Raw genomic sequence first — 126,504 nt, forward strand, 5'->3', positions numbered from 1 at the left:
TTGCATTTATGTTCAAGGAGGTACTCTACCACCTGCACCCCTTAAGTGCTGACTTTCAAGTCAATTTGTATACAGTCTGTGAATGTTATTTTAATAGCCAAATGACCCTTGGCAGAAAAAAAAAAAGTTCCCCATCTCTGATCTAGCAAATAGAGACAGAATCTTACTTTCACTTTTGATAGAGCCAATGCTAAAGAAATTGACGTGAGGGGACCAGGCGGTGGCACAGCGGGTTAAGCACAGGTGGCACAAAGCGTACTGACAGGCATAAGGATCCCGGTTTGAGCCCCCAGCTCCCTATCTGCTGTTTATCCCATCCCCTGCCCTGATAGCTTTCCTATTCTTTATTCCTCTGGGAGTATGGACCCAGGATCATTATGGGGTGCAGAAGGTGGGAGGTCTGGCTTCTGTAATTGCTTCCCCGCTGTTCATGGTCATTGACAAGTCAATCCATAATCCCAGCCTGTCTCTCTCTTTCTTTAGTGGGGTGGGGCTCTAGGGAAGCGGGGCTCTAGGACACACTGGGGGGGGGGTGTCTGCCCAGGGGAGTCCTGTTGGCATCATGGTAGCCTCTGGACCTGGTGGCTGAAAAAGAGTTAACATATAAAGCCATACAAATTGTTGATTAATCATGAACCTAAAGGCTGGAATACTGCAGATGAAGAATTGGGGTCTCTGTTTTGGAAATAGCTAGTAGGTCTATTTTAGGTATATTCCAAAAGTCCCATGACTTTTATTAGTTTTTGCCTGAACCTGACATCTGATATGCAGGTAGACCCAAGTTACTGTCTGGGGAGATGATGTCATGGCTGGAAAAAAAGGGCTTAGAAAGCTGGATCAGGGAAGAGAGTAGCTCTCAAGGATGGGAAAAGTATATAAATATTGTTGACTGTAAACTCCATCAATTTGATCTGGGGCCCAAATTCAGCACAGGAGCCTATGTAACCTCTATATCCCTGCAGGTCTGAACTTGCATTCTGTGGTCATCAGCAGGAACATTCTGAATTGCACCAATTTTAGGACCCATCTTCCTCAGGTGGTAGATAGAGTATGTTATCCAAGCCCCCTTCAGAGGATGGAGCATTCTCTACCATTGTTGATCTGCTTTGAGGGCAAGGTCCTCTGGAGGCCCCCAAAGGGGTTCATTATGTTGTTCCTGATAGAGATGAGCAGTGATAATGGAGAGAGGGATCTATTCGAGGTTTAGGCTCATCGCACACACATTATTCTATGTGACAGAATGGAATTCCCGTCACACATAACTGATACAGCTTTTATAATAACAAGAGAAGAGCAAGGCCGACTAAATTATAAATATCAGTATTATAATCAGTAATTCACATAGAGACATAATTCATATAAGCATCTCATGAGTTTAAGATTTACAGCCTTGAAACTTTGGGTTGCTTTCTCTGTCATTTAACTCCTTGAGGCTTCTTCATAAATTTAGCATAACTTGCCACACTGAATTACAGGCTTGCTAAGGAAAGTAATGCTTACAAGAAGCTACTTTGAGTCAAGGAAATAACACATGCTGATCACTCTCTACACTATAAATTAGAGAATTCTGTGACTACAAAGACCTCTGGTTTCATTTGCTCTATTCCTACCTTTGTGTTCCTGTTTATTGAACAATTTGCTTTATATCTTACTGCCTATCACTAAGTTGCAGGCGCTACCATGACAGCCATCCTGACCTCCCTGGGCAGACGATCCCACCAATATGTCCTGGAACCCCACTTCCCCAGAGCCCTGCCCCACTAGAGAAAAAAAGTGAGACAGGCTGGGAGTATGGATCCACCTGCCAATGCCCATGTTCAGTGGAGAAGCAATTACAGAAGCCAGACCTTCCACCTTCTGTACCCCAGAAAGAATTTTGGTCCATTCTCCCAAAGGGATGAAGAACAGGAAAGCTTCCAATGGAGAGGATGGGATATGGAACTCTGGTGGTGGGAACTGTGTGGAATTGTACCCCTGTTATCTTAAAATCTTGTTAGTCATTATTAAATCACTAGCGAAAAATTAAAAAAAAAAAAATTCTGTGACTAATTAATGTCACATAATGTTACCAGAGAACCCAACTTAGATTCACACATTCAGTGCATAATTAAACTCAAACATAGTAGGTACTTGTATTTGTAAAGAGAAAATGGATTTTTTTAGATGGAATTTGAGTTGATTGTGCTTAATGAATAAAGGGGTTAAAGACAATTACTGGTTGGTTTCACTCATTCACTCACTCACATGTGGAATATAAATAATTGAAACACATGAATTTGAAGGTGGAAAAAAAGTAGCTAAACAGTCTCTAAGACTTGGTGAGAACCATGCAAGTGTGTGTGTGTGGGGGGGGGGCCTCCGCTGGTGGATGCAATGTGGAACTATATCCCTATAAGTGGCTTATAATCTTGTAAACCATTAGTAAATCACACAAAAAAAGTAGAACTGGCTAAAAGAAGAAAAGAAGGTAGGGTGTTTTCCAGGACCAGAAAATGAGGAGCTTCAGAGAGGAAGAAAGGGAAATCTAAGCCCCATCATCTTGTGTAGTCATATTTCTTGAAGGCAGCTGCACCTGGGACTAGATTGTAGGCAATTAAGCAGGGACTTGGCTAGAGTAACTTGTCTGTATTCAGCAGAATGTGAGAAATATCAAAGACCCTGTACAGGGGGCTTGGCGGTAGCACAGCAGGTTAAGCGCATATGGCCTGATGTGTAAGGATCCCAGTAAGGACCGGCGTAAGGATCCCAGTTCCAGCCCCAGCTCCCCACCTGCAGGGGGGTTGCTTCACAGGTGATGAAGCAAGTCTGCAGGTGTCTTTCTCTCCCCCTCCCTATATTCTCCTCCTCTCTCCATTTCTCTCTCTCTGTCCTATTCAACCACAATGACAGCAATAACAACAATAATAATAACAACAACAATGATAAGCAACAAGGGCAACAAAAGGGAAAAAATAGTTTCCAGGAGCAATGGATTTGTAGTGCAGGCACCGAGCCCCAGCAATAACCTTGGAGGCAAACAATTAATTAATTAACTAATTAACTAACTACTTAATTTTTTAAAGACCCTGGACAATGGATTTGGGATGACCATGCACTCTTTGAATTTATCTGGTGGATCAAGAATGCTCTGGGAGAAATAACTTCATCCAGTGGTTCAGGACAGGGATTCAGGGGGAAAGGAAGTGTTTCCTGAACCCAGGGGCACAATGGGAGACACCAAGAAATTTTAACTTACCATATGGTCCATGCTTAAATATCTTCACTAGCACTTTTTGGGAAGAAGAAAGGAGGCATCATTTAGGTAGATTAGCGGGGTGGGCAGGGGGAGGGTAGTAGAATGAAAATATGTAGACTGAGCCTTCTCCATCAGTTGAAACTTCCCTTCGACATACTCTTAGGTCAAAGTTGGTTTTTGCTTCGGAGCTACTTCTACGAATCCCAGTCTAGGCTTGAGCTGGGGACTTTCTCTTCTCTTGGCTTAACAGGCTATTCCAGTTGTGGCCTGTTTCTAGGGAAAGTGTGAAAAGCATAAGCTTTTCTTCCTTTATAAATTAAGAGCTGGATACCAAACACACTGTATAGCTCACTAACACATATTATCTTCACATGAATACATTCAGCATTAATTGCTATCAAAATCAAGTACCTAGCCTGGTGTCAACCATATTTGTCTTTCAGAAACACAGTGACAGCAGGGGAATGAATTGTGCAGCCACACCAGGGAAAGTGGCTGATAAGGGGCTGGGTGGTGGCGTACCTGGTTGAGCACACGTTACAATGCACAAGGACCTGGGTTTAAGCCCCTGGACCCCCTCGCCCCGCAGGAGAAAGCTTTGTGAGTGGTGAAGCTTTGTTGAAGGTGTCTCTCTTCCATTATCACCCCTTTCCCTCTTCATTTCTGGATGTCTTATCCAATAAATAAAGGTAATAATTTTTTTAATTAGAAAGAAGCCTAGAGAGACAGCGTAATGGTTATACAAAAAGATTGTCATGCCTGAGGCCCTGATGTGCCAAGTTCAATTCCCAGTACCACCATACAGTCGAGCTGAGCAGTGTTTTGGTAACATAATGTAAAATAAAGAAAAGGGAAAATAATAATAGTAAAGCACATGTCCTCCAGTCAGTGTGGAGTGGGAAGGGATTACCAGCTAAATCTAGTCATCTGTATACTGTACCTTTGACACCCAGAAGCAGAATTTCCCATTGAAAGGGGTGCAACAGGAGTTCACAGTAGGGCAACAAGGACTGAGGACTGTATAAAACAGTGTCCGTATGTGTTGATACAACCAGGGATTGTACTATATATTCTGAGCTCAAAAAATAATAATTTATCACTGAGTAGAACCTAGATTTTAATAGATGACTCAGACAAGAGTTTTCCTTTTCTTACCCTTACTTAATTGCCTGTGTGGGCTAGGGAGCAAGTCCAAAAATAATAGCTAAAAATCCTCTGGCCACTCCTAAAAATCAATATCTAGATTGCAAATGAACTCCTGAGAATCAATCCTTATGGTAACATACAATTGGAACTTCAAACAAGGATACGTTTTATACAAGTATTTAAGCTGTAATCAATCAAACAATGCATATCAGATGAAAGTCATGTTTGTCAATCTTGACTTTATAGAAATGCATAAAGCACATTAAAATCTAACAGCTGGCATTTAAATTTAAATAAGAATTGTTGTAAAATAATATGGTTACAAAGCACTCAAGCTTACCTGGCTGAAGTGCTTTGTAAAGTGTTTTTTCAAAATATTGGTTTAAAAAGCATAGAGCTTCAAGAAACACCATTTAACATTATATTATCTTGGCAAAAGCACAATCATTACTAACTGAAAAACACAGAAACAGCATAAGGCTAAGTGTGAACAGTAGGATGAAGCTGACATGTGGCTATCATGTGCAATATGGCAAGGGAGCATTAAATACTACTCAACTCAAAGAAAAAAACGAGGGAAGGCCGGCAACATAGCTTACTGGAATAAAGCATTGCTACCGAGAACCAGGTTCAAGGCTGGCACCCACTGCATTGCCTCTCTGCCTCCCTCCTTCTGTCTGAAAAAATCATGGGGGGGGGGTGCTAAAACTCTGGTGGCAACAACAAAGAGAAAGAAAGAGAATCCTGCCATTTGCGACAACTTGCATAGACTCACAAGGTTACTATGCTTAGTGAATGAAACAACGCAGAGGAGACAGAGGAAACCAAACAAAGGGATAATCTAAATTAAACGAAGAAGAGCCTTTAAATTGTATGGTTAGTGATAATCATAACGGAGGGGATGGGTGTGGGTCAACAGGTCAACTGTATGGTGCAGGAAGGATCTGGACTTAGAGGTGAAACTACTGTGGAACAGATGTATGTTGACTCTTTACGGTGCACTCCTTCAGTTTACAAAACACAAAAATGCAACATTTACTTCAATTTAAAATCAAATAAATAAGGGCCAGGCGGTGACACACCTGGTTAAGTGCATGTTACCATGCACAAGGACCAGAGTTCAGCCTCTGGTCCTCCCCCACCTGCAGAGGGAAAGCTTTACAAGGTCTGCAGGTGTCTGTCTCTCCTTCTCTATCCCCCTTCCCACTCAATTTCTGTCGTATCAAATTAAATAAAGTTTTTTAAAAAATACATCTAGGTAGGGAATTTCCACTCTCCATAGGGAGGTTGTGTTGGGCATTACGCCCTGCTCCGTAGCTGAGACTATGGTCTATTTACATAATCATTGTTTTGCCTGAGACCCGCCCTGCTTGCAGGGTATTGGTTAATCCCATTGGTTAGAACCTCCGCAACAGCTGCTATGGAAGCTTTCTACCTTCGTGTTCTTTTCTTTTCTCTACCCCCTCTCCTAGCCATTTCCTTTTCCAACCTACCACTTCCGTTTCAAAAGATATAAAGGTGTTGTCTCTGATCAATAAAGACGCATTGCGTTCCCACTCAGCCACGAGTTCCTGGCTCCTCTCCCATGTCACTGAGTAAGCAGCAGCCCAGGTTGGCTCCGGTCCAACCTAGAGAGCATGTGCCTGGGAAGAAACACCCTCACACTAGCCCGGCAAGTTTGGATAGCATACTCTGTCTATCACCCGAGGATGATAGGTCCTGATATTGGTACAGCCTGGAATGTTCTTAGCTGTGACCATAGAATGTGCGCTCAGAGCTACAGGGATGCAGAGGTTGCATAGGCTCCTGTGCTGACTATGGGCCCCAGATCAGATCTATGGGGCTTACAGTTAACAACATTTATGTGCTTTCCCATGTTTGAGAGCTACTCTCTTCCCTGATGTGGCTTTCTGGTCCTTTTCCCAACTGTGACACCATCCCCCCAGACACCTGAATATTGGATGTTAGGCGAAGGCAAGAACTGGTTGGGTCATGGGACGCTTGGAATGTACCTAGGATAGACCTACTAGCTTTTTCCAAAATGGAGACCCCAAACCTTCACCTGCAATATCCTTACCTTTAGGTTCATGATTAGTCAACAACTTGCTCTGCTTTCTATCTTAACTCTTTTTCAGCTACCAGGTTCCAGATGCTACCATGATGCCAAATGGACTTTCCAGGGCAGACGACCCACCAATGTGTCCTGGGGCCCCACCTCCCCAGATCCCTGCCCCACTAGGGAAAGAGAGAGACTGGCTGAGAGTATGGATCAACCAGTGTTTCCATTTTATAAATACTTAAATATATGTATGTAAAAAATTAAATTAATAAAACTCATAGAATGATTAGATGTTATCTAATTATTACTAAATGTTAGACTTGCAGGCTGAAAGGACCTGGAGCCATGCCTGGGTCAACTGATGGGCATTCATTATTAATATACGCTAGAATCTACTTGGACATCTGAGAGAGTAAGAAAAGTCACTCATGTTCTTCAGAGAGTAGGAATTCAAAGTACTAGAGACATGAACTTCTAGCCATCCCCTAGGGAAGAAATTCTCTCTTACTACTTACTCAACTAAGTCTAGTACACCCAAGATTCAGCTTCTTTTTATTCCATTTCTCCCTCTACTTATCAGTTATCCACACAGTGCTTGTTCTCACTGTCTCCCCTAGAAGTCAAAATGGCCAAAGGGAGAAAAAAAACCTGATTGGATCCATTAAGTACCATTCAAAATGAGTCTTTCTGTTGCATTAGTCCACCCAATAGGCTCGCGTAAGCTGGGTACATCCACCTATGCAGAGCTCTTTTGGGCATAAAGGGTTGAATCAGAGGCCAGGTGGTGGCATATAGTGTGCAAAGACTCAGGTTGAAGCCCCTGGTCACCACATGTAAGGGAAAAGCTTCACAAGTGGTGAAACAGTGCACTCCTCTCTCTCCTCTCTTTCTCTCCCTCTTTACCTCCCTTTTTTCCTCTCAATTTCTCTGTCTCTATCCAAAATAAAGATAGGATCAATAGTGTTGATAACCAAGTCTCATGACAAAGAAATATAGGGGCTGATACAGAACTTAGTGACAATTATTTACAAGTGGAAACTTAAATCCTCCAGTGAAAACAGATGGGAAGAGAGGGAGCAGAAAGTAATGAGGCAGGAGTTTTTACACCTCTCTTTCTTTTTCTTTTTCTTTTTTTTTATTATCTTTATTTATTGGATAGAGACAGCCAGAAATCAAGAGGGAAGGGAGTGATAGAGGGAGAGAAACAGAGAGACACCTGCAGCACTACTTTACCACTTGCAAAGCTTTCACCTTGCAGGTGGGGACTGGGGGCTCAAACCCGGGTCCTTGAGCATTGTGCACTCAACCAGGTGTGACACCGGCCCAGCCCCCATACCTCCCCTTCTTGAACATTCCCTCCAACAGATTCAAACCTACGTAGAGCAGATTCTCAGTTCATTGTTAAGTTTTCTTTATTTACACTGTGAGTCTCCAAAACGTCAGAGCAGTTATCTTTTAAATAAACATGTCAGTTATATAAAACAGCTAGAACCAAAGTAGAGAAAATATATACAATATGATACATTCAGTATTTTCAATATTGTCAGTTAAAGTTTTCATATTAAACGTAGAGGTCATCAATTTACAGTGCCACATTTCTAGTTAAAATTTAACCTGTCTCAAAGACACAATATACACTTTTTTTTTTTTTTACAAAATCAACATAGCAGTATTAACAAAACTGCCCATGATTATAATTTTTATTTTTCTATAGTACACTGCACCCATGTTACAAAAACAAACAAACAAAAAAGGAGCATTGCACGAGATGGTTTGAATACTGCGTTGAGTCAGTATATTAACACTTGAGATAATAGAAAGGAATATAGTCTGAGTTGTTTCACCATCAGGCTCATCCATGACCATTTTCAGTCAGCTAGCCAAGTAAACTTCCTACAGGTAGATTATTTTCCTTGGCAGTCTATCTAAGTGCACTGCTATCTGGAAAGGTGCCAAGGAGAAACTGATGCCATGGAAACCAATACAACACTATTACTTACAGTACCCAGTAAAAGCTAGACAACCACTCACTGCAGGAATACGGAAAGCTTTTGAAGTTGAACATCTTGTAGGAAATTCTGACTATCTCTAAGTTTAAAATATTCCATGGACTACAAAAGGACGACGACTGTTAATTCCCCTTATTTATTTATCTTGTTTTCAGGTTTGGGTAGGATGAAAGTAAATCCTTTTTTTTATAGTCTAATAGTTTTCATGGCATCAAAAAGCTTCACGTTTATAAATAAGACTTGTCTACAATAAAACATGTCTACATAATTTTATTATTGTGTTATTGATTATTCTCAGGATTCATATTGTAGTCTAAGGAGAGAAGTATTTAGTTTTTTTTTTTTTCCTCATTCCTAACTTTTGAGCATGAATGTTCTTCGGTCTCAGAAAGGAAGTCAAATAGGTAAACACAGTCATTCAATGCTTCACACTGAGTAGCACACTATCTGACATACTTTGTATATCTGGTAGTGGTCTAAACTAGTAGGGCAGCAAGGAGTAGGGAAAATGAGTCTACCACTCAACACAAATAAATTTTCTATGTCCCCTTCATTAAGACAAGTTTGAAAGGACAGATTATCTTTGCCAGGCAGCCACTATTGTTTCACAGTATATTATACTGGAATTTTTTCTTAAAACACACAAATTTACCTAACAGGCAGCAAATACTTTCTTCAAGTCATAGGCAAGGAAAACAAGATCCACATGCTTTCTTGTGAGCTATTCCAATGGAACACTCAAGTGCTAGGCACGGTAATGAGACTAAAGAGAGAGCCTGCTTACAGCCTAGGGCAGACATCCTCTACGGCAGTATTCATGACTAAGGCGCAAGAAACAGGATAAATAAACCGAAGTGGAATTAAACGAACAGAGAAAGAGCACAGCATATGAATTCAAAATGAGTTGTCAAATTCACCACTCCTGTGCACATAAGTTAATAATGTTCCACATGTCTTTCACCCCCATACTAGTCTGATATCAAAACGAGTCACAGAAGTTATTGTATGTTTTTAAAGAGGCAGTCCGTGTGCTTTCTTTAAAGAAAAAAAAAAAAAAACTTATCAGATTAGTGGGAAGTGCTTAGTCAATCTGCTTCTAGTTCTAAACAAACCAGCTTTCTTTTCTATTCTTTTCTGTTCTTAACAGAGCACTGCTCAACTCTGGCTTATGGTAGTGCTGGGGACTGAACCTGGGGCCCTGAAGTCTCAGGCACTGAAGGTTCTTTGCATCATCATTATGCTATCTCTCCAGTCCCAAACCAGCTTTCTAATATGCAACAAACTAGTGCTTTATCTCTAATGCAAACCTTCCCAACCTTCCCATTTTATGTTCTTAAAAGTGTCTCTGAAATTAAAACGTATCCACAGTTTTCTTATTATGGGAAAGTTTCAACAGATGTGTGTTATGAGTGGTTATTCTGAAACTATAAATCCCCAAAATATCCTTGTTATAAAGAGAAGCCAAGAGGCACTAAACTGGGGCTTACTTTGCTAGTGCTGTACTTCTGACCACTTTTTAAACACAACTCTATTAAGAGAAACATTCCTCTAGTTATCGTACGGTTTCTCAATAGAACTGACCTAAAATTCAAAACAGATGGCCACACTGAAAATTTCTTAATTATATACATCACTTAAGTTGCTGGTTGGTTATATGGAAAAAAATATACTTTACTTCCACAGAAAAATAAGCAAGTGCCTCTCTTTCATCTGATTTCTAGAATTGGGTCTAATTTCCTTTTTTTTTTTTTACACTGAAATAAAAAATCCTTTATTAATAAATATCCTTTTAGGATTTTGTCATTATAGACTTACTTGTGTTTCCCTTAAAGTATGTGTGTGTGGGGGGGGGATGTGCGGTAAAAATCCCTAAAATACAGCAATTACAGCTAAGTTGCAGTTCAGCACACTGATTGCACAAACTGTAAACAAGCTTGAAAAATAGTTTCATGAAAAAGCTTATTAGCTAATGGCTCTAGCCGCTTGTCACCCACAGAGAAGTAAAGCATGACCTGAATACACAAGACATACTAGAAAAAAAACAGGGGAAGATACATAATTTGACAGCACTTTCAATTTAAGTTAAAAAACAGAAGGACTCTGTCAAATAGACTGGCCATTAAGCAAATAGTTCAGAATTTTAAGGTTTCAGAAATTCAGATAATAGGCAACATTAAAGTGTTACATTAATTTGTTACAAAACAAATTCACCAACTCTATAAATTCCCAAGTAATGAATGTGCCAAATGTGATATGAGGAGAGTCACGATTTATGAGACTTTTTTTTGTTGCTGCTGCTGCTTAAACAAAACTATTGGCAAATATGATTACCAACTTTTCACTCTACTTCTGGCCTTAGTCCTTTGAAATGCGTCTATTATTTAAGCTTAAGCGAAAAATAGTTTATACAACATCCCAGACATACAGATGGCTAATTTGTAGGGATTGCAGAAACCAAAGTGCAAATTCACAGAGTTTTAACCCATCAATTATGATGGTCTACACAGCTGCAGAACTGGAGGGGCCTTTGTGTAAAGTGGTCATTATGATGAAAAAAAAAAAGTATCTCATTTTTGGTCCTTTGTTCTAGTCCCCATTTCCTTCATGGTCCATTTTAACATGTGTGCTTCATTTCAGCAATTCAGACCCAAACCAGTCCAGTGGTCTGGTACCATTAGGAAGTACTTGTCCATGGCTTCACAAAATCTAGTCCTATACAACTCTGGTGAGACCACAGTTGGCATTTTACCTAAGATTATGAGAGAAAGGAGGGGGAAAGAAAGCAGTTACATAACTGTAAGGTAAATGACTTCAATGACTATCTTCTTTTGTGAAAAATGCCATAAAGAAATATACAATAGGGGCGGGGGTGGATAGCATAATGGCTAAAAAGACTCCCATGCCTGAGGCTGCAAAGTCCCATGTTAAATGCCCCATACCATAAACCAGAGCTGAGCAGTGCTCTGGTAAAAACAAACAAAAAAACAAAAAAACATACACTAGAGTAGCCTCAGAAAGGAAGGAGTGCTTACTGTGCCATGCAATATGGGGCAAATCCTACCTGGCAGAAGTTTCTATTTTAAAAGTCTAGCTCTTGCATACAGGTGAAATACATCTGCAAGCACAAATGGGACTGGCAGTACTCAGAGTTGAGAAGTTACCAAGTGTCAATTAAAGACAGTCTCTTAGGGCTGGGCGGTAGCACATCTGGTTAAGCAAACACATTACAGCGTGCAAGGATCCAGGTCAAGTCCCTGGTCCCCACCTGCAGGGGGAAAGCTTTTGGAATGGTGAAGTAGGGCTGCAAGTGTCACTCTGTCTCTTGTCTCTCTATTTCCCCCACTCCTCTCAATTTCTCTCTATCCAATAACAAAAATAAACAAGCAAACAAACAAACAAATAAATAAACAATCTCTTATTCAGAACCTCTGGCCATCTTTTTTCACTTTCCATTCAGAGAAACTCTGACCATTGTTTCCTTATATAAGCAATTACCTTCACTATTGCCATTTTTTTAAAAAAAATATGACTAAACTAGAGAGGGATAATCACTCATTTTTTTTAGAACTAAAATATATATATATATACACACACACTCATTATGGGGTTGGGCACACCTGGTTGAGCGCACACATTTTGTCATGCGCAAGGACCCAGGTTCAAGCCCCCGGGCCCCACCTGTAGGAGGGAAGCTTCACAAGTGAAACAGTACTATAGGCTCTCTCTCTCTCATCTTCCTTCTTTTCTCAATTTCTCTCTGCCCTATGAAGTTAAAAATAAATAAACGTTTTTAAAAAGCACCTGCTTGTTTTTTGTTTTACCCAGAACACTGCTCAGTTTTGGCTTATGGTGGTGTCATGGACTGAACCTGAGACTTCAGAGCTTCAGGCAGGAAAATTTTTTTGTATAAATTTTATTCTATCTCCTCAGACCTCAAAAGTACCATTCATTAAATGTTAACTATAAAGAAAGGAGAATTCAAAAAGCAAACTGAAGGAAAATTCAGTTTGAAGCTTACCTTGTCCTCCTAAAATTCCTGTTGACTTCACAACCATCTCGAGTTTTTTGTCCCATGTGAATGTTCTAATATAATCTGTTGAGGGGGGATTAGCATTGAGCCTTTATTAATAAACATAAGCAAGTGACCCTCGTAATTACTACTACTGCAATATGACAGATGATTTCCTAAGAACTTTTCACATGTTAATCCTTTAAATACAAAAACCTCACAGGGCTTCATGTATAAAGGACTTTTTGAGTAGTTTTTTGGTTTTTGTTTTGTTTTTTTAACAAAAGATCATAAAAATAAAATTACTGATTAGAAGGCCATAGAATCTAAAAGCAATGAAAATATTTAGTTAGTGATGATTAGACCAGGTTTTCATCTTCAAATCACTGACTTACCTATGATTCCAACTACCAGCTCGTTACTGGTGTCATCTCGTCCAACCAGCAGAGAATAATCTATGATGAGGTGGCTGGAGAGGAAATGGGAGTCACTACAGATTGAAGCTCTCAGAACAGCTTTGGAATGAGAACGGATGTAGAGAGGGTTATCTCGAACCATCTTTAAGAGATTCTCATCCAGCAGGACAACATCACAACTCTCCTTCCCAGTATCAGTTTTAACATTTCGATTCCGAAGGGAACCTTTCAAATCAAAAACCTAGTAGACAGAAAATGCTTTGTCATTTATGTATGAGTTGCTATAGATGATGAATGTAGTAAAGCTCGAAAGGTAGAAAGATTTCGTTGTCAACAGCACTGCATGTACTTTAAAATCACTGGATGCATACGTTACGATAGTATAATACACATTTTATGATTACACATGAAATTCATACTTACTTCATTAATGGAACATTTCAGAAGTACAATGATCACATTAATCAACTTCAAGAAACATTAGCAAGTAATTCCAAAAGTGTATTGTTGTAATACAAGCCAGTTTAAAAAGAAAGTACCTCTCTCATTAAAATAAAAAAAAAGTAAAATGTAAAATAAAAAATAAAAAGCTGAGGCTCTCAGGTCCCAAATTCAATCTTCAGCACCAACGTAAGCCAGGCTGAACAGTGTTCTGGTTTCTTTCTATCTTTCAAATTAAATATAAAAAGTCTTAATAAATTTAAACTTTTCATACTAAAATTATGCAATTAGTTATGGAACAGTAGTGATTTGGGGCAGCAGAAAAAGCAAAACATTTAAAAGGTCAGGGAGCCTGAGTTCTAGACCAGTGAAGTCTGATTTATATTCTACAGATCAATGCTAGTCTATCTGGTTCATGATACAATAGGAATAAGCGTTAGAATGCAAATCAGTGATAACATTAAACACACATACACCTTATCAATGAAGGAGGCAGTGAACCAGCCCAGTACAAGCTCCTAATACCCCCATAAGCTGGAAACATTTCAAGGACTAGTAATCTGAAGAGTATTATTCTAGCCTTTCTACTAATCTGAGTTATATTCTAGCCTTTCTACTATCTGAGTTAACCAGTTATAAACTGGTTAACTTTCAGAAATACTTAACTGCTCTGGGCCACAACCTTTTCCATATTTAAAATTGAGAAGACAAAGATAGATTTGCCTTCTTTTTCTATAATTTTAGATTCCTAAAATATTGGATAGGTAAAATCTCAAGACCAGCAGTTCACAATTTTCCTTACCCACAGAGTAAAGGAGTCAAAAGCTAAAGCTGGCATAATAAACACTGTAATGCTATTAAATAAAATGTTACTCTCTGGGTGGGGGAGATAGCATAATGGTTATGCAAACAGGCTCTCATGCCTGAGGCTCCAAGTCCCAGGTTTAATCCCCCACACCAACATAAACCAGAGCTGAGCAGTGTTCTGGTGTTTCTCTCTGTGTCTCTCTCTGTCTGCATCTCTCAAAAATAAAATAAATAAAATATTTTAAGAAATGTTACTCTTATTCAGAAATACAAAGGATTCTAATAACTAAATGCTTTTGTAAAGCATAGTAGTATCCTTACCTGTGCCATCTTCCTCCCATAGAAAAGATTTTCCATGACAAGGAGATCTAACTTCTTCTCGGTGTTATTTTGAGAGTTCTTATAACCAATTCTATAAACTCCAAGAATTTTAGCCAATGCAGTGGGCCGCTAATCAACAGAAGATGAAAATGATGTATTACAGGAAAAAAAAAAAAACTTAATTTATAACTTTTACTAGTAACTGGATTAATCATGTAATATCCTAACATGATTTCTAGGAATATGAAATGGCAGAGAATTAGGAAAGAAACTCTTACCCGGGGGCTGGGCTGTAGCGTAGCGGGTTAAACAACACACATGGCACAAAGCGCAAGGACCGGCATAAAGATCCCTGTTCGAGACCCCAGCTCCCCACTTCCAGGGGGTTCGCTTCACAAGCGGTGAAGCAGGTTTGCAAGTGTCTATCTTTCTTTCCCCTCTGTCTCCCAATCTCTCTCTGTCCTATCCAACAACAATGACAGCAATAACAACAACAATAATGATAAATAACAAGGGCAACAAAAGGGGAAAAAATTAGCCTCCAGGAGCTGTAGATTTGTAGTGCAGGGACTAAGCCCCAGCAATAACCCTGGAGGTAAAAAGAAAAACTCTTACTCATAAATTTTAGAAGTACAGCAGCTATGCAAATAAGAATAACAGACCCCTAACTAAATTTGACAAGGAGGCTCAAAACATTAAATGAAGAAAGGAGACTCTTCAATAAACTGTGTGGGGAAATTGGGTTGAATGTACAGAAAGACATGGACATTAGACCCAAAATTCATCAAATACATAAAGAAGAAACATTGACAGAACACTTCATGATCTGTTTTAGAAATATCTTTGAAGACTTGAGTCCAACAGCAAGGAAAACAGAAACAAAATTAACTAATGGGACGACATCAAACTAAAAAGCTGCTGCATAGCAAAGCAAACCACTGCCAGGGCAGAAAGACACCCTGCAGAATGGAAAAAGATAGTTATATAGTTATATGCCATACAGCAGATAAAAGACCAATCCTAGACTCAGAAAACCACACACACATACGTACGTGTGTACATACATACACACACACACACACACTGTGAAACAGAAAGAGGCCACAGAGCAGGCTGGGTAGTGGTGCACCTGGTTGAATGCACATGTTATAATGTGCAAAGACCCAGGTTCAAGCCCCTAGTCCTCATCTGCAGGGGGAAAGCTTCTCAAGCAGTGAAGCGGTGCTGCAGGTGTCTCTGTCTCGTTCCCTCTCTTTATCCTCCTCCCTTCTTAATTTCTCCCTGTCTCTTTCAGATCAATTAACAAATAACAGTAAATAAGTAAATGCCAAAGTAAATAAAAATAATAGTTAAAGAAAAAAAAAGGGGGGGAGTCGGACGGTAGCGCAGTGGGTTAAGCACACGTGGCGCAAAGCGCAAGGACTGGCATAAGGATCCTGGTTCGAGCCCCCGGCTCCTCACTTGCAGGGAAGTCGCTTTACAGTGAAGGTGAAGCAGGTCTGCAGGTGTCTATCTTTCTCTCCCCCTCTCTGTCTTTTCCTCCTCTCTTGATTTCTCTCTGTCCTATCCAACAACAATAGTAAACAAGGGAATAAATAAATAAATAAATATTTTTTAAAAAGAGGACATGGACAAAATCTCCATCAAAGGTGAGATGCAGAAGGCCAACAGACATATGAAAAATTACTCCTAGTCACTGATTATCAGAGAAATGCAAATAAAGACCACATTGAGATGCCATGTTACACCGGTGAAAATGTCATACATTAGAAAGGACAGAAACGGGTAGATAGCATAATGGTTATGAAAAGAAAGGACAGAAACAATAAGTGTTGGAGAAGATGTGGGGCAAAAGAACCCTTTGACGCTAGTGGTGGGAATGCACACGGACCCCACCCCCTACGGAAAATAGTCTGTAGGTTCTTTACAGCACTAGAAATGGACATGCCTTAATGAGCCATCAATTTCTCTCCTGGAGGTTCATCCAAAGGAAGCAAAAACACTTATCCAAAGATATCTATGTATACCTATGTTCAAAGCAGCACAATTTGTAAAAGCCCAAACTTGGAAGCAACCCAGATGCACAAAGACAGGTGAGTGGCTAAGAAATTTGTGGTATATATACACACAATGGAATACTAGTCAGCTGTGAAAAAAAAATGCTGAAGTCATCTCCTTTGCCACACCTAGGACGGAACTAGAAGGAGTCATGTTAAGTGAAATAAGCCAAAGAGGCCAAGGACAAATATTGGATGATCACACTTATGGGTGGAACTTAAGACGCAGGGCCAGAGAGGGAAAACACAAAGTGAGTCTCAGATCGGCTATGGTGCACTGCAGCAAATCAAAGGACTGAGGGAAAAAGGAGAGTTGCAGAGTACCCTGATAATAGACCTAATAGACCTAGGGTGAGAGTGTTTTGCAGACATCTATCACAGAGAAGTGAGAAACTGTACCCATGTGCCAACAACTGGATTGTAAGCCATCAAGCCACCAATAAAACGATTGTGTGTATGTATCTCTTTAATACTGCCCCAAAGTTGTTTAAATTCAAAACTTTACTATAACTTATAATTTGCCCTATAACATGTATTAAACCGTAAATTAAAGAAAAACATCTACGTGATTCCTCAATGTCATTGTCAGCGGGGAAACCTGGCTATGTGCTTCCTCCCTTTCTCCCATGGGATTCATGCATTTCTTTTTCAACACGTATCTCACATGTTTATTTTAGCAAAATAGTAACAAATTATTAAATGTACAGATACTTTTCATCCAGTCTCAATGCTTTTAATTGACTCTTACAGATAAACTAAATAAATTTAACTTCCTCCCTCACCAAGGGAGGAAGGGCAGGAGACTTGGAGAGCCCTGCATTATAGCGCTGCAGTAAACAGAGAGAGCTAGGCATGTCCTGTTCCTACCTTACCACTTTAAAAAAAAAAAGCCATTATCCTTAACTCTCAGAATGTGAAAAGGGAAAAAAAAAAAAAAAAAAGGCAGAAAATTCCATTATCAAACGAGACTTAGGGTTTCTACCTTTTGTTGAGCAGCATTTGTAATATAATTGAAGTAATGTGGTGCAAAGTCCAGAAAAGACTGAACTTCTAGACGGGGCATTTGCTTCAAGATGAATCGGTCATCTAAAAGACAGATATTTCAAAGGTTTACTCAACCAAAATTCATACAAGGTAATCTGTAAGAAATTATTCTAAGGATCTAAATTGACTGTTTGCTTCAGGATTTTAAAGGGAGTTTTTCTGCTATTCCAGTCACAGAACAAATTTTGTTCTAATCACAGTTCTCAAGTAATTAAAGAGCTTGACAGTTTTTGCTGGCTTATATATAGTCAAGAAACCTCTGACTACACCTATGCCAGAAGTTAATTATTTCTTAATAGTAAATACAACGTGGGAGTTGGGCAGTAGCGCAGCAGGTTAAGCGCAAACTGCTGCAAAGCACAAGAACCATGTAAGAATCCCGGTTCGAGCCCCTGGCTCCTCACCTGCAGGGGAGGCGCTTCACAGGCGGTGAAGCAGGTCTGCAGGTGTCTGTCTTTCTCTCCCCCTATCTGTCCTCTCTCCATTTCTCTCTGTCCTATCTGGCAACAATGACATTAATAGCAACAACAATAATAACTATAGCAATAAAACAACAAGGGCAACAAAAGGGAACAAATATTAATATATATATATATATTAAATACAACTTTATAAATTATTTTGTTCATAATCCAGCAGGCTAGTTATGAAAGTCCCTTCTCCAGTAATTTTCAGTCAGTCAGTATAGAGGATGGAATGTGAGGGGCCAGGCAGTGGTTTACCTGGTTGAAATGCAGGCCCCACCTGCAAGGGGAAAGCTTCACAAGTGGTGAAACACTGCTGCAGGTATCTCTCTGTCTCTCTCCTTCTCTATTTCCCCCTGCCATCTCAACTTCTCTGTCTATCCAATAAATATATAAATAATTTTTTAAATTTTTTAAGTTTTCTTTTTTTTATTTAAGAAAGGAGACATTATCAAAACCATAGGAAAGGAGGGATACAACTCCACACAATTCCCACCACCCGGTCTCCATATCCCACCCCCTCCCCATTCTCTATCCCTCTGGGAGTATGGACCCAGGGTCCTTGTGGGTTGCAGAAGGTGGAATGGAATGTGAATTATTTAAGGTCACAACTGTCTACAATGTAGCTTTATAGATCAACTTTCTATTTCAAAGTTAGATATTTCCATATTCACCTTGCTTTTCAGTTCTTGGGGAGCCCTTTAATGTTTTCTAGAAGTTCTCTGTTATATTTGGAAAACTCAGGACAAGTGAAAACTCAGGATCTAATCCATGTCTGTCTCTCATTCATTACACATAACATATATGCATGCATATTCTTTGAAATACTCCTAATTTCTTATAAACATAAAACAGAAAAGAAAAATAATTTATTTACCAATTGGCAGCTCAAGTGATTTATATTATTATCCAAAGGGAAGAGATAAAGATTACTTTATGAGTAGATATAAGAGCAAATGACCTTCAGTGGCATAGAAGACTGCTCCTGACTTGCCCCCTCGAGCCTGCCAGGGTGATGAGTGGGAAAGGGAACGGATGAAATCTTCTTCACTGCTGCCCAGAATCACCTCCCGCATCTTATGAAACTCTCCTGCATAGTACAGCCGACAGTAAAACTTGGCGTTGGCATCAGAAAATTCTATAGGCAGAAATGTATGGGGAAAAGACTTTGATAAATTACTGTCCATTACTGCTCCTGGCAGATGCAAGCATTTTCTTTTCTTTTCTTTTTCAATATTTCATTTATTTATTTATGAGAAATATAGGAGAGAGAAAGAACCAGACAACACTCTGTTACATGTGCTGCCAGGGATTGAACTCGGTCAGGACCTCATGCTCGAGAGTCCAGTGCTTTATCCACTGAGCCACCTCCTGGGCCACAGCATTTGCTTTTCTTTACAGAAGAATTTGTATGAGATGTCAGTGCTGCTAATCCCACAACTCCAAAAGTCATATTTAGAGAGGATTAGTGAGCAACGTATAGCTACCTTTACACATATTTTAAAAAGAGAGAGAGAGAAACTAAAGAACGATTTCTAATTTTATTTTGGTTATTTTATTTTTTTCCCTCTCTCCCTCCTTCCTTTCTCCCTTCCTTTCATCACTGCCAGAGCTTCACCATTCCAGACCAACTATTTTCAGATAGAAAAAAATAGAAACAAGAGGCAGAGAGGCAGAGGGAGAGAGAGAAAGATATACTATAGCATTAAAGCTTCCCCCAGAGTGGAGGATAGGTTTAAGCCTGGATCATATGCAAGACAAAGCAAGTAATTTTCCAGGTAAGCTATCAATGTCTACTGTAGTTACCATGCTTGCAACACTGGACATTTACAAATCAAAATTTTCTATACATATTGTTATGAATGATACTTTGCTGGTCCCTACAGATACACAGCTTAAATTTTGTGGCTCTGAATTATACAATAAGAAACTATTCAGTGATCTGGAAGGTGGCGCAGTGGATAAAGCACTGGATTCTCAGCATGAGATCCCAAGTTCAATCCCAGGCAGCACATGTACCAAAGTGATAGCTGGTTCTTTCTCTCTCTCCTCTTGTCTTTCTCATTAATAAATAAATGAGGGAGTCGGGCAGTAGCACAACAGGTTAAGCACATGTAGTGCTTTGCAAGGACCAGCATAAAGATCCCAGTTTGAGCCCTGGATCCCCACCTGCAAGGGAGTTGCTTCACAAGCGGTGAAGCAGGTCTGCAAGTGTCTGTCTTTCTCTCCCCCATCTCTCTCCATTTCTCTCTGTCCTATCCAACAACAACAACATCAATAACCACAACAATGTTAAAACAACAAGGGCAACAAAAAGGAAAAATAAATAAATATAAAAAAATTAAAAAGAAGAAATTATTCAAATATTATAAGTTAAATTATTGTATCTCGATTTGTAGTACATTCACTTATAATTTCAGTTAAAGTTTTAGATCAAATTTCTTTTTTTCTTCTCTTTTAAAAATTTTTTTATAGCTAGGAAGACAGCATAATGGTCATGCAAAAGACTTTCATGCTTGAGTCTCTGAAGTCCCAGGTTCAATCCTCAGCACCACCATAAACCAGAGTTGAACAGTGCTCTGGTCATTCTCTCTGTGTGTCTTCCTCTCTGAACCTCTCTCATTAAAAAAAAAAAAAGGGGGAGGGCATGTGGTAGCGCACCTGGTTAAGTGCTCACATCATAGTGCACAAGGACTCAGGTTCAAGCCCCTGGCCCCCACCTGCAGGGGAAAAGCTTCACGAGTGGTGAAGCAGGGCTGCAGGTGTCTCTCTGTCCTTCTCTATCACCCCCGCCCTTCACAATATCTAGCTGTCTCTATCCCTCAAATAAATAAAGACAAAATAGAGAGGGTATTTTGTGATACAGTTTTCTGACAGTTGTCATACAAGTTTAGTGTATTTTGCAGATTTCAACTTTCAACATTTAAAATTTTTCATGTAAAAACTATTTGGGAAATCAGTATACCACTGACTGGTTTTATAATTTCAATTTCTATCCAATAATAAATAAATAAATAAATTTTAATTAATAATAATAATAATAAAAACATTTAAAAGAACAAAAATAAATAATGTGTTATTGCCACTGGGTCTTCACGCCTACATGATTCTTCTGCTCAACTGATTCAAACACACCGCTACTACAGAGTGTGAGAGATACTCAGTGATAGTGAGATAGCACTCCTGAAGCTTTCCCTCTGAATGACGCTCCCATGTGGTGACCAGGAGCTTGAATCTGGGTCTCTACGCATAACGAAGTGTGCTCTCTTACCTACGGCCATACCACCCAATTTCATCAAAGTATGCTCTGGAGCTATCTCCAGACCCCTATGAAAATTCGCCTTTATAAATTACACTTAATAAAGCTCAGCCCAGCACACAGACATTAACAATCATTTTAGTAAACAGAACATGCTCCATGTCTTGCATAGATTTGCCCAGTTGCAGTTCCTGTCACTGAATAATGTTTTGTTTCATACTTACGAAGTTCCACATGAGGATTTGTGAGTTGTTTCTTTTGCGTATCTCCTCCATCTGTTTCATCTGAAAGGTTAACAGAATTAGTAAGCTAAAGTTTTACATAATTAGCAGTTCATTTTGTCTTTTTTCCCTGATACAACAATAAAAACTTCCCCTAGTCAAGTCACTCACAACCATTAAGTATACAATTAAACTGTGTAAACTATAATAAAAATGTGTGTACCTTTTAAAAGATAGGCTTTTTTAATTAAAAAGATACCAGAGATTGAAGAATAAATTTCCCTTATATTTCAGTGATTCTTGCTAGCGATACATTGCCTCGGTTTTTTTATTTGTTTTCCTATAGCACTGCTCAGCTCTGGTTTATGGTGGTGCTGGGGATTGAACCTGGGGCCTTTGGTGCCTCAGGTATGAAAGGCTTTTTGCATAACTATTGTGCTATCTCTCCTACCTTACCTCAGGACTTAAGTCAAAAATTTCCATGGCTTTTTTAGAATCTTATAATTTTTTTAAATTTCTTTATTAGGGAATTTATGTTTTACATTCAACAATAAATACAAGTTTGTACATGCATAACATTTCTCAGTTTTTCATATAACAATGCAAAAAATCTAATAATTTTTTAATTGAAGTAACACTATGCAAATGTAGGTATATAGCATGATTTGACATCTGTGTACAGTACATCATGATCATAATCAAAAGTCTTACTTTCATAGCTTCTTTATCAATTTATGATTAGTATTCCCTGTGTAAGCCACTATGCTTCTGTAATAGTTTATAATGTTTTATCATATATTGAGATAAATATGTGAGAGATGAAAATAGTTTTTTATTTTATTTTATTTTATTTATCTTGCCTTTTGTTACCCTTGTTGTCTTTTTATTGTTGTTGTAGTTATTATTGTTATTGATGTCATTGTTGTTAGACAGGACAGAGAGAAATGGAGAGAGGAGGGGAAGACAGAGAAGGTGAGAGAAAGACAGACACCTGCAGACCTGCTTCACCGCCTGTGGAGCGACTCCCCTACAGGTGGGGAGCTGGGGGCTCGAACTGGGATCCTTCCACCAGTCCTTGGGCTTTGCGCCACGTGCGCTTAACCTGCTGTGCTACTGCCCGACTTCCGAGATGAAAATACTTGTGTCTACTTCAGTGTGATTGTTTGTACTTAATGTATTTGTGGGTGAGGAGATAGCATAGTGGCTATGCCAAGGACTTTCATGCCTGAGGCTCTGGAAGGTCCAGGTTCAATCCTCAGCACTACCATAAGCCAGAGCTGAACAGTGCTCTACTGGGGAGGGAAAAAAAAAAAAACTGAGAAAAAAAATATTACAGATCACATAGTTGATGGATTTGTCTGGCAAACCTAATACTAGACTCACTACTTAAATGTTGTAGATTTAAAACATATTTTAATATCTAAAAGAATAAGTCATCCACTAAGTTAACACATTTCAAAATCATTTCTTGGGTCAGTGCTTCCCAAGGAGCATATGGTATGCAATGGTAGCCCAATGACAGTCTATCAAATACTAGACTAGAGTAAAGCCTTAACTGTAGTTTGATGAGGTTCAATAGTTGTCAATTCTTGGCTGTCTGGGGGAGTATCTCTGTGTTGACTATTACTCCTTGACCATGCATCCTCACTAGATGGTTATGCCTTTAAACTAATCATAATCTAAACCCAGGGATGACCAAACCATTTCTGAAAGTGCTAAATGCTTTCTACTCAGTCTATTCGAATGCATCTACTCAAACTATTCAAATATCCAATAGGACACAAAACAAGTTAGACAAGAAGTAGATGAATGGGTGTGCCTGTGTTTCAGTGCAATCTGATTTTCAGAAGCAGGTCAGCAGTTTGATGACTCCTGGTCTAACTCAAACAAGGCAGACTTTTTTTTTTTTTTGTAACATCAGCATGAAGGTGGATATCAGTCACTTTTCCCTCACCTAAAGATTCTGATTTCTACCACAAGATAAATAAATTGTAATGGCAACATCTGAAATCAGTTGGGCTCTCCCAAGCACCATTGTGTTTTTTTTTTTACCACTTGGCCACACTGAGGTTTGAGAAGAGAAGGACTGTGTTGGTTTCAGCTGGAAGAAATATCTGCTTAAAGCTAAAGGAACATTAGTAACCAAAATAAATCATTAGAAGCCTAGAACAAGAACATTGTCTCCTTGAACACACCTTGAGGCTCAATGCCTTGACTCTGCGTCCCTTCCTTGCCCGTCTGCCCAACGTGGTAGTAAGCACTATCTGCTCCACGTAAGGTTTCTCTCTTCTGGGAAGAGAGATCAGGGCTTTTCCCTGCTGTCCCTCGGAAGAAGGACAACATTCCAGAAGCCTTTTTGGCTAAAAATAAGAGGTAACATATTAATTTTAAGTAAAAGGTCACTGCAGGTGGAAAAATTAAAATGTGCGATTCATCCCTCTGTTAGCAGTAACCATTTTCTGAACGAGATACACAGGAATAATACTGGTACTTTTATTTGCACAGATTATATATGAAAGAATACACACAAGTTTAACCCATATCATTTCAAAGACCAGATGTAATAAATACATTTTTAATTTAATTCTTTGTTTTTTTTTAAATTTTTTTTTATGGCTTTTATGGGGCCTGGGGGCTAGTGGTTTACAGTGCAGTCACTGACACACGGAACGATTTCTCATCTCTGTGAAAATTCTTTGCAGAACATTCTCACCCACCACCTAGGGCCTTTTCTCATGCACCAGGACCCCTAGGTTGTCTTGGGTCCCTCCCTTCTCCTTCTCCCCCTGAGCCCTTTACTTGGAAACAATACACCGTGACCAGTCCAAATCCCACTGTGAGGTCTCTCTCCCTGTCCCTACTTCAGTCCTGCCTATGACCTTAATGTTTTTGTTTGTTTGTTTTTAACCACAATTAAGAACAAAGACTGCGTATCAGTACTCCTCTATTTGTGATCTTACTTGGTTGTGGCTGTGGCTCTGCTTCCGAATTACGGTTTGTCTGTCCGCCACTGATCTCGGGTAATCTAATAGGGCTGCTACTCTTTGGTCTGCTGTCTAAAGTGCTAAAAGGAAAAAAAAAAAGGGGGGGGATAGTTGGTCATATACTACTGAGATGGAAAAGAGCAAACCCCCTGATTCCTACATTAATCGACTTCCCACCTAGTCACACTTATAAACTCAGAAATCAGATTCATGGCTTGTTGAAATGCAGGTGAGAGTACAGAAGGAAAAAAACCTTGGGATGTCTACTGGACTTAAGGAAAGCAAAACATAATGAATGCATATGAAGAAATATATGAAAGTAAAAACTTATATATATTACTTTTCCTAAGTCCACTAGAGCCAGATCAACACCTACAAATCAAACAATTACAGAAAACAAAATATAGATTTCTCATGCTAGACACCACAATGATATAGAATTCAGATCAAACATTGTGCTAGTAAAATTGGAAAATGTAAGTTCAGTAAAAATCATAGTAACAAGTCCACAACAAATTCCAAGATATTAGACAAACTCGTTTGGGATATTGTGACATTTTTTTTCCTTTTTCTTTTTTTCTTTTTTACTTTTAAAAAATTTTTTTTTATATTTATTTTATTTATTTATTCCCTTTTGTTGCCCTTGTTGTTTTATTGTTGTAGTTATTATTGTTGTTGGATAGGACAGAGAGAAATGGAGAGAGGAGGGGAAGACAGAGAGGAGAAGAGAAAGACACCTGCAGACCTGCTTCACTGCCTGTGAAGCGACTCCCCTGCAGGTGGGGAGCCGGGGTTCGAACCGGGATCCTTATGCCGGTCCTTGTGCTTTGCGCCACCTGCGCTTAACCCGCTGCACTACAGTTCGACTCCCTCTTTTTTTCTTTAATAGGATAGGACAGAGAGAAATTGAGGGAGAAGGGGAAGATAGAGAGGGGAAGAGAAAGACACCCACAGACCTGCTTCACCACTTGTGAAGCGACCCCCCAGTGCAGGTAGGGAACCAGGGGGCTCGAACCAGGATCCTTTTGTGGGTCTTTGTGCTTCGTACTATGTGCACTTAACCTACTGCACTATCACTCAGTCCCCTGGGATATTGTGGTTTTTTTTTTTTTTCTTCATTGTAACTTCTAGGATCTTTAATGATTGTGGAAAATTCACAAATATTTGAAATTACAAAACCAGTCAGCAGTATACTGATTTCCCAAATAGTTTTTACATGAAAAACTTTAAATGTTGAAAGTTGAAATCTGCAAAATACACTAAACTTGTATGACAATTGTCAGAAAACTGTATCATAAAATACTTTTTAAGACCTTTTGCCATGTTTAAATCTTGTTTTACCAATTATTAGCTGAAAAGATGAGTGTCACTGTCAGTACCCTAAATATTTTCACACTGATACTAAGTCAATATTAAAAATGAAGTCTAAGGAGTTAAAAAATGGCATAGCTAAATTAAAATAGATTCTACTCAATCACGGATCACCTATTTGCTGGAAGCCCTTCTTCAGCACTGCTCCGCAGAGTCGCTTTGGACAGTTCCTCTAAGGCATTTCGGTATTCTTTACAACTTTGGGCAGAAATAGTTTGAAAAGCATTAAGCATTTAATTCCTTCTTTCAAAATACATAATGTTTTAGAATGCGTTTTATATCAGAGAAATAGAACCATTTTAAGTGTCCATCATTAAGCAAATACACTGAAACTGTTACTGCACGTAAGTTTCATGAAGAGGGTCAATGTCTGCAGAGAGGATAGAAAATACGGCCCTCCATACAGACCAGTAGCAATAGTCTCATCACCTTTTGTTCACGGGTTAAGCAAGTAGTATCAAAGTATGAAACTCATGGTGAGTGTTAACAAAGGAAAAGAACTTGAAAGTGCTCCTGTACTAACTTTAAGGAAGGGAAAAGGTCTCAATGTCATGTTGGACAAGGGAGAGGAAAAAAAAAAAAAAACAGCACTCTGGGAGCCTTGATTTACAGAACTCAGATGTCAAAGACAAAAGAAGCATCTCAGGGTGTAAGGCTCACCTTGTTTTACTGTACTTCACAGACATAATTTGTCTTTTACAAATTGAAGGTCTGTGGTAACCCTGCATCTACCAAGTTTATCAGTGCCACGTTCCCAACACTGTGTACTTATTTTGAATCTCTGTCACATTTTGATTATGACCATAATACTTCCAACTCTTTTCAATACTATTACCATTATTATTATATCTGTTATCAGTGATTTTTGCTCTCACTACTACATCTGTTTTGCAGCACCACACACCACATCCTTATATATAAGCAGTGAAAAAAAAATCTCCCAAGTCTTGTGTGTGTTCTGACTACTTCACTGAGACACAATAGTTATGCCACACAAGGACTGACTCTTGTTTTAAAAGAAGTTCTACTGCTAGTGAAATGTTATCAAGTAGCACTGCATGCTACAGAGAACTATTATGTCAGTCTATAAATGCCTTATTTAAAAAAAAAATTGTCACAGCCAACCCTCTCTTCAACAACCAACACCTGAATCAGCAGCCATCAACAAGGCAAGGCTCTACCAGCAAAAAAAAAAAATTTATTTGGATGATAATTAAAGGCAGAAGGCTTTCGATGATAACATTTTCTTGCAATAAAGTGGTATTATATATATATATATATAATTTATCAGAGCACTGCTCAGCTCTGGTTTATGGTAGGAACTGAGCATGGGATCTCAGAGCCTTGGGCATGAAAACCCTTTTATATAATCATTATACTGTCTCCCAGTTCAACATAACATTTTTATACAGAATACTATTACAAATTTAACTGGTCGTATGATCATCCAAGCATATAACTTTACATGTACTCATAGACCAAAGAAATGAGTGTTGCATGATTTGCTTACTGAAGTGAACTGAACCCTCAGTAATTCAGAGATGTGTACCTATATATTTCTTTTCAAGATCTGTTTTTATGTGACTAAGAAGTAAAACGAAAGCAAGGATTATTTTCATGGAGGCCCAAAAAAAGTAAACATTAAACATTTATCAAGTGGAAACTAAGGGGGAAAAAAAAATCTTCAGTATCCAAACAGTAACCTTTAAACCCCCAAAGCCATGAATCATTTAAGTGTATCTTGTTTACTCAGACAGATCTAATACCCAGTATATCATATATTGCAGACATTCAAATAGTCTGTTCAGTAGGTGAGCTTCTTGTAACCACTATAAGGACAGAAGGATTTTACATTTTAATGCCTTCAAATAGGGAAAAATTTAATTAAATATCTGAGATTCTACTTAAACTAAATTCTGTCCCTTCCAAGATAACATTAAGGTTTGAGTTTTATACTTTTAGACAACACATCAACATTTTTTAGAGAGGGGTGTTCTGTTAAAGATACAAGATTAACGTGAGCATGTAGATTGAAAGGTCAGAAATGTCAATGGGTTAAGACATAGAACCTCAATTATTCTAAGTAAGAAAACTTTACCTGATGTGTGAGAAGCAGGAATGGAATGGATAAAGAACACAAAAAATATTCAGATGACATGTGGTAGAAATATTTCAAAGCTATATCCAAAAAAAATCAATCAAAGTAAGGTATAAAATGGATCCATGTTACACCTGAGAGAATGGTTAAGAACACTAAGATTAGCAAATAAATCACTCTGCCAATTACTCTGTGTGAGATTATTTGGGTAGAGATCACATTTTCAGATACAGCTATCACAGCCAAAGAATATGAATTGCAGATACAGTTAGAATGCCCAAGGAATATGCATTTTTGCCTTATCTAACCACTTGTTCTACTTTATATGAAAGATCTCAACAATAAGGCAATAATAAATACATCTAAGATGAGAAAATATAAGTACAACTGAGAAAATCTTGGGATTAATACCTGAGAGCAAAAGCAATAATGGAGCTGGGTTCCTTCTCACAGACAGCAATGGGTACCCGTTCGTGTTCATACATTAAGTAATGTTTATCTGGATCACTGTTCAAAAATTCAAAAAGTGCATAAATAAATAAATAAGAACTAAATTAACTGCATATATAAACCACTTGTACATACAAATACATCTCAGAACAAAAAAAAAAAGCTGAAATGCTGCACAACTATAAGAATATAAGTGAACAAAAATGGATACAGAACTAAAACTGAAGAGCCAAGGGAAGATTACCAAAAGAAACTTTTTTTAAGGCAATAGAAAATCATCAGAAAATAAATAAAAAATACTAAAGGGGGGCAAGTGGTAGCACACCTGGTTAAGCACTCACTCACATTAACAGTGTGCAAGGACCCAGGTTCGAGCCACCGGTCCCCATCTGCAGGGGGAAAGCTTCTCGAGTGGTGAAGCAGGGCTGTGGGTGTCTCTCTGTATCTTTCCCTCACTATCTCCCCTCTCCTCTCAATTTCTCTCCATCTCTACCCAATAATAAATAAAAAATATTAAAGAAAATTATTAGAAAACGTAACATTCTGGAATAGTAAATCCCAACAAAGGTTTCCACACTCTGGGCCCCACTACTTAAAAAATTTAAAAAAAAAAAAAAAAGGGTTAACAGCTGAAGTGTAACAGGTTTTATTTTTCTATAAGCTTAACGTTTTCTCAAAGCTGTAGAAATGAACTACTCCAAATAATAAATAATCTACCATTATATATCCTGTTATAACACAAACTCAGTGGTACATTTCCATTTCCAATTTTGCTCCCTTCAGTTCTACTCCAACCCATCAAGGATACATTTCTTTCGTTTGCCTAATAGTTACACTGAACATAAAAGGTGATAGAAACACAACATTATAACTGTTAAATTATATAGTTAAATAGATGCATCTAAACATTTACAGGGTAAAGCTGTAAAGAGATGCTCAAATGAAATGAAAATAAAACCAGTTTTAGTGTGACTCATCTTTATATCACTTACAAAGGAAATGGAATAGGATTATAGCTATTTCCTGGGAGCAAATTTGCAAAGATGGCTTTCATGGTTGATTTTTCCTTCACTTGGCTATCTGTGGATCCCAGCAAATGTCCATCGAACACATCTAGGATGAAAAAATATTCCACTTATATTTTAATATTCAGTTATGGTGAAAGCTGTACAAAGTGTCAACTTAGTTTTTTTTTTTTTTCTTTTTCAGAACACTGATGTGTGCTTACCTTTAACTGCTAGTTGTGCTGAGCATTTCTAATCTAGGAATATGGAATTAAACAGGAAGCAATGCTGAAGTAAACCAGTTACTCCAAGGGGTACTTTTTTCTTTCTATTTTAACATCTCTGAAGCAGGCATTCTACAGTTGGTAGTTCGTTACTCTATCACAAGAGCTAGGCAATAGCCACCATGTGAGCATATATGAACGACACGTGTCCATGGCTGTTCAAGCTGTCATGTCAACTCAACCACATGCACCACGTTTACTATGTCTGAGTTTAAGTGAGATTGAAATGTTCTTTTTAAACTTGGCATTATTTACTGTTTAGACAGAAAACAGAGAAAGAGAATCAAGGCATACATTTGCTAATAGTGAAACATATTTACTTCTGTGGAAATGATTATCATTTCTCTTTCTTGATGGGCAACAATCATGTGCTTCATAAGATTTAAGAAAATAAAGGCCCTGTGGCCACACAGGAGACATGCCTTGCCATGTGCATGGGCCAGGTTCAATCTGATACCACATGGGAGTGCATGGGCCAGGTTCAAGTTCTGATACCACATGGGAGTGCATGGGCCAGGTTCAAGTTCTGATACCACACGGGAGTGCATGGGCCAGGTTCAATCTGATACCACATGGGAGTGCATGGGCCAGGTTTAAGTTCCGATACCACACGGGAGTGGCACAACACTAGGGGAAGCTCCAGTTGTGTGGTATTTCTCTTTATGAATGAATGAATGAATGGATGGATGGATGGATGGATGGATGGATGCATTTTAAAAAGTCGGTCTGGGCACATTTTAATGATGGCCCTAGTCAGGGAATCCTGGGATTCCCACATAGATATGATGGGACTTAAAAAAAAAAAAAAAAAAAAAAACGAAAAGAAAGATATGATGAGCCTAGACCTCTAACAGATCCCTCTGTCCACCATCACTGGTCATTTCCATCAGGAACAACATCATAAACCCTCTTGTGGGCCTCTGCAGGACATTGCCCTCAATGTAGAACAATGGTGGTAGAAATTGCTCCACTCTGAAGAGAGGCTGGGTCAACATACCCTGCCACTCGAGGAAGACTGATCTTGAAATGAGGGCAGCCTAGAATGTTCCCAGCTATGACCATGGAATGTGAGCTCAGACCCATAGGGATGTAGAGGTTACACAAGCTCCTGTGTGAAGTATGAATTAGACATGGGCCCAGATCAAATCTTTGGGGTCTACAGCTAACAGTATGTACATACGGTTCTCATAGTTGGGAGCTACTCTCCATCCTGATGCAACTTTCTAGTCCTGTTCCCAACTCTGACACCATTTTCCCAGACAATACGTTAGCCCACCTGCATGTTAGCTATTGGGCTCAGGCAAAAATTAATAAAGTCATGGGCTTCTTGGAATATACCTAAAATAGACTTCCTAGCTTCTTCCAACATGAAGACCCCAAATTTCATCTGCTATACACTTATATACTCTTTCCTTTAGGATCCTGATTACCAAACAATTTATTCTGCTTTATATCTTAATGCTTTTCAGCCACCAAGTTACCATAACTACCATGACGCCAACCTGACATCCTTGGGCAGATGACCTCACTAATGTCTCCAGAGCCCTACCCCACTAGGGAAAGATAGAAATAGGCTGGGAGTATGGATTGACCTGCCGATGCCCAAGTCCAGCAGAAAAGCAATTACAGAAGCCAGACCTCCCACCTTCTGCAGCCCATAAGATCTTTGCTCCATACTCCCAGAGGGATAATGAACAGGGAACCTTCCAATGGAGGGGACAGGATATGCAACTTTGGTGGTGGGAACTGTATGGAATTGTGCCCTCTTATCCTATAATCTTGTCAATCATTATGAAATAAATTAAAAACAAAAAAAGAAGAAGAAAGTCAATCTGGGAGCAAAGAGACATGTACAAGACTGTGGCAAAAGGGAAGGAGGGAAAGGGAAGGGATTTAGAGAGGATGGAATAGGGAGAAGGGAGAGGGAGAGGGGGATAATATTCCAGGGTGAAGTAGATGACACTGAATAACATTTTATTACTGAGATACTTCCATGCCAAGCAGCGCATGAGATATGGTGAAAGGCAGTATGTAAAAGAGCACGCTGGGGAGCTGTTTCAGCAGGAGAGTAGACTTACACAGCTTACGTGTGTGGGCTGCCAGGCTTAATCCCCAACACCGCCTCTGTCAGAAGAATATCCGGGTCTTTCCCTCCCTCTTTTACTCTCATAAAATAAGTAAAGATATTCTTTTTAGAAACATTCAGTAAAGGAAGATGATCAGAGGCTCTGAACTCCAATTCCATCAAAACCAGGAGAGAGAAAAGGAAAACAGGAAGGACATTCAGAAGTGATAATAGGTGTAGGTTAGAATTAGAAAGGAAGAGAAGGAAGAAAAAGAGAAAGAGAGAGAGAGAGAGAAAGGAAGAGAAGGCAGGACCATAGAAAAAATGGGCAAATATATATATATATATATATAGAGAGAGAGAGAGAGAGGGAGAGGGAGAGAGAAGATAGTTAGTTATAGAAATAATAGTTAGCCCATAACTGTGACCTTCGGAGAACTACTGCAGTTTCAAATGTAAGGAGTGGGGACACAGAACTCTGGTGGTGAGAACGGTGCAGAATTATACCTCTGATATCTCACAATTTTGTAAATAAATATTAAATCACTATTTTAAAAAATCATTTAAAAAACCTATTCAATAAGTAAACAGAATGTTAAATGCTAAAGGATAAGAAATCACTGTGTTAGTCACTGTGTTATATCTCAGTGCTTTGTCTTTTCTGGGTGAAATACAGCAGGAATGAGTGAAACCACACCTTCAGAACTGCTGATTGTGTCGAGGTCGGAAGGCCCTCCCACTGATTGCTCAGGAGTGACTTCAGGTGGCGTAGGCAGCTGGAGATGGGTGGAACTGGTGGAACTCTGACTGGAGAGGGTAGTCAAAAAGCGGTCCTCTGAAGAAAAGATACACTGAGGTGAGTCATTTTCATGCATTAAGTCTATTTCTACTTGGTAATGCTTAATAAGTGGCAACTCCTATTTCTACTTACTAAATCAAAGAAATTTAGCTGCTTAAAAATTACGTAGGCCACCTTAGCATTTATCCTAAAAATGGATCAAAAAGTCCATACACGTTACGTGAGTTGGCCACAATTATTTGAATGAAACTGGAAACGCTGTGATTGACACTCAAGTCTAACTTCTATTCAATTTTTCACTAGGTCATAACACTCAACTAAAAATTAGCTCATTGCATTTAATAGATTTTGAAATTAAGACAAAGCTGGGGGGAAAAAAAATCACCAAACTCAAAGACCAACCTTTCTCTCCATTTTGAAGTCCTGGAGAAACATTACGTGGGGATGCATCCATTGTGCTTATCTGTAGAGAAGTAAATGCTCAGTTCTTAAATAAGCAATAAAAATCAAACTTTAAAAAAATTTCACATTTAGCAAATCTGAAACTTCAAATTGCTTAAGAATTAAGACACTCGGAGAGCTTTTCCATATCTGGATTATATCTCTTAAATTTTGCCCTGTTAGAATTTAGTATGAGGGAGTTTTATTATATATATACTTATTACTGGATAGAGAGAAATTGAAAGGGGAGGAGGAGATAGAGAGGGAGACAGACAGACACACACCTGCAGCCCTGCTTCACCACTCATGAAGCTTTCCCTCATTAAGTCAAGCAATCTTTTGTTACTCACTGGGTTATCTCATGTCCTGTTATTTATGGTTAAGATAGCTATATAGGGAGGTGGGTGGTAGTGAAGTGGGTTAAGTGCAGGTGGCACAAAGTGCAAGGACTGGCGTAAGGATCCCAGTTTGAGTCCTCAGCTCCCCACCTGCAGGGGAGTCGCTTCACAGGCGGTGAAGCAGGTCTGGAGGTATCTGTCTTTCTCTCCCACTCTGTCTTCCCTCCTCTCTCCATTTCTCTCCGTCCTATCTAACAACAATGACATCAATAACAACAATAATAACCACAACAACAATAAAAAACAAGGGCAACAAAAGGGAAAATGAATAAATAAATAAATTTAAAGATCGCTATATAGTAGAAAGGCCAAAGAGAAAACTACATTTTATTACCTTGCTTTCTTCCCCTTGTCTCAGTCTTCCAGGACTTGGAGGAACTGAAGGACGTTTTCGGCCCTTTTCCTGCTGGAAAAGCTCCTGTAGCCTGTAACAGTTAAAAGGGGGATGAATAGGAGAATATGGCTCTGACGTCCTGAATAATGCTCATAATTTTTCCTTCACAGTTCCAAAGATACAATAACTACATTTTTCTATTTCTGAGTGTAATGGATTATAAAATTTTGGTCTTCTTTCTATTCACTTAGTAAAGAGTTATTACTGATAAGGCTAAAATTATTTAAGAAAAAAAATAACATAATAAGTTAAAAACAAACAAAACCCACCAGATTTGAGAGACCCTGAGACAAGAGCTCAAAGCCCAACTCTGACAAGTAAGTTATGTAACTTCAGCAAGTCATTTGGTCTCTTAGAGTTAATAGTTGTCTCCACCTTTAAATGGAAATATATACTGTAGAACTTATAACCAAATAAAAGAGTGCCTTACTTAATGCCTAGCATAAGCCAAATGTTCAATAATAAATAAATAAATAAATGCTATTAAATGTCTAACAACATTTAACTAAGTACTAAAGGGAACTATCAATAAATATTTAAGTAAAGCTTTAAGACACAGATAATAAAACATGAAATTCCTTGTCTATAAGTCAAAGGTCGCTTTATAGTTAATACCAATTCAGTTATATTAACATCATAAGCACACACACTATAATATTTGGAACAGCACTGACATGTTATCTTTATTTTTCAACCTCACATTATCTAAAGATTAAAACATGTATTTTAAATGGTGAAAGGGGGCTACATAGACATAGGAACTGAAAATTTCTCCTGAGAGTAAAATGAAACCACCATAATCAATAAAGACATTTAAATTAAAATTATTTTTAAAGCATGTCTGCAAGAGCAGTAGGGATACACAAGACTGCAAAGTCATACCTATTATTCCAAGCCTGCAGCACTTCACAAAGACTTTGTTTCTTGGCAATGAGTGACTCAAACACTGACTGCAGCTGCTGAGGGGTATCTACAGAGGAAGACATGAGCCTTGCCTGCATCTTCTCAATCCAGTTCTTAAACTCACCTTCTTCCATCTACAAGAAACAGAAAGCATTTCAACCACCTAAGACACAACCTAAGAGGATTTATTATTATTATTATTAATGCAATAGTTAACTTGGGTTTCTGTCAGAGAAACACATTACCTCTTTTTGTGCAAAGATATCTTCCATTTTTTCCTCCCTCGTTTTGCTAAATGTATCTGTTTTAAAAGATGCAAGTCTTTCATCAACAGCAAGGTATACCTGTGAAACTCTAATGATAAAATATAAATATTAGGCATTTTAGAAAAGTAGGAATCAAATGTTTTTATATCTCATATAAATAGAAAATATGCTACAGAATATACTTTAACATGCTTCACCTAATTAAATAAAACTTTTAACAAATGCTATGTCTGGGATGGACTTCCTTTTTAATACTTTCACAAGTTGTCAACCTACATAGCATATATTCAGAAAATGAGTTATTTACATGTTCAATGAAATCTGAGCAAACCTGAGACTTGGAAATAGGACTAGAAAACAGGACTAGACAAAAATGTTGACCAAAGAAATGAAAACTTACTTTTGAAAAAAATCCTTCAGATCCTGAAGAAGGGACACTTTCAGTGGGGCCTGACGTTTAATGAATATTTTGGGAAGTGGAACACATACTTCAAGAAGTCGGATAGGAGAATAACTGCGAGAAAAAAATAGAAGTAATAGCAGAAAAGTGAAATGTCTTAATATCTTGAGTTGAGGTATATTATTATGGCTAATTAAACACTATAAAGCAAAAGAGAAAATGTCTCTATAAACTGGCATTTTAAAGCAACAAAAATACTGAAGACAACTTTTAATTATTATAAACGCCCCCCCCCCATGTTTTAGAAGTTTTTTGCTTATTTGCTTGGTTTTGCTTTTTTTTTTCATAGTACTGTGATGTCATCATTTATCTTCTGACACTATCCTGTAGATTTTAAAAATAAAAATTTCATGGTTATAAACCTGTAAAGAAGAAACTCTTTTCTATAATTTATTAGCTTGAACTCATTATCTTCCTAGTTCCTGGGAATAGTTGATGTATCCTCCTGCCTTTCCACCACAGGGTTTACACTGTCTAGTCAAAGCTGTATGCCATAAAATCCCTATTTCAAGGTTATACGCTCTTACTTTTTAAAGAAAATTGGATCCAGTTATAAACATTTCTTGGATCTCTACTAAGTGTCAAATGCTGGTTTAGGTGTAAAGGATACAATACACAAATTTGGCAATAAACAAAATAAATACTTAAAATATATATTATGTCAGATGGCAAGTGATATAAAAAGAAAGAAAGAAAGAAAGCAGGAAAGGGAAAGAGTACTGGGGAAAGGAGGAGTCGGGCAGCAGAAATCTGAGCAACCTCTGCAGAAAGTGAGGGAAAGCGGGCAGGGATCTGGGCAGTGAAGGCAGTGTGGTCGAGAGAGAGAACAGCAAGTCCAAGGCTCCCAAATAAACACTGCTTAGTACAAGTGGGACCATGGGAGGAAACCAATAAGGCTACCACAGTGGGAGAGTTCAACGCTTGACGTCTCGTCACCCAATCTGGTCCCCTATACCTACACTGAACTTCTCTGTTCCAGTCTCTTGGAAACAGAGTTGGCAGTCAGCTGAGGTAAAGAACAAACACCTCATCACAGACCCCTGCAAGCGTCAACCCGGCTTTGACCTAGCACGTTATGACTGGGCTCTCCTCAATCGCTGTCGAACAGGCCATGGCCGGTGCGCCGCTATGTTCCATCGCTGGGGAGCCAGAGACGACCCGAACTGCCCCTGCGGCTCCAGACAGACTATGACCCACATAGTCAACGACTGCCACCTCTCCAGATTCAAAGGAGGTCTCGAAACTTTACATCAGGCTCAACCTGACGCTGTTGACTGGCTACGGAAGAAGGGCAAACGCTAGAAGAAGAAGAAGAAGTGGGAGAGTAAAGGTGAGCACACTAAAGAGACATCCTGGGCAGCCAAGGCATGAAGGTGGCAGGCCAGTAAACGCCGGTCTGGCAAAAACACCCACTGGTGGAGGGTGGTGGTGGGGGAGAAGGGGTCTAGAATGGAGGAATAACGAGCCAATTTTCACTTAACGAGATCTTTCTGGTGCTGTACTGAAAACAAGATGTAGGGGACAATATTAAAGTGAAACTGGTTGGGGTCAGGTGGTGGCGCACCTGGTTAAGTGCACACACTATAGTGCGTGAGGACCCAGGTTCGAGCCCTTGGTCTCCACCTGCAGGGGGAAAGCTTCTGGAGTGGTGAAGGAGAACTACAGGTGTCTCTCTGTTTCTCTTCCTCTTGATTTTCCCCCCACCCTCTCAATTTCTCTCTATCTCTATCCAATAATAAATAAAAATAGGGAGCCAGGTGGTAGCGCAGCAGATTAAGCGCAGGTGGCGCAAAGCGCAAGGATAGGCATAAGGATCCTGGTTTGAGCCCCCGGCTCACCATCTGCAGGGGAGTCGCTACACAAGCCATGAGCCATGAAGCAGGTCTGCAGGTGTCTATCTTTCTCTCCCCCTCTCTGTCTTCCCCTCCTCTCTCTCCATTTTTCTCTCTGTCCTATCCAACAATGACATCAATAACAACAACAATAATAACTACAACAATAAAAACAAGGGCAACAAAAGGAAAAATAAATAAAATTATAAATAAATAAATAAAATAAAGTGAAACTGGCTGAGGCTACTGGAACAATCTCATGGATACTCAATGCAGAGTGGCAGTGGTGGAGAGGTGAGAACTGTTTGGATTCTAGATACCTTCTGAAGGTAGAATCTGAGGACTTTCTCAAGCCATTTAATAACATCGTGTATTAGAACAGCCCATTCTTTTTTTTCTTTTTATTTGTTATTGGATAGAGACAGAGAGAAATTGAGAGAGAAGGGGGAGATAGAGAGGAAGAGAGACAGAGAGACACCTGCAGACCTGCTTCAATGCCTGTGAAGCGACTCCCCTGCAGGTGGGGAGCCGGGGGCTTGAACCAGGATCCTAATAGGTCCTTGAGCTTTGCGCCACATGCGCTTAACCCACTGCGCTACCACCCAACTCCCATGGCCCATTCTTTGAACTAGTGATTCCACTTCTATTTAGAATACCCAACTATCCTTTTACCAGTTAGTGCCTTAGCAAAAATGCTGACAAGCTCCCAGACAATAGTTAAAGAGTGATGACAGATGGCAATATTGATCTAGCAGACTCCACACCATAACTATATCACTAGCTAAATTTAGAAGTGAGCTAGCTGGGGGTCGGGCAGTGGCGCAGTGGGTTAAGCGCACGTGGCGCAAAGCGCAGGGACTGGCGTAAGGATCCCGGTTCGAGCCCCCGGCTCCCCACCTGCAGGGGAGTCGCTTCACAGGCGGTGAAGCAGGTCTGCAGGTGTCTGTCTTTCTCTCCCCTCTCTCTCTGTCTTCCCCTCCTCTCTCCATTTCTCTCTGTCCTATCCAACAACAAAGCAACGTCAACAATGGCAATAATAACCGCAACGAGGCTGCAACAACTAGGGCAACAAAAAGGGGGAAAAATGGCCTCCAGGAGTGGTGGATTCATGGTGCAGGCACCGAGCCCAGCAATAACCCTGGAGGAAAAAAAAAAAAAAAAAGAAGTGAGCTAGCTACACACTCTGTAGGCAAAGATAGTAACTATTTCTTAGAGTAAGATTCACTTATATAATCAAACTGTAAACTCTTAATATAAAGTATGGCCGTCTGCACTTGCATGGGTGGGAGTGAGGAATGAAACACACCAACACATTAACTTTAATTTTTTTTTTTCCTTCGGGGTTGCTTCTGGGGCTCGGTGCCTACACTATGAATCCCCTGCTTCTGGAGGCCATTTTATCCAATTTGTTGCCCTTGTTATTGTTGTTGTTGTCACTGCTGTTGGATAGGATGGAGAGAAATCAAGAGAGGAGGGGAAGACAGAAAGGGAAAGGAAAAGATAGACACCTGCAGACCTGCTTCACCGCTTGTGAAACGACCCCCCTGCAGGTGGGGAGCCGGGGCTGAAACCAGGATCCTTATGCCGGTCCTTGAGCTTCGAGCCATGTGGGCTTAACCCACTGTACTACCGCCCAGCCTCCAACACATTAACTTTGATTTAGTAGTAATGGGAATGTTTCCAAGTCCTCCAGGGAACATGTGACTGTGTGCAAGGTCACTTATTTTGTTTTGTTTTTACCAGAGCACTGCTCAGCTCTGGCTTGTGGTGGTGCAGGGGATTGAACCTGGGACTTCAGAGCCTCAGGCAGGAGAGTCTCTTTGCATAACCATTATGCTACGTACCCTTGCCCACACATCACTTTCTTACCTGAAAGATGCCACCATCTGGTTATAGGAGAAATACTGGTGATAATCATGATGGATGGAGTGGCCACACGGCTCAGCATTGGCTCTGCGAGTGTACTGGTGTCCATAAAACCTAAGTTCAAGGTATTTTGCAAATGACATGGACCAGGACTCATTGGAGAGAGCAACAACCGGTGTTACCTGAGATTCAGATGAAATTGTTCATTATTTAATCCTGTGTAGGAGCACTTCAAAAAGGCATTTCGTTTCTTAGAACAAATGTAATACAATCTGACCACAGAAACTTGGACCAATGCATTTTACTGTGCACCTAAGGGGCCAGTCAGTGGCACACCTGGTTAAGTGCACATATAACCATGTGCAAGGACCCGGGATGGATACCCCGCTCCCCACCTGCAGTGGGGAAGAAACCTCAAAGCAAGTCTGCAGTTGTCTCTCTTTTTCCATCTCTATCTCCCCCTTCCCACTCAATTTCTCTGTCTCTCATAAAAATAAATGAAATATTTTTTTTTAAAAGCAACTATACATCAATGAAATCCTTGGGGAATATATTTTCTTGACTTCTTTTTAAATGTAAGTAAAACCATACTTAGCAGTATTGTTTATACTTGTTTAACTTTCTGTTTTGTTGCCTGGGTTATTGCTGGGGCTACGTACATCTCTTGTAAGATAGAGGGTGAGAGACAGAGAGGGTGATAGTGAGACAGAGAAGGAGAGACAGACACAGAGAAGACACCACACACAACTGCTGTATGAAGAATTGATTTTTTTCTCTCCTCAACCACTAATAATGATATGTCATACTGCTATTTTATCTGTATGCACCTTCGGACAGCATGCTCCAAAAAACAGATTAAGATAACAATAAGGTTAAAATTGGCACATACGCGCTGCAAAGAACTTGAAAAGTGCGTATTACAATCAAAAATGGGTGGGAGACAGCCCTCTCAGCAAAGTGCATGCCTCACCAAACGTAAGCCTGGGTTCAAGCTCCAGCAGCACCCGGGAACAGTACGGCAAGAGGAGCACTACAGATGATGGGAGAGCGGGGCACTGTGGTGCCTGCCCGCTCTTTTCACCTCTGTTGCTTTCTGCCTGAAATAGAGAATGCTATGATGCTGGCCCACAAGCTATGGCAGCAGGGAGGTGTGGACACTTCAACCACATAAAAGGATACAACAGGGAGTCGGGCTGTAGCGCAGCGGGTTAAGCGCAGGTGGCGCAAAGCACAAGGACCGGCATAAAGATCCCGGTTCGAACCCCGGCTCCCCACCTGCAGGGGAGTCGCTTCACAGGCGGTGAAGCAGGTCTGCAGGTGTCTATCTTTCTCTCCCCCTCTCTGTCTTCCCCTCCTCTCTCCATTTCTCTCTGTCCTATCCAACAACGACGACAACAACAATAATAACTACCACAATAAAACAACAAGGGCAACAAAAGGGAATAAATAAATAAAATAAATATTTAAAATTTTTTTTTAAAAAAGGATACAAGATACAACAACAATATTGACACTAAACATTTGCTCTAAAGTTAGGAAGCACAGGCAGGAGGGGAAAAACACAAAAACCATAGGGTCCTTTTCTCAACAGCACACATACATGAAAACCAGTACAGATCAGCGTAGACACTGTCCTATCTGTTCCTTTTTTTTTTTTTTGAGGGAGAAGAAGCACGCATGAGCACACAAAGAATCACTTGTTTGTATTTTATGTCAAGGGTGGAATCCAGGAACCTTACATGTTTGTAAGGTCTGAACTCTGCCACTGAGCCACTTCCCTGGCCTTGTTCTTCTTCAGATTGAAATATTCATATGGGCTCCAACGTACTATGCAAACATTCAAGTATATTCTAATGATTATTTTATAAATCTGTCTCCTTTCAAGAGGACAGGTTCCATACCTTCTTTATTTCATTCCCAGACCTAGTTAAGTGCCCAGAACACAGGTGATGTGAAACTTTTTGCTAAGCATACACATTTAACTGAGAATTTTTTTTTGTTTATTTTTTATTTACAAAAAAGTAACGCTGACAAAAATCATAGGATAAGAGAGGTACGACTCCACACACTTCCCACCACCAGAACTCTCTATCCCATTCTCTCCCCTGATAGCTTTCCTATTCTTTATCCCTCTGGGAGTATTTATTTATTTATTATTGGATAAAAACAGATACATATATATATAGAGAGAGAGAGAGAGAAAGTGAGAGAGAGAGAGAGAGAGAGAGGAGAAAGACATGACTGCAGGCCTGCTTCACCACTTGGGAAGCTTCCCTCCTGCAGGTGGGGATCAGGGGCTTGAAGTCGTCGAGCTTGAAGTCCTGTAATATGTGCACTTAACCAAGTGCACCACTGCCTGACCTCGTAACTGAGAATTATTAAGGGATGCTTTCCAGGTACTGTACTGGGTAAAGTATCTATATATAACAACTGAAAAAATCTTCAAGATAAAAATATTAAATAGAATGTACAGCTCCAGAAGGTAAAAAAAAAATATTCTGATGATAAAAACAAACAAGACTACTCTCCTCAACACCACAAAAGGCCTCTTATGACTAAAGATATACTATAATATGAAATATTCTGACAACAAGGCACATTTACCTGTTTGCAGATTCTACACCAGGAATAGGTGAGAATTGTATGTTGATAGCCAGGTACTGGAGAATCCAGCTCCTTCAGGATTATCTGCACACAGCCTTGGCCGTGGACAAAGCGCCGGATGTGATGTACCATGGGGGTGTCACAAAACATGCTAGGACACTGATAAGAAGGTCTTTGGACAAGAAAGAAAGAAAGAAAGAAAGAAAGAAAGAAAGAAAGAAAGAAAGAAAGAAAGAAAGAAAGAAAGAAAGAAAGGAAGGAAGGAAGGAAGGAAGGAAGGAAGAGAGAGAGAGAGAGAGAGAGAGAGAGAAAGAAAGAGAGAGAGAGAGAGAAAGAGAGAGAGAGGAAGGAAGGAGAAAGAAAGGAAGGATGGAAGGGGAGAGAGAGAGAAAGAAAGAGAAAGAAAGGGAGAGAGGGAGGGAGGGAGGGAAAGGAAAGAAAGAAATAAAAAGAGTGCTATTTTAACACAAAGGATTAATGTATAATGAATGCTGGTTAATCGGAAACATAACTGTAACAGCACAATATCCGCTGATTAATCGGAAACATTATTGTAACAGCACAATATTCTCTCCAGAGCTAACATAACAGGTGCAATTCATGCAGGGAACTCAGCTTTCAGCTCAAGAGCCTGCAACTGAGCATCCAGACTTCAACTGCAGCTGGCTCAGTTTCCACTTGTTAAGTACCTTCTATTTGCCAAACATTTAAAAAGGATTACCTCAATTTGTCTATTCAAATCTCTGACATTTCTGGAACTTCTTCCCCCTCCCTCAAAGGGGTCACCCAGAAATTAAATTGCTTGTTTTCTGTCATGTAAGTGGAAGTGAAACTCAGACTTCTAAGGTGAGGTCTAGCTGATTCCTATTCCTCTCGTTTGACACTTAGGATTAGCAAGCTAGTCAAATGGTAAAGATCTGACCTGATCAAGAAAAGCTAGATCAAATGTGAAATCGATTACTTCTTTGCATGGTCTACTCAAACACAACAGTATCAAAGTAGAGGCCCCACATCACTTAAATACACATCTCACACATATATTACAAATGGAAATTCTGGACATCAAAAATCCATAAATAGAGTGGTCCAGGAAGTGGCACAGTGGATAAAGCATTGAACTCTCAAGCGTGAGGTCCTGAGTTCAATCCCTGGCAGCTCGTGTACCTCCTATCTTTCTCATTAATAAATAAATTAAATCTTTAAAAAAAAAAAAAAAAAAGGACCATAAAGGAAAAAAGTGTCCTTACCTGAAACAGTATCTTTCTAAAAATATTCCTAATGTAAGATCATTCTTTCCATAAAATTCCATCGTTACAATCCTAAAAGAAGAAATCATTTCTTAGAAATACGTAAGAATTGCCTCATGGCAAAGATACCTCATATCTTACCCCAAACGATCACCTGTCACGTGTTCATAATATGGTATCAAAGTGGGCAATATTCTTTGTTATTATAGAGCAAGTTTTCCCTCGCTTGATAAAAACAGGCTAAGACTTCACACTAGAGCTTTGTATTCCACTCCCAATCTATTATGATCTTATGATATATTTAATGAGGACGCATAAAATAAAATATCAAATAAGAAGTTAGCTAGCTTGTGTTAGGAGGAGAGAGTTCCCTTTGCAAAGTCTTTAAGTGCTGTCAACATAAAATGAGATTACTGTCTCCTAGTCTTTTGTCCATACATTTACTGAGAGCAGAGCTCAGATGTCAGCTCCTAACTTTATACTTGACTGCTAAGAACTCACAGTAAGAAAGTTCTGTTATACCCCTTAAACAGATATATTACTTAGGCCTTGCCTTGAAGAATTTATAAATTCCTAGAGAGGAACTCCTACTGGAACCCCCAGCCCTACAAGCCCTGCTGGAGTTGACACCCCTGATTTCACTGGGTAGGAAGGAGTAAGTGTGGCTGGTGCTCAAAATTAAAATACAGAACACAGTATATATAATGCAAAAGAGCTCCCAAAACAAGCAGCTATGTTCCAAAGTTCTTTTAAATCAAAGGTGATCTATGTACTATTACAATTTCACTATTACATTTAAAATACATAATTTGGAACAAGTGTTTTATTGTTGTTTTTGATAGAGAAGACAGAGAGACATAGCCCACAGCACTGAAGTTTCCTTTAATGCAGTAGGAGCCCGGCTCGAATCTGGATAGTGCACATAATGAAACAGTGTACTATGCCAGTGAACTATTTTGATGGCTCTGATACATTTCTTTTTATGCATGAGAAATGGAAAAATGTTAGTATTTATTTTTATGCTGCAAATAACAGAGAAACAGCAAAGAAAACTGCTCCATGTATAACTGCTGAAAACAATTCAAAAGGCATAAATACCTTTTGCAAAAATGTTTGCTTTAGCATGTATTTTTGATTAATGTGTTTTTATCTACCTACTTAGAATTAATTTCTAGTAGAAAAAAGTCTATTAATAACACAAAAGACTATCTGCTTCGTGAAAAAGATACCCAGTGAAAAATCTGCCTAAACTATGTTATTACCAAGTGTTTACAGCTAACTTTAACTATCAACTTTCTCGTTATCAGTAATTTTTCTCCTACTCCTACCTCCTTTTCACTATTACTTGAGATATTCTACTTCTGCCCATGAACACAAATTGCATATTTGACTCAAAGATGGAAAAGTGCTATCAGTTCATATAAGAACTAAATGCAGATCCTACCAGTAAATTCACTGTTAAATTGGTGGAATTCTGTTCTTGATTAAAGGGCAATAAATAGCACATGGGGAAGAGAATCCTACCAAGGACTGACACAGGCACTGGGAGCGTTGCTGGACTGGGCAGAAGAGCTGCTGAAGAGCACACACAGTCTCTGGTGGTTTACGGGGTTCAGGCAGTCCACCTGAAAGAGAAGACTGGGAGTAAGGACCCTGGTTTGAGCCCCCCAGCTCCCCACCTGCAGGGGAGTCGCTTCACAGGCGGTGAAGTAGGTCTGCAGGTGTCTATCTTTCTCTCCCCCTCTTTCTTTCTCCCCCTCTCCATTTCTCTCTGTCCTATCAAACAATGAATGACATCAACAATAATGATAACCACAACAAGGCTACAACAAGGTCAACAAAAGGGGAAAAAAAAAAAGGCCTCCAGGAGCAGTAGATTCATGGTACAGGCACTGAGCCCCAGCAATAACCCTGGAGGCAAAAACAAAAAAGAGAGAGAAGGACTGGGTGACACCTGGGAGCACAGCATGTGATAACCCCAACTTCCACCAGCCCACCTACTTCATTTTTAGACCCTTCTCTCATGATGGGAGGGGTCCAAGGAAATATTTAAAAACCACAAGAAACTAAATATAGGGGAGAAGAGCAGTTCGCTTTTTGAAATAAACCAACCCAAAAAGTTTAAGTTAAACCTAAAAATATTGGGTGTGGGACCAGACGGTGGCGTACCTGGTTAAGCGCACACATTACAGTGCACAAGGACCTAGGTTCAAGCCCCAGGTCTCCACCTGCAGGGGAAAAGCTTCATGAGTGGTGAAGCAGGGATGCTGGTGTCTCTCTATCTCTCTCCCTCTCTATCTCCTCCTCTCTTCTCAATCTCTCCCTGTCTCTATATAATAAATACATACATAATAATTTAAAAATACACATACTGGACTGTCAGAAAAGTCATAGCACATTTTTGCATAGAGAAATATAGAAAAAAAAAATGTGTCATGACTCTTCCAACAACCCAATTACCATAGATGCTTAAGGGTTTTATTACTTTATTTTAGTTACTCTTGATTTTTACCAAACTGGATTAAATTATTTTGGAAGTAAATAGGTAACTAAGTATATCAGTGTGGAAGTTTGAACTAGCACTTGGTCTGAGACATTTGGAAATCTAAATTCTAAGGTATTTATTGTACTTCATTACAAAGGGTAATAAAAGAAAACATTCGTTGAAATTTAAATAGTACAGAAATTCATGAAATACATAAAACTTCTTATCTGAGGACTGGGTGGTAGCTTGTTACAATGCACAAGGATGGATTATATTAGGTATTTTCCATACTTTTTTTTACCTCTAGGGTTATTGCTGGGCCTTGGTGCCTGCACTTCGAATCCACTGCTCCTAGTGGCCTTTTTTTTTTTTTTAATAGGACAGAGAAATTGAGAGAGGAGGGGAAGACAGAGACGGAGAGAGATAGATACCTGCAGACCTGCTTCACCGCCTGTGAAGTGACCCCCCTGCAGGTAGGAAGCCAGGGGGCATGAACTGGGATCCCTGTGCAGGTCCTTGCTTCGTACTGTGTGCGCTTAACCTGGTGTACCACTGCCCAACCTCCCATACCTAATTAACCATGGCACTTATCTTATTCCTTTTTTGTTTTTTGCCATTCTCACAAATAAAACCCAATGTATGATAATTATCAAGTATTTCCCTGACAACCAGTGAAATTGAACATCTGTTTTATTAAACAACTGAATTTCCTCATTCAGAGATGAAGTTTCATTATCAGCTTTATTACTACTGCTATCAAAACTGTGTCCATGGGGGGCTGGGCGGTAGTGCAACAGGTTAAGCTCAGGTGTCATAAAGTGCAAGGATTGGCGTAAGGGTCCCAGTTCGATCCCCCCTGCCCCCCGCAGGGGGGGGGGTCTGTTCACAGGCAGTGAAGCAGGTCTGCAGGTGTCTATCTTTCTCTCCCCCTCTGTCTTCCCATTCTCTCTCAATTTCTCTCTGTCCTATCCAACTACAATAACAGCAATAAAAATAATAACAACAACAACAATAAACAGCAAGATCTACAAAAGAGAAAAAATGGCCACCAGGAACAGTAGAGTCATACTGCAGGCAGCGAGACCCCGGAGGCAAAATAAAAAAATTAAAAAATTAAAAATGATGTGTCCATAAACAAAGCTTGCTTAAGTTGTCCTCATTTTTAAAAAGACACTCATACTTTTAAAAAGAAATGTAAAAATCTGATGTCAAAGCAACATAATGTCAACAAACTCAAGGAAAAAAAAAGTATTTATGTAAATCTGTATGTGACCTGTCAAAAGTGATTTTGCTAAACCCTGTCACAGTGGCTTTTCAATAAGACATGCTCAATACAAACATCCCAAGTGGTCTGGCTCACCTTTGTCGACCACATGGCATCAGCAGAAATCAACCCTTTCTCCTCATTACCCTCAGTTCTACTTCCTGACTTGCCACTTGAAGCACAGGAGGCATCTTTTGAATGAACAAAAGGGTCTGAGTTTCTCTGCTGAATTCTCCCTCCTCTGGCCCGATAATCAGCCAACATTCTACCCAAGCTCTTGCTGTCCCCCAGATGTTCAGCTATGCTGGTGTTCACTAGTTCATGGGAGGGCAAGACCTGAATAGACTTGGCCTGAATACTTCCATTCATGCCCTGAAGGCTCGAAAGATCTCTGAGCAGCTGTTTCTTCCTTCTGCCCTCCATTTCCTTGATCTCCTTATTGAGGAGAGGAGACCAGTAAACCTGCTCTGCAAAATAATCACGTGTAGAACATCTCATCCCCTTTTCAGTTAACAGGAAGGGTTCCCGGAACGTGACTACTGGGGAAATACAAAGGATCACGTCTTTTAATTCCTGTTTAAAGGCCAAAGAATAAGCTTTGAGTTTATCTTCAGAAGAGGTAACTTCCTCGGTAATATACAATCCAGTGTCGTCCTGTAAAGGATCTCTAAAGGTTCTCATCTGGTTTTTGGGATCCTGTAGCTCATCTGGTTGCTGCAGGGTCTCTGACTGCTCAGTGCCCATGGCATCCTGTTGATCATCCACATGGAGAGGCAGCAATGGCTCGGGGACAGATGGGAAGAGAGCACAGGGGATACCAGCTGGGCAAGCATTTGGGATGTACTCTTGATGTCTCAGAGAGGTAACATCCTGTAGGCCACTTTTGTTTTCCTGGTCCCCCTTCTCAAACACAATCCTTGATTCCAACAAACTGCTATCATCAGAGGGGAGAAACTCTGGTGGGAAGTCAGGCTCCCTGGGAAGTGGACTTGCAGCAAACTGGTCTCGAGAAGTCCCTTCATCCTCTTGTCCCTCGATCAGAGAATGAAAGGAAGGGTTTTGAGTCAGTGTAGGAGGCATAGCAAACTCATCCATGAGGAAAGAGATTTCTAGTTGAGAATGATAAGCTACACATATCATAAATATCAGGATCTCCTTAACTCGAGCCAGCTCATAATCAGAGCCTCCTCTCAGCTTGACTGTACAGCCCAGGTGCTGAGGACAGCCCTCGAAAAACATTAACGTTTTGGCTTGCTCTACAAAGAAACAAACAAAAAAAAAGTTAAGAAGGCTTAGGTAAAACCCCAGACAGCCAAAAATAAGTCATTATAGTCATTATCTTAACATCTGCAAAGGCAAACACTTAAGTTAACTACGCACACTTTACTGCTAGTATATATATTATACACTATATATTACATATTATATATATCCTAGTAAGTAAACACTGTAGTGCTGACAAGTTGCCTCATTTTATCAGGTTCCCACTCTCAGGGGAATCTGTGCTAAAGAGTACTCACCATTAGGCAACTGAAACACCTGCATATAAAATTTGTGACAAGTGCCCAGATGTGGTTTGGTGAGCAGCTGGTCCATTGACATTACTAAATCACCTTGGGTCATCCGACTGATTCTTTCTAAAACTTGCTAGAACACAAAAAATATTGTATTACAAAATTAGAGGTGAATAAAAATCTTAGGAAACAATCTGGAAAACAGGAAAAGTTTTAAGACAACTTGATTAATGGTCTCTTTCAACAATGATATGACCATTTTTTTCCATTTTAATCATGCGGTTGCCTAGTCATCGCTATATGCCTATCAAAACAAACCCCACTCATATTAACAACATTGTGGCAAGTAAGTGCCACATGTTGACACAAGATATAGAAACAAAAGGGAACTACAGTTGACATCTATTCTGGAAAGGATCATTTTCCATAAGATAACACATTTTCTGGTGTAGAGGTGTACAAAGTGAAAATTCAACAAAAATCTACTCATGAACTACTGACTATTACACCTCTGACCTTGAAAATACTTAAAATGACAATCATGTTATTGCTTACACTGCCTCCCAGTCTGAGATTCTCTTCTTATATATTTTTATATTTATTTATTTTCTCTTTTGTTGCCCTTGTTTTATTGTTGTAGTTATTCTTGTTGTTGTTACTGATGTCGTCGTTGTTGGATAGGACAGAGAGAAATAGAGAGAGGAGGGGAAGACAGAGAGGGGGAGAGAAAGGTAGACACCTGCAGACCTGCTTCACTGCCCGTGAAGCGACTCCCCTGCAGGTGGGGAGCCCAGGACTCAAACAGGGATCCTTAATTCCGGTCCTTGCGCTTTGCGCCACGTGCACTTAACCCACTGCCCTACTGCCCGACTCCCTCTCTTTTCTTATATAATGAGATAGATGGCATGCTGCCTACTGCCCTACTTCCAACATGTGTGTTACAGTGGAGAAATAAATAGATAATCAAAGAACATTATCAATCACACGTGCATATGGAGCTAAACACTGATTTTCATATGATATAGAATAGAAAAGTAAGAATACCCACGGATTTTACATTAATGACCAAAGTAATGCCATGTTCTAGTAACATGTCTTGGGCAATCCGAGATACTGTTTTCTCGACTAGAACCAATGTAGGTCGAACATCAACTATTCGCTGAACGTAATTCTTTAAGAATTCTCTTTCCTAAGGAAGAAAAATACCATACTTGTTATCATTCAAGATCTAGATATATTAAAATGTCAGGACAATTTAGCTATTAATATTAATCTCAACCTATTCTTTAATCCATAAAAAAATTAATAAGCAAGTTAACTTGAACACAATCATTACAGTAATTCCAAACTGCTGATAATATTGACAGAAAAAATTAGAAGAATAGCACTCTCTGATTCACTAACTTTACTTTGAAGAATTTCAATTCTTACTACAGTATAAAAATCAAAAACCCTGGATAGGAGATAGCTCACTAGTAAGGCAAAGTATATCTCTTTCATTATTTTTTTTTCCTCCAGGGTTTTGCTGGGGATCGGTGTCTGCACCACGAATCCACTGCTCCTGGGGGCTATTGTTTCCCTTTTTTGTTGCCCTTGTTTTTTTTTTTACCATTGTTGTGGTTATTATTGTTGTTGTCATTGATGTCTTCGTTGTTGGATAGGACAGAGAGAAATAGAGAGAGGAGAGGAAGACAGGGAAAGAGAAAGATAGACACCTGCAGACCTGCTTCACCGCTTGTGAAGCGACACCCCTGCAGGTGGGGAGCCGGGGGCTCAAATCAGGACCCTTAACACCGGTCCTTGCGCTTGGCACCATGTGCGCTTAACCCACTGCGCTACTGCCCGACCCCAAGTATATCTCTCTCTTTCTGTCTCTCCCGGTCTGTCACTTTATATATCTTAAATAATTTTATTTAAAAAAGGATTTTAAGAAAATGACCCAAGAGTATTGGAAACACACATGCCTGAAGCCCTGAAGAAGCAAAAATAGATAAATAATAATTACAGGGGTTGGAAGATAGCTCGCCCAGTAGAGGGCTGAATTTGCCATGAGTGAGAGCCCAGGCTGAAGGCCCCAGCATCATATGAGAACATTACGCAAAGGGGAAGCAAAGTGGGAGCCGTGCTATGGGGTCTCTCCTTCTCTCTCAGGTTCTCTCTATCACTTTCTTTCACCTTTCTCTAAAAAAAATAAAGAAAATAAAATAAAGAAAAAATATATAACTGCTGAGAGCTGTAGAATCATACAGGCATCATGTCCCAGCAAAACTCTAGTGGCAAATAACAAGATCCAAGGACAATCAAAAACCTAATGTTACAATTTCCCAAAATGAGAGCAATTTTTTTTCTTTCTTTTAAATGTAGTTAAGGTAACCAGGTAACCAGACTATCTTTTCTCTTAGTTATATGAATAAATAACTCTCTAAACAAATACTTTTTTTTGCCTACTTTGTAATTTCAATCTCCCAACGGATCACATTCTATCTATAACAGCTAGAAAAATCAAAAACAATGCCTCTACAAGCTTATCATATAGGTCTGTACTCAAAGCAAGTGAATAATGTAAATAACAACCCAAATTATGATAATCTAATTCATTAGCAGCTTCACAAAATGTTTGGATATTCGAGCATGTCTGTAATCTCCACTCTGAATGACAAAGTAATTTCTTTTTTTTTTTTTTACTCTGAGGTTATTGCTGGGGCTCGGTGCCTGCACCACGAATCCACTGCTCTTAGAGGCCTTTTTTTTTTTTATCATTGTTGTGGTTATTATTGTTGTTATTGATGTCATTGCTGTTGGATAGGACACAGAAAATTGGAGAGAGATGGGGAAGACAGGAGACCCCTTGCAGGTGGGGAGCCAGGGGCTCGAACCGAGATCCTTATGCCGGTCCTTGAGTTTTGTGACATGTGTGCTTAACCCACTGAGCTAATGCCTGACCCCTGGCAAAGTAATTTCTGAGTAAAAATGTATTGATGTCAGTCCCCACCTACAGGGGGGAGAAGCTTCCTAAGTGGTGAAGCAGTGCTGCTGGTGTCTATATCTCTCTCCCTCTCTATCTCCCCCTTCCTTTCCAATTTCTTTGTCTCTATCCAATAAATAATAATAATTTTTTAAAAGAATGTATTGATGTCCACTATTATCCTTGCAATGAACCTTCCCTGTCAGAGAATATATTTCTCCTCACTTTTTTTCTGTTTTGGTGCTAGAAATTGTACATTTTCAAGTTATCATGAACAAAAAAATTGATCTCCTTTTCCCTGAAATGTACTAATTTCCTACTCTATATAAAATATATATATATATACATATAGTCATTTATATTGTTTTTATGTTTGTAGCTCCAACAATATATACCTAGAATAAAAAACACTTAAATTTTCTGGCCTCTGGGATAGGGGTAGCAAAAACATTCCCTCTTAGTTTCAGCTTCAGTGAACTATTATGATTATATATGAAGCACCATGTTGAAAAGGAGGCCTGGGCCAGAGTCTGTGGACCCAGGTCACGAGCACAGAATGAAGCAGTAGCAGATCAACACACCTAAAGGCTCAACCTAGTGATGACGATACAAAATCATAGGTCAGTTATCTCCTTGCACTTTGCTCTTCAGATTCTTTTCTCTAACTATCTACTTCTCAACTTTATATTCTGGATGAGCCAAAGAAAAAAAGAGTTAAAGTCATACTATCTAATACTTCTATCAATTCAAACTGAAAGCTATTACAAGTGTAACACAACATATTTTAAAGCACCAATGGACATTTTAGGTTATGAGTTGTATCATAGTTCTTTCTTCCTTTCTTTCTTTCCTTCTTTCTTTCTTTCTTTCTTTCTTTCTTTCTTTCTTTCTTTCTTTATTTTTCCCTTTTGTTGTTTTTCATTGTTGTCATCATTATTATTGTTATTGATGTTGTTATTGGATAGCACAGAGAAAAATGAAGAGAAGAGGGGAAGACAGAGAGGAGAAGAGAAAGATAGACACCTGCAGACCTGCTTCACGGCCTGTGAAGCAAACCTCCTGCAGGGGGGGGGGGTCCAGTGGCTCAAACCGAGATCCCTAAGCCAGTCCTTGCGCTTTGCACCACGGTGTGCTTAACCTATATCATAGTTCTTAAACACAATCTGGTCCAAGCATATTTCACTTATGAAATGACTTCTGGTCTTTAGCTTAATTGTAAGCATTGAATCAAAGTGGATAAATGTAAGGATAATTTTAATAAATATGTGAGAATTCCAATTATGTAGTTCATCAGTCCCATGGCATGAAATTTTACAAATGTTGACATCTCTGCAATTAGGATGTATCCCACAAACACTGCGGCTGTGATCCAGTCCTATCAAAGTCTTCTCCTGACCCCTCTGTGAGATCAAGAAAACATCCAGCATCAACATGTTCTGGAGTCCATAAGCTGTACTTCTTTTTCATTTCTCTACTAATACGTATTATCAATCATTGCTGGAAGGGATAGCATAAATTGAGTTTAAACTCCTCATTTTTGTGTGTTTTTTTTAATTAATTAATTATTATTTATTTATTTATTTTTACCAGAGCACAGCTCAGCTCTGGCTTATGGAGGTGCAGGGATTGAACCTAAGACTTTGGAGCCTCAGGCACGCATCTCTTTGCATAACCATTATGCTATCTACCCCTCCCCAAACTCCTCATTTTTTAATTATAAAGAGCTGGATTCCCGGGAGAAAACCACCCAAGAGAACAGAGTTCATTCAGAGATTAAATTTCCCTAAAGCACTTCACCTTGACCACCACTGTTTTCACTGTGAATTCAGTCCCCAAAATTAACTGCTGCTACCACTCTTACAAAATTGTATCTATCATCTATGAATTTTCTTTTTTTTTTTTTTTTATTTATTTTATTTATTTATTCCCTTTTGTTGCCCTTGTTGTTTTATTGTTGTAGTTATTATTGTTGTTGTCATTGTTGGATAGGACAGAGAGAAATGGAGAGAGGAGGGGAAGACAGAGAGGAGGAGAGAAAGATAGACACCTACAGACCTGCTTCACCGCCTGTGAAGCGACTCCCCTGCAGGTGGGGAGCCGGGGGCTCGAACCGGGATCCTTATGCCGGTCCTTGTGCTTTGCGCCACCTGCGCTTAACCCGCTACGCTACAGCCTGGCTCCCCATCTATGAATTTTCAAATGATGTGTTTTCTGAAATATTTCTAGGACCAGTCGGGAAGTGATTCTAATACAATCTGATAAACAATTCCTCAAGACCTCCTGTTGTGAACAACCAAAAATTAAAAGTTTAACAGTATTTGTAGATGAAAGGGAGTTAAGCAGAAAACTTAAAGCCCATGCAACTTTCTATCCTCAAGACTAACAAAAATAGTAATTGGTACTTTGAGAGAGAACTTGGGAAGTCCAGACAGGCATTTCAGCTTAGTTGGAAACTGCCTCGAGGGAAATATAAAATGAGCCAAAGCAATAATGCAACCGACTGGAAATGGATCTCTGAGTAGTGAAGCTATTAAGAGCCAGCCAGGGTGGGGAGGGAGTACATCTTCTGGAGCAAGTTCACAGAGCAGAACCTGACTTTCAATTCCTTAAAGCAAAGCCAAAAAAGTTTGTGCTTATATAGCAGTTGAGCTGAGGTTATTCCTCTGACCAATCAAAGGTTATAATCCTGCTGTAGCTATTCTGTGTTCATTCACTTAAAGAAAACTATAAGGGGCCGGGTGGTGGCGCACCTGGCTGAGCACACGTTATAATGTGCAAGGTCCCAGGTTCCAGTCCCCAGTACCCACCTGCAGGGGGAAGGCTTTGCCAGTGGTGAAGCAGGACTGCAGGTATCTCTCTGTCTCCCTCTCTTTTTCTTTTCTTTTAATATTCATTTTATACTTTTTTTTTTTTTTAATACCAGAACACTACTCAGCTCTGGCTTATGGTGGTGCAGGAAACTGAACCAGAGACTTTGGAATCTCAGTCATGAGAGTGCTTGCATAACCATTATGCTATGTACCTTCTCTCTCCCTCTCTATCACCCTCTTCTCTCTTGATTTCTGGCTATTTCTATCCAATAAATAAATAAATAAATATAACAAAAAATAAAAATAAATAAAGGAAAATTACATAGTATATAGAAAACAACACAACTTGATCTCATATTGTCACAATCAACCAGGTATAAGATCATTTATTCTATAATATGTTTTTAATAGAACTATTTGAAAAGTCAGGTATTACCACTAGAAAACTTAAAAATTAGAGAAATTCTTAGAAACTAAGATTTGGGGGGCTGGGTGGTAGTGCTGCAGTTTAGGCGCACAAGGACTGGTATAAGGACTCCAGTTCGAGCTCCAGCCCCCCCCCAACCCCGCATCTCACCTGCAAGGGGGTTGCTTCGCAAGCGGCAAAGCAGCTCTGCAGGTGTCTATCTTTCTCTCCCCCCTCTGTCTTCCCATCCTCTCTGGATTTCTCTCTGTCCTATCCAACAACAATGACAGCAATAACAATAACAACAACAACGATAAACAACAAGGGCAACAAAAGAGGAAGAATAGCCTCCAGGAGCAGTGGATTCATAGTGCAGGCACTGAGCCCCAGCAATAACCCTGGAGGCAACAAAAAAAGAAACTACGATTTGAATTTTCACTTTTCTTCCATACATTCCCAAAATGTCATGTCCGCCATAACACTTTGAAAAAGTAATGTGGCCAAAATTTGGTAAATACAATATATACAAATTCTTTTAATAAGAAAATTTTAAAGCAACAGAGAAGTTAAAAAAAAAAAGTTTAAAGTAACAGAGAAGTTTCTTTGCCTGTCAAATGTAATCAGCTGGAATGAGTTAGCAATTAAGAGCTTACAAGCATCATGTAAAAAAAAAAATCCCTCAAAAATGTCTCAGCAAGAGGTTCTTACCTGAAGGACAATAGGATCAATGCAAGTAAATTTGGTTTCTTCTCTGTAGAGATACTCAATGGAACACTTCAACAGGAGGATTTTAGGGGTTTTAATACAAGAATTCATCTACAAAGAATGAATAGTTTGATAAAGTTTGTTATCTTTTGATTTCTTTTCATCAAAATTTTATTTTATTATTTTTAACCTTTTCTTTTAAACAAAAAACTTCTGTTGATAGTAATAGTACTTTTTTTTTAAACTTTATTTCTTTTTGGATAGAACAGAGAGAAATTAAGAGAAAAGAGAGATAGAAAGGGAGGGGAAGAGGGAGAGAAAGAAAGAGAGAAACCTGCAGACCTGCTTCACTACTCATGGAAGCTTTTTTCCTATTGGTGAGGACTGGGGGTTTCAACCCAGGTTCATGTATATGGTGACCACAGCTGACCAGGTGTGCCACAGCTTGGCCCTCATTTTATTATTTCAATGTGATGGCAGGGATGCTAACAGTGAATGCTAACACTGTGCCACCTCCTGACCTAACTTTTAATATATGTATATTTATGTATGTATATATCCCATATATGTAATATATATGATATGCAAATATACACAACATATATTTTATATATATATATATCCCTTTTGGATAGAGACAGAGAAATTGAGAGGGAAGGAGGAGATAGGTAGACAGATAAATGGAGGGAGGGAGGGAGAGAGGGGGAGAGACAGAGAGAGAGAGAGAGAGAGAGAGAGAGACAGAGAGAGAGACCAGCAGCACTCTTCACCACTTGTGAAGTTTTCCCCCTGCAGATGGAGGCCAAGGGCTTGAACCCCAGTCCTAGCACATGGTAACAGGTACGCCACCACTGGGCCCTATTTTATATTTTTATGAGTGGGATAAAGAGCTGAGGAGACAGAAAGAGACATCAGAACACTGCTCTGCCATGCCTTTGTTGTGGTACTAGGGATAAAACCCAGAAGCTCAAAGCACGAATTCTTACCTGCTGAGCCACCTCCTTAGCCCTAAGCAAAAACTTTAATTCCTACTGCTCACAACATGTTATTTGCCTCTTAAATTAACAAAGATCATTTAATTTGGTTTATCAATTTAGCACCTAAAGAATTTCCTTAAATAGGACACCAAGGGATGGTGCAGCTAGTTAAGTGCACATTATCGCCACAGGGCCAGGATCTGAAGGTTCAATCCCCGCTCCCCACCTGCAGCGGGGATGCTTCACAAACAATGAAGCAGGTCTGCAGGTGCCTATCTTTCTCTCTCCCTCTATGTCTCCTCTCCCCTCTCTATCATGTATTAAAAAAAAAAAGAAAGAAAGAAAAGAAAAGAAAGAAATGGCCACCATGAGAGGTGAATTTATAGTGCTGGCACCGTACCCTAGTGATCACCTTGGTGGAAATAAATAAATAAATAAGAATTTCCTTACTATACCAGTGTTCTCACTGCAATCCTCCATGCTAGTGTTAGAAAAAAGGCCTCAGAGATGAAGATGGAAGCACATAATAAGAAAGTTAAAGCAGTGACAGTTCTGTAGCTTACTCCTAGAAGAATGCTATTTTAAAATGCTAGGCCCAGGGACCCGGCAGTAGCACACCTTGTGAAAAGTACTCATTATCACCTACAAGGACCTGGGTTCAAGGTCCCACTCCCCACCTACAGGGGAGAGGCTTTATCAACAGTGGAATAATGCTACAAGTATCTCTCTTTCTCTCTACCACCCCTTTCCCTTTCAATTGCTCCCTGTCCTATCAAACAAAATTAATAATTAAAAAAAATTAAAATTAAAAAACTATGCAAAGCCTATTGAAGGATTCTAATCTAAACAAAATAAGCGCTATTCCTAAAGTTTGACAAGATTTTGGGGGGAAATGTCATCAGCAATATATTTTTTAAATTTCTTTATTGGAGGATTAATGGTTTACAGCTGACAGTAAAATATAACACTTTGTACAGGCATAACATTTCCACGTAACAATACAACCCCCACTAGGTCCTCCTCTACCATCATGTTTCAGGACCTGAAACCTGTACCCACCCCAGAGTCTTTGACTTTGGGGCAATACACCAAAGTAGTATTTTTATTGTATTGATCTGAAGCATAATCCACCACCCACCCATGTAGCCACCTACCATCTTCCTTCTAAGAAATTCTGTTATCTAAATCTCAAATTTCATCAGCTATGAGACACTGACCCTGAATCTTCAAAATGTCTTCCCTACAACAAACACAGAACTATGTCCATATTCCTCTGTCTATGTCTATGTCTATGTCTATGGCATTCCTATGTCTATGTCCACATTGCTATTCTTCATGATTCGGGTAACCTAGCTTGTTAAGTTTGGCACAGTCAAGTTTGCTGAACGTCACTGCCCAACTGAATTCCATTACCTTTTTATGTGCAATATTCTTGGTACAAACAAATCCATTGACAACTACAGAATCAAACTTCTTTCCACCTGGGATCTGATGAAACAATTGAGAAAACAATAAAATTCAACGATGCAGCCTTAGAAAACAATTTGGTGAATCGATCACTTATTTCCATTCTTCTTTTTAAGTTATATAACCAAGCAAGAAGGAGAAAGTTTCAAGATAGAATTTTTCCTTTCAACCAATGACTCATGACACTTTAGTCTGTCTACTTCGTACCTCCCACTTTTTTTTTTTTTTTAAGATTTTTATTTGTTTATTAGAAAGAAAGGAGGAGAGAGAAAGAACCAGACATCACTGTGGCAATGTGCTACCAGGGATTGAACTCGGGACCAGTGCTTAATCCACTGTGCCACCTCCTGGACCACATACCTCCTAATCTCTAACCTGGTGTCTGATACTCTAAAATAACCATACGACCAAACAGATTAGTGCTATACAGTAATTAAAATTATTATTAAATATTATAGACTAAAACCACACACAAGACTCCACTACTATCTACGTAAAGCAGTTACCCACAGCTTTTCCACAGGACTGTGGGAGTATTCTGTGGGGTCTTCTTGCAGATAACGTCAAGAAGAGGAAGCAAGAAAGGAAAAGGAACAAACTATTTCTTTGGGCTCTCAACTCAATCCACATTTGACTCACCCCTTCTGATCACCTTTCACTTCCTGTGAGTGGCTTCTATGAATCCTGTGTACACTTCTGGCTAAAAGAGCAGACAGGAACACGTTTCCCTCCTTACCTGACATCCCTCACAGCAGTAATCATTTTATTTATTTATTTATTTATTTTTATTTATTTATTTTTGCCTCCAGGGTAATTGCTGGGGCTCGGTGTCTGCACTACGAATCCACTGCTCCTGGAGGCTAATTTTTCCCTTTTGTTGCCCTTGTTTTATCACTGTTGTTGGTATTGTTGTTGTTATTGCTGTCGCTGCTTGCGGGTAGGACAAGAAGAAATGGAGAGAGGATGGAAGACAGAGAGGGGGAGAGAAAGACAGACACCTACAGACCTGCCTCACTGCCTGTGAAGTGACCCCCCTGCAGATGGGGAGCCGGGGGCTCAAACCGGGATCCTTAAACTGGTCCTTGAGCTTTGCGCCATGTGCACATAACTCACTGAGCCAACACCCAGCCCCCAGCAGTAATCATTTTAGATTATCATTAACAAATACATTACTCTCCAGCCCATGTCATTAATTCTTAGCATTAGGAAAACATTAATAGAGCTCACTTTTTTGATGTGGACAAATTGACGGATATCCATATCATCATCCCTGTTCTTGACATCAGGTCGAACTGTCTGGACAACCTGACAGACTAGTGACACAATGATGTCCCTCCAAGATGGTGACAATGACTCACTGTGGAGCAACTGTTGGAGTAGTGCCATCATGTGATTATGATTAGCTGAACTACAAAAGTGTCACAAGAAGAAAAAAATGTACATAGTTAATACTACCAGAAACAATAATTCTGAAGATGCAATAAGCAGTCTATAAAGAAATAAGCATATGAATTGTAGCTCACAGACACGTCTTCTAGGTCAACTTTACTCTCTCATCATAGCTGAACCTTAATGATTTTGTGCATAAATGAAATCTGAACATCATCAATTAAGGTGACCCCTTAAATCTGATGAAATTTTTTTATACTATTTTGTTGCTTTTTTATTATTATTTATTTATTCCCTTTTGTTGCCCTTGTTGTTTTATTGTTGTAGTTATTATTGTTGTTATTGATGTCATCGTTGTTGGATATGACAGAGAGAAATGGAGAGAAGAGGGGAAGACAGAGAGGGGGAGAGAAAGACACATGCAGACCTGCTTCACCGCCTGTGAAGCGACTCCTCTGCAGGTGGGGAGCCGGGGGCTCGAACCGAGATCCTTACTCCGGTCCTTGTGCTTTGCACCACCTGTGCTTAATCTGCTGCGCTACTGCTGACTCCCTAATCTGATGAAGTTTTAACACCTAAGTTCCAACAAGGACAGACAAGATGCACTTTAGGACTCTTGTTTCATATGAAATTTCATCAGAACAGACTTTATTTCCTAAGTCATCTTAGGACTTCACTAGGAAGACTTCTGCATAGGCCTCTCAAGTGACTGATAACAACAGGCAATCGACATTGAAAGGCTGACTCCCTTACAGCAACCTCTCCATGGCTTGCTTCTCTCCATTCTCCTCCCTCAGCAGCTCCAGGTTGTTGTGATGCCAGCCCAGAGGTGTGAAAGGCAGCTCTTTGGATTTTTCCTCTACTCGACGATTAAATAAGGATTCTAAGTAAAGAGTAAAATAAAATTATACTTGAAGGCAGTCTTTTATGTTCTATCTACCTACTCACAGACTTAGAAACTTCCAATTTCCATTTCAATGTTTTAAGCAGGAACAATTCTGATTATCGGTGTGGAAAACAAGGACATGTATAAATATATAAATGAAAAGAGTTAGGCCTGAATTAGACCATCAATATTTAGCAAGAGCCAAAGTCAGGCAAGGCAGAACTGTGAAATGTAAATTTATATATGAAACAAGAAGTTTCAAGTCAATCATTTTAAGTTTAGCTTCTGAAACTCTGGTGGTGGGAAAGGTGTGAAATTATACTCCTGTTACCTTATAATTTTGTGTGTCACTATTAAATCACTAATATTTTTTTTTAATTTAGCTCCTGAAAAGCAAATACGAAATCTTTACTCTCCCTTTTATTTATGTGGGTACACTACAAAAGATTAAAAAAAAAGTTCCTAATAAAATTGCAAGCTAAAAGCCACATTCAACACGGGCCAGGTGATGGCACACCTGGTTGAGCGACACATCTGGTTGAGCGACACATATTACAGTGCTCAAGGACCCAGGTTGGAGCCGCTGGTCCCCACCTGCAGGGGGAAAGCTTCACAAGTGGTGTCTCTCTGTTTCTCTCCCTCTCTATCACCCCTTTCCCTCTCAATTTCTGCCTATCTCTATACAATAAATAAAGATAATTAAAAAAAATTTTAATTACATTTAATATAAATCTGAATGTTGTCAGAAAAACATGAAAGTGTGGGCTCTGAACTTCAACTCTAATGTATCTGAGGTGGTCACACATGACAGTGCATGATATAAATGTCTGTTCACACATTCTCTAGTGGTTTCTTTTTCAATATTAGGATAAAAGCTTTTTTAGCAAAGTTTCACATGTTGGGCCTAACAATAAATTATAGAGGAATGTCTTAAAATAATAATTAACTATTTATGTAAAGTTATAAAACCCTTAATTTATTTATTTTAACATAGTGCTTCTCAGCTCTGGAGTATGGTGCCATGGGGGACTGAACCTGGGAGTCTCAGGTATTAGAGCCCCTTTGCATGGCCAATATCCTCTCTCTCCCTCTCCAAACTCTTAAATGTTTAAAATAAATGTGGATCAAAACAAAGTAAGAGAATATTAAGTACTTTGTAAAGACTATGCTTGCTAAATAATAGTTGGAAAGGTGACTTGAATAATTTTGATGAAATATGAAATGTTCACCAAGTGCTCCAATCCTTCCCTTCTCAAAGAAAACCAACCAAACTAAAAAAAAAAAAATAGACCAACAGACTGTACAGGAAAGCATGTGTCCATGACATGTAATGTCCAGAAACTGTATATCTTAACTGTGTAAATGATCGCCCTGTAAACTACTAGTTAAACCAGATGCTCAGAAGTGGATTTTGCAAGTCTGCTAAGTTATAATGTCAGCCTGCCCCACCATGGTTCTTTTTTTTAAAAAAAAAACTCTTCCTCTATCTGAAGCTTTTACTGTGGAGTGTTCTATCTTGACTCCAGAGTAAGTAGAAAAGGAGTGAGAGAAAGCTTATATTCTCCTGCACTTCTTTTTGCTCCCAAGAAACAGACCAGCAGGATTAGTTCTTTACGTCCGTCTGCTTCTGAACCAACTCCACAGAATAAGCAGCAATTTCTATAGGATAAGATCTGCCTGTGAACTCTGATAAGTTTGCAAATCCCCAATGATGTATATACCAAAACCTAGTGTTGTATTTATGAAATTTAAAAAAAAAATACTGACGCCTTTAAAAGATAAGAATTTCAATTCTATCAAAGACCTTTTATAGGAAGTTACTTTTCAGGAAGTAATTACTTTTCAAATCAAGTCCGACTTTATATTTTTGGTTTTCTATTTTCTCAAGTCACTACACACATTAACACCTGTTTCCCTGTGACACTGTAGCACTAAAACTACTGCAGATAGAATTTTACGCTGTGCCAATTACTGTGTGAGGTATAGCCTCATGCAGCAAAGACACGCCATCCCATGTACAAACTTTGATATAAAAATTACCTTTGATGAAGGCATCACTTATTGAGAGCTGCTGGCCGCCATTGTCAGAAGTCAAGTACTCTGTATACCAAGGAGAGAGCAGAAAGAAGAGGAAGGAAAGACTATGACTATAGCGAGCCAGCATAATTATACAGAGAACACGCCCACACACACAATATGACTCCCGTGAAACCGTTCACTGCCCAACCAATTCAAGAAAAGTTTTAAGCTAATATGAGCTTTAGGGCATAAGCTTAAATTAGTAACCCATAGAGTCTAGAAAAGCACTGTTGGATAGGTCATCTGAAACAAGTCAATTTCTTCATTAAAGATTGAGTCAGTTTTCCAGAAAAAGGAGATCTTCAAAAATTTACAGAACAAGTCTAAAAAGACTACACAATTTTTCTTATGCATAACTATGTTAATTAGCAAATAATGCCTATATACAAGATGGTTGAAAGGTCATCTCAGAAAAGAAGTTATGTTTTTTTTTCTTCTTTCAATTCTATATAAGCTAAGATACAAATATATACAAAAGTAAAATGGGCAGGAAACAAAAGTATAAGGCTTTTACATCAGGGCTTTACTGTTTTTTGTTTTTTTTTAAAGAAGTATTTCTCTTCTAGGGTTTATTTTATTTTTGTTTTATTTATTTATCTGATAGAACAGAGAGGTGTTAAGAAGGAGTTAGATTGTTATGTGGAAAACTGAGAAATGTTACGTATGTACAAACTACTATATTTTATTGTTGACTGTAAACCATTAATCTCCCCAATAAAGAAAAAAGAAAAATTTATATATAAATATATATATGACAAAATTCCCACAAAAAATGGAGGGGATAAAGAGGGGAAGAAAGAGAACTGCAGCACTGCTGCTGCTTATGAAGCTTCCCCCTTGCAGGTGAGGACCAGGGGCTTGAACCAGGTTCCTTTGCATTGTAATGTGTGAGCTCAACCAAGTGCACCACTGCCTGGCTCCTATTATACTGGTTTTTAAATTAGAGCTTTAATTTTTCAAAAGTTGCAAGCAGATAATATCAAGTATTACCACAAATAACCCTATGTCTGTGACTCTGTCATTTTAGAACTTTTCAAATGTTTTTAGGATTGTCTTCATTATTATTATCATCATCATTATTGGGGGAATTACTGGCTTGCAGTAGATGCTGTAAGTGAAAGTAATTCTTTACTTCATGAACTTTCCCGCAGGTCTGTGACAAAGCAGAGCTTAAACAAGGTACTACCACGCAAATAAGCCACAATGTCTTTTCTGTCCTTTAAGGTACAGGTTCCCCATAAAATTCTCTCCAAGTAAATTTTATTCATAACAAAGAGGCTTCAAAAGTCAATGTTTATAGGGAGCCAAGTGGTGGAACAGCCAGCTAAATGCACACATTACCATGAGCGAGGACCCGGGTTCTAGTTCCCCTCCCCACTCTCAAGGGGGAAACTTCATGAGCAGTGAAGTAGGTCTGCAGGTGTCTATCTTTCTCTGTGTGTGTGCGTATCTACTTCGACCACCCCCTCTGCTAAATTTCTCTCTGTTATATCAAATAAAATAGAAGGAAAAAATGGCTGCAAGGAACCACAGATTCGTAGTGCTAGCACTAAGCCCCTAGCGGGGGGGGAAAAAAAGTCAATGTTTATAAATCAATATGCTCATTTTTCTATCAAGCAGAGAAGAAATTTTATCTAGAAAATTCAACAACATATAACAACAATAAAACAACAAGGGCAACAAAAGGGAATAAATAAATAAATATAAAAAAAAAGAAAGAAAAAGAAAATTCAAGTGTGGTGGCTCAGTGGATAGTGCTGGACTCTCAAGCATGAGGTCCTGGGTTCAATCCCTGGCAGCACATGTACCAGAGTGATGTCTGGTTCTTTCTGCCATCTTCATGAAAGAAAGAAAGAAAGAAAGAAAGAAAGAAAGAAAGAAAGAAAGAAAGAAAGAAAGAAAGAAAGAAAGAAAGGAAGGAAGGAAGGAAGGAAGAGAAAGAAAGGGATAAAGGGAGGAAGGGAAGAAGAAAACTCAAGTGTGACAAATACAATAAAATCAAGTAAACTAAATGTTATAACTTCTTTCTGCACCTCTCCCACAGAACAATATACTTACTTTATAGACGTTATTTTTAATACTAAAGCTTAAGTATATTTATGTAGAAAAATTCAAAAGAGGGGCCAAGTGGCACACCTGGTTCAGCAATACATTACAATGCACAATTACCCAGGTTCAAGTCCCTGGTCCCCACCTACAAGGGAAAACATTGCAAGTGATGAAGCAGTGCTACAGGTGTCTCTCTTCCTCTCTATCTCTTCTCTCCTTCTCAATTTCTGTCTCTATCTAATAAATAAATAAATAAATAGATTTTTTTTAAAAAAGAAAAATTCAAAAGAAACGAACTATCCAAGGGTCGGGTGGTAGCGCAGTGGGTTACACACAGTGCACACGGTGCAAAGTGCAAGGACCGGTGTAAGGATCCTGGTTCGAGCCCCTGGCTCCCCACCTGCAGGGGGGGTTTGCTTCACAAGCGGTGAAGCAGGTCTGCAGGTGTCTATCTTTCTCTCCCCTCTGTCTTCCCCTCCTCTCTCCATTTCTCTCTGTCCTATCCAACAACAACGTCAACAACAACAACAATAATAATAATAACCACAACAAGGATAAAACAACAAAGGCAACAAAAGGGGGAAAAATGGCCTCCAGGAGCAGTGGCTTTGTGGTACAGGTACCGAGTCCCAGCAATAACCCTGGAGGTCAAAATAAATAAATAAATAAAACGAACTGTCCCCATTTTATTGCGAAAATAATACAGACTAAACAGAATTCTGTATCTTCCACCTAGACTCAACAATCATTAGCCACTAGTCACATATGATTTCTCTCTATATATACATGTACGCTTTCTCATCTTGACTATTTGAAGTCACACATATCGTGACCATTTATTGCAGATATCACAAGACATATACCATAAGAGTATTCTTCCAGATATCAAGTGTAAACGTGAAATACCACTTACACTAAGAAAACTGACAGAGCCTTAGCGTCGCTGAACTGTATACAGTAGAGTCCATACTCAAATTGCTATATTATTCTCTAAAATGTCTCAATAAACTTCTTCCCCCCGTCAAACCCAAGCTCTATAAGATCCATGTACTGAATATTCATTTTCTTTTAATCTAAAGTGGGCTCCACAGGTCTTTTCTTTTTTTTTATTGCCACTAGAGTTGTCGCTGGGGCTTGGTGCCATCACTACAAATCTATAACTCCCAGAAGCCATTGCTTTCCTTTTCTACTTTTTTTTTTTTTTTTTTTTTTAGTTTATTTACTTGGATAGAACAGAAAGAAACCCAAAAGGTATAGGAGACAGACAGAGGGAGAGAGAAAGACATCTGCAGACCCGCTTCGCTACGTGTGAAGTGGTCTCCCCTGCAGGCGGGGAGCAGGGGCTTGAACCTGGGTCTTTGTGCTTGGTAATACATGTGCTTAACAGGGTACACCACTGCCTGGCCCCATGTCTTTTCTTTTGTTTTATTTATTTATTTACTTATTAGAGACAGAAATTTAGAGGGGAGAGGAAGAGGGAAAAAGAGACACCTGCAGCCCTGCTCCACCACTTGTAAAGCTTTCCCCCTGCAGGTGGGGAACCAAGGGCTTGAACCTGGGTTCTTACACACTGTAATGTGTGTGCTTAACCAGCTGCACCACTGCCTGGCCCCATGTCTTTTTCTTTTAATGATATTGAATTTGGGGGAAAAAAATACAGATAAAACAGGTGGAGTGGTTTACACTCTGAATTTGGTCAGTCCCCTCATAGTGCTATATAACTTGACCCTATAGCCCATTTTTTGTTTTTTAATAGGACAGAAAGAAATAGAGAGGGAAAGCAGAGATCAGAAGGAAGAGAGAAAGACATACCTGCAGCACTGCTTGTGAAGCTTTTCCCCTGCAGGTGGGGACGAAGGGCCTGAACCCAACAAGGGCGATCAACCAGGCCCACCAATGCCCAGCCACACAGAATCTATGTCCACTACAACGAGATATCAGACCTAGAGGTACCTCTTGCTAAGGTTCTACTTGCTAACTTTCAAAGAATGGTCAAAATCCTGCTTGCAGCATTATAAGACATTGCTTTTAATAAGAAATATTTGCACTGTACAACTCTCCAAGACCAGTAGAGAAGACATATTTTATCTATTTGTTACTATTATTTTTTAAAATTTTTATCTATTTATTTATTTATGAAGAAGATAGGTGGAGAGAAAGAGCCAGACATCACTCTAGTCCATGTGCTGCCAGGGACTGAACTCAAGATCTCATGCTTGAGAGTCTAGTGCTTTATCCATTGCGCCTCTTCCTGGACCACTTACTATTATTTTTTTATAGCCACCAGGGTTATTGCTGGAGCTTAGTGCCTGAACAAAGAATCAATAGCTCCTAGATTCTATTTTTGTTTGTTCATTTTGTTCTTTTGATAGGACAGAGAAAAATTTAGGGGAGAGGGAAATAGAGAGAGGGAGAGAAAGACAAGACACCTGTAGACCTGCTTCATTGCTTGTGAAGTGTGTCCTCTCTGCAGGTGTGGAGCAGGGCTTGAACCTGGGTCCTTGTGGATGGTAAAGTTGTACTTACCCAGGTGTGCTGCTGCCCAGTCCACCCTGCACATAGTAAAATATTAAAATGGAATTCACACTCTCTCTATTTTGTCTAAGACTGATTTTCTCACATAAGATTTTTAATGACTTTTTAATTCTATAAATCCAAATTTTCTCAGCTTCAGAAAAAACAGGATGATCCCTAAAAAAAAAAAAAAAATACTTTTATCTTGAATTTCAATGGAAAGACACAAACTACTCTCTCCCATTTTTATTTAAGAATGAAAACCAGGGGCTGGGTGGTTGTTCCCTCAATTGACCTCAATTGAGCACACAAGTTATCATGCACAGGACCTAAGTTCGACCCCCACTCACCACCTGCAGGGGGAAAGCTTCACGAATAGTGAATAGTGCCCATCTTTCTTTCTCTCCCTTTTATTTATTTATTTTAAATATTTTATGTATTTACTCATGAGAAAGATAGAAGGAAGAGAAAGAACCAGACATCACTCTTGTACATGTGCTGCTAGGGACTGAACTCAGGACCTCATGCTTGAGAGTCCAATGCCCAATCCACTGTGCAACCTCTCAGGCCATTCTCTCTCCCTCTCTACCTGCCCCTCCCCTCTCAGTTTATTCCTGCTCTATCAAATAAAAATAAAAATAGAAAGAAAATTTTAAAAGGACGGGTGAATTTGTTGTGCTACCATCAAGCCCCAGCAACAACCCCGGTAGCAATAGAAAAAAGGGGGGGGGACTTAAAAAATAAAATAAAGAAGGAAAACCAACAGTAGAAGTCTACTATTCGTGAGTTGGATGGTAGCATAGCAGATTAAGCGTAGGTGGTGCAAAGCACAAGGACCGGCATAAGGATCCCGGTTCAAGCCCCCGGCTCCCTACCTGCAGAGGAGTCACTTCACAGGCAGTGAAGCAGGTCTGCAGTTATCTCTTTTTCTCTCCCCCTCTCTGTCTTCCCCTTCTCTCTCCATTTCTCTGTCCTATCCAACGACGACAAATTTAAATAAAAGCCAGTGTCATCATTTATAGTTCCAAAATTTTTCCACAGTGTGGTACACAGTTTTCCTGGACCTGGAAACAGACTTAGTTAATGTAAAGAGACATTTTCTGTCTCTTTATTATCTCAGACTTCCACTTTCCTCTTAATCTTGTGTATCCTTCCCTGATAAGAATATTCTGATTGGGGGCCAGGCAGTGCACCAGTTTAAGTGCATGTTACCATGTGTAAGGATCTGATTTCAAGCCCCCATATGTGAAGCACAGGGACTGGCGCTCAGATCCAGGTTCGAGTCCCCAGCTCCCCACCTGCAAGGGGGTCACTTCACAAGTGGTGAAGCAGGTCCACAGGTGTCTGTCTCCCCCTCCCCCCTTCCCTCCTCTCTGAATTTCTCTCCGTCCTATATAACAACAACAACAACAAAATGGAGAAAGTGGTCAACAGGAGTAGTGCATAGTACAGGCACCAAGCCCCAGCAATAACCCTGGAAGCAGAAAAAAAAAAAAAAAAAAAAACGCTGAGGTCACAGCAGTTATAAAGTAAACATGTTTTCTTCAATTGCAGGTGCTTCCCCTTTAATACCCCTTAGGGACAATACTTGAAGTTGTACTACAAAATATGTCATTACTGGAGTCTTCCATTTCACTCCATTCCCAACATGGGATGTTAGGTTTCCTAATGTACATCTCTGTGCTCAGCAGTCTACCTACCTTCTGCTACAGTAAATCCTCCAAAGCTAAATACTATCATCATGATTTTCAAAACTTTGACTTTTCAAGGGTCAGAATCATTATTAGCAAGTCAAAGACATATTTTGTTCTCTACTTTTATCAAAATGGAACTGCCAAATGATGTGTCAGAGGGGCCGTGTGGTGGCGCACCTGGTTGAGCACATATATTACAATGTGCAATGACCCAGGTTCAAGCCCCCGGTCCCCACCTGCAGGGGGAAAGCTTCATGAGTGGTGATGCAGTGCTGCAGGTGTCTCTCTGTCTCTCTCCTTCTTTATCTCTCCCTATCCCCTACATATCTGGCTGTCTCTATCTAATAAATAAAGATAATAAAAAAAATTTTTAATGATGTGTCAGAGAACATATACTCTGTCCTAGTAGATTTCACGAAGCCCTATTTGTCAACTTTATATTGCAAAAGCTGCATCCAAAAGCAACCAGCCTACAGTTACTTCTCACAAGGGTGGCATCTGCTTTACTGCCCTTGCATACTAATACAAAGGCACTCTGGCATTCTTCCAGTTTCTGTTTTGGGAATCCCCGTGTGTGTGTTTTACTTGTTCAATATTAGGCCAGTCTTAGGCACTGGGTGTTGGCTCACCTGGTAGAGAGCACATGTTATCATGCACAAAGACCTGAGTTCAAACCCCCAGGAGTCTCTTTCCCCCTGACTGTCTTCCCCACCTCATTCAATCTCTCTCTGTTCTATCACATAATATAAAATATTTTTAGGGGCCGGGTGGTGGCGCACCTGGTTAAGTGCACATGTTACAGTGCACAAGGATCCAGGTTTGAGGCCCTGGTCCCCACCTGCAAGGGGAAAGTTTCATGAGTGCTGAAGCAGGGCTACAGGTGTCTCACTGTCTCTCTCCCTCTCTATCTCCCCCTTCCCACTTGATTTCTGGCTGTCTCTATCCAATAAATAAAAAAAGAGAATGAAAAATTAAACAATAAAAATTAAAAAATAGACTTCCGGAGGCGGAGCTACGAGCAGCAGATCGCTTTCTCTCCTCTCCTCTCCTCTCCTCTCCCGGATCAAGTAGGAATACCAAAGGAGACCACCCGGACCGAAACAAGACAGGACTAGAATGACCACAGAAACCCAGTAAATCACCCGTGAGTACAAACACGCGTGGCTGGTGACAGAGAGGAGAGAGGGGCCTAAGGAGAGATTAAGTGACTGCTAACAGTTCGACAGTTTGTCAGTGGAGACACCACCTCCAGTCTGCTCCACCAACAAGGGGACAGCTGAAGGGAGGAAAGGACTCCCCAGAGACTCACCAAGTACAACTCTGAGTCTCCATTGCTACTACCCTCAGAATCTGGAGCAGCAACAGGGAGGGACACCAGGGCACAGAGATCTAACCGGGAAACTCAGGAGAAGACCTATACCTCGGTGGCATAGCTGAAGGGCTGTGAAAGTCTCTTTGCATAACCACTGGATTATCTCTGCCACACCCTGCTTTATCTCTTGGTCAGGAGTCATTGATTAAGCCAAGAAGCCGATTGATAGTTTAAAAGCCCTCAGGCTACTATAGCCTACAGGGGAAAAAAAAAAAGGCTTTTACACCACTGAACTCCAACTCAGGGATTGAAAAAACTGTTAACTTATATAAAATGGTTAAAACAAGAAAAAATAATGGAGACTCAAACCAGGACAAGAGTCCAGCTAAAAGTCCTCCAGAGGGCGAAGCACAAAACAACGAGTTCAACATCCAAACATTAGCTAAGGAAATAATAACAGGAGTGAGTAAAGAATTTGAAAAAATTGTAATCAGAAATGCAGGAACAACAAATGAGAATACGGAAGAAAATTCTAATAATCTCATGGTTATTAGAGAGCTGAAAGCTGAAATTGCTGAGCTAAGAAGGCAACTAGCTGAACAAGCTAAAACAGTATCAGAGCAGGGCAACAAAATAGATGAACTCCAGAAAGCAGTAGAGGGCAGAGAGAATAGAATCAATGAGGCAGAAGACAGAATTAGCAAGATTGAGGATGAATTAGAGACAACTAAAGAAGAAGTAAAAGACCTCAAAAAGAGATTAAGAGATGCTGAAAACAACAACAGAGTCCTATGGGATGACTTCAAAAGAAACAATATACGCATTATTGGCTTACCAGAGGAAGAAAGAGAAGGGGAGGAAGAAAGCGTTCTCCAGGCCATAATAGCTGAAAATTTCTCTAGTCTAGACAACACCAAAGACATAAAGATTCAAGAAGCCCAGAGGGTCCCAAACAGAATTAACCCAGACCTAAAGACACCAAGACATGTCATACTTAGATTGGAAAGGAATAAGGATAAAGAAAGGATCCTCAAGGCTGCAAGAGAAAAACAAAGAGTCACCTACAAAGGAAAACCCATAAGATTAGCAGCAGACTTCTCCATACAAACACTACAGGCCAGAAGAGAATGGCAAGATATCTATCGAGTGCTCAATGAGAAAGGCTTTCAGCCAAGAATACTATATCCTGATAGATTGTCATTCAGACTAGATGGAAGCATCAAAACCTTCTCAGACAAGCAACAGTTGAAGGAAGCAACCATCACCAAACCTGCCCTGAAAGAAGTTCTGAAAGGTCTCCTATGAACAACCAGACCACCACAAATAGGACATATCTCAAAACACTCTAAAACTCTACAAGAATGGCGTTAAAATATCTTCAATCTTTGATATCAATAAATGTCAATGGCCTGAATTCACCTATTAAAAGACACAGAGTAGGAAGATGGATCAGAAAACACAACCCAACAATATGTTGTCTACAGGAAACTCACCTAACGCAACAAGACAAACACAGACTTAAAGTGAAAGGATGGAAAATTATCATTCAAGCCAATGGCCCACAAAAAAGGGCAGGAACAGCTATTCTCATATCTGACATGATAGACTTTAAAATAGATAAGATTAAAAAAGATAGGAATGGACACTACTTAATGCTCAGAGGATCAGTCAATCAAGAGGACTTAACAATTATTAATATCTATGCACCCAATGAGAAGCCATCTAAATACATCAAACTTCTACTGAAAGAGTTACAGCAATATATTAACAGTAACACAATCATAGTAGGGGACTTCAACACCCCACTATCTCAACTTGACAGATCATCCAGGAAGAAAATCAGTAAAGACATAAGGGAGCTAAATGAAGAGATAGATAAACTAGAACTATTGGACATTTTCAGAGTCATTCATCCCAAGAAACTGGAATACACATTTTACTCAAATCCACATGGATCATTCTCAAGGATAGACCATATGTTAGGCCACAAAGACAGCATCAGCCTATTCAAGAGCACTGAAATCATCCCAAGCATCTTCTCAGACCACAGTGGAATTAAACTAACACTTAACAATCAACAAAAGATTAGTAACAGTGCCAAAATGTGGAAGCTCAACAGTACACTTCTTAACAACTTCTGGGTCAAAGAGGAAATCAAGGAAGAAATCAAAATGTTTCGAGAGTTCAATGAAAATGAAGATACAAGCTATCAAAATATTTGGGACACAGCTAAAGCAGTCCTAAGAGGGAAGTTCATAGCTATACAAGCACACATTAGGAAACAAGAAAAGGCCTGATTGCACATCTTAAAGACCTAGAAGAAGAACAACAAAGGAATCCTAAAGCAACCAGAAGGACAGAAATTACTAAAGTTAGGGCAGAAATAAATAACATTGAGAATAGGAAAACCATACAAAAGATCAATGAAAGTAAATGTTGGTTCTTCGAAAAAGTAAACAAAATCGACAAACCTTTAGCCAGACTCACAAAACAAAAAAGGGAGAAGACCCAAATAAATCGGATAGTAAATGAAAGAGGAGAAATCACAACAGACACTGCAGAAATTCAACATATCATGCGAGGATTCTATGAACAACTATATGCCACCAAGCTAGAGAACCTGGAAGAAATGAATGATTTCCTAGATACCTACCAACTTCCAAAACTAAGTAAAGAGGAAGTGGATAACATGAACAGGCCCATCACAGCTAATGAAATTGAAACAGTTATCAAAAATCTTCCCAAAAATAAAAGTCCTGGACCAGATGGTTTTACAAATGAATTCTACAAAACTTTCAAAGAAGAACTAATACCTCTACTTTTAAAAGTCTTCCAGAAGATTGAAGACACTGGAATACTCCCTGCCAGCTTCTATGAAGCCAACATCACCCTGATACCAAAAGCAGACAGGGACACAACCAAAAAAGAAAACTACAGACCACTATCTCTGATGAACATAGATGCGAAAATATTGAACAAAATTCTAGCCAACCGGATACAGCAGTATATCAAAAAGATTGTTCATCATGACCAAGTGGGGTTTATCCCAGGCATGCAAGGTTGGTTTAATATACGTAAATCAATCAATGTGATCCACCACATCAACAAAAGCAAGACCAAAAACCACATGGTCATATCAATAGATGCAGAGAAAGCCTTTGACAAAATACAACATCCCTTTATGATCAAAACACTACAAAAAATAGGAATAGATGGAAAATTCCTGAAGATAGTGGAGTCTATATATAGCAAACCTACAGCCAACATCATACTCAATGGTGAAAAACTGGAAGCATTTCCCCTCAGATCAGGTACTAGACAGGGCTGCCCACTATCACCATTACTATTCAACATAGTGTTGGAAGTTCTTGCCATAGCAATCAGGCAGGAGCAAGGAATTAAAGGAATACAGATTGGAAGAGAAGAAGTCAAACTCTCCTTATTTGCAGATGACATGATAGTATACATGGAAAAACCTAAGGAATCTAGCAAGAAGCTTTTGGAAATCATCAGGCAATACAGTAATGTGTCAGGCTATAAAATTAACATTCAAAAGTCAGTGGCATTCCTCTATGCAAACACTAAGTTAGAAGAAATTGAAATCCAGAAATCAGTTCCTTTTTCTATAGCAACAAAAACAATAAAATATCTAGGAATAAACCTAACCAAAGAAGTGAAAGACTTGTATACTGAAAATTATGAGTCACTACTCAAAGAAATTGAAAAAGACACAAAGAAGTGGAAAGATATTCCATGCTCATGGGTTGGAAGAATTAACATCATCAAAATGAATATATTACCCAGAGCCATCTACAAATTTAATGCTATCCCCATCAAGATCCCAAGCACATTTTTTAGGAGAATAGAACAAATGCTACAAATGTTTATCTGGAACCAGAAAAGACCTAGAATTGCCAAAACAATCTTGAGAAAAAAGAACAGAACCGGAGGCATCACACTGCCAGATCTCAAACTATATTATAGGGCCATTGTCATTAAAACTGCTTGGTACTGGGACATGAACAGACACACTGACCAGTGGAATAGAATTGAGAGCCCAGAAATGAGGCCCCACACCTATGGACATCTAATCTTTGACAAAGGGGCCCAGACTATTACATGGGGAAAGCAGAGTCTCTTCAACAAATGGTGTTGGAAACAATGGGTTGAAACATGCAGAAGAATGAAGCTGAATTACTGTATTTCACCAAATACAAAAGTAAATTCCAAGTGGATCAAGGACTTGGATGTTAGACCAGAAACTATCAGATACTTAGAGGAAAATATTGGAAGAACTTTTTTCCGCATAAATTTTAAAGACATTTTCAATGAAACGAATCCAATTACAAGGAAGACTAAGGCAAGTATAAACCTATGGAACTACATCAAATTAAAAAGCTTCTTCACAGCAAAAGAAACCACTACCCAAATCAAGAGACCCCTCACAGAATGGGAGAAGATCTTTACATGCCATACATCAGATAAGTTTAATAACCAACATATATAAAGAGCTTACCAGACTCAACAACAAGACAACAAATAACCCCATCCAAAAATGGGGGGAGGAATTGGACAGAATATTCACCACAGAAGAGATCCAAAAGGCCAAGAAACACATGAAAAAATGCTCCAAGTCTCTGATTGTCAGAGAAATGCAAATCAAGACAACAATGAGATATCACTTCACTCCTGTGAGAAAGTCACACATCAGAAAAGGTAACAGCAGCAAATGCTGGAGAGGATGTGGGGTCAAAGGAACCCTCCTGCACTGCTGGTGGGAATGTCAATTGGTCCAACCTCTGTGGAGAACAGTCTGGAGAACTCTCAGAAGGCTAGAAATGGACCTACCCTATGACCCTGCAATTCCCCTCCTGGGGATATATCCTAAGGAACCCAACACATCCATCCAAAAAGATCTGTGTACACATATGTTCTTGGCAGCACAATTTGTAATAGCCAAAACCTGGAAGCAACCCAGGTGTCCAACAACAGATGAGTGGCTGAGCAAGTTGTGGTATATATACACAATGGAATACTACTCAGCTGTAAAAAATGGTGACTTCACTGTTTTCAGCCGATCTTGGATGGACCTTGAAAAAATCATGTTGAGTGAAATAAGTCAGAAACAGAAGGATGAATATGGGATGATCTCACTCTCAGGCCGAAGTTGAAAAACAAGATTAGAAAAGAAAACACAAGTCGAACCTGAAATGGAAGTGGAGTATTACACCAAAGGAAAAGACTCTGGGGTGGGTGGGTGGGTGGGTGGGGAGAATACAGGTCCATGAAAAATGATGAATGAAATAGTGGGGGTTGTATTGCTAAATGGGAATCTGGGGAATGTTATGCATGTAAAAAAAAAAAGAAGAAGTAGAAACACAAAGCAGAAATTGACTGAGTTTGGAGTATGGCACCAAAGTAAGAAAGCAGAAGTATACTAGAGTTTGCAGTGAGTACCTCCCTAATACTTCCTCTCCAAGTATTTTTTCCAAGCTTTGGGTCCATGATTGCTCAACAATTTGTTTGGCTTTGTATGTTAACTCTCTTTTCAGTCACCAGGTTCCAGGTGTCATCAGGATGCCGGCCAGACTTCCCTGGATTGAAGACACCACCAATGTGTCCTGGAGCTCAGCTTCCCCAGAGACCCATCCTACTAGGGAAAGAGAGAGGCAGACTGGGAGTATGGACCGACCAGTCAACGCCCATGTTCAGCGAGGAAGCAATTACAGAAGCCAGACCTTCTACCTTCTGCAACCCTAAAAAAAAAAAAAAAAATTAAAAAATAAAATATTTTTAAAAAATTAGTCACCTCATGGTCCGGGAGGTGGCCCATTGGATAAAGCATTGGACTCTCAAGCATGAGGTTCTGAGTTCAATCCCCGGCAGCACATGTACCAGAGTGATATCTGGTTCTTTCTCTCTTTTATCCTATCTTTCCCATAAATAAATAAAATATTTTTAAAAATAGTCATCTCTTTCCCTATACCATCTCAAATATCTATTTTTCCAATAAGATGTTTTTGTTTTTTTTCTCATCTGTTTACCAGAGCATTGCATGGCTCTGCCTGGTGGTACTGGGAATTGAACCTGCACCTGTAAAGACTTAGGCGTGAAAGCCTTCTGCATGACCATTCTGCTATGTCCTGTGCCCAATAAGTGTCTTGTAAGTGCTTTAGATGCCAGTTTACCACATTTGAATGGTAGTGGCTAATTATCACACAATTATTAAGAAAGAATTTATTGCAGGGGGACTGGGTTGTGGCTCACCTGGTTGAGAGCACATGTTGCAATGCTCAAGGATCTGGGTTCGAGCCCCCCATCCTCACCTACAGGGGGAAAGCTTTGCAAGTGGTGAAGCACTGCTGCAGGTATCTCTCTGTCTCTTCCCCTGTCTGTCTCCCCCTTCCTCTTAACTTCTGGCTATCTCTATCCAATAAATAAAGAATATTTTTTAAAATTTTAAAAAAAGAAAAAGAATTTGTTGCAGAACTATGGATTTATTTCTAGTTATTTTAGCATAAATGTTTAAGTTCAGAATAACTTTTCTGGTAATATCAAGATAGGAAGTCACAAAGAATTAGATAAGCCCTTTAAATTTAAATGAGGCGATAATTCAACTTTAGAGTTAAATGAAACAAAGGAAAAAACTGACTCCAGATGCAACTACAAAATAATTTCATCTTTACAATAATTTTGATTACTTTCAGAAAATGAAACCAGAAAACCAGACAGTTACTTATGTACCTATGTATTTTTATTTACTTGATGTTTTGCTTTTTTCTGGTTTGTTATATGTACTGGAGCTTGAATACAGGGTCTCACACAGGCAGGTGATGCACTGAACTATACCAATTCCTAAAAATATCACAGTAGAGCTGAAATTTAAAGAGGCCTTAATAATTATATTCAACAATGTAAACTTCATCATCCATTTTTAAATTTTTTTTATTCTTTATATGCTGCTCTGCTAGAATTTAGTAGTTTTATTTTTATTTTCATGCATCTTTTGCATTTTTATTAACATATTAAGTAAGACCTTGGTTAAGATGACTAAAATAAATTCTTTTTCTTTTTAATTTTAATTTTTTACTTTTTGCCTCCAGGGTTATTGCTGGGGCTCGGTGCCTGCACTACAAATCCACTGCTCCTGGAGGCCCTTTTTCCCTTTTGTTGCCCTTGTTGTTACCCTTGTTGTTGTCTTCATTATTATTGTTGTCATTGCTGATGATGTTGTTGAATAGGACAGAGAGACGTCGAGAGAGGAGGGGAAGACAGAGATGAGAGAAAGATAGACACCTGCACACCTGCTTCACCGCCTATGAAGCAACCTCCCTGCAGGTGGGGAGCCAGGGGCTCGAACTGGGATGCTTATGCCAGTCCTTGTGCTTTGCACCATGTGCGCTTAACCCACTGCACTACCACCTGACCCCCCCAATAAATTCCCTTAATATCAATTAGAGAAAACATTTTAAAATTTTCATCAGTACAGTAAAGCCTCATATAAGGTGAATAAAAATAAAGTCTTTTGATAGTAGAGAAGAAAATGTTTTTATAATTATAACACAGACAAGTATATACTTTAAATAAGAGTGGAAATATATTTTTGAAATATATGAATCCCCCCCAATCTAATTCAATCATCTAAAAGGTCTAACAAAATACTACATTACTGAATAATAGCATAAGCAACAAAGCTTTAAAATGTTAAATGAGGAAAAAAGAGATAAAGAGAGCAGAACATCCATGTTATAATCGCAAAGAAATGCCATCTTGGAGGTTGCACATTATGGTAAAGGGAGAGTAGCAGTCAGATGTATGTAGCCCCTTTTAAAAACTACAAGCTTTAAACTGAGGCAGGGGGTGAGGGAGGGAGAAACTAAAGGAGAAAAGAAGAAATAAAAGGAACCAACCAAGGGGGGAGGGGAGAAAAAAGAAGTGTGAGGAGGAGGTGTGGGGACAATGAGAAAGGGTGGAACAAAACCCACACCAAACCCCTCAGCCATATGGGACCGAGGAAGGAAGCCAGAAGAACAGGCTGACCTGAGGCCCTACGCCCAGCTCTGCAGCCTGTGTTTGCATTTCAGATGGAGACTACCTCCTACCTTTTTGGTCAGCAGGGTGAGGGGGTACATGAGGGTACTTGGAGGGCTTCTTGATATGGAAGTTCACGTTGTCCAGCTCCACGTTCAGGCTGATAGAAGCGGCTGAGTCACTATCCACTGTGGACTGGAAACTGCTGACTGATGTGCGCTTGCTAGGACTGGCAGAATCTTTTAGTATTGGAGAGGGGAAAGAAATATAGGGAGGAGGGGAGTAAAAATGGGTTTTATCAGGGCATTGGAGGAAAGGAGAAAAATGGTTTTGTTTTTAATATGCAAGACCAATGTGCAATACCAAAATGGATACAGTATTTTCAGGTACTTCTGTATCGGACTTAATAAAGTTTGAGAAAGTTAAATATAAAATGAAGTTTTTATAATGAAATATTTTGGAGGTTCTGCAGAGAGAAAGTCTGATATCACAGTGAAGAGTAAGAAAGCTGTCTACTGCAAAATTATTAGCTCAGAGTTATTTTTAAGCTGCTGCAAACTAGAAACTACAGCAAAATGTGAAAACACTATTCGCCTAACAGGTTGGTTGCTTGCGAAAATACTGTATCTAGGACAAGGATTACTACCAAGTGTTTACATGTAGTTGAGGCAATAAATCTTGAAAGACTGCTTCAACTAAACCAACAACAGTCATTTTATCACATGTACAAGTATAACAAATCAAAGCCGCATGTTAGAAAGTTCAACTCACTAGTCAAATTATCATCGCCTTCTTCAGCTATCTGTTCTGTGTCGCTGTCATCAAACTTGATGTCTTTAAACCAGGAGGGTTCAGAGTGTCCTTCCACAGAGTTCACCGAGTCACTGTCTGGAGAAGGGGTCTCGGAAAATTCTGTGCTCTGAAAGGATCGAGACAGCAGCCAGGCAATTTATTTCAAGGGCAATGACAGCATCGAGGCTCTCATCCTCCAAATAAATCCTAACCCAGTATTTGTATAAAGCTAAATGCTCACTTTACACATACATATTTTTTAAAGCTAGAAACCAAGAATATGCTGGCAATTACATTCTTAAAATCCTAATATTCATCAATTACTTGGAATAAGCACAAACAAAACATTAGCACACAAATTTTAGAGTGTTTTAATTCCTGCTTTAGTTTTGAGAAAGAATAAGGCCGTAACAGCCAAGTTTCCTTCAATGCATTGAGGATCAGGCTCGAACCTAGGTCATGCACATGGCAAAGTAGCTCACTATACAAGTGAGCTATTTCACCAGCACTACAACTACAACTGCTAGATTTTCCCACCATTTTTTTATTTGTGACTAATAGTGGGCTATAAAATTGTAAGATTACAGGGGGTAGTTCCACATCACACCCACCTCCAGAGTTCTGTGCTCCCACCCCTCCCAAAGATGACCACCGTAGTTTTCACAAGTCTTAGAAACAATTTGCTTAGGGGCCAGGTGGTAGCACAGCAGGTTAAGTGCACATAGAAACAGTTTGCTAGCTTCCGGTTTGTTGTTTGTTTGTTTTTTCTGAAAATCCATGTGTATCAATTCTCTAAATTCTTAACAATTGCTAGATTTAAACAAATACCACCACACCAATATTTTGATCATTTACCTTTTTTTTTCCTTTCTTTCTTTCTTTCTTTTTTTTTTTTCCTTTAACCAGAGCACTGCCCAGCTCTGGTTTATGGTGGTGTAGGGGATTGAATTAGGGACTATGAAACCTCAGGCATGAGTCTCTTTGCATAACTATTATGCTATCTATCCCAGCCCTTGATTATTTAACTTTTCAACGACTGAGTTTCCAATTTTAGTCCAGAAAGATGTTTACTAGGCATTATGTGTCTAGTACATACATTATATGTACATACTTGTAGTATATATAATGTATATATCAAGTTAATAGAAATGAAAAGTAAATCTTTTCCAAAGGTTCAATCTCAAAATAATTTCTACTTCCCTAGTTCAAGTGAAAAAAACTGAATCCACAAATACACATTGTCTTACCAGTGATAAAATTGGAGGAAAAAAAAAAAACTGGGCTTAAATGACAAGCAACCATAGGAACGTAAGGTTAAGTTTAATAAAAGCCACACCAACAGGGTAATAATGTTGGTTTCTAGTAGGTTTTTCATGACTGCTATCTATCGAGCGAAATATGTTTGAGCTTTCCTCAAACAGCAGGAAAATATCTTAAGAGAGTGCAGTTTTGGTAATTTACTACTTTTCATTCCAACTGGTAAAGAAAGACTCAATAGCAATAACACAAACTACCTGCAGTGGTCTGTACAGAGCATACTCGTCCCTGAACAGTTGGTCATGATGACTGACACAATCCAGCCAACGCCCATCAACCATTGCTTGTCCGATTGCTATAGCTTGCGCCCTGAATCAAGACCAACAAAAGTGACAACTTTTAAGAATAAGGTATAAGGCACAAACACTATCTTTTTTTTCCACGTGTAATCAGAGTGAATTCAAATAGGCCTTGAATAGGTTATACATTGGCATGTCACAATGTTTTTGTTTTTGTTTTTAAAGATGTTATTTATTTATGAGAAAGATAGGAGGAGAAAGAAAGAACCAGACATCACTCTAGCACATGTGCTGCCAGGGATCGAACTCAGGACCTCATGCTTGAGAGTCCCTGCACCACCTCCCAGACCACATCACAATGTTTTTTAACACTTTTTTAGCCCGTATTATTATATTTCATTCTCACTGTTTTTTCCTAAGACAGTATCTTTCCCTCATACTAGCTGTAAAGACGTCCACTGAGAAATAAATGTCTAAACTAAAAGTTAGGGCTTGACTGCTTAAACAGTTTCTCTCTTTCTTCCCATCTAAAAGAGGAAAGCAGCAGCTAATCTAAGCAAGCAGAAAAATTAAGGAACTTGTGAGCTTGAGAGACATAAGAGACATACGCAAGGACTGGCGTAAGGATCCTGGTTCGAGCCCCCAGCTCCCCACCTGCAGGGGAGTCGCTTCACAAGCGGTGAAGCAGGTCTGCAGGTGTCTTTCTTTCCCTCCCCCTGTCTTCCCCTCTTCTCTCCATTTCTCTCTGTCCTATCCAACAACGATATCAATGGCAACAATAATAATAATAACCACAACAACTATGGGAAAAAAAAAAAAAAAAGGGCAACAAAAGGGAAAAATTGGCCTCCAGGAGCGGTGGATTCATGGTGCAGGCACCAAGCCCCAGCAATAACCCTGGAGGTAAAAAAAAAAAAAAAAATCTCTTGTGTTTTGAAAATTACTGCACACCACTTTTAGTAAATAATCCAAATTGTTCAAGGTGGCTTAAACATAAAAATTTTGAAAAGGCAAATTGTGACCCAATATTGGCTCTTTGCATCTATTCTCTGATTAAAACTCAGCTGCATGCACTGGAGTGGTGCTCTTGTTTCCCCATCTCTCTCTCTCATAGGAAATAAAACAAATCTTTAAAAATATATTAAGGAGCCAGGGGGTGGCGTACTCTGTAGAGCACACAGGTTACCATGTGCAAAAGACACAGGTTCAAGGCCCTGATACCCACCTGCAAGGAGGAAGCTTCACAAATGGTTGAGTAATGGTGTAGACGTCTCTCTTTCTCTCTCCCACCCGAACTCCCCTGCCCTTCTCAATTTCTCTGTCCTGTTCAATGAAAGGGGGAAAAGTGGCCTCTAGAAGCAGTGGATTCACTGTGCAGACACCAAGCCCCGGTGACAATGAAAAATAAAACTATATTAAAAGTGAATGTCAAAAAGTCTCTCTTAAGATCACATTACCTTGTAGCAATGTGTCCGTTTCGGATCAACCAGTTGACTAATTCCTTTCCTACAATACAATTGGGATGTGTTCTCAGCCAGTATCGGTGATCCTGGAACTCCATTCCACTACTGTGATGGCAGATTTTTTTCCACAAGTCCTTTAACTGAACACTGTCCTGTAATCACATCAGCAGAAAATAATGACTCCAGAGCAGAATGCAGAGTACCTTTTCAGATTCTTTCCTGTGATTTTCAGACTTGAAAGAGAAAATGTAATTTACATTTCTGTTACAGCTAAGTTACTCAATTAATGAAAATGGCATGAGCACGGTGAACAGTTCAAACTCAGTTCATGTAATTAATTCCAACACCCTGAAATATTGAAAATCCAGTATATTTCAAGTAATTCCTTTTTTTAGTCACTGAAACATACTATCATCCTCCTAGGAACCTAAGTACAAAATATATTTCTTTGAAGGTGGGGGGGTGGGGGAGCGGGCAGTCGGAAGGGTGAGGAGAGTCAATAGTTACCCAGACTAACAAAAGGAAATTATTTTCGTAGCCTTCTCAAAAATCTCATCTCTACTCAGCTGCCAGGTGGGTTTATCTGGCGGTTTAAAAGGTCTTTAGTGAATTGCTCTGTGTTCAAAACAATGTTCAATGTTGCTCAGAGTCTAGAAAGATGAAATTCACCACTGCCCACCAGGAAGTTCCAGTAGCTTTTACCATAGACTCCAGATTAAATTCTCCCCCAACCTATCCCAGTTAATTAACTGAGTTTATTCCATGGAAAATTCCAGGTTTATTCTCAACTCTATACTTTGTCTCATAGGTTTAAGTAAGATTTGCTTTCCTGTTAGTCAAAATCCATTCCATCCTTCAAAATTCAGTCCAGTAATTCCAGTTTAAAGCCTTCCAAGACAATCTCCTTCTATAGTTTTTCATTATTAAAGTACTATTTTGGGGGGGAGTTAGGCAGTAGTGCAGCGGGTTGAGCGCACCTGGCACAAAGCGCAAGGACCAGGGTAAGGATCCCGGTTCAAGCCCCCGGCTCCCCACCTGCAGGAGAGTCGATTCACAGAAGCAGGTCTGCAGGTGTTTGTCTTTCTCTCCCCCTCTCTGTCTTCCCCTCCTCTCTCCATTTCTCTCTGTCCTATTCAACAACGACACCATCAATAATAACTACAACAACAAAGGCAATAAAAGGGAAAATAAATAAATATAAAATAAAAAATATATATTTAAGGAAAAAGTATTATTTTTTCAGAGCCTCAGACATGAAAGTCCTTCACATACTCATTCTGCTATCAATGCATTATGCTATTATGCACCTTTACAGTAACATTTGCTCAAAACTAAAGACCTGCCCACTTACTGAAGTGAGAAGGCATATCTTTCATTCTTTGGGTTAATTAAACTTCATATCTTACATATAAATTCAAGGGGGTCCGGGAACTAGCTAGAGGAGACACTTTACCACACACAAAGACCCAGGTGGAGGCGGCTTCACAGGTGGTAGAGCAGTGGGTGGTGCTTCTCTCCCTCCTTGCCTCTTTCATTATCTCTTGCCCTCAACCAAAAAAAAAAAAAAAAAGGAATAAAGGGATTTCCACTGGGGCCATTACATTAGAATTTAGAATCTAGCTTGAAGTCCCCAATCATGACCCTCTCCGCAGAAAAATAAATATATAAATTCAGTAAACAGACAAGTACATATATATGCCTGAACAGTATATGTGTATGAAAAAGACATCTCAAAACTTAATCAGGGGCAGGGGTAGATAGCATAATGGTTATGCAAACAGACTGTCATGCTGGAGGCTCCAGGTTCAATCCTCTGTACCACTGTAAGCCAGAGCTGATCTGTGCTCTGGTTTAAAAAAAAAAAAAAAAAAAAGCCTTATTTAGCAATCTGAGACCTAACCAAAACTTAAGCTGTATTATTACAAAGGCACCTGAATTCTCACCTTGTCTGATATAATGGGCCTAAAAATATTAATACAGAAACATGGAACTCTTTTTTTTTTTTTTTAATAGAGACAAAGAAATTCAGAGGCAAGAGGAAGACTGAAAGACACTGCTTCGGATTTCCCCCTGCAGAGGGGAACCAAGGGCTGAACCTAGGTCCTTCTGAACTGTAATGTGTGCACTCAGCCGAGTGACGCACCACCCAGCCCTGAACATGGATAACCAATTTTCCAGATAAATCTAATTAACACTTAAGTTAATTACCTCCTCTTTTTAGCAGACAGGCTAACTGGTTATTTCATTTATAGGTTTCTTTTTCTGTCTTTTTTTTTTTTTGGCTATTGTTTCTTTTCTTTTTCTTTATTGTGGGGTTAACAGATTATAGTAAGAGAAACAGTGTGTTAAATATTCTTTGTATTCAAAATGAGCAACAGCCTAAAGATACTAGACGAGTACCAGGAGAATTTTACGTTCATCCTCTGTGGTCTCTGTCCTAACATATGTCCGGTTTGCCTGGGGACTGACAGATGTCTCATATGAAGGTACCATGGGAGAACCAGATCGATCCAGCGACAGGTTAGTAATGCTGGCTGATCTGGAAGAAAAAAAAAAAAGTTAAGAACACAGTGGTTAATTCTTCAGTACACAGAGTTACAGTTTCTCTTTTTTTCTTATTCAATATTCCTTTTTAAGAGAAGTAGAGAGTAGGGGGAGACAGAAAGACACCTACAGCACTGCCTCACATTTGTAAAGCCCCCCCTCCCTTGCCCATAGATGGGGATGAGGGCCTTAAACCCGGGTCCTTGCACACTGGAGCATGTGTGCTCAATCAGCTGTGCTACTACCCATCCCCCTGAATTTCAATTCTTCATTAACTTTTATGTTCCAATCTTAAGGGAGGGTACTTTTCAAAGTAGTTGGGATGGTTACATATGACATTACCATAAGGAAAACTGGGAGACAAGTATTCAGGAAAATCCTGTATTGTATTTACAATGTCTATTATCCTGAAATTATTTCAAAATGAGTTCAAAGGGAAAGACTGCAGAAAAATTACTGTAGTGGGAGTTCACACATTACTAATATTTCAAGACAAAAACCATAAAGATCAGTCTCAATAGATAAATAATCTTGCAGAAAAGGAAACAGTGGTTCATAGTTTAAATAGTTATTGCATTATCAGAGAAGCAAAACTTCTTTGTGTAGCTGAAACATTTATGTCTTGGTAGTAAGGAATTCTATCTTGGAAACTCAACTAAGCAAAATTTTATCTCTCCCTAAAAGAAGTCCATTCTTGTGTTCCAGGAGGTGGTACAGTAAAATATTAGAATCTCAACCATAAGGTCCTGAGTTCAATCCCTAGCAGCACATGGACCAGAGTGATATCTGGTTATTCCTCTCTCTCTCTCTGCCTATCTTTCTTATGAATAAATAAATTATTTTTTAAAAAGGGGGGGGTTGGCAGTAGCGCAGCGGGTTAAGCACACCTGGCTCGAAGCACAAGGACCGGCGAAAGGATCGCAGTTTGAGCCACCAGCTCCCCACCTGCAGGTCTGCAGGTGTCTATCTTGCCCCCTCTGTCTTCCCCTTCTCTCCATTTCTCTCTGTCCTATCCAACAACGACAACATCAATAACAACAATAATAACTACAACAATAAAAAACAGGGCAACAAAAGAGAAAATAAAAGTCCGTTCTTTTTTTTTAATTTTAATTTAATAATGATCGACAAGATTATAGTATAAGAGGGGTACAATTCCATATAATTCCCATCACCAGAGGTCTGTATCTCATCCCCTCCATTAGAAGATTCCCTATTCTTTATCCCTCTGGGAGTATAGACCAAAATTCTTTATGGGGTGCAGAAAGTGGAAGGTCTGGCTTCTTAACTGCTTCTTCACTGGACATGGGTGTTAGCAGGTCGATCATACACCCAGCCTGTCTCTCTTTCCCTAGTGGGGCAGGGCTCTGGGGAGGTGGGGTTCCAAGACACAGGTGAAGTCATTCCACTCTTTTTTTTTTTAAGAATTTATTTTTTTATTCATGAGAAAGACAGGAGAGAGAAAGAACCAGACATCACTCTGGTACACGTGCTGCCAGGGACTGAACTCAGGACCTCAAGCTTGAGAGTCCAATGCCTTATCCACTGTACCACCTCCCGAACCACCTCCTTTTTTTTTTAATAGACCTACATTAAAGATACTGTCCTTGATTACTGTATTTTGAATTAAAACAAATTAATTACCAGATAAGTGAGTTGCTAAGTGGAAATTCAGGAGCACTAAGCCATTTTTCTTTAATATATATGTACATATATATGTATTTATATAGAGATATATGCAATTTAGAGTCTGCCTAAAAAAAAATAAGACCAAATTTTAACTTCTGTATACAAGATAAAAGGCAGTATACAACATTAAAAACTACATAATTCAGCCATTAACAAGAGCAATTATGCATCTTTCTTATTTCTCATAGCATTGTGATCAAGCTGTAGAGATCATGTAATTTGTCTAACGTGGCTCAGCTAATAAATAACAGGATTCTAGTCCCAGTCTCAACTGACAAAGCTATGTACTCCTCAGCAAGAAGATAATGACACTTGAAATATAATTTTCAGGTTATTCACAGCTCTTTTTTAAAATATCTTATTGAGTTTATTTTAATGAGAAAGACTAGATACAGAGGGAAAGATACTGAGAGAGAGAGACCAGAGCACTGCTCAGTTCTGGCTTATGGTGCGGCTGGGATTGAACTTGGGACCTCAGAGCCTCAGGTCTGAAAGGCTTTTGCATAACCATTATGCTATCTCCTCAGGCCCTAAAAATCAACCCTTGTCTTTTTTTCCTTTTTCAAAGTCCTTTTATTATTTTATTTATTTATTTTACAGAGCACTGCTCAGCTCTGGCTTATGGTGGGGGGGGGATTGAACCTAGGACTTTGAAGCCTCAGGCAGGAGAGTCAGTTTGCATAACCATTATGCTATTTATTCCCGCCCCATAGTTCTTTAATAGGGTTAGCAAAAAAGTAATTCTTAATGAGAAACCAGTAATATTAAATAGATGTAGTCCACATGCAAGATTTTTGGAATTCAGTTATTCATCTCTCCCGGCAGTCTGTTGATAGAAAGGAACCACATATTTTAGTCAGCTAATTAAAACCTCTTTTCTAGTGTCTACAGTATCCATGCATTGTTTCTCTAACATTTCCACCACCCTTGCATGTATTTTGGTAGGAGAGGCAATGTGTGAGTGTGTACATAAGTGTATTTATTTATTTATATATGTACTTATTTAATATTTATTTGTTCCCTTTTGTTGCCCTTGTTTTTTTATTGTTGTAGTTATTATTGTTGTTACTGTTGTCATTGTTGGATAGGACAGAGAGAAATTTGAGAGGGGTGGGGGGAGACAAATGGGGAGAGAGACAGAGAGACAGCTGCAGGCCTGCTTCACTGGACCCCTATGCAGCTGGGGGGCTGGGGACTCTAAATGGGATTCTTGCATGGGTCCTTGTGTTTTGTACTCTGTGCCCTTAACCCAGTGTACCAACACCCAGCTCCCTGGTGCCAGGAATATGATCATTTGTCCCATCTTTGCAAAATATATCTCAGCTCTACATTCTCTGTTGCACGACCCTTTTTCACTTTCAAGCAAAACTTCTTTCTCCAACTCTCCTACTTATTATTGAACCTCAAACAACCCACTTAGTTACATTATTTACTGTTAAATCCAATGGCCACTTTTCAGTCTTCAGTATCATGCGAGATAAAGGTCAAAGAGCTGTTACAGATCAAAGATGACCAAAAAAAGGGGGGGGGGGTCCATGAGGGGTCCGGCCGTAGAGCAGCGGGTTCAGCGCACATGGCACAAAGCACAAGGACCCAATGTAATGGTCCCAGTTCAAGTCCCCCGGCTCCCCACCTGCATGGGGGTCACTTCACAAACAGTGAAGCAGGTCTGCAGGTGTCTATCTTTCTCTCCCCCTCTCTTCCTCTCCTCTCTCCATTTCTCTCTGTCCTATCTAATAACAAAAATAATAACCACAACAATAAGACAAGGGCACAAGGGCACAACAGAAAAAATAGCCTCCAGGAGCAGTGGATTCATCAGAGCCCCAGCAATAACCCTGGAGGCAAAAATAAAACTAGCAACGTCAGAATACATATACTAAATTAAAAATAAATTTATGACCATTCAATTTCCTGAACTTTTGATATACTTATATGAGAGAAGATGATTATTCTGGAGAAATACTCATAGTAACAGAGGTGTTGAAAAAAATGTGAAGAAACTAGAGCCCTTGTACAAAATGGTCCCACTGCTATGGAAAATAGTGTTGGTTCCTCAAACAATTAAAAATAAAACTACCATGTGCTCAACCAACTCTACCTTGGGTTATTTATCCGAAAGATTTGAAACCCCGATCATGAAGAGGTTACAGAAGCCCTACATTCACAAGCTAACATGTGGGAGTCACCTAGACATTCACTGAAATATGACTGCAGAAAGGCATGGAATACTCATATAAAAGACAATTACTAAAAAAAATAAAAAACAAAACAAAAAAAAGACAATTACTGGGAGTCGGGCAGTTAAGCGTACGTGACACAAAGCGCAAGGACCTGCATAAGCATCCTGGTTCGAGCCCCCAGCTCCCCTACCTGCAGGGGGGGGGGTCGCTTCACAGGCGGTGAAGCAGATCTGCAGGTGTATCTTTCTCTCTTCCCTCTGCCTTCCCCTCCTCTCTCCATTTCTCTCTGTCCTATCCAACAACAACGACTTCAATAACAACAATAATAATAACTACAACACAACAATAAAAAAAAGCAACAAGGGCAATAAAAAGGAATAAATAAATAAATATTTTTTTAAAAAGACAATTACTGAACCTTGGGGAAGGGAAAGGGAGTCTCTATATTACGTGACAACATATGTGGACCTAGAATACAATAAGTATGCCATTACATATATGTTCAAACCCACAAAATGTACTACATCAAGAGTGAATCTCTCTGAGGCCGGGTAGTGGTGCACCATGTTGAGTGCACAGATTATGATGTACAAAGACCCTGGTTCAAGCCCCCAGTCCTCACCTAGGAGGGGAACCAGTGAAGCAGTGCTACAGGTGTTACTTGCCATTTCCTCTTAATTTCTTTCTGTCTCTATTCAATAAACAACAGTAAAAAAATAAATGTAATAATAGCTTTAAGAAAAAAGAAAGAGTGAATCTTAGTGCATACAATGGTGTGATCTATTGACCACGGGGGGGCATTGAGAAATGCACCAAAGATCATGACTTCATAGTTGATTTTTCTATGAACTTAAAAATGTCCTACCAAGTTAAATTGTTATTTTTTTTAAAGATTTTATTTATTTATTGATGAGAAAGATAGGAAAGAGAGAAAGATACATGTGCTGTCAGGGATCAAACTCAAGACCTCATGCTTGAGAGTGCAATGCTTTATCCATTGCACCACCTCCCGGACCACAAATTTTTTTTTTTTATTGTCAGTAGGATTATTGCTGGGACTTGGGGCCAACATGATGAACCCACTGTTCCCAGTGGCCATTATTTTTCCAATTGATTTATTTATTCACTATTTTGATAGAGACAGAACTTGAGAGGGGAGGAAGGAAGACCAGCAGCACTGCTTCACTATTCATGAAGATTCCCCTCTCCAGGGATTTGAACTTAAGCCCCTTGTGTGAGGTAGCGTGTGCCTTATACGGTGTATACCACCTCCCCGACACTGAAATTAATTTTTTTCTATTTTCATTTATTTATTTATTTTAGATACAGGGTGAAATTGAGAATGGGAAGATAGTGAAAGAAAGAGAGAGACCTGCAGCACTGCTTCACCATTCATGAAGCTTCCTCACTACAGGTGGGGACGATGGGCTTGAATCTGGGTCCTTATGCACTGTGATATGTGTGCTTAAACAAGTGTACCACCATCCAGCCCCCTGAAATTAAATTTAAAAAAAAATTTATTGGGGGGAGGGTTAATGGTTTATAGTCAATTTTAAATGCAGTCAATGCTTTAAAATTAATTTTTCTTTTTTTGTCTATTTATTTATTTATTTATTTATTTATAACATGGAAACACTGACAAGACCATAGGATAAGAGGGGTACAATTGGGAGTTGGACGGTAACGCAGCAGCTTAAGCGCACATGGCGCAAAGCGCAGGGACCAGAATAACGACCCCCATTCGAGCCCCTGGCTCCCCACCTGCAGGGGAGTCGCTGCACAAGCGGTGAAGCAGGTCTGCAGGTGTCTATCTTTCCCTCCTCCTGTCTTCCCCTTCTCTCTCCATTTCTCTCTGTCCTATCCAACAACGACGACATCAACAACTACAACAATAAAACAAGGGCAACAAAAAGGGAATAAATTAAATAAATAAATATTTTTTTAAAAAGAGGGGGTACAATTCCCACCACCAGAGCTCTGCATCCCATCCCCTCCCCTGATAGCTTTCCTATTATTTATCCTCTGGGAGTATGGACTCAGGGTCATTATGGGGTGCAGAAGGTGGAAGGTCTGGCTTCTGTAATTGCTTCTCTGCTGAAAATGAAATTAATTTTTTTGTAAAAGATGAGGATATCTGTTACTTACTCTTAAATAGTTCAGGGAAAAACAGTATTACAAAAAAGGGGCAACTTAAATAGGAAAAAGAAAATTAAAAAACTTTAATGAAGGGGAGTCGGGTGGTGGTGCAGCGCGTTAAGGCACGTGGCGCAAAACACAAGGACCCACATAAGGATCCCGGTTTGAGCCCCTGGCTCCCCACCTGCAGGGGAGTCACTTCACAGGCAGTGAAGCAGGTCTGCAGGTGTCTCTCTTTCTCTCCCCCTCTGTCTTCCCCTTCTCTCTCCATTTCTCTCTGTCCTATCCAACAATGACATCAACAACTACTACAACAATAAAACAACAAGGGTAACAAAAAGGGAATAAATTAAATAAATATTTAAAAAAAAACTTTAATGAAGAAGGGCAGGGGTAGATAGCATAATGGTTATGCAACGAGACTCTCATGACTGAGGCTACAAAGTCCCAGGTTCAATCCCCAGAACCACCATAAGCCAGAGCTGAGCAGTGCTCTGGTAAAATAAATAAATAAATAAATAAATAAATAAATAAATAAATAAATAAATAAATAAATAAATGAATGGCTGGGCGGTAGCACAGGGGGTTAAGTGCACATGGCACAAAATGCAAGGACCAGTGTAAGAATCCCAGTTTGAGCCCCCAGCTCCCCACCTGCTGGGGGTTGCTTTGTAAGAGGTGAAGCAGGAATGCAGGTGTCTTTCTCTCCCCCTCTCTGTCCTATCCAACGACAACAACAGCTATAACAACAATAACAACCACAACAAGGGCAGCAAGGGCAACAAAATCGGAAAAATAGCCTCCAGCAGTAGTGGATTCATAGTGCTGGCACTGAGCCCCAGAGATAACCCTGGAGGCAAATACATACATACATACATACATACATACATACATACATACATACATACATACATACTAAAAATGGGAACTGAAGACTTGCAGTGTCTGTGCCCGTGGTGTGGAGGTGTTGCTAAGGCAGCTAATTATACATTTGCTTGTCTGGAAGCTGCAATTTTGACATCTTTAGGTGGGAGGCTACAGAATGACCACTCAAAAAGGAAGAAAAAAAACTTTAATGAAGAACATATGAAAAATTATTTCACTCTAATCTTGAAATTTTTCCTGTAAATAAACATTTCTTCAAAATAAACTAAAATTCAACAATGGCCTCACTTCTCACTCATAATAAATGATAAAAGTTCTTACACTGTCTGTGAGAATACTCCACTCCAATTACACAGGACTCCTTATTATTCCTGGCCAGGCACCTTCCCTCTCAGGAAATCACCATTTCCTGCTTTCTCAGTACTTTTTTGGTACAAAATGTCTACCTGGTATTTAATCACATCCTCAGATTTTTACTCAAATGTCACTTGACACTACTAACAATTCCAAGATACCTCTGCTTTGTGCTTTGTTTTGATTGATTTTTTTTATCTGATTCCACTGCTGTATTCTGAGTACAGAATTTGCTGGCACTCATGAAAAGAATAAATTGAAATTACATTAAATAGAGGTGATTCAGATGCCTAGACCATCAAAGTTATGGCCACTTATTCAGCATTTAACATTTATAATAATGAAGACATTCTCAGTAGAGGAGGTGGCTTGAGATTGGTGAAAAATGAGCAGGGAAAGCACTGGTACAGGCAACTATTTTAAGGTATCCGACTGAGAAAAAAAAAAATCAACAATTGAAAATATAGGTAAGGACTCCAGAGCCCTATCCTACCAAGGAAAGATAGAAACCAGCTGAGGGTATGAATCATCCTGCCAGCACCCATGTCCAACGGAGAAGCAAGTATAGAAGTCAGAAATCTTCACATCTGCAACCCAGAAAGAATTGCGGTACATACCCTCCTGAGGGAGGCAATGTTAGAGGAAGGTGATCAGAGAGCTCTGAGACCCAATTCCACTGGACCCCAAAACATATGTCACCAGAAATCTCTTTTTTTATTTATTTCCTTTTTGTTGCCCTTGTTGTTCCCATTGTTGTTGTAGTTATAGTTGTTGATATCATCGTTGTTGGATAGGACAGAGAGAAATAGAGAGAAGAGGGGAAGACAGAGAGGAGGAGAGAAAGATAGACACCTGCAGACCTGCTTCACCGCCTGTGAAGCGACTCCCCTGCAGGTTAGGAGCCAGGGGCGGGAACGTGGATCTTTACGCCGGTACTTGTGCTTTGTGCCACCTGCGCTTAACCCTCTGCACTACCACCCGACTCCCTCTTTTTTTTTTTTTAATACCATCACTAAGGGTAAGTGAAATCTGGTAAAACACCAGAGGAAGTTAGGCACTATTTCTCTTATGTGAAAGGGAAGAGGAAAAAGGAAGAACACTTGGAAGTAATAGATGTAGGTGTGATTTAGAAAGGAAATAGGCAAATCCACGGAAGTGAATAAAAATGGGCAAAAACAAGGGGGCAGAAGGTGAGGCACCTCCTTGAGTGCACACACGTCAGTGCACAAGGACTCAGTTCAAGCCCCTGGTCCCCACCTGCAGGGGAAAAGCTTCACAAGTGGTGAAGCAGGGATGCAGGTGTCTCTCTGTCTCTATTTCTCCATCTCCCCTCTCAACTTCTCTGTCTCTATCCAATAATAAAGTTAACAAAAACACTTAAAAGTAGGCAAAAATAAAATTTAAAAATATACATACATACATACATACATATATACATACACATGCATGTACAGTTAACCCATTATCTGTGACCTTGGGAGAACTATGGCAGCTTCTGCTTGGAAAGGATGGGCACAGAACTCTGATGGGGGGAAAATGCCCCTATCATCTTATAATTTTGTAAATCACTAATAGAAATTTCTTAAAATGTGACTCAGACTTTCTGGAGATAAGTGTATAAATAGATTCCAACCAAAAACAAAAACACAAAGGGAAGATTTTTGCTTAGTAGCTTGCTTTTCATAGATGAGATTCAAATTTAGACATGGGCAGTAGTCAGCTAGAAGAGACAGGAGAAAGGGACAACTGAGAAAATCTGGGAGGGGGGCCGGGTGGTGGCGCATCTGGTTGAGCGCACATGTTACAATGCACAAGGAGCCATGTTCGAGTCCCCGGACACCACCTGCAGGGGGAAAGCTTCATGATCGGTGAAGCTGTGCTGCAGGTGTCTCTCTCTCTCTCTCTCTCCCTCTCTATCCAACCCTTCCCTCTCGATTTCTGGCTGTCTTTATCCAATAAATAAATAAAGATGATAAAAAAAAGAAAAAAAGAAAATCTGGGAAGGATTAAGACCTAGAATAAAAACAACGTTAGCTTTGGTTTCAGAGGTAGAAAAGAAAAAATAGTTGGGCATCAAACATGACCAAGTTGGGGAGTGTTAGTAGGAGTCAAGGTTTCCAAGTTGCTTCTCTCTGTTAAATAACAGAAAGTGAAGTTATCTGCTAAGTTAGAAGAAAGGAGGTAAAGGGTCCAAGGTAGTAATGGAAAATACTGAAAAGAGTCATGAGGTATAGAAAGCAAGAGCTGACTAGCAAAAAAGCTCAGTTCATTTTTGAGAGCTAAGAAAGTACACAGCAGTCAATCCCATCTATTTGCATCTGTTTGATCTTGCCACCACTGTATAAAGACAATTAATGTGAAATCCAATGTTTATTGTTTTGTTTTATTTTTTTACTACCAGAGCACAGCTTAGCTATGGCTTATAGTGGTGCTGGGGATTGACCTGGCACTTTGGTGCCACTAGAGGGTTTTGGGTTTTTTTTTTTTTTTGCATAATTGTTATGCTATCTCCCCTGCCCAAAACAGGGTGTTTTCACTTGGCAGTTTACCTATTCCGAGCAGGAGATTTCCCAGCATCCTCCTGAACAGCTACAAGTCTTGTTGAAAGTGCAGTAGTTGAGGAGTCCTGATGAATCAAACTATAAAGAGAAATTTTAAATATTCAGATAATTTGGGACCATAACAAGCAACTTCCATGAAATGTTTTAACAAAAGCAGATGTCTCTTTCCTGAAGTAATAAGATTATGGATCTTTGTGTTGTTGTTGTTGTTGTTGTTGTCTTTTTTTTCCCCCTCAGAGCACTGCTCAGCTCTGGCTTATGGTGGTGTAGGGAATGCTTTGTCTTTCAGCTAATGCAGAAAGAGTAGTTTCTGTTATTTATTTTTTTAATATATCTAATGTTTTATCTTATATCAAATGTTTTAAAATGTTATTTTTTAGTTTATAATGAGATTCTGAAAGAAAAATACCACAGCACTGCTCAGCAATAGTTTAATATGGTACTCAGGATTGAACCTGGGACCTCAGAGATTCAGGTACAAATATTTTCTGCATAACCCCAGCCCTGAAGAAAAGTCTTATGAGTTTCCTACTCTTCAAAAGAGGTTACATTAGAAATTATTCATCAGAATATTATTGTTGCCTGTTTAACTAAACTGTAAACATGTCATATGCTGTTTTTGGTGTCAGGAGTACAAAAGTGAATAAAGGATGCAAAGTCTCTCTTGTTACAGAATTAACATTCTAATTCATCAGCAGTGATAGCCATGAACATGTCCTGTAAGCCTTCTGGAAGCAAGCCAAGGAAAAAAGTGAAAATGGCAAATTTGTAGGAACCATTTCAAAGAAAGAAAAAAATGTTAATTTAAGACACTATTAGGGGGCTGAGGAGACAGCATAGTTGTTATACAAAAGACTCATACCTGAGACTCCAAAGTCTCAGGTTCAGTCCCTTGCACCACCATACACCTGAACTGAGAAGTGCTCTGGTCTTTCTGTGTGTCTTTTTCTCATTAAGACATTACATAAAATATATATATTTTTAAATGCACTATTAGGTCACAGTCCACCAACATTTCTCAAATATGAATATGATTATATTCAGACTCTCACACCTGAGGCTCCATAGTCTCAGGTTCAATCCCCCTCACCACCATAAACTAGAGCTGAGCAGTACTCTGGTAAAATAAATAAATAAATAAATAAATAAATAAATAAATAAATAAATAAGACTATATGTAAGTAACAGTACCTTTGCCAAGCAAAATCATCTTCTAAAAATATGTTTCGGCTGGCTTTCCTGCTCCCCACTGGTGTTCTGGGTTCACCAGGATCAAGTACAGACAAAGAGGAAGCTGAATCTGAAAGGGCATTCAAGTCTTCCCCAATGGAATTACTATCTGTGGAATGAGCATAACTTAAAGCTATTTTTCTACAGTATGTACAAGCTCGAAGGTCACCTAGGAAGAAAAAAAATAATAGTAATAAAGGAAACTAAATAAAAGAAAGCAATGATATACTACTTGAACAAATTAAATCCTTGAATGAATTGTTAATCTAATATCAGAGAAATATTTTCAAAGAAATACCATAACAGTTAAATTTCTGACAGGTTTTTTTTAAGTATTAATTAGGGTGGATGAGATAGCATAATGGTTACACAAAGAGACTGTCATGCCTGTGGCTCTAAAGTCCCAGGTTCAATATCCCCCCGCAGAACTGAGCAGTGCTCTGGTAAAAAGAAAAGAAAAAGCATTTATTTATTCAGAATAGACATAGAAAGAAATTGAGAGACAGACAGACAGCTGCAGTCCTGATTCACCACTTATGAGCTTCCCCTGAAGGTTGGGGGATCGGGGACTTGAACCTGAGTCCTTGTACACTGTAATGTGTACACTCAACTGGGTGAGCCCATACCCAGACCCCCCAAAAAAGATTTTTAAAAGTGAAAGAATTTTGTCAACTGTATTAAATATTTTATAACATCATAATGATAAATTTATCCAAGTATCCATATTACCTTAAAGTATTTACAAGTCAATATGATCCAATAATACTAAAAAATTGTAAAAGTATTTTCTGAAGAACCTAAAACTGAAATAAGGGATTAAAGGAAGTTGTGTCCCAGAGGTAATGCAGTGGCTAAGGCATTGGACTCTCTCAAGCATGAGGTCCCAAGTTCCTCCCCGGCAGTACATGCACCAGAGTGATGCTCTGGTTCTCTTTCTCTTTCCATTATCATTATCATTATCATTATCATTATCATTATCATTATCATTATTATTGTGCTAGGACAGAGAGAAATTGAGAGGTGAAGAGAGATAGAGAGGGAGAAAGAAAAAGAGAGACCAGCAGACCTGCTTCATAGCTCATGAAGCTTCTATCCTACAAGTGGGGACTGAGGGCTTGAATGTAGGTTCTTGCTCTCAGTAATAAGTACACTCAACTGGGTGTGCAACTGCCTAGCTCCCTCTCTTTATCACTAAAAAATTAATTAATTAATTAATAATAAAGTGGAAGAGGTAGCATAATGGTTATGCAAGATGACTCTTGTGCCTGAAGCTCTAAGGTCCCATGTTCAGAGCTGAACAGTGGGCTGGTAGAAAGAGAAAAAAAAAAAAAAAAAGGAAGAAAGGAAGGAAAGAAGGGTGGGAGGGAGGAAAGGAGGGAGGGAGGGAAGGTGGGAGGAAGGGAGGGAGAGAGGGTGAGAGAGAGGGAAGAGGGGAGGGAAAGAGAAAAGAAGGAAGAAAATAATAGAGTAAATAATCCAACACAAATGGAAACACCATACTTTCTGCAGGCAGCAAATGAGGAGGAAGTTGTATTTAAGTCCCTGTTGTGAAGTCCTGAAAAGTGGTCTCCACAAGGTGGCACAATATTAAACTAAGCAAACAGAAAATGAGTCTGTGGGCATGAGTAAGGAGGAAATCTATTTTAAATAATTTTGTATGGTAGTTAAGATGAAAGTGAAATATTCTTGGGAGGACAAACAATAGATTTTTCTTTCCCCCTCCCCAAACAATAGATTTTTTTTTTAATATTTATTTTATTTATTTATTCCCTTTTGTTGCCCTTGTTTTTTTATTGATGTAGTTATTATTGTTGTTGTCGTTGTTGGATAGGACACAGAGAAATGGAGAGAGGAGGGGAAGACAGAGAGGAGGAGACAAAGATAGACACCTGCAGACCTGCTTCACCGCCTGTGAAGCGACTCCCCTGCAGGTGGGGAGCCGGGTTCGAACCGGAACAATAGATTTTTAAATACTCTGAAATAATGCTTTAATGTCTTTTTTAAAAAGGATTATTTATTTATTTATTTATTTATTTATTTATTCCCTTTTGGTGCCCTTGTTGTAGTTTTTATTGTTATTGATGTCGTCTTTGTTGGAGAGGACAGAGAGAAATGGAGAGAGGAGGGGTAGACAGAGAGGGGGAGAAAAAGATAGACACCTGCAGACCTGCTTCACCGCTTGTGAAGCGACTCCCCTGCACGTGGGGAGCCGGGGGCTCAAACCCGGATCCTTATGCCGGTCCTTGCACTTTGCACCACGAAGCTGCTGCGCTACCACCTGACTCCCTGCTTTAATGTCTCTGAGGAGACAGCTGTGTCCAAAAGTAAGTTTCATTTCTACCCTGTTGTAATAAATTTTTGAGTGACACCATAATATTTTACTAAAAGATTATATATTTTATTGATATATATTAGCATACATTTACTGCTAAATATATATTACTAAAATATAATACTAAAAAAGATAGTAAACTTTACCTACAACATGTTAAACCATTTTGCCTTAAGTTTTTACTGTTAACAGCAGAATACTGAAGTGACATGAAACAAGTTTCTAAAATTCAATTGTAATACTTAACCAGTAATTACTACCATTCATTATTACCTAGTATACAATTCCATCCTGACTTCCCTGGGCAGATGACCTCATCAAGGTATCCTGGAATCTCACCTATCCAGACCCCTACCCCACCAGGGAAAGATAGAAATAGGCTGGGGGTATGGATAAACTTGTCAATGTCCTTGTCCAGTGGAGAAGCAATCACAGAAGCCAGAACTCCCATCTTCTTCAACCCATAAAGAATTTTGGTCCGTATTCCCTGAGGGGGAGAAATGCTAGGGGAAGATGACCAGAGGGCTCTGAACTTCAATGTCATCAGGGCCCAGAGAGAGAAGGGAAAAAAAAGAAGAAAAAAGGAAGGACACTCAGAAGTAGCAGGTATGACTTAGAAAGGAAAAGAAGACCGAACTACAGAAAAAAAAAAAAAAAAGGCAAATATATATATATATATGTATATAGATAGATACAGAAATAATAGTCTGGGAGTTGGGCAGTAGCGCAGTGGGTTAAGCACACGTGGTGCAAAGTGCAAGGACCGGTTAGGATCCTGATTCAAGCCCCTGGCTCCCCACCTGCAGGGGAGTCACTTCACAGGCAGTAAAGCAGGTCTGCAGGCGTCTCTCTGTCTCTCTTCCTATCTCTCTCTTCTCTCTCAATTTCTCTCTGTCTCAAATAAATAAATTCAAAAATTATTTTAAAAAAAAAAAGAAATAATAGTCAAACCATATATGTGACCTTGGGAGAATTAATGCAATTTCCAATGGATGGAGTGAGGACACAGAACTCTGGTGGTGAGAACAGTGAGGAATTATATCCCTTTTATAAATTTGTAAATCAATATTAAATAGCTAATAAAAAATTTTAAGGGACCAGGTGGTAGTGCACATGGTTAAGCATTAACACGAGGACCCAGGTTTAAGCCCCTGAGCCCCACCTGTGGGGTAGAAGCTTCACAAGTGATGCAGCAGGTCTGCAGGTGTCTGTCTCTCTGTCTCTCTCGGTCTATCTCCCCCTCCAACTTCTGTCTCTACCCAATAATAAACTCTCAACTTCTCTGTCTCTACCCAATAATAAAGACATGAAAATTGAAATAATGGAGCTATCAAGAACAATGAACCCACCTTCTCTGACCCATCTTGGACAGAGCTAGAAGGAATTATGTTAAGTCAGCTAAGTCAGAAAGATAAAGATGAGTATGGGATGATCCCACTCATCAACAGAAGTTGAGGAAGAAGATCTGAAAGGGAAACTAAAAGCAGGACCTGACCAAATTGTAAGTAGGGCACCAGAGTAAAAACCCTGTGGTGAGGGGTAGACATGCAGCTTCCTGGGCCAGTGGGGGGTGGGAGTGGGTGGGAGGGATGGGTCACAGTCTTTTGGTGGTGGGAATGATGTTTATGTACACTCCTAGTAAAATGTAGTCATATAAATCACTAGTTAATTAATATGAGAGGAGGAAAATTAATTGTATGTCTCGAAGTTTTTCAAAACACAAACTGAATCTTTTCAATATACAGGCTGTGTAATTGATATGCAGACTCTCTCAAAAGCCTAGACCAAGTAGATCAGAAGCATCCAATAGCACAGCTATATACAAGATACTGGGTACTGTACAGCAAACCCTAACAAAAGGACTTTTCAAAGTTAACCCAATTACCAAATAATGTGATGATAACATTAACTATCGATTGTCTTTTGGAACCCTAAGACAGCAGGAACCTCACATCTCCACTATAGAGCCCCTACTTCCCCCAGTCCTGGAACCACTGGATAGGGCCCACTTTCCCGTATGCCTCTCCCAATTCATATCAAATAATATTGCATCTGCCGATCACAACCTAACCAATGCAACGATTGCCACCTCAACACGCTTCACTTCAGACTGTGTCCAGAGATTTCACTTGTGGAATGACAACCCTTCAGCTTCATTACTCGGGTGAGACCTTTCCTTTCATAGTATACTCTAATTCCATCTCAGGTGGTTCACTTTCTAACAAAGTCCCAAAACCTAGATATACACCAGTTTCTGTGAGAGAGAGCATATGTTCACACGTATCCGTAAACTACTGCAAAATATATACCTGAAAGCAGAAGTACACTAGAGTTTGCAGTGAGTACCCCCCTAACACTTCCTCTCCACTACTCCAAGCTTTGGGTCCATGATTGCTCAACAATTTGTTTGGCTTTGTATGTTAACTCTCTTTTCAGTCACCAGGTTCCAGATGTCATCAGGATGCCGGCCAGGCTTCCCTGGACTGAAGATCCCACCAATGTGTCCTGGAGCTCCACTTCCCCAGAGACCCACCCTACTAGGGAAAGAGAGAGGCAGACTGGGAGTATGGACCGACCAGTCAACGCCCATGTTCAGCGGGGAAGCAATTACAGAAGCCAGACCTTCTACCTTCTGCAACCCACAATGACCCTGGGTCCATGCTCCCAGAGGGATAGAGAATGGGAAAGCTATCAGGGGAGGGGGTGGGATATGGAGATTGGGTGGTGGGAATTGTGTGGAATTGTACCCCTCCTACCCTATGGTTCTGTTAATTAATCCTTTCTTAAATAAAAAAATAATAAAATTAAATTTTAAAAAAATTGAAATAAAATCTTTAAAATATATTTTAATTACCTAGTATAATAAACTGTTTTATTCTCATTTTAAGATGACTACTATATAATACTAGATTTTATTAAATTATTCATATATTTTAAGCAAAGTTAAATATCACTTGCCACATTACTTATTTCAGAAACTACAACAGGTAAAATCTGTTCAAACTCTATTGAAAAATATTATCTACTTCAATTTGAACCAAAAAAGGGAACTCCAGTTCTGAAAAAAAAAAAAAAAAAGGGAGGGGAGTCAGGCTGTAGTGCAGCAGCTTAAGCACAGGTGGCACAAAGCGCAAGGACCGGCCTAAGGATCCCGGTTCGAGCCCTGGCTCCCCACCTGCAGGGGTTCGCTTCTCAAGTGGTGAAGCAGGTCTGCAGGTGTCTGTCTTTCTCTCCCTCACTCTGTCTTCCCCTCCTCTCCCCATTTCTCTCTGCCCTATCCAACAACAATGACAACAATAATAACTACAACAATAAAACAACAAGGGCAACAAAAGGGAATAAATAAAATAAATATTAAAAAAAAAAAGAATACTAGAATGTACACTACTAGCTGACCAAACAAAAAACAGCAGGAAGCAAAATTACTTCCTGCAGAAAGACCTTTATAGCTGCCACACAGAGGCCTGGATTGTTTCTTACACTGTAAAGGGACTTTCATTTAACCAGTTAGCTATTAGAAGAGAAATGAATAGATCAGTATAAAGTGAAAGTCAAAACAACAACAATAAGGTCTAAAGCAGTGGTAATGTGTGAAAACCAGATAAAGTTATTGTCTTTTACCAAGGTGACTGTGCATAGAAAAAAACCGAAAGAGTGAACTTTTTCAGAAATTTCTATTCTTGGCTCTGAATTCATACCAATTCTAAGAAACCCAAAATGTCACTATGGCGTATCAGTCAGAGCAGAGGTCAAGTTGTCAACAGGGTTTTATCAATAGCTTAGATTCATCTTACAGTGGGGTGAATGGGTCCCAATCTAGAAAAGATAACTGGAACAGACATACGCAGGAAATAGCAAAATTCTTATATTAGTTACCTGACCTAAGTAGTAAGGTTATTATGAGCTTTGATCTCCAGAACAAAGTGATAACAAGATTTTGTAATTTTTTTAAGTTTTTTTCTTTTTTTTTAATTTTATTTATTTATTCCCTTTTGTTGCCCTTGTTGTTTTATTGTTGTAGTTATTATTGTTGTTGTCATCGTTGTAGGATAGGACAGAGAGAAATGGAGAGAGGAGTGGAAGACAGAAAGGAGGAGAGAAAGATAGACACCTGCAGACCTGCTTCACCGCCTGTGAAGCAACTCCCCTGCAGGTGGGGAGCCGGGGTTTGAACCGGGATCCTTATGCCGGTCCTTGTGCTTTGCGCCACCTGCGCTTAAAAGGTTTTGTAATTTTAAGTCACTTGTTTGTGGTATTTGATATGGCAGTCCTAAGAAACCAATACACTGTTTGGATGGGAAGCAGTAGACAGCATAGTGGTTATGCAATGAGACCCTCATAACTGAGGCTCCAAAGTCCCAGGTTCAGTCTACTGCACTACCAGAGCTGAGCAGTGCTCTGGTGGAATTTAAAAACAAACAAAGCAAAAAACACCTATACACTATCGATATTAACAAGACAGGATTCCGCCCTGAGTGTAATGGAAGCTTTGAATGGGCTTCATTCAAATCTGGGAATACTCGGACATGATCAAATTAACATTTAACATAAACAGTGACTGTAGTGTGAAAAATGAATCAGAAGTAGGGAAAAACTAAAGATCAGAAAGTCTTTTAAAGGTTATAGCCATAATCTGGGTTATCAGCTCTAAACTGTGTAGCAATAAAAGTGGGAGTGGGAAAAAAAGTAAATAAAGTCAAGAGGAAGATCTATATAACGATGAAAATGAGAGATGCTCAGAGTTTTCTTTTTGGCGTTCAAGCCTCTGGTCCCCACCTGCAGGGGGAAAGCTTCATGAGTGGTGAAGTAGAGCTGCAGGAGTCTTTCTGGCTCTCTCCCTCTCAATTTCTCTATCCAATAATAAATAATACAAATATTAAAAAAAAAAAAAAAAAAGAAGAAAAGAAAAGAAACAGAACAAAAACATTCTTTTTGGAAACTTCGGGGCCAGTGGTGGTGCATTTGGTTGAGCACACATGTTACAATGCACATGGACCCAGGTTCGAGCCCCCGATCCCTATCTGCAGGAGGAAAGCTTTGTGAGTGGTGAAGCAGTGTTGCAGGTGTCTATCTCTCTATTACCCCCTACTCTCTCTCTCTTTATACACTGGTTATCTCTATCCAGTAAATAAAGACAATAAAAAAAGAAAAAGAAAAAAAAAGGAGGAAGACTTCTTTAAAAAAAAAAGAAAGGAAACTTATACAAACTTTCAAATCACCGCACAAATACACTCAGCACTATTGAGTTGTGTTTTTTGTTGTTGTTGTTGTTGTTTTCCTACTTAAATAAAATAAAATAAGGGGCCAGGTGGTGGTGAACCTGGTTAAGCGCACAGATTAAAGGTGTGCAAGGACCTAGGTTCAAGCCCCTGGTTCCCACCTGCAGCGGGAAAGCTTCACGAGTGGTGAGGCAGGGCTGCAGGTGTCTCTCTGTCTCTCTCCCTCTATGTCTCCCCTCCCTTCTCAATTTCCTCCTGTCTCTATACAGTAATAAATAAATAAAAATATTTAAAAAATAAAATAGAATTTCTATACTGCTAAAAATATGGAATAATATGAATAAGCGCTATTTGACAAAGCACACTGTCAAGATAACTAGAGGAAGAATTGTATTTTGTGAAATGAAAGCCTGATAATAATACAAATTAGTAAACATGGTCTGGGAGGTGGAGCAGTAGATAAAGCATTGGGCTCTCAAGCATGAGGTCCCAAGTTCAATCCCCAGCAGCATATGTACCAGACTGGTGTCTAGTTCTTTCTCTCTCTCCTCCTATCTTTCTCATAAATGAATAAATTCTTAAAAAGAAAAAAAAAACTTAAAAAATTAATCTAACCATCCTGGCTAATAAATGTTAATGCTCCTATAGTTTTTTTTTTCCTTCTTTTTTGCTTCCATCTATGATATGCTGCTTTTTACTATTTATAAATATACCCATCTACTTATTTATTTATTTATTTATTGGCCTCCAGGATTATCACTAGGGCTTGGTGCCAGCACAACAAATCCACTGCTCCTGATGGCCATTTTTTCCATTTTATTCAATAGGACAGAGAGAAATTGAGAGATGAGGGGAGACAGGAAGAAAGACAGACAGACACATGCAGACCTGCTTCACCGTTTATGAAGTGTCTGCCCTGCAGGAGAACTAGAACCTGGATCCCTGCACAGAACTATACAGCCGAATAATAAAATAGATGGAAGGGGGCCAGGTGGTGGCTACCCCGGTTAAGCACACACATCTATTTTATTATTTGGCTGTACAGTTGTAAAAAGCAAAGCTGTGTCTTCTTCACCTTCGTGTCCTCATATCTCGACCCCAAAATAAAAACTGGCTAAACACTAGTCTTGTATTACAACTACTTTATAGCTATGCCCTTCTTTGAAAACTATAAAACGATCAATAAAGTGCACTTACCTGTGTAGCCCATAAACTTCCCAGGAATTTCTTGATTACAGCAGCGACTGCAGAAGATCTGCCCACAGAGTCGGCAGTGATGCCTGCGTCTAAAGGTTGTGAATTTCTCGCTACAGTCATAGCACTCCTTACACTGGCTATCTGGCATCCAGTACTGCTTCAAGTCACTATCCTGCAACAACAGAAAAGGGTGCAGAATTCTTGAAAACACTGGTCATTACGGTGCAATGCAAACTGGAGTGCTAATAAAATGCCTACTTTGTTTTGCGGTAGTTGCTAGAAATTCCTTAAGTTCATATGGGAATGTAAAGGGCCACAGAAGGACCAAGACAATCTTGAAGGAACACAAAGTTGAAAGGATTACATTACCAGTCACCAAGACTTTTCTAAAGCTGTAATAACTCTATACAGACTACTTAGTGCAAGGACAGAAATGAAAAGGAGCGATAAAACAGAAAAGAGAGCGCCGACAAATTAGAATTAAGGATTTATTTAAAGGACTGTTGTGATTATAGCTGGAGGTAGAACTAATTGAACTTTCTTTCAATATAAATAATGCTTTTTATTTTCTTTTTTGCCTGCACAATAAATCCACCATTCCTGGTAGTCATTTCTTTTCCGTTTTTTTTTGTTGTTGTTTTTTTTAATTATTTGATAGGACACATAGAAATCCAGAGGGGAGGTGGAGTTAGGGAAGGAAAGAGACACCTGTAGTACTTGTAACACTGCTTGTGAAGCTGCTCTCCAGCAGGTAGGAACCAGGGACTTGAACCTGGTTCCTTGTGCATGATAATGTGTGCACTCAACCAAGTATGGCTCCATATAAATGCTCAATAAGTAATAAAAGACAGTACCTGGCTTTTCCCCTCCATGATTTCCTTGAGGCGTTTTAAAACTGTACTGAGGCTTCGAAGCTGAACAGCTGTTCGAGGATCATGACCTCCAAAGGTAGGTTCTGCTTTTCTTCTTGTGTCTGTGGCAGATTTATCCAAAATAAATAAATAAGTACCATAACTTTCTTAAATCTCTCTTTTTTTTAAAGAATTTCTGTCTTGCCATGCAGGCTTTTTTTATTATTATCTTTATTTATTTATTGGATAGAGACAACCAGGAATCGAGAGGGAAAGGGATGATAGAGAGGAAGAGAGACAGAGAGACATCTGCAGCACTGCTTCACCGTTGTGAAGCTTTCCCCACACAGGTGGAGGCCGGGGGCTCAAATTGGGGTCCTTGTGCATTGTAATACATGTACTCTCAACCAAGTGCGCCACCACCTGGCCGCACCGTCTTAAATCTCTAAGACAATGGTGGGGAATCTTTTTTCTGCAAAGGTCCATTTGAATATTTATAATACCATTGGCAGGCCATACAAAAGTATGACCTTAAAAATGAACACTTAATGAAAAAAGCTCCAGCTGCCTGGGCAGGGCCAGACCAAATGGTTTTGTGGGTTGTATATGCGCTTTGGGCCAGAGAATCCCCACTATGGCTCTGAGATCCATGCATGATGAAGCACACAGCACTGCAAAGTCTTCCTGGTGATTAGGACACACCACTGTCCTCCCGGACAATTACATGGAAAGTTAAAACCACTCGTTTTGGTTTGCTTATATAAGAGCCTGTTTAAATAATCTTGAAACATTTATTTATTTAATAGGATAGAGAAAAGCTTCACCACTCGCAAAGCTTCCTCGCTGTAGATGGTCACTTGAACCCAGGTCCTTATACCTGGTAAAGTAGGTGCTCAATCAGGTGCACCACTACCCAGCCTGAGCTTCATATTTATTGGGTGAATAGATACAGAAATGCATTGAGAAGGAAGGGGGGAGACACAGAGGGAGAGGGCACGAGAGACACCTCAACTTCACCACTTGTGAAGCTTCCCCCCGCAGATGAAGAGCCTTGAACCGGGATCCTTGAGGGTGATGATATGTGTGCTCAACCAGGTGCGCCACTGCCTGGCTCCACCCCGGAGTTTCTTATACTATGGAAAGCTCTCCTTTACAAGAAATTAATGTAAACACTAAGGCCAACGATGACTTTTTAAAATATTTATTTATTTATTCCCTTTTGTTGCCCTTGTTGTTTTATTGTTGTAGTTATTATTGTTGATACTGATGTTGTTGTTGGATAGACAGAGAGAAATGGAGAGAGGAGGGGAAGACAGAGAGGGGAGAGAAAGACAGACACCTGCAGACCTGCTTTACTGCTTGTGAAGGGACTTCCCTGCAGGTGGAGAGCTGGGGGCTCAAACCAGGATCCTTACACCAGTCCTTGCGCTTTGAACCACCAGCACTTAGCCCGCTGTGCTACTGCCCAAGTCCCCAATGATGATTTTTTTAAAATTTTATTTCTTTTTTCCCTTTTGTTGTCCTTGTTGTTTATTGTCATTGTTGTTGTTGTTGTTGTTGCTGTTGCTGTCGTCGTTGTTGGATAGGACAGAGAGAAATGGAGAGAGGAGGGGAAGACAGAAAGGGGTAGAGAAAGATAGACACCTGCAGACCTGCTTCACCGCCTGTGAAGGGACTCCCCTGCAGGTGGGGAGCCGGGGGCTCAAACCAGAATTCTTATGCTGGTCCTTGCGCTTTGTGCCACGTGTGCTTAACCCACTACACCACTGCCCAGCTCCCCCCAATGATGATTTTTTAAATTTTTTTTTAAGCTCTACTTAAATGACCCAAAATTCATTAATGATTTCTTGGGCCTTTAAGTTCCACGCAAAAAAAAAAAAAAAAAAACCTGCTAGAAATGTATCATCGGAAGTCAATTTAGCAGTGAATTCACCTAGCTCAGTCTCTACAATCAAATAGTAATGGGGTTGAAGCTGTAGGCCATCCAAAGTCTTACAGAGAAGATCATCAGAAAAGAATTTAATAGCCCTGTCCTCAAATAATTAAACAGACATTAGAACATCCAGGATGATCATTTATCTGAACTCCTCTTCACCCACTGTCCAAGCAGACTAATACTGCCACAGAACCCCTAGAATCCTAACCTCTCCAGATAACTCCTCAGTCTTGCAGCTCAAAAATGGAACAGAACACTTACACGAGAAATCATAATCTGGAAATAAGTCTTATCAATAACAAGACATGGCCAAATTCCAACTTTCTGGTTGGAATAGGTCATGCCCAACAAACCTATCCTAGATCATTTCCTTACTTAGAGGAGTAATACAGCTGAAGTTCCTACCTACTCCGCCTAGCTTTAGCAGTTACAGAATCTCTAAAGCTGAAGTGGAGGTAGCTTGCCAAAATCCAATGAACATTCCTATCAGCTAAATTCTCTACCTAGTAATTTGTAACGAAACATGATGGGGAGTATCCCCACCAAAAGTCTTTCTCAATTCACTTATTTGCTATTTGGTCTAGATGTTCTTTGCTTCAGTTGGGGACAAAAATTAATGAATTACAACAAAATGAGAGGTTGGTATAGAACCTTCCCAATATAACTGGAAACAGCTATCTAAACCATTTGGGGGGGGGGGGTGAAAACTTTGTTAGAAAGTTTCCAAGATTTTATTTTCTTTTACCACTGCTCAGCTCTGGCATATGGTGGTGGTTGGGGGAACCTGGGAAACTGGTACCTCAAGCAAGTCTTTTATATAACCATAATACTATTATACCATGACTGTTCCTAGAACTAACAAAGTCACAGATCTTAGGTTAAGAGAAAGTTTGGGGGAGTCGGGCGGTAGCGCAGAGGTTAAGCACAGGTGGCGCAAAGCACAAGGACCGGTATAAGGGTCTCGGTTCAAGCCCCCGGCTCCCCACCTGCAGGGGAGCCGTTTCACAAGTGGTGAAGCAGGTCTGCAGGTGTCTATCTTTCTCTCTCCCTGTCTCCCCCTCCTGTCTCCATTTCTCTCTGTCCTATCCAACAACAAAGCATCAATAACAACAACAATAATGACTACAACAATAAAACAACAAGGGCAAAAACAAAGGGGAAAATAAATTAATTAATTAACTAAAAAAAAAAGAGAAAGTTTGGTCTAGCACTCTACCTTTGGGGGGAAAAAATTCTTTAGGTCACAGAGTTAGTAAATTATAGAAATATAGCCTTTTAATAAGAACAGGAACTTGACAGAACAGCCTGAGACTTTTGAAGCTCAAATGCTTCAAAAATAAAAGAACCAAGTAGGATAAGACTTATTTCCTGCTCAATATTCCTTTTTGGAGAATGTACGATCTTTTCTAAAAAAGGAGGAGGAGGAGAAGGAGCAGAATGAAAGAAAGAGCCAAATGAACTACTGAACTTGATCAAAATACTAAGGAATGGCAGGAACTGCAACAAACTAAATAATGCAACTCCACCTAGGGATATCTCAATTCAAGGCTCTCAAATCACCAAGGCCACAACTCGTAGGGTGCCAATGTGTGGTCCTAAAAGACTAGACAGATACTAGTCCAACTCCTTAGTTTTAAAAAATAAGGAAATCCTGAGCTTAAATCCAACATATGAGGTAGAGGTGCCTCCCACCCCAACCCCACAAAAGCAGGAGTGTTGCCTGGGGTCAAGTTGAAAAGTTAAGGGAATTTTCCACAGGTAAAGGTTAAAGTCTTTTCCATGCACCCTGTGAAAGCAGTGAAAAAAGTCTTCTTTTTCTCTCTAGCTTCTCCTCCCACTTTCAGAATCTTCCTTTGGAATGGCTGCCACAACCCAAGCTGAGGTTGCCTCCCTTAGGATACCTGTAGAGATCATGTAATCAGCTCCAATCCTTAGGGAAAAACTCCTATCTACTTAGTTCCTTGGCATCCTTCTGACCCATTAGAAGGAAGCTCTGAGCCAAGTTTCAACTAACAATAAAATATACTTCCAGCCACTATCTCCTGTGCTACCTACTTTTTTTTTTTAAGAAGTTTTTGTTCATTTGTTTGTTTGTTTGTTTTTACCAGAACACTGATTAGTTCTGATTTATGGTGATGCAGAGGACTGAACCTGGGACTTCACAGTCTTCAGGCATGAAAATCTCTTTGCATAACCATTATGCTACCTTCCCCTCCCTTGCTACCTACTTTTACTTGAGGACCTGACAAGATCAGACTAGTCAAATAAGACAGGGTCTCGTATTCAGGAGACATCTGACTTCCAGTACTACACTCCTCCCCCTCTATAAAGTCATCCCTTGCTAGCTGCCTTCTATGACCTTGAATTGGCAAGCCATATTGTACAAAGTTTAAAAATGTAATGGAGAGGGAGTCGGGTGGTAGCACAGTGGGTTAAGTGCAGGTGGTGCAAAGCGCAAGGACCGGCATAAGGATCCTGGTTCGAGCCCCCGGCTCCCCACCTGCAGGGGAGTCGCTTCACAAGCGGTGAAGCAGGTCTGCAGGTGCCTGTCTTTTTCTCCCCTTCTCTGTTTTCCCCTCCTCTCTCCATTTCTCTCTATCTTAAGCAACAACAACGACATTAATAACAACAAGGGCAACAAAAAATAAATAAATATTAACAAAAAAAATTTTTTTAATGTAATAGAGGGCTGAGGAGACAGCATAATGTTCATACAAAAGATTTTCATGCCTGAGGATCTGAGGTCCTAGGTTCAATCCCTAGCACCACCATAAGTCAAAGTTGAGCTGTACTCTGGTCTTTGTCTCTGTATCTTTCCTCCTGTATCTCTTTCATGAAAAATACATAAATACATCATTCTTTAAGAATTTAATAGAGGAACCCAGGAGGTGGCACAGCAGAAATGCACAGGACTTCTAAGCATGAGATCCCAAGTATGATCCCTAGCGCAGCATGGGAAAGAGTGAGGCCCAAGACCCCCACCCCCCCAATGAATAAGTCAATGTAAAAAAGAAAATAAATATCTAGTCGAAATAAAATATTAAATAACTCACTTTATCCAGTCTCTCAGTTCAAGCACTGATCCGCAGTCTACACTAAGCAGAAGATCGTGAAAACAAAGCAGAGATGACCGGAGGGTGGAAAACAGGCAAGAGGAACTCATCTTACCCAGCCATACCGACAGTCTGTACCCCAATGAGGACAAAAAGCTAAGAGTCACGGACAGTCCACTAATGGAGCAGAGAGAATCCTGCAGCCAGCAACATGCACATCACATCAGCCGCCTCATGACAAAAGCAAAATCCATTCACAAAGTTGAAACTAACCTGTGTTTTCCTGGGGGTGTTGCAAACTGCTCTCTGCTGAAACCCAAGCAAGCAATTAATCAAATAGCATCAAAAGATCTGCTTTGTCTCAATTAAAATGAAGTATCTTTTTTCAGGTTATCAACAAACTCTTTCATTACCTCGATAACAAGTTTCACTGATTCTAAAAGACACCTGACTAATCAAATAGAAATACTAAGATAGTGGTCCGGGAGGTGGTGCAGTGGATAAAGCATGAGACTCTCAGCATGAGGACCTGAGTTCAATCCCGGCAGAACATGTACCAGAGTGATATCTGGTTCTTTCTCACCTCATATCCTTCTCATTAATAAATAAATAAATTTTTAAAATATTAAAAAAAGAAAGAAAGAAATACTAAGGTAATAAACAGTCTGGAAAACAAGTGACTGTGGAAAAGTCTAATACCCAAAAAGGACTGCAGTAACACTGCTTTACCTAAGACTGTTGACGACCGTCGCTGGAGTTGTTCGCTAGGCTGTTTCTTATAAGGTACCGGTGATCTCACAGACTGTGCTCTCGAAGGCAGCTGAGGGCTGGTCCAAGTTCCGCTCAGAGATTGCTGATCTCCGTGGCCCCCTTCTGCTCTCTCTGTAGCAAAGGAAAACTTGGCATTACTTGAAAAACTAAGACTCAAGAGTTCAGCAGCAAGAAGATAATAATAATAAATACATTAAAACTTTCAGAAAAGAATATATAATGTAAAATGAACAGTTAAGGATCATTTTTAAAAATATGTTAGTTATTTATTTATTTTATATTTATTTTTATTTTTATTCCCTTTTATTGCCTCTGTTGTCTTATTGTTGTAGTTATTAGTGATGTCATTGTTGGATAGGACAGAGAGAAATGGAGAGAGGAGAGGAAGACAGAGAGGGGGAGAGAAAGATAGACACCTGCAGACCTGCTTCACCACTTGTGAAGCGATTCCTCTGCAGGTGGGGAGCCAGGGGATTGAACCAGGATCCTTACGCTGGTCCTTGCGCTTTGTGCCACGTGCGCTTAACCCGCTGCGCTACTGCCTGACTCCCAATATGTTATTTATTTACTAAGGAGAGGGATGGGAGGAGAGAGAGAGAAAGAACCAGACATCATTCTAGTATATTTGCTGCTGGAGATCGAACTCAGGATGTCATGCTTGAGATCCCAGGCCTTTATCCACTGCAACACCTCGTGGACCACACAATTAAGAACTCCTTAAGTAATTTATACAAGGCAACAAAATTAGAGACCAATAATTCTCACTTTGGTATAGGAGATCTTCAGGGTTTTTTTTAACTTTTTATTAAACATTATGAACATATGAGAGGAGATAGAATGTAATCACTACATGAAGGCAGGTTTATTTTTAATATTTCTAATATTTTATTTATTTATTAATGAGAAAGAAATAGCCAGACATCACAGTGATAAATGTGCTGCTAGGGATCGAACTCAGGACCTCATGCTTGAGAGTCCAAAGATTTATCCACTGTGTCACCTCCCGGACCACTAATCTTTTTTTTTTTTTTTTCTTCCTCCAGGGTTATTGCTGGGTTTGGTGCCTGCACCATGAATCTACCGCTCCTGGAGGCCATTTTCCCCCCTTTTTTGTTGCCCTAGTTGTTGCAGCCTCGTTGCGGTTATTATTGCCATTGTTGATGTTGCTCTGTTTTTTTTTATAGGAGAGACTCCTACACTATTTAAACAGTACACCATGGATAGTATATGCTCAATAAATGTTTGCTGAATGAGTAAAAGGATTATTCTGACAACTAAACATAACTGGGATCCTGTGACAAGAAAAAAGGATACAAGGTAAAAACTGAAGAATATGAATAAAACATATATTGTAGTTAACAATGATGTGTCTGTAATGGTCTGTTATTTGCAATAAATGTACCACAGTGACCCAGATAAAGTCAAGTTCCCACTGCACTAGAAGAATCTTCTGTGCCATGGTGTCTCTCCTGCTCCCTCTTTCTATGTGAAAGAAAGGAGAGAAGGAAGGAAGGAAGGAAGGCAGGAAGGCAGGCAGGCAGGCAGGCAGGCAGGCAAAGGAAGGAAGGAAGGATGGATTCAGCTGGAGGTGGTAAAAACAGTGATGATTGGCATAAAGATCCCAGTTTGAGCCCCCGGCTCCCAACCTGCAGGGGAGTCGCTTCACAGGCGGTGAAGCAGGTCTACAGGTGTCTATCTTTCTCTCCCCCTCTGTCTTCCTCTCCTCTCTCCATTTCTCTCTATCCTGTCCAACAACGATGACATCAATAACAACAACAATAATAAAACAACAAGGGCAACAAAAGGGAATAAATAAATAAATAATTTTTTTTAAAAAAAAAGGAGTTAAAATTTGCTTATCCTACTTTGGCAAGGATTGTCCAGGTTCAAATGCCACCCTACTTCCTCCACAACAACGATAAAGAAAACCACAAGGGGGAAGGGGGGAAGGCTCCAGGAGCAGTGGATTCATGGTGCAGGCACCGAACCCCAGCAATAACCCGGGAGGCAAAAAAAAAAAAAAGAGAGACTCCTTTTTTAAAAAAATATTTTATTATTTACTATTATTATTTTTTATTTATACCCTTTTGTTGCCCTTGTTTTTAAGTTGTACTTATTGATATAGTTGTTGCTGGATAGGACAGAGAGAAATGGAGAGAGGAGGGGAAGACAGAGAGGGGGAAGAAAAGATAGACATCTGCAGATCTGCTTCACGGCAAGTGAAATGACTCCCCTGCAGGTGGGGAACCAGGGCACGAACAGGGATCCGGTCCTTGTGCTTTGTGCCACGTGCGCTTTACCCGCTGTGCTACCGCCTGACTTCTAAGAGACTCCTTTTAAACTTTTAACTTTTTAATTCAGATCTTCAGTTCTCAATAATTAATAAGATCAGGGTAAGAAGTCTAGAATTCTTGAATTGTAAACCCTGGTGACCTGTGATTAAAGTGATTCCCTTGTTAATAGTTCACTTTCTTAAAGAGACACAGCATGAAAGTTGGACAAGAGAATTAAAACAGTGAAATTCTCTGATCTTTAAGAATAAGTCTTGGGAGTCGGGCTGTAGCGCAGCAGGTTAAGCACAGGTGGCGCAAAGCACAAGGACCGGCATAAGGATCCCGGTTCGAACCCCGGCTCCCCACCTGCAGGAGAGTCGCTTCACAGGCGGTGAAGCAGGTCTGCAGGTGTCTATCTTTCTCTCCTCCTCTCTGTCTTCCCCTCCTCTCTCCATTTCTCTCTGTCCTATCCAACAACGACAACAACAATAATAACTACAACAATAAAACAACAAGGGCAACAAAAAGGAATAAATAAATTAAATAAATATTTTTTAAAAATGTTTAAAAAGGGAGTCGGGCTGTAGCGCAGCGGGTTAAGCGCAGGTGGCACAAAGCACAAGGACCGGCATAAGGATCCCGGTTCGAACCCCAGCTCCCCACCTGCAGGGGAGTCGCTTCACAGGCGGTGAAGCAGGTCTGCAGGTGTCTATCTTTCTCTCCACCTCTCTGTCTTCCCCTCCTCTCTCCATTTCTCTCTGTCCTATCCAACAACGACGACAACAACAATAATAACTACAACAATAAGACAACAAGGGCAACAAAAGGGAATAAATAAATAAAATAAATATTAAAAAAATGTTTAAAAAATAATAAGTCTTGAGAGTCGGGCGCAAAAGCATCGGGTTAAGCGCAGGTGACGCTAAGCACAAGAACTGGCATAAGGATCCCGGTTCAAGCCCCCAGCTCCCCACCGGCAGGGGAGTCACTTCACAAGCAGTGAAATAAGTCTGCAGGTGTCTGTCTTTCTCTCCCCCTCTCTGTCTTCTCTTCCTATCTCCATTTCTCTTTGTCCTGTCCAACAACAACAACAATATCAAAAATACCTACAACAATAAAACAACAAGGGCAAGAAAAGGAAATAAAGACAAAAAAAAAAAAGAAGTCTTATCGTGATCTGGAGGTGGCACAGTGATAAAGCTTTGGAGTCTCAAGCATGAGGTCTTGAGTATTTGATCCCCGGCAACACATGTGCCAGAGTGATGTCTGGTTCTTTCTCTCTCCTCCTATATTTCTCATTAATAAACAAATAAAATCTTTAAAAAAAGAAGTCTTACCTTTATTAAATCGAAAGAGATTTACAAAAGAACTATATGCCGATTTAAAAGGAGGGTCATCCTGATCAGGAGTCAAAGGCTTAAAGTGTGTGAGATGAGAAGGACTAGTAGGAGATCGTGGTAAATCATTTGCAGAGTCCAGTGTTGGGGAAGTCTTGTCATCTGTGGCCATTTCATGAGTCTAAAAAACAAGAAATATGCAAACGCTATAGTTTCTCAGAATGCCAGAATTGGTTTCCAACAGAATTCAAATATCTAGTTATCTGAAAGCTTAGATATATGAAACTAAATAATAAATAGATCTAGTTTATACAAAGTTCAATCTAAAGCCTGACAAACTGTGATCCAAATCATCAAAGTAGCAGTCACCTAAAACTACTACAATAAAGCAATCTAAATTAATTTATATTTCTATTCAAAGTACAGAAAAGATCATAATTATTTGAAATTTGTATGTAAGGCATTAATGAAAGCAGATAAAAGAAAATAATCTCCACATCATTTCTATTTGTCTTATTTTAAGATTTTTTTTTTCGTTTTTTTTTTTATTTATTTATTTATTTATTTTTTCCTCCTCCATGGTTATTGCTGGGCTCGGTGCCTGCACCATGAATCCACCGCTCCTGGAGGCCATTTTTTCCCCCCTTTTGTTGCCCTTGTTGTAGCTTCATTGTGGTTATTATTATTGCCCTTGTTGACGCAATTCGTTGTTGGATAGGACAGAGAGAAATGGAGAGAGGAGGGGAAGACAGAGAAGGGGAGAGAAAGATAGACACCTGCAGACCTGCTTCACCGCCTGTGAAGCGACTCCCCTGCAGGTGGGGAGCCGGGGGCTCGAACCGGGATCCTTACGCCGGTTCCTGCGCTTTGCGCCACATGCGCTTAACCCACTGCGCCACCGCCCGACCCCCTTAAGATTCTTTTAAAGAGAAATTCAGTTGCCTTTTTAAAAACTTTTATATTTATTTATTTATTTATTTACTTTCCCTTTTGTTGCCCTTGTTTTTCATTGTTGTTGTAGTTATTATTGTTGCTGTTATTGATATCGTGGTTGTTAGATAGGACAGACAGAAATGGAGAGAGGAGGGGAAGACAGAGAGGGGGAGAGAAAGATAGACACCTGCAGACCTGCTTCACCGCCTGTGGAGCTCAAAATGGCATCCTTATGCTGGTCCTTGTGCTTCGCGCCACATGCGCTTAACCCACTTCGCTACCCACTCAGTTGCTTTTTAAAAAAAAATTATGGGTAGGTGATCTGGAAAGTGGCACAGTGGATAAAGCATTGGACTCTCAAGCATGAGGTCCTGAGTTCAATCCCCAGCAGCACATGTACCAGAGTGATGTTTGGTTCTTTCTCCTCCTCTATCATTCTTCATGAATAAATAAATAAAATCTTAAGAGAGAGAAACTATTGCGCTTGAATAAAATGCTTTTCACTTTCAAAATCATTGTTTCATTTTATTTTTACAAAAATTCTGGAGTGGGGGGGCTGGGCGGTGGCGCACCAGGTTAAGTGCACATAGTACTAAGCGCAAGGATCCCAGTTCAAGCCGCCCCCACCTGCAGGGGGTCGCTTCGCAAGCAGTGAAGCAGATCTGCAGATGTCTATCCTTCTATCCTCCTCTCTGTCTTCCCCTCCTCTCTGTCCTACCCAACAACAACAACAGCTATAACAACAATAACAACAATAACAACCACAACAAGGGCAACAACAAGGGCAACGAAATGGGAAAAAATAGCCTCCAGGAGCAGTGGATCCCCAGCAATAACCCTAGAGGCAAAAAAAAGAAAGAAAGAAAGAGAGAGAGAGAGAGAGAGAAAGGAAGGAAGGAAGGAAGAAAGAGAGAGAGAGAGAGAAAGAAAGAAAGAAAGAATGAATGAATGAATGAATGAATGAATGTAGGGCTGGCACTGAGTCCCAGCAATAACACTGGTGACAGACACCTGCAGACCTGCTTCACCGCCTGTGAAGTGACTCCCCTGCAGGTGGGGAGCCTGGGGCTCGAACTGGGATCCTTCTGCCGGTCCTTGAGCTTTGCACCACCTGCGCTTGACCCGCTGCACTACCGCCCGACTCCCACTTTTTTTTTTATCTTTATTTATTGGATAGACAGAAATCGAGAGGGAAGGGAATGACAGAGAAAGAGAGAGACAAAGAGACACCTGCAGTAGCGCTTTACCACTTGCAAAGCTTTACCCCTGCAGGTGGGGCCCGGGGGGTTCCAACCCGGGTCTTTGCGCCACCCAACAGTTTTATATCAGAGCTGGGTAATGCTGTGGTTCCCCTCTCTCTCTCCTTCTCTCTCTCCTTCTCCCCCTCCCCCTCCCCCCCCCTCTCTCTCAGTAAATAAATCTTAAAAAAAAAAAAATTACAGTGGTCCGGGAGGTGGCACAGTGGTAAAGTTTTGGACTCTCAAGTATGAGGTCCCCAGTTCAATCCCCAGCAGCACATATGCCAGAGTGATGTCTGGTTCCTTCTCTCTCCTCCTATCTTCCTCATAAATAAATAAAATCTTACTGTCGAAAGTAAAACATTAATTCCCCAATAAAGAAATTTAAGAAATAAACAATAAAATATTTAAAAAAAAATTACAGTGGAAATGCTCACCAAGTATAATCCCTGAAGCAATCTCATAAACTTTATCTTAATTATATAATAGGGCTGGGGGGGGGACAGCATTAATTGTTATGCACAAGACTTTCATGCCTGAGACTCCAATGTCCCAGGTTCAATCCCCAGCACCACCATAAGCCAGAGCTGAGCAATGCTCTGGTCTCTCTCACTGAAAATACTATATATATATATATATATATATATATATATATATATATTTTTTTTTTTTTTTTTTTTTTTTACCAGAGCACTGCTCAGCTCTGGCTTATGGTGGTGTGGGGGAATTGAACCTGGGACTTGAGAGCTTCAGGCATGAAAGTCTCTTTGCATAACCATTATGCTACTCCCCCACCCCTATAGAATATTTTTAAATAATAATAATAATTACAGGGGCCGGATGGTGGCGTATCTGATTGAGCACACATGTTACAGTGTGCAAGGACCCACGTTCGAGTCTTTCCCATCCAGGTCCCCATCAAGCAGGGGGAAAGCTTCACGAGTGGTGAAGCAGTGCTGCAGGTGTCTGTCTCTCTCCCTATCTATTATCCCCTCCCCTCTCAATTTCTGGCTGTGGCTATCAAATAAATAAAGATAAAAAAATTTAAATTATAAATAATAATTACATAATAACACAACTATCTTGAAAAAAACTACATCACAACTCATTCTCTGGTAGCTAGATAACTGTCATGCAAACTAGTACTCTTTCCTAATGAATTAAAAGTATTAGCTTACTCATTTACCTTTTTTTCCCCCTTAGTCAAAGCACCAATCAACTCTGGTTTATGGTGGTGCTGGGGACTGAACCTGGGACCTCAATCCTCAAGTATAAAACTCTTTTTGCATAACCATTATGCTATCTCCCCAGCCCTCCCTCACCTATTCATTTAAAGACCATGTTATCACTGGTACCTAGTCTCAGTTGAAGGCCACTAACATTTGCAGACCTACTGCAGATGTTATTGCTGACCAAGTCAATCAGAAGGATAAGCAGATATTAAAAGTGTAGAAAATACTCATGCCTGAGGCTCCAAAGTCCCAGGTTCAATCCCCCACACCACCATAAGCCAGAGCTGAACAGTGCTCTGGTTAAAAAAAAAAAAAAAACTAAAAAAAAAGTGTAGAAAATAAACCTGATACCCAGCCAAAACAAAAAAAATTTAGCAGCGGAAAAAGTCCAATTATCAATCCAGTTATTTCTTTTATTTGAGACAGACAGAAATCGAGAGAAGGGGTTGACACCTGCAGCCCTGCTTCACCACTCACAAAGCTTTCCCCCTGCAGGTGGGGGGGAGGGGCTTGAACCCAGGTCCTTGGGCACTGTAATGTGTGCACTTAACCAGGTGTGCCACTACCTGGCACCCAGTTATTTCTAAATTGTTGGGGGGTTTTTCCAAGTCCTCAAAGCATACCTAATATGCAGGCCAAGTGAATATTAGAAATTTTTCCATCAACAAAGGAGTTTTTGTTGTTGTTGTTGAATTAAATTGCTACCCCAAGAAAAACACTAAAGGTATGTCAACATGATGTGTGTAATTTTTCTTAGAAGAAAAAGAGGAGACATTGGAAAGTAGCCTTGCTCCACAGAAAAGTCAGACTGTCCAGAGTTTGTCACAAATCCAAACCCAACTCAAAGAAACTAAAACACTGTTTATATGAATCCCAATAGACTGGGAGTTTTGAAGGGCAAAAATAAGGTTCAAGTAAGTAAGTAAATAAATAAATAAATAAATAAATGAGACTGAAATTAGATTCATATAAATCAGAAATAAGATACTGCAATATACTGCTGTCAGTCAATATCTAATTTTACAGTTAGCAATACATGCTAATCCCACAGACACACAGCAGAAAAGCTAGAATGACTTGCTTTATACAGAATCCTAGCAGCTCTCACATCTCCCAGTGACTGTACTAGGCAGATTATTTTCTTTAAAAAAGAAAAAGAAAGAGTGGTCCCAGAGGTAGTGCAGTGGATAAAGCATTGGACTCTCAAACATGAGGTCCTGAGTTCAATCCCCGGCAGCACATGTACCAAAGTGATGTCTGGCTCTTTCTCTCCTATCTTTCTCATTAATAAAATAATAAAAAGATAGAGGAAAAGAACAAGAGAGGGGCCCAGGAGGTGACACACCTGGTTAAGCACACACATTACAGTGCTCAAGGACCCGGGTTCAAGCTCCTGCTCCCCACCTGCAGGGGGAAAACTTCATGAGTGGTGAAGCAAGGCTGCAGGCATCCATCTCTTGCCTTCTCTATCATTCCCTTCCCTCTCAATTTCTGCCTGTCTCTATCCAATAAAGATAATTTAAAAAATACAAAAAAAAGAAAAAGGAGAAAAGAGAGAAGAAAGAAAGAGAGGAAGAAAGAAAGAAGGAAGGAAGGAAGGAAGGAAGGAATGAAAGAAGAAAGAAAGAGGTCGGTCCAGGAGGTGGCGCAGTGGCTAAGGCACTAGACTCTCAAGCATGAGGTCCTGAGTTCAATCCCCGGCAGCACATGTACCAGAGTGATATCTGGTTCTTTCTCTCTCTCCCCTATCTTTCTCATAAATAAATAAATAAAATCTTTTTTAAAAAGAGAGAGAGAGAGAGAGAGAAAAGAACAAGAAAGGGGGCAAGCGGTGGCACACCTGGTTAAGCACACATAATACACAGTGCTCAAGAACCGGGGTTCAAGGCCCCGTCCCCACCTGCAGGGGGAAAGCTTTGTGAGTGAAGCAGGAAGGCAGGTGTCTCTGTCTCTCTCCCTCTATATCTCTCTCTCCCCTCTCAATTTCTCTATATCCAATAATAAATAAAATTTTTAAAAGAGGGAAAAAGGAACATGAGAAAGAAGAAAGAAGCAACACGTTCCATCCTAATCCTCCGCATCCCTCCTTTGTTACCATTGCTGGGACCAGTCTATGCAAAGGGAAACTACTAACTGTGGAATCACATCTCTCGGGGAGACTTTGCAATGCAGAAATGAAATCGCCTCACAGAAGTGAGCCTTTTAGGGAGGGCGGCACACTGTTGACAGCCCGCTAGGAACTGGCTGCTGTCCTTTCTGCAGCGCAAGAACTTTTTTTTTTCCTTTTTCCAGTCTACGGATGCATCGCACCCGTAACACCCGGGGCTTGGCCGTCCGAGGGAAGAGAAACTGGACTATGAACTTCGGGAATTAGTGCAGGCACAGAGGTGGACGACACAGAAGCCTGCAGTTGGCATTATTCCCCAAGGCGACTTCTTGCAGAGCAGCCCCACCGGGCGCCAGGCCCCGTCCCCGGTCTCCGGGCTGCATTCGGCCGGGAATCGCAGGAGCTGGTTCCCAGCCCTTGCCCTCCAGCCTCGGCCGCCGCCCGGCCTGCAGCCGCGCTGCGATCTCCGGTTCTCGCCTTCACTTAGCCTCCGCCTCCGCGCTGGCCTCCATGCTGGCCCTAAAGAGGTCTTCTTCCCACGCTCAGCCCAGCCGCCGCGTGCCAGGCCTCCTGTGCTTTACCTGTGCCTCCTACCCCGGTCTCGCCGGTCCCGGTCCACCCTGGTCGCCGCCACAGCGGATTCAAGGGGCGGTGAATCGACTCCGGAGAAGAACTCCGACCACCGACCGGTTGCTGCAGGAAGCAAAGATATTTACGGGCTTGATGCGGCTCCGCCCACCACCCCTCCTTCCCTCCAATCCGCAACGTTCTCGAGCGCAGGCCCCGCCCACTCCTTCCTCGCCTGCTCGACGCTCGGATCAGATGCTCAGGCAGAAGGAGTCCAGCCCAGATCACGTCGTCCTCGTCTATTTGACCGTGGTTTGGCCGCCTCAGCCTCACTGGAGGAAGTTTGGGGACAGCGCGCGTGAACATCACGCGTGCGGGGCCACCGGATGGGTGGGTGCTGGCCGGTCCACGGTTACCGTAAATGTTCGACACAGTGCGCACTCGTACGGCGGAGCCGCACTCGGCATATTTATGGACTCGTATTCGTATGTCAAGTATGAGTCACCTGTGTCGAGAGTGAAACCAAATTTTAGACTCCTGTCTTTCTACCGATGCATCAAACCGTAAACCAATTACTGACTTCTTCGGGTCTCAAACCTCTTTTGTATAAAATAGAGTTAAAAATAAAATAGGGTGCCCCACCTGCAGGGGAGTCGCTTCACAAGCAGTGAAGCAGGTCTGCAGGTGTCTGTCTTTCTCTCCCCCTCTGTCTTCCCCCCCCTCTCTCCATTTCTCTCTGTCCTGTCCAACAACAATGATATCAACAACAACAACAACAATAATAACTACAACAATATAACAACAAGGGCAACAAAAGGAATAAATAAAATAAAATAGGGTGGTCCGGGAGGTGGCACAGTGGATATAGCGCTGGATTCTCAACCATGAAGTCCTCTTGAGTTCAATCCACGGCAGCACATGTACCAGAGTGATGTCTGGTTCTTTCTCGGCCTATCTTTCTCATGAATAAATAAGTTACTTTTTAAAAAATGAAAGAAAAGTAAAATAGGGTTGTGATCCGGGAGGTGGCGCAGTGGTAGTTTTGGACTCTCACGCATGAGGTCCCGAGTTTGAACCCCAGCAGCACATGTTTCCAGAGTGATATCTGGTTCTTTCTCTCTCCTATCTTTCTCGTAAGTAAATAAAATTTAAAAAAAAAAAAATAATAAATAGGGTTAGTGGTCCGGGAGGTGGCGCAGTGGATAAAGCATCGGACTCTCAAGCATGAGGTCTTGAGTTCAATCCCCGACAGCACATATACCAGAGTGATGTCTGGCTCTTTCTCTCACCTCCTGTGTTTCTCACATAATAAATTTTATTTATTTAATAAATAAATAAAATGTTTTTTAAAAATAGGGTTAATAATAGTACCCACCTCAAAGATCTTTTTTTTTAAAGATGAAGTAGGATATTACATTAAAGCATCTGGCACTGTGATATATACATATATAAATAATATAAATATAAATTTATATAAATAATATATAAATAATAAGACATTAACTTTATAGATAAGCCGTTCACTTAAGCTTTGTGTTGCAACTGGTGTAAATAAAGTTACCATATCACTCACTTTTTTCTCAACCTAGCTAGCATTATCCATCATTTTATCCCACTGTGAGTGACAGGCTGTTAACTGAAGAAAACTTGCCAAAACCTGTTGACCACAACTGAGCAGTTTGACAAGGTCTCTCTGGAAGGAAGCAAAACCTGAACTGTGGTAGTGTTTTCATGAAATTCTGCAGGCCCTTTTCCTCAAGAGTTTCAACACACTCCTTCCCATTTCTCCTTAAGTTGGTCTTTTTCAGCTGCTGGAGAGTAGCTGCAAAGCCTGCAGGATGGTACCTGTACAGATCCCTAGCACCTTCCTCAGCTGGGCCCCTTAGCAATCATTCTAGCAGTTGGTAGCCAGTTCCCTATTCTAAACCACTGCCACCACTACTCTAACAGTCCCTCTAGCAGAGACCATCCTTTACCTAAGTGGAAAGGCTATGGCCATTTCATTCCATTCATTTCATTATTGCTAGGACTCTCCCAACATTTTTTTTTAAGCAGAGCACTGATCAGTTCTGGCTTACAAGTACTACAGGGGTTGGGGGTGGGAGGGTTTGAACTTGGAATTTTGGATGAGAAACTCTTTGCATAATCATCATGCTACCTACCCCGCCCTTTTTTTTTTTTTTTAAAAAAAAAAACCTTTCTGGGAGTCTGGCGGTAGCACCATGGGTTAAGCGCATGCAGATGGTGCAAAGCGCAATGACTGCATAAGGATCCCAGTTTGAGCCACTGGCTCCCCACCTGCAGGGGAGTCTCTTCACAGGCGGTGAAACAGGTCTGCAGGTGTCTATCTTTCTCTCCCCCTCTCTGCCTTCCCCTCCTCTCTTCATTTCTCTCTGTCCTATCCAACAACGATGACATCATTAACTACAACAATAAAACAACAAGGGCAACAAAAGGGAATAAATAAATAAATATTAAAAATTTAATATTAAAAAACTTTTCTTTTTATTTCATAAATAAAAATGTATTTGAGAATTTGAGAGAGGAGGAAGACATAAAGACAGAAACACCTGCAACACTGCTTCACCACTCCTGAAGCTTATCCCCTGCAGGTGGTGACCAAGCTTGAACCCAGGTCCCAGAAAGACTAAGGCTAATGAGTGCTACCAGTAACAGCAGACCCAACTGCACATTATTTACTTGCACCCACATGTACAGTGACCTTGCTGGGAGAAATTAATCTCCTCCACAGCTCAATCCTCCAGCCCCAACCCACTCTCTCCTTATCTCCACCAGGGAATTTGCATCATCTTCAAACTCTCCTCCTTTTTTTTTTTCCAATGGTCTTTGCCCAGTCTAGAAAATATTCAAGCCTCTACCTTTCTGCTTGAGCCCAGGGCCTCCTGCTAAGTGACCTCCCCAGATGTACTTTTTTCATTCCTTAGTTTAGAGGAAGAAGGGAGGGTGAGCCACTAAAGCACTGTTTCCAAATCCATGGAAGCACCTCAGTGACGCCCATGATAGTCCTATGATGCTTGGCCTCAAACCCAGGGTCCCAATTATATAAGGCATATGCACTCTACCCAGTGAACTATCTCCTAGCCCCTAAAATTATTCTTAACATGTATTCCTGAGGTCCCCCTACTTGCCAAAATGGCTTTCAGGTTTTGTCTCCCCTTATATCTGTCCTATGTCCTCTGTTTAGGAAACTTTCTCTTTGCTTAATTTCCATCAGACTCTCCACTTCCCCACCCCCACCCTAAGAGCTTTTTCATTTTACTTTGAAGGTTCATTTTCCTGTACCCAGCTCTTAAAGGGGCCACGTGGGGGTACACTAAGTGCAAGGACTCCAACCCCTGACCCCCATTTTACAAGGGAAACGTCTCATGAACAGTAGAGCAATACTGCTGGTGCCACTCTTTCTCCCTCCCTCTCTCTCTCTCCCCTTCCTTCTCAAGAGAAAGAAAGAAAAGGAGGGAAATGAAGAGAAAGAAAGGAGGGCCAGGTGGTGGCACACCTGGTTAAGCGCACGTTACAATGCACAAGGAACCCGGTTCGAGCCCCCAGTCCCCCATCTGCAGGGTGAAAGCTTTGTGAGTGGTGGAGCAGTATTGCAGGTCTATCTCTCTCCCTTTCTAACACCCCCTCCCCTCTTCATTCCTGGCTTTCTCTACACAATAAATGAGTAAAGATAATATAAAAAATAAAAAGAGAAAGAAAGAAGGAAAGGGATAAATGGTGTGCTAAGTGAATTCTCATATAGCACTCAGGAGCATAGCCAAGCTAAATTCAAAAGAACCTCAATAGACGAAGTGAGCTTCATATTCATATTTCCAACAGTAATTTTTTAAAAACTTTTTTTCAAATATTTATTTGTTCCCTTTTGTTGCCCTTGTTTTATTGTTGTTGTTGGATAAGACAGAGAGAAATGGAGAGAGGAGGGGAAGACAGAGGGGGAGAGAAAAATAGACACCTGTAGACCTGCTTCACCACTTGTGATGCGACTCCCCTTCAAGTGGGGAGCCAGGGCTCGAACCTCGAACCGGGATCCTTACGCCAGTCCTTGCGCTTTGCACCACATGCAGTTAACCTGCTGCGCTGTTGCCTGACTCCCTTCCAACAGTAATTTAACTCCAGTCAAACAACATTTGTCATGTCTACTTGCAGAGGCGTAGTCAGGCCTGCTGTATAGAACAGGCCCAGCAGGCTAGGGCTAACTGCAAAGTGGGAGCCCTAAGACTAAAATCAAGCTATTTTTCCTTACATTGATAATTTGAAGACTTACTGATATTGGATATGTATAAATAATACCTGGGTACAATAAAATGAGATCCCTGGGGGAAGTACATTGTGATAACAATTATGGCAGTGAGCGTGACAAAGCTAAAAATGGCCTAAGAGCTGAAGCTGCTATATCCATTGGGAGGCTTTCAGAAAAAGAACTATTTGTCACTGGGATCATTACACCGGTCCTTGCGCTTTGCACCATATGCGCTTAACCCACCACTACAGCTTCTCAATTAGCTGAACTTGGACCAAAAACCAGAACTATGGGTGGCTTGTAGCATGAGAGGCATACTGTGATCTCCATTTAAATATAAAGAGGCCCTATTGCTTACCCTCACCCACAAACCCCCTGCCTCACTTACAGGAATCTAATATAAATATAGAGGTTGTGGAGTTAAATAGCTACGGTTAAGGTATATGAGTAGAAGTTAGTAAACTTTCTTATATGCAAAGACTAACCAGAAGAGAGCCCCCATGGTGTGTGCTTACTTTACAACAAAAGATTTTTTTTTTTTAGATTTTTTAAAATTTATTTTCCCTTTTGTTGCCCTTGTTGTTTTTCATTGTTGTTGTAGTTATTGTTGTTGTTGATGTCGTCGTTGTTAGATAGGACAGAGAGAAATGGGGAGAGATAGGGAAGACAGAGAGGGGGAGAGGAAGATAGACACCTGCAGACCTACTTCACCGCCTGTGAAGCGACTCCCCCGCAGGTGGGGAATCTGAGGCTCAAACCCGGATCCTTATGCCAGTCCTTGCATTTTGCACCACGTGTGCTTAACCCACGGTACTACCGCCCAACTCCCAGCAGAATATTTCTTTAGGTAGACAGCTTACTAGATATTACAAAAAACTTGGTTTAGACCCATCCAAGAATGGGTTAAGAAGAAAAGCTATTGTATTTAGTTCCAGGGGAAAATATTTATTCATACAGAAGGTCAGAACAGGGAGATGGCCAAAACACAGATGGTCATTTCAAGGGAACTTTCAAGCGGAAATTTAGACTACCCCAGACCCAGGAAACTTTCAAGGGGAGATTTAAGCTACCCCAGACCAAAGAAACTTTTAAGGGGAGATCAGGATGCCCCAGACCTAGGGAACTTTCTAAGGAAAACATACCTATAGAATAATAATGTTGATGTTCATGAAAACAATCAAGCATGCTGTCATCTGTATCCTTGATGTTCATGAAAACAATCTTACATGTCAACTATATCCGGGCAAAAAGTGTTTAAAATAAAGGTCTGCAGAGAGACGGCAGAGACGCTTCTCTCCTCAACCTAAAGCAGCTGACACTTCACTCACTTCATTCATCTCCCCCTTTCCTAAAGGGACCCTGAATAACCAGCCAGGGCTGGCCCCCTGCATCTACTTAATGTTTTGTTTTGCTTTTTAAAGAATTTATTTATTCATGAGAAAAGAGAGAGAGAAAGTACCAGACATCACTCTGGTACATGTGCTGCCAGGGACTAAACTCGGGACCTCATGGTTGAAAATGCAATGCTGTATCCACTGCGCCCCTTCCCAGATCACCTTAATGTATTTTTTTAAAGTATTTATTTTAATGAGAAAGAGAAAGATACAGAGAGAAAGAAAAACCAGAGGGCTGGCTTATGGTGGTAAGGACTGAGAGTGGAATTTCAGAGCCTCAGGCATGAAAGTCTTCTGCATAACTGTTATGCTGTTGGCCCAGTCTGGTGATGTATGATGTTACAGTTTTGCTTCTAGTCATTTTGTCTATAAATTTATTTTATAATTGTATAGGAGCTATCAGCATAAGAAGCATGTATCTAGTTTTATATAAATACATATGTGAGTGGTCCGGGAGGTGGTGCAATGGATAAAGCATTGGATTCTCAAGCATGAGGTCCCAAGTTCAATCCCCAACAGCACATGTACCAGAGTGATGTCTGGTTCTTTCTCTCTCTCCTCCTATCTTTCTCATTAATAAATAAATAAAATGTTTTTAAAATAAATACATATGTTATGATAATGTTATATATAAGTACTAACAATCTACAAAAAAATAATTTCAATGCAAAGGTAATTCCTATATTATTGGTTTAGAAAACACTGCTGTGTTATCTTCCCTTCCACTGGGGTCTACAGACAAGGTTTCAGTCTGTCATTAGCAGTGTTTAGTATTTTATTGGAAAAATACTTTATGATTAAATTCAAGTTTTCTCTGATTTTCTTCACTGATACATTGAATGTCTTACCATGCTGTGGTGTATGTATCTTGAAGGCTGCCTTAGATCCCTTCTGGAACAAGAGTGAATA

The 126,504-nt window shown here is 39.9% G+C and overlaps 1 protein-coding gene across 9 annotated transcripts; it reads right to left on the minus strand.

The window, feature by feature from the left end:
• Positions 1 to 7,834: 7,834 nt before the first annotated feature.
• PIKFYVE (phosphoinositide kinase, FYVE-type zinc finger containing) lies at positions 7,835 to 120,088 on the minus strand. Of its 9 annotated transcripts, none has more exons than XM_016186890.2 (43): positions 119,955 to 120,088; positions 113,864 to 114,044; positions 110,212 to 110,364; positions 109,756 to 109,788; positions 104,497 to 104,615; positions 103,643 to 103,814; positions 94,856 to 95,063; positions 93,653 to 93,742; positions 83,713 to 83,851; positions 81,307 to 81,464; positions 79,808 to 79,919; positions 78,273 to 78,420; positions 77,573 to 77,740; positions 61,863 to 61,922; positions 59,690 to 59,819; positions 58,775 to 58,955; positions 57,494 to 57,568; positions 55,107 to 55,214; positions 49,266 to 49,406; positions 48,224 to 48,350; positions 46,800 to 47,959; positions 44,479 to 44,579; positions 42,955 to 43,026; positions 41,708 to 41,879; positions 39,107 to 39,285; positions 35,346 to 35,459; positions 34,925 to 35,033; positions 34,659 to 34,813; positions 33,717 to 33,807; positions 32,946 to 33,006; positions 32,442 to 32,579; positions 29,384 to 29,504; positions 28,353 to 28,448; positions 25,958 to 26,041; positions 24,449 to 24,552; positions 23,684 to 23,848; positions 21,492 to 21,551; positions 18,970 to 19,146; positions 17,483 to 17,586; positions 14,444 to 14,572; positions 12,854 to 13,115; positions 12,468 to 12,542; positions 7,835 to 11,198 (listed from the first exon to the last, which is right to left on the minus strand). In XM_016186890.2, exons 2-43 carry the CDS (start codon positions 114,033 to 114,035, stop codon positions 11,083 to 11,085), a joined length of 6,339 nt encoding a protein of 2,112 aa, XP_016042376.1. In that variant the 5' UTR covers positions 114,036 to 114,044; positions 119,955 to 120,088; the 3' UTR covers positions 7,835 to 11,082. The 9 variants fall into 9 exon arrangements, with proteins under 9 accessions (XP_016042376.1, XP_060050002.1, XP_016042375.1 ...); XM_060194019.1 differs by having other exon boundaries at positions 94,856 to 95,003; positions 109,756 to 109,791; XM_016186889.2 differs by having other exon boundaries at positions 109,756 to 109,791.
• Positions 120,089 to 126,504: the final 6,416 nt, after the last annotated feature.

Source organism: Erinaceus europaeus, chromosome 7 (genome assembly GCF_950295315.1).
Source record: "Erinaceus europaeus chromosome 7, mEriEur2.1, whole genome shotgun sequence".
Taxonomy (NCBI): Eukaryota; Metazoa; Chordata; class Mammalia; order Eulipotyphla; family Erinaceidae; genus Erinaceus; species Erinaceus europaeus.

Excerpts from the sequence above, each read along its gene's own strand:
- PIKFYVE (XM_016186889.2), bottom strand. The coding sequence starts at position 114,035 with ATGGCCACAGATGACAAGACTTCCCCAACACTGGACTCTGCAAATGAT. Across the intron at positions 93,743-94,855 it reads GATGATTTTGCTTGGCAAAG|TTTGATTCATCAGGACTCCT; the intron begins GTACTGTTACTT and ends TTCTCTTTATAG. Across the intron at positions 77,741-78,272 it reads AGGCGATGATAATTTGACTA|ATTCTGCCAGTCCTAGCAAG; the intron begins GTGAGTTGAACT and ends CAATACTAAAAG.